Here is a 120482-nt window from a genome sequence, read left to right as displayed (position 1 = left end):
TTGCGAGGTGACAGCTGATGACCCCCGGGCTTTTAAGTCCTCCTCCCCTCTCTCGGTCCGCTCTCGGTCCTTAATGGCCTCTGGACTCTGGGCTCTAGTCCCCTCCCCAGATTCACCCATCTGACACCCGCCTCCTGCCCAATCCCCCGGCTCGTCTCCAGGGCTCCCGCGCTCCGCCCATCCCCCTCTGGATGCTTCCTCTCTCTCTCTTCTTTCCCTCCCGCCAGCCACTCCTCGCGCCTTTCCCTCCCCACTTCCCTTCTTTCCCCTCACCCTCCAGCCCAGCCCACCCTGCTTTCTCCCTCTTTCTCTTTCCCCTAGATCCGCGCTCGCGCTGCAACACCTACTCCTCCCTCGGCTCTGGGAGTCGCCAGGCCAGAGGCGCCGCGGACCTGGTGCGCGCAGGCGCACTGCGCGGCTGGCGAACGGGCAGGCCGGGCATCAGCGCAGGCGCGCGCGGCTGGGGCTCGGCTCCGGGGCTGGCGGTCGGACAGCCTCTGGCACGCTCAGTCCGGGCTTGGGGCCCCGCGGCGGAGAAGGAGGTAGAGGGGGCGGCGGCGGCGGCGGCTGTGGTGGTGGCGGCACCATGTTTCTTCACTCAGTCAATCTCTGGAACCTGGCGTTTTATGTCTTCATGGTCTTTCTGGCAACCCTGGGGCTGTGGGATGTCTTCTTCGGCTTCGAGGAGAATAAGTGCAGTATGAGCTACATGTTTGAGTACCCGGAGTATCAGGTAAGGTTCTGCCCTCTCCTCAGCCGGGCGCTCCAAGACTCTGGCCCCTGGTGCCTTTTTCCTTCTGTGGGTTCGTCCTGCCTTGGCTCTCTGCGCCTCTCGGGCCCCCTGTCCCGTCCTCGCCTCTGTTTTCTCCGCCCGGGGAGACTCTGCATCCCCCTTCTGACCCCCTCATCTACCCTTTGTGTCCCTTCTTCACGGTGGGGTGTTTGTTAGACGATTTCCTGAGAGCATCCTCGTGGTCGTCCTCGTAGTTACTCCGCTGTCCCTCCGTCTCCTCCCCAGCCCCAAATCCTGGGCACAAGCTCTTCTGACTGGCCGGGCCCAGCCCCCCTCATGCCCAGAGAGGCAGCCTCAACCCTTCTCCCTAAACCGAAGCTCCATCCCTCTCGCGTTCTTGCCTTAACCCGTGCCCCAGGACCTTCCTTTGCTTCCCACGCGCCTAAATTCCCCTCGCGCCCAGTGATCTACTCGTCAGATTTCGCATTTCTAGAAAGGGACCGAGCGTCTGCAGAGTGTATATTGGCTAGACAGTTCCCAAGGCTGTTTTTAGAGACTCCAGGGTTTTGCCTATGGGTAAACTGGCGAGTCATTGATTTGGAAACTAGATCCCCTCTTGGAAAGATGTTGCAGATCCTCTTATTTTGCAGGTTAAGGGGCCGTGCGTGTGTGGGCTTGCCTGTGTGTGTGCATACCTGTGTTTATGCATGTCTCTCAGCAGCCGAGCCTCTTAATAGTTGCATATAAAATCTATTTCATGGTGCTATTTTTGTTTTCTCGCTGGGTTCGGAGTTTAAGAGAGAGCCAACCCTTCTCTCTCCATCCCTACCGCTTCCATGCCATTTTGAATGTTTTCAATCAATGGCTTCGTTAGTTCGGCATAGTAGGATCTAGAATTTCATTCATGACTAGCTGTAAAAAGAGGCGCAGACAAATTACACAACTGTCCTAAGAGAATTTTTCCGAATGATTCTTTTATTTCTAAGTGCATCTCTTAATTATGGACTACCTATTATAATAATAATTCCCTACCATAAAATGTATATGCACTATAACATATATTGGTAAAATACATTTTTAGTATACTCTTAAAATCACAGCAGTTTCTTTTTTTTTGGGTGAAGGATGCAAGTCCTGATTGCTTCTTTGTACAAGTCATTATGGAGGAAGCCTGTTACTTGATTACGCTGCTATTATTTTGATCTTAAGACTACTTAAGGTTTAAATTGCTGAAGAGCATTCTTTCCCATGGGAAAAATTCTAGTAAATTTAGATTTCATTTGTGTTTAGAGCCTTACCTTGGTTTTGCATTTATGATGATAAGAGAGTGGAAACATTTGGTAGGGATGCTATCGAAGGAGAAGATTTTGACATGTTACTGTCGTCTCTGTTCATTTCTAAGCAAATCTTTTTAGTTTAGTATTTTAAAAAACTGAAAATAGAGCTATTATAATTCCCTCTTTATTTTTGGTTTAATAATTAGGAAACTCCCAATAGATTGAAGTAGGTCACTTTAGTTTTGTACCGCATTGAAGAGTTTGGTTAAAATCATTTTGCGACAGTACAGTACTAATTCCCATTTATTTTTAGATTTCCTACAATTATTGAAGCTATTTTAATATTCACAGAAGTAGAAATTGTTCTCTTTAGCGTTGGGAACAAAGCATATGGATCTCACAGACGCATTTCCTGTCTCGTAAATTGACTGGAAAAACAGAAAATTAGTGTAGCTAATGGTAAAGAGCTCTTTGGGTTTTTATTGTTGTTGAGTAGTCTAGGTTTAGTTATTTTGGTTTAAGTTGCTTTTTTGGGGTTTTACACCTCTATTAATAATTTGCTAATACAGTAATAATCACAGTGGCAGAAGTTTTTGATTTTTAGCAGGTTTTTATGATGTAAAAAGCTGTGTTAATTCATGATAGTATTTATATTGTATTCTTAAGTCTTTTTGTTTTGCATACCAGGTCATGTTATCTTACAAATACAATTAAAACCAGTCTATAGAAATGAGTCATTTTGAACATAGTGAGATTTCTGGATAAATGAGGCCATTCTGTTGAGAACCAAATGGCTTTCATCAATAAAAATGTTTTAAAGATATTTTACATATCGCTTACTTTTAATTATATTTTATAGTCAGCTCTCTAATTGTTCACAGGTTGATACCCAGATGTGAGATGTCCCAGTCATTGGGTTTTCTTCTTTCTTTTGATGCCTTTCTTTTTTTTACTGCTCATTTGCATCTTCTTTAGTTAGCCAGCAGAAGTAGAAAGGTGGTTGAAACACATTCAGTTTTATTCTCCATTTTTTTAAAAGATGGGGCATAAATTTGAAACTCTTTGCAAAAATGAAGTTTTGAATTTAAAATTGTTTGATTATCTCTATTCATCTTCTACGTCTGGTTTTCCCAGATTCACTTATTCAGAGTTAATTGAACATCTCATGAACCCATATCTCAAGCCTACTAGGCAAAATATACTTTATCCTTTAAAGCTTCTTGCCCTGTTATGACAGCAAGGCAAAACTTTTATTTGGTAGCAAATGGTTTTAGGCAAATTGCAGAATTTTAGAAGAAACATCTGAGTTGTTTCTCTCATACAGTGATTTGTTTGGCTGTCTTCGTATGTGTAACCTAACGGTTGCTCTCTGAAAGGAAATGTTGGCGTGCGTCTATAGTCGCAGGTACTCAGGAGGCTGAGGCTGGAGAATCGCTTGAACCAGGGAGGCGGAGGTTGCAGTGAGCCAAGATTGTGCCATTGCACTCCAGGCGGGGCGACAGTAAGACTCTGTCTCAAAAAAAAAAAAAAAAGAAAGAAAGAAAGAAAAAAACAAAATATGAGTCATATATTTTGTTATTAAGTGTGTTATTTATTTAGAAAGTCATTTATTGAATGACTAGTCTTTGCCAGGTATATCTAGCTACTTGGTGTAGGTGAAAGGGAATTAGAACTAAATTATACCTTGTGTCTTTATGTCTTGATAAATACAATGGGGGAAATGGGCATGTAATGTATAGTTACAATATAATGTACTGAGTTTTATAATTTCACAATAAGAGAGTATGTACAGAGCTTTTCATATAAGGGAGAGCATCCAAGTTTGTCTTGGGTGTTCAAAGGCTTTAGAGAAGATGCAAAGTGAACTGGGACATGGAGGATGTATGAAGTACTGAAAGAACACTGCAGGCATAAATAGTATATGTGAAGGTGGTAATGCGCTGGGACACATTGCATGAACAGTATTTATAATATATTATCATTTATGTTAAAACTAAAAAATAATCGATAAACATATTTGCTTGTATATCTGTAAAATATCTCTAGAAGCACACACAAACTGATAACAGGTTGCCTTTTAGGGTCAACTGGATGGCTGAAGGACCATGGGTAGGAGAGAACCTTTTCAATGTATATCCTTTTGAATCTTGAATTCAAAAACATATTAAAAATACATTTTAAAGCATGTCATGTGTAAGTTATAAGAAGGTAGGTAAGGGCGGGAGGAGGTGGCTCACACCTGTAATCCTAGCACTTTGGGAGGCCAAGGCGGGCAGATCACTTGAGCCCAGGAGTTCAAGACCAGCCTGGATAACATGGCGAAACCCTGTCTCTGCTAAAAAAAAAATTCAAAAAATTAGCCGAGTGTGATGGCATGTGCTGCCTGTAGTCCCACCTACTCAGGAGGCTGAGGTAGGAGGATCACTTGAGCCCGGGAAGTCGAAGCTACAGTGAGCTGAGATTGTGCCACTGCACTGCAGCCTGAGCAACAAGAGTGGGACCCTGTCTCAAAAAAAAAAAAAAAAAAAGGTAAGAATAATTAGAGCCAGATTTTAAAGGATGTCTCTCTCTTAAGCCTTTGTTGTGTGTGTGTGTGTGTGTGTGTGTGTGTGTGTGTGTGTGTGTGTGTTAGCAGTATGAACTATGGATTATAGAAGGGAGACGAAGGCAAGGATAGAGACAAGTCTGAAAAATTCAGTTGTCCTTAAGGCCTTTTTTTTTTTTTAATGGAGCCCCTATAACTATTCTTATGGGGGATGGTGAGCAAAGGCCTGACTGAGACCTCTTTGTGAGAACTTAAAAACTATGTGAAGTTAAAAACTATGTGTATTCATCTAGATCAAAATCTTTTTTCTTTTTGGTTAGTTATGGAAATAAAACTTTATTTTTCAGTTTAAGTTTACAGTTAAATAATATCATAAAATAGATATTTTAGTTTCTTAAATCAGCATTTTTCTATTACTTGGGAGTTTGTTAGAATTTTTACCTTTTGAGTTTATGTAGAGATGAGAAGAACCTGAACTAAGGCAGAGTCAAGGAAGGAGGACAGCAGAGGCAGGATTGTGGAGATAATATTTAAATACAAAGGTAATTGATCTTAGTATGGTAGAGGGGTTGCTCATTTAAAATAAACTACATAGAATAAAAAATTTATATTGGAGTCCTGCTCCTGTAAGTATTTTCCTTTTATATCCCTTGACCGTCTTCTGTTGTCTTATCAGCATCCTATTTGTATGCCTACGCTTTTTCTGTCAATGTGGTCAATTACCTCTCCTGGGTCTTTGCTATTCCCTTTCAACTTGAACTCTGCCTGGAAATGGAGTTTTGCCATTTGCCTACAACTCCCACCATTCTTGCCTCCTCTCTTATTTTTTTGTTCTAACTTATTTGCCCATCTCCATACTTTTTGAAAAATTCTGTACATATTCATATTTTAAAAAATATTCTTTCTCACTATAAAATTGCTTTCATAATAGTATTTTATGAAGTATATAAAATATTTTTTTGCTTGCTTTTCTGTCTCAAGAAAATTAAATATTTCTTTTTAGATATATTTGATAGTTTCCTGTTCTTCTGAGTTAATTTTCGACTTGTCCAAACTCTGTTTAGCTACTGTACTAAAAGAATAATGGTGTACTAAATTGGGAGGAAATAGGAAACTATTTCTTTGTTCCCTTATGTTTTGTTTTTATTTAATTTGTACCTAAAGAAGTAAACTATCATGTCATTTTCATTTTTGATTGTATTCTGTGCACAATCAGTATTGGGACTAATCTGAATTGAAGTACGTATACCAAATATAAAACGAATAGTGGGGTTAGTATTTCTGTATTTTGAGTATTTGGGGAGATAACTAAGATTACTAGTATCTTAATAAGCTTACAGTCTCTGCAGATGTTTCTGTGGTGTTATTGGCATAGATTGTTTACAAAGGGATATTTAGGAAGGTGCACAAATGATCAGAATTTTGTTGTTTTTTTGTGTGTGTTTTTTTTTTTAGAACAACGAGGGTTTTCATTAGTCATTAGCAACATTTACAGGTTTTGAAATTCACTCCAAAGTTAAATTCTTTTATCAAGCACATGCCACATGTACAGCACTGCTAGATCTATGTATACTTAAATAAGTAGACATTACTGTCCAATGTAATTGGTTTCATTCTTAATGGTTTCTCTCCTTTAAAATAAAAAAAGAAAAGGAGCAAAAGGGTGTATGTATACTTTACTACTACAGATGTCTACCTTTGAGGATGACATTAAGAGATAATTTATACTAAGCTGAAAAAAATGTAGGTGAACTACTGACTCAGTAGTTAGGTGAGCTGCTGTATTATTGGCTTACAATAATATGAAGTGCAGGGTAGTTTAAAGTTTGCCAGCAAATCATGCACCTGGTCCATGAAAACTGAAATAGATACTAATTCACTGGAATGTTTATGGTAAGAAGATTGTACATGTCTTGACCAAGACATGGCTATAAATTTAAGATTAATTTGTTACACATATTGTAGGCCAAAGCATGTTAAGTTGAGAAGTCAGAAAGCTGCATTATAAAACAACTTACTTTCTTTTGAAGATATAACAACTGAAATAGATAGTTGGGTCTGAGTAAAAGGAGAGACATTACAAAATAGTTAAAAATGGAAAAAAAGAATTGATTTGATGATGGAAAGCCTTTATCATTTCTAAGTATAATTGATACTTATCCAATTATGTTAACATGTAATTTGTCGACATATACCAGTGCTTTCTGCCATTGTCAGTGGCTATTTTGAGTAATTTGTATTGGTTAGAAGTTCAGGTAGTCCTCTTTTATGTTTTCCTAAAGACTACATGGTTCAAAATATACACAATTCAAGACTGATTCTCTATATGAATAAACTACAAGCAGAACTTGTTTTGAGTATGAAGTGTGGTTTTAATATCAGTAATATTTTTATATTGCACTATTTCAAATTTGCATAATTCAGAATTGCATATGGTGAGGCTGAATTGTATTAATAAAACTGATTAAAGTGAAACTACTTTTTTTTTAAATGTAGAAAATAGAACTTCCAAAGAAACTGGCAAAACGCTATCCCGCATATGAGTTGTATCTTTATGGAGAGGGATCCTATGCTGAAGAACACAAAATTCTCCCTTTGACGGGTATTCCAGTTCTCTTTCTTCCTGGTAATGCTGGAAGTTACAAGCAAGGTAAGTCTTACTGGAAGTAAATTTTGAAAGCTGTAAAATCCAACTCAAGAATTTGAATCATATCCATACTCAGTGAATCAAATAGAGTAAATGAAATGCATGCTGTGTGTGAAGTGCTGTGCTGGGCTTACAGAGAGACCAAAATATGATATTTTCTCTGAGAGAGAATAATGTGAGAAATACTTAGAAAAATTGAAGACCACTTTGCAAAGAGAGGGATACAAAGAATAAGATAGAGTAGGATGGGATAAGTAGATGATAAAGGGGAACCCCTTGGGGAATCAGCAGAGGAAACACATTTATGTTGGAAATGGAGAGTAAAGAGAACAGAACCTTAAGCATTGATTAGGGAAGTAAATCAGTGACTAATGTTATGCAGAACAAGAGAAATTAGTTTTCTTCTTTTGGAGTTATTTAAGTTAGAGAGATTTGGAAGTACTGGGGGGAACATAAAAAGGTGAGATAGGGAAGTTACGTGTACAGATTCCAAATTGATGTTGGCTTGGAGATACAGCAGTTATTTCTGGCGTAACAGCCAAATAACCTGGAATTAATTTCGTTTTAAACTAAAACTTGCTTTCTTGTTATTTAATGGACTAGAATTGTTATGTAATGAGACTAGACTTGTTTCAACATGTGCAATTATTTACGTGTTTATTCATCTAGCACGTGTCTACAGGTATCTACCATGAGCCAGGCTGTATTCCAGGTATTAGGGATCCAGAGCATATCAAGACAAAGTCCCTCTCTCATCAAATTTATATGCTTATCAGGAAGACAGCAATCAAACAAATATGTCAGTAATGTTAAAAGCTAGAAACAAAAACAGACTCAGGAGGTAGAAGATAAAAGGGTCAGGAAGTGGCTAGTTTAGATGAGGTGGTCAGGAAAGGCCATTGTGAGGAGATGACATTTGAGGAGAGGCTTGACTGAGGGAAGGTCCTGAGGCAGGAACGTGTTTTGTGCATTGGAGGCTATTGTGACTAGAGAAAGTAAAAACAGATAAGAATGGAAAAGTAACCACGGGCCATATCATATAAGCTGTGGAAAAGACTTTGAATGAGAAACTGTTGGAGAGCTTTGGGTAAGAAAAATATAACCTGATTTTTAAAAGTAATCTTTGTATTTGAAATATTACATACAGAGAAACACATAGAACATAGATAATCGGTTACAAATTATTATAAAGTGAACACCCGTGAAACCAAAACCCTAGTCAAGAGGTAGATTACCAGTAACCTGGAAACCCCTTCTGTGCCCCTTCATGATTAAAACTTTGTTCCCTTCTTTCTTGACAGAATCACAGTCCTAATGTTAAGAGAGTAATTTCCTTAACTTTCTTTGTAGTTTTAATGCAATCTATGTATTTGAGGCTGTTTTTAAATTTTGTAATATGAATATAGTCATTCGGTATGTATTATTTTGTGTCTGGCTTCTTTCACTCAGCATTATCCTTAACATTCATCCAAGTTGTTGTGTGAGCTGTGATTCATTCATTTTCCTTACTCTGTATTATTCTGTTGTATGACTATACCATGGTTTGTCCATTCTGTCTTTGGACAGAATAAATGTTTACATTTATTGGCAATTACAAATAATGAATATTATTCCATATGTTTCCTGGAGCACATAAACCTGTGCTTCTGTAAGCTAGATACCCAAGAGTGTAATTCCATGTTACAGGTTATGTGTGTCTTTTTAATCTTTACTGATTGTGCTAATTTATATTCCTAAAAGCAGTATATTTTACCTTCCTTTGCTCCACATCGTTTACAACACCAGAATTGTCAGACATTAAATTTTTAAGCAACCTGGTAGGTGTGATTTACTTTTGAAAAAAGTTGCTCTGGCTTCACTATGAAGAGAATTTCCTTTGAAGGGCAAGAATGGAAGCAGGAAAGATGCTAAAACGTCATAAGTCATCAGAGAACTATAAATAAAAAATGAGATAGCACTTCATACCTCCTAGGATAGTTATAATAAGAAAGATGGATAACAACAAGTGTTGGTGAAGATGTGGAGAAATTGGAACCCTCATACATTGTTGGTGGAAATGTAAAATGTGCAACCACTTTGGAAAACTGTTTGGGAGTTCCTCAGAATATTGAACATAGAGCTCTCATGTGGCCCAAAAATTCCACTCCTAGGTATCTACCCAAGAAAAATAAACATATACCCACACAAAAACTTGTATATAAATGTTCATAGCAGCATATAATAACCAAAAGGTGGAAATAATTTAAATGACCATCAGCTGATGAATAGATAAATCAAATGTAACATATTCATATAATGGAATATTATTCAATAAAAAAGAGGAATGAAGTACTGATACATGTCACAGCATGGGTGAACCTTGAAAACATCATGCTATGTGAAAGAAGCCAGTTCCAAAAGGCCACGTATTATATGAGATATCCAAAATAGGCAAACCCGTAGAGACAGAAAGTAGATCAGTGGTTGCTAGGCCTAGGATTTGGGAGGAGTGAAGAAATGGGGAGTGACTGCCAGTAGGCACAGAGTTTTGTTTTTGAAACGATTAAAAAATATCTAATGTTAGATTTCAGAGATGGTTAAAATATATACCAGAGATGGTGAATATACCAAAAACCATCGAATTTTACAGTTTTATATAGTGAGTTGTATAATACGTGGATTATAATGTATCTATAGTATATGTTTTTACAAAATGAAATGGCAAACAGGTATTTTGTTTGCTAAACCATATGCTACAATTTTTGTGCCACTTAATATAAGCAATTTATATTTTTTAAAAAGATTTGCAAAACAACAACAAGAACAAAAAGAGTGGAAGCAGGGAGACCAGTAAAGAACCTGTTAGAGTAGTTCAGATAAGAGATAATAGTGTTTGGATTAGGACAATAGTGGTGGGAATGGTGAGAAATTTCAACTGGGGATAGATTTGGAAGGTACATTATGAAAGCGCTTACTGATGGATTGGATGTCCTGTGTAGGAGAAAAAGACAAATCAAGCGTGAGTATCTAAATCAAGTGATGAATGGATATTTCTTGTAGGAACCTTGTCATTCTTAAAAACCTCAATAAGTGTGGCAAAATTTATATGTCTTATTCTTCAAAGAATCCTGCCCTTTTAGCTAGTGTTGCTCCTACCAAAGGAAAAGAAGGTAGAGAGTGAGTGATCTGTTTGCTTTTTATTTATTTAATTTTAAAAATATTTATGACACACTTACTGCATTCAAGGCCTACAGTTGCTAGATTAGTTTGTTCTAAATTGGTGCTGTTAATGAATTTCATCCTGAAATAGGTGGTTTATATTCGTGATACAGGATAAGGTTATTTACTAAGAAATTCTGAAGAAAGAATGGATGAAACCTGTAAATATTGTTTAATGTGCACTTCACTCTTTTCCTCTGCAGTTCGTTCTATTGGCTCCATTGCACTTAGAAAAGCAGAGGACATTGACTTCAAGTACCACTTTGACTTCTTTAGTGTGAACTTCAATGAAGAACTGGTGGCTTTGTATGGTGGAAGTCTTCAGAAGCAGACCAAGTTTGTACATGAATGTATTAAAACAATTCTCAAACTCTATAAGGTGAGAGAGAAGTATGCAAATCAGTAGTGGTGCAACCTATCGGCACCTTTTTAAAAAAGGGATTCAGTATACTTTAAATCATGTATTTGTTTATATGGAAGTAGAAGCAGAGAAGGCACAAATTTTTTTTGTGAGAGTCTGTTGTCTTGTCCTCCGTAATGGTTTTGAAGTTTAAATTTATAAGAAACATTTCTTTTGGTGAATTCAGGAAGAAAACCTTTTTAAAACTTTATATATAAATTAGGAGTAAAATGCATTACCTAAAAACCATTGGTATAGATTTCTACCTCTAGCTATGACTAAGTAACTGGTACTAGGATAGAACACCTGCATATGTAAACAACTGTAAAACTGGTCAAGATATGTGAAGCACCTGTTTTGAGATGTTGGACAACAGAGCAGCAAAGGACTATGATCCCTGGAAGAAGTAAGCTCTATGATTGCTCTGGATTTCTGCCTGGAAGCATTTTCCAGGCCGTGGGGCAAGTAAGGGGAGATCAAGCAGGGCACATTGATATCACTTAGCTAAAGAAAGCAGAGAATTGGAATTGGGGGCTGCTGAAGCAGCTAAATGCGACATGGTATGAGAAAGAAGAGAGTGAGGCAAAGAAAGGGGCTCTAAAAATGTGTGTTTTTCAATCTTTGAATGCCATGCTGCACAGGGAAAGTAGCTATAAAGCAGTGGCATGCTAAGGAGGAAGTGGTAGAGTGTGTTCAAGACATAGTGGTGGTTTAAATCAAGGTGGTGGCGGTTGAAGTGATGAGAAATTGTCAGATCAGTGTAAATCTTAAAGGTTGAGGCAGTAAATTTGCTGGCAGATCAGATACGGAAGGGCAAAGTGAGAGGAAAAGAACAGTTAAGGATGACCCCAAGATTTTTGGCTAAACAACTGGAAAGATTGAACTGCCATTAACTGAGGTGGGGAAGAATATAGGAGGAACAGATATGGAGGAGATTAAGAGTTTAGTTTTAGATAGATCCAGTTTGAGATGCACATTAGGCATTCCATGTATGCTACTGTACAGGTGGAGTTCAAGGCTAGAGTTCAAGAGAAGGAGTACAGTCTCGAGATAATTACTGAGAGGTTGACAGTGTGTAGATATACTTAAAGCCACTAGACTGGAAGAGATCACTGATGGTTTCAGCAAAGATATGAAAGAGCAGTGATCTAAGGGCAGAGACCTGAGTCACTTAAGTTTTAAGAAATGAGGAGAGATGAGAAGGAACCAAAAACAGAAACTAAAAAAGAGGAGCCAGTGAGGCAAAGGGAGAACCAGGAGAGTTTGTTGTCAAAGAAACTAACTTAAATATTTCAAAGAAGGAAGAAGTAAGTTATCAACTGTGTCAAATGTTACTGATAGGTCAAATAAGATGAGGATTAATAATTGACCATTGTAGCCTAGGCAACATAGTGAGACCCTGTGTCTACAAAAAAATATATGTATTAGCTAGATGTGGTGGTGCACACTTGTACTCCCAGCTACTTGGGAGGCTGAGGTAGGAGGATCTACTCGGAGCCTAGGAGATTGGGGCTGCAGTGAGCCATGAATCGTGCCACTGTGCTCCAGCCTGGGTGACAGAGTGAGACCCTGTCTCAGAAAAAAAAAAAAAAAGAATTAAGAATTGACTATTGGATTCCTTGGTGATTTAGCAAGAGCAGTTTTTGTGGTATGTTGGGGTGAAAGTCTGATTGAAATGGATTTAAGAGTGCATGGAAGTTGAGAAATTGGAGATAGCAATAGCAAGTACTGTGTATACAACTTGTTTTGTTTTGTTTTGTTTTGTTTTGTTTTGTTTGAGACAGGGTCTCACTCTGTCACCAGGCTGGAGTACAGTGGTGCAATCTCAGCTCACTGCAGCCTCCTCCTCCTAGGTTCAAGTGATTCTCCTGCCTCAGCCTCCTGAGTAACTGGGACTACAGGCATGTGCCACCACGCCCAGCTAATCTTTGTATTTTTAGCAGATACCAGGTTTTGCCATGTTAGCCAGGCTGGTCTCGAACTCCTGACCTGAAGTGATCCACCTACCTTGGCCTCCTAAAGTGCTGGGATTACAGGTGTGAGCCACCAGACCTGGCCTGCAACTTGTTTTTAGAGTTTTGCTGTAAAGAAATGTAAAGTAGTCACTAAGGGGAAAGTGAGAATTAAAAGGGAGTTATTTTTATTTTTAAGAGAGAATGCCAGTATATTTATACACTAATGAAAGTGATCTAGTTGATAGGGAAAAGCAATAATGCAAGAAGAAAATGAGAAGGATTGCTAGAGTGATGTACTTGCGAAGGTCAAAGGGGATAGGTTTCAGAGCACAGTTGTAGGGTTTGGCTTTTGCTAAGATCAGGTCTGTATTGGAGATCACCAAGGATCCACTTAATTCCTATACCAGCATATTGTGACATGGCTGAAACAGTGTCCACAAGGGAAGCTCATTAGAGACTCAGTACCCATGGTTTTTACTGGGGACTTATCACATAGATACCCTCTGCCTAGCACATACCAAAATTCCAGCCTGGAGGACAGCAGGTGTTCAGCATAAAACATGTTGTTTGCACAAACAGTTTAGGCACTCTTATCATTTAGGGAATGGTGGGAATCTCCCCCAAGTATAAGGTTCCAGATTCCAGCCAAGAGCCAACCTTGTATCCAGCCCATGCCAAGGACAGCAGTCTCAGGCCTCCTATGTTAACTCTTCTGCACAAGATTCAGTGTATTCATTGAGAAGCGATGGTACATAGGAACGATCTGTGTTGGGGATGATGAGCAAAAGTTTGGTAATGAGACTGAGGAGATTGTTGAAAACAAAAGATTTTTTGAAAAGCACTTATCTAAAAAATAAAATATGGAATTGTCAGTGAATAAATATTTGGAATGTTGCTTCGTTTTTAAACCAAAATGCACAATAGAGAAATAATTTGATGAGATAAAAGATAACAACATGATAAGGTAATATATTGCTATCGCAACTGTAATTGTCTTGGCCTTTTTTGGGTGATATTTTCAGTTTCAAACAAATTATCCGATTTCTTATGTCTTGTAAAACCTAATAATCTGGTATATACCAAATATAATTACTCCTCACATTACATGTAGTGTAACAAACAGTATAAACATGATTTGCTAGACCAACTGTTCCTCTTGGCCCAGAAAACCAAGATATACCTGTTAAAAATGTTTGGCAGAACACAAAATAGTATGTATACACTAATTAAAACTATATGAAAATGTATTTCTGTACCTTATGATGGGAGGTTATATAAATAGTTTTTCTTTTTCCTATAAAATTGGTCATATGGAGAGAGAAATATTTAGTATTTTAAAAATGATACAAAGCCGCAATTATGACCTGGTGGTTTATTTTAATAGGGTCAAGAATTTGCTCCAAAAAGTGTGGCAATAATTGGTCATTCTATGGGTGGCCTTGTTGCAAGAGCATTGCTTACACTGAAAAATTTTAAGCATGATCTGATAAATCTTCTTATTACACAAGCCACACCTCATGTTGCTCCTGTGATGCCATTAGATCGTTTCATTACAGGTGAGTACTGTTACATAAACATTAACCTCCCCATTGTTATTTAAGATTAAATAAATCAATCTCTATGGCTATTCCCCTAGGAGTATGCTACAGATTTATCCATGTATGAAGCAACTCAGTTGCAAATCAGCACCTCCAATTCTGAGTGTCTGTCTCTTTATATTATTGAACTTAGGCTTATAATTGAAACTACTGTTAAGTTTTGTCTGTCCATAGCATCTTAACATGGTTGACATGTGTTTTATAATTTCTAGGCACTAGAGCTTCCGTTTAGTTTTTTTTTTTTTTTTTTTGTTTTTTTTTTTTTAAAGACAGGGTCTTGCTGTTTCTCCCAGGCTGGAGTGCAGTGGTGCAATCTCAGCTCACTGCAACCTCCACCTCTCAGGTTCAAGCGATTCTCGTGCTTCAGCCTTCCAAGTATCTGGGATTTTTGCCGTATTGCCCAGGCTGGTCTTGAACTGCTGACCTCAGGTGATCTGCCTATCTCAGCCTCCCAAAGTGCTGGGATTACAGGCATAAGCCACCATGCCTGGCCAGTTTAGTTATTTTTGAGGATGGTACCCTGTCTTTTAAGATGTGTTTTAACTTCCTATGCTTTGTTAACTGTTTTAGGACTGTATCTAAAATAAGCTTATATTTAAGTAAGATAGTAGCAATGTCTAGTTTTTAAGTACAAAGGTATGCTAACACTTTATATAATGAGATATAATTCCTAATATTTATTGAGCTCTTAGTATGTTATGGATTTTAAAGACTTCATGTGATGTGTTACCACACTTAATCCTTACTGCAGTCCCATGAGGTAGGCACCATTATTATCCTCATGTTTATGGATAGAAAAAGGCCAAGATAATGTTCTTGCCCAGAGTCATGTGGCAAGAAAGTAGTGAAACCAGTATTTGACCCTGGCAAAGTCGCTTCTGGGCTTGTGCTCTTAACCTTTGCATGCTGTACTGCCTCTTAATTGAAGTACATTAACATAGGAAATAAAACCATAGATAATACTATAATCTTGCAGGAATTTTGAATGAAAAGTAGGAGTTTGTGATTGACATCGTCTAATCAAATAGTGATAACGTCACAGAATAAGAATTAAATGTCTGTTATCTCAACTTATTGTTAAAAAAAGCCAGAGATTATCCTCACTGCTTATAGGAATATTATATGAGTAGATGAAAATCTTTAGAAAGAATTCTTCCTGGTTAGTAAATGTATATAGCTTCTTACCTATGAAAATTTGCATTATCTTAATTTTGATGAAAATTTTGTTTGTAGTTAAGTGAGAAATATTCCCCAGTGACTCCAAACCATCTTAACATAACAGCATTGCCAAAAAATAATTTATTTGCTGTTAAGTATCTGGTGCAACAGTAATTATTATGAGGCCCGGTTTTTCTGTTGGTACATTTAAAACTTTGCTTGTAGAAGTCTTTTAATAAGGAAACATTTTAATTTTAATAATGAAGTTGTTTAAATTTGTTGTAGTCTAATAATCTTAAATGACCTTAGGTTTAGGAAAAAAATTAAAGGCTAAAAGTCGTAGTACTTGTCACCGTAATTGAGAACTCCTTATATTGTTGCATTCTGTGTGGTGTATGTAGATGACCCGTATAGATTAAATTAGAATGACTCAAAGATATTTTAAAAATTATTTGAGGAATGCACCCTCAATAGGTTTTATTGCTTTGGAGGGTGGCACTGTTCTGTCTCTATAAGGCTCAGGCTGAAAGTGATTCTTAGGGTCAAGAATCCTGTACCTTTCCGGTAATTAGTCTTTCCTTTTTATTCTATATTTATTCTTTTTATTTTACTAAGTCAAAATTAGAATGAAAATTTTAAGGTTTTGAGAGACAGAGATCCATATGACCTCAGAAGTAGATTCCCTGTTTATACTTGTTGAAAATACTGCCTTTCAATAGCAGGAAGGAGGCCCTGCACTGGGCTCTGCACTTTAGAGGCTCCTGCTGCTCTGCCCCTAGCCTTTCCCACAGGGTGAGAAGTATGAAGGCTAAGTAGCCTCCCCACGTGGAGCCTGTATCTTTACTTCTGCACTGTGATCCAGCTAACCAAGCCTCCAGACTTTTTTTTTTTTTTTTTTTTTTTGAGACAGAGTCACGCTCTGTTGCCAGGCTGGAGTGCAGTGGCGCAATCTTGGCTCACTGCAACCTCCCCCTCCTGGGTTCAAGTGATTCTCCTGCCTCAGCCTCCCAAGTAGCTGGGACTACAGGTGCATGCCACCACGCCCAGCTAATTTTTAGTAGAGACAGGGTTTCACCATGTTGGCCAGGATGGTCTCGATCTCTTGACCTCATGATCCGCCAGCCTCGGCCTCCCAAAGTGCTGGGATTACAGGAGGGAGCCACTGCGCCCAGCTGCCTCTAGACTTTTCTTGTCTATATGCCCTAAGCCTGCTTCTAAGACCTGTGTGGGTCTCTTCATTTTCTTTGTTTTCCTGAGGGCAGGTATGTAGAATCCTAAGCTTGAGTTGTGGCCAAGGCATAGCGCTGCTGAAAGTACAGACAGAGCTTGCATGTGCACATGAGGCCCTTGCAATGCGGGATCGAATTAGGATGGGAAGAGAAGCACAGTAAGAGACTGAAGATCTGCTCTTCCCATGCTGCCACCATCCAGTGGCTAACTCTGAGGTGTCTGAGAATTCTTAATTTGAACCTGGCCGTCCGGGTTATTTCAATGATATATTTTTAAAGATAGGCAGAAAAAAATATATTTGATTTAACAGGTTATTCGCTGGATTTTTGACTTTTTAAACTATCTAGACATATGGCATGTGTGCCCCACTGGTACTTAACATCCCAGGCTCTCCAGATGTTAAGAGTCAGTCTGCTAGGTGGTAATCTAAGTAAGTACTGCTGAGATCTTTAATGGGGGCAGCTTGCTGTACCCAGTGTTTGAAGCCCTGAGTGGGATCAAATGTCAGGATAAAAATGCATTAAATTTTGATAATCAGAAAAAGAGTTGAGAAATCCCCTGCCCTAGCCTCAATTTAATCTTTGACACTAGACTTTTTTCACCTTCAATAGACAAAGTGAAAAATTGTCTGCAGGTTCTTCCCTTTGAAGTACTTGTTACAATAAATGGGTTGAACCCTAACCCTGAGGTTTTCCACAGCAGCATAGTCCTAAGACTAATGTCAATGGTATTGTCCTGATAGATTGTAAGAATTTAAATAGCACTTGTGTGGTGGTGGTTGGCCACAGAAGAGATTTGCTAAGCCTTTTTCTTTCTTTCTTTTTTTTTTTTTTTGAGACAGAGTCTCGCTCTGTTGCCCAGGCTAGAGTGCAGTAACACAATCTCGGCTCACTGCAACCTCTGCCTCCCGGGTTCAAGCGATTCTCCTGCCTCAGCCTCCCGAGTAGCTGGGACTACAGGTGCGCACCACCATGCCCAGCTAATTTTTGTATTTTTAGTAGAGATGGGCTTTCACCATATTGGCCAGGCTGGTCTCAAACTCCTGATCTCGTGATCTGCCTTCCTCAGCCTCCCAAGCTAAGCCTTTTTAAGCTGGGATACTGCCATCATAGGGAGGGATCTACAGCTCTTTTTTTTTTTTTTTAAACCACTTTATTGAGGGTAATTGATATATAAAATACTGCACATATATAACAGTTTGTAATGTATACATTTAATGTATACAGTTTGAACATGTGCATATACCATGAAACTAACACCACAAATGTCTACAACTCTAGCATGGTAAATTCTTATCTTTTGAAGAATATTAGAATTTTCTCTTTTAACTATACTGTGTGACTCATAAATAAGCATCATCCTTGTGGAATGTAGAAATGTGTTTGCTTATGGATCCAAAGCTAGTAAAATTTGTTTTTTTTAATTGATACCTTTAGTAACTCTTAGTATTTATACTTTTATTTAATCGGGAAGTAGGAATATGTGTAAAGATACTGATTTTACTGAAAATAGGGAAATGTGAATAACTCACTGTTTATAGATGAAATGACAAGCAAAAATTCAGTTAAATATTAATATTACTGTATAGATATATTATTGTTTCAGGGAATGGCTACTGTTTTTTAATGTCTCTTTTTTATTCCCCACCAGATTTTTATACAACTGTAAACAACTATTGGATTCTAAATGCTCGACACATAAATTTAACCACACTTTCTGTAGCTGGAGGATTCCGGGATTACCAAGTTCGTTCAGGATTGACTTTTCTACCAAAATTAAGCCATCATACCAGTGCCTTATCTGTTGTGGTAATCTTTTTTTAAGATTATACTGAAATAGTAATGTAATAGACCCAGTGGAGCATGAAAGAAGAAATAATATATAGCTGCATGGTAATGACTGCTGAGTTAGTGGTGTTGGACTGCTGTGTGGGCATGCATGTGTGTAAGAGAGAGACGGAAAGAGAGAAAGAGAGAAAATGAATGAATGAATGAATATGAATGTGTTGGGAGGGCAGAATTGTGGATGCTTATGTCCATAGGGAGTAAAAAGGATGGCCAGGAACCATGGCTTATGCCTATAATTCTAGTGCTTTGTGAGGTCAAGGCAGGAGGACTGCTTGAGGCCAGGAGTTCAAGATCAGCCTAGGCAACATAGGGAGACCCCCAACTCTACAAAATACAAAAAAAACTTTAAAATTAGCCAGGCTAATTTGGCATGGTGGTAAGTGCCTATAGTCCGAGCTACTCAGGGGGTTGAGGCAGGAGAATCGCTTGAGTCCAGGAGTTCGAGGTTATAGTGAGCTGTGATTTTATCACTGCACCTCAGCCTGGATGACAGAACAAGACTCTGACTCAAAAACAAACAAAAAAAGTAAGTACAAAGGATCTTAGAAACTTGATGAAAATGACCCTTATTTATGAGGAGTAATGGTTTCTTGTCCAAAATAAGAGCCTGTTCATTGATTAGAGTTGTGAATATAAGAATGTGTGGACTGGAATCCAGGGGAATCCAGTTATATCTGAGTGTTGTACTAGATATAATCGTAGTGGAATATCAAATATATCACATACTTCTGAATGTTAAACTTGAATGAAACTTTACTTATTTTATAACAACATGATTAGCTTTGATAGTATAAGTAGTATAAGTAGAACCTGATTAATTAATTTGCTACTTATTCTTCCCTGCTAGGACATCAAGTATTTGGTCTTTAACTGGGATACATAATCTGTGTAAAGTGAGTCAGGTTTCCTTTTAGGACTTCTTTCGTGTGTATTTAACCTTGAAGTCTTCAGTTAAGATCTTAGCTTCTTAACTCAGTATACACATCATCTCCAAATATAACTTACTTCCTAAAGAGAAAATGCATAGAATGTAGTCTGCCTGTTCCTTTTGCTTTTTAGGAGATAACACTAGAAAGTCACTGTTTCATAGTTATACCTCTTCATAGATACTCCTTTTTTCATCTCACCTATTGTTGTCCTACTTTAGATTACTGTTCATTCATTAAATAGGTTATTTACTGAATGCTTGCCATACATAGAACAAAAATTATTAAGCTATTCTGCTATTACCCACCATTTTCATGTAACTAGAGGAATTGGGATGTAGCCAGAATAGCTTTGGAACTAAATTAGTAAAACTATCAAACCTCATTATTAGAGGTATGAATGTTGCTATTTGGTGTTGAATATTTTGGTCAGATATTTGTTGGAAGTCCTCAAAAGACTACATGTCAACTCCTTGTAAACACAGACTATTTAGTCATATGAAATTTGATGTAACTTATTTCCTGGACCTTGTCTGGAGAATGATGCTGTATTGATACCACATCCTAAAGCTTATCTTTTAAAGAACTTTAATCTCTTTAATTGTGTGTGTGTAGGCATGGGTGTGTGTGTACTTCCCTATTTTTTCTAATCTATTTGATAATGTGTTGCTTTCTTTTTTTTTGAGACGGAGTCTCGCTCTGTAGCCCAGGCTGGAGTGCAGTGGCGCGATCTCTGCTCATTGCAAGCTCCGCCTCTCTGGTTCACACCATTCTCCTGCCTCAGCCTCCCGAGTAGCTGGGACTACAGGCATCCGCCACCACGCCCAGCTAATTTTTTTTGTATCTTTAGCAGAGACGGGGTTTCACCGTGTTAGCCAGGATGGTCTCGATCTCCTGACCTTGTGGTTCACCTGCCTTGGCCTCCCAAAGTGCTGGGATTACAGGTGTGAGCCACCGCACCCAGCTGATAATGTGTTGCTTTCAAGGGAGCTTGTTATCTCTGATTTCTGTATCTCTGATGAAGATATTTTACTTATGGAACTTTATCAAAGCTTGCCATTGTATAACCTAAGATTTATTTTTTAGCCTCCAGATATTCCAGTCTTTCATATAGCTACATGTATATTCCCTTTAAAAAGTTATTAACAGTAGCAATTTTTGAATGATTGTCTCAAGAATAGTTAAATGATGTTTACATCCATTAGGACTGGAAAATCTTTTAAGTTAGAGACCATAATTGTATCAAGAGGGTTGACTAAACTGCTGTAATATAGTTCCACACAGGTAATGACACTTAAGCACAATAGGACTTGACGTTTTATTCATGTAACTGCCCTGGGTGGATATTTAGGTTGGTGGGTGGTTTTCCAAGAGGTTCCATTCAGGAACTCAGGCTGAGAGTAGGCATTCCATCTTGAATGCTTTTCTTTCAGGGTTGCTCCAGTCATCTTCAACCACAAGAAGGAAGAAAGAACACAAGGCAAATGTCAGGCCTACAAATGGCACACATCACTCCTGCTCACATACCATTAGAAAAAACTCACTTTGTGTGTTTTGTTTTGTTTTGTTTTGAGACGGAGTTTTGCTCTTGTTGCCCAGGCTGGAGTGCAATGGCACAATCTCAGCTCACTGCAACCTCTGCCTCCAGGGTTCAAGCGATTCTTCTGCCTCAGCCTCCTGAGTTGCTGGGATTAGAGGCACATGCCCCCATGCCCAGCTAATTTTTTGAAATTTTTTTAGTAGAGATGGGGTTTCACCATGTTAGCCAGGCTGGTCTCCAACTCCTGACCTCAGGTGATCCACCCGCCTCGGCCTCCCACAGTGTTGGGATTACAGGCGTGAGCCACTACGCCCGATCTCAGTCACATATTAAAGCAAGAGAGGCTAAGAGCTGTAGTCTAGCCAAGTGTGCAAGAAAAGAATAGATTTTGGTAGACATTTAGCAGTTTTCAACACAACAATCATGAGCAACTGACTTTTTGATTTGTGTTGCCTTTCCTTTTTCAACTCTAGCACACATGCATTAATTAAACTGAATGAAAGTAAACCAGCATTATATTCTTGGTAATGGTAAATGCTGTCTACTAAGAGTTCTTACTCTACTGACCATTAATGTAATTTAAGAACGACAGTGAACTCTGGTTGTCTAATTTTTTTTAGTAAACTATCAGCAGTAATTTCTAAATATATTAAGTACTTACAAGTTCATCAAGTAAGCTGTAGATTCCTCCCACTTCAGAACGTGGAACCCAAAGATACATTATTATTTATAGAGTTCAGGGTGTTAGTGATTCCTTAGAAGTTATACATATTTATTTTTTCAGTTCATTTATTAAAGAGACATTTTAGGCCTCTGTAAATTTTCTTGCATCTATGGTGTTAGTCTTCTATTTTCATTTTGTTTTGACAGTTCTGGTGATAGCAGCTCCTTGTCTCTTTGATGGTACATAAAGAGATGCTATGAGAAATAAAATCAGATTTACTTAATGAGCCCCTATTCTGTGTGAGATGCTATTCACATAGAGATCATTATCTGGTGTGAAAAGGAGTCTCTAGTTCTTGAAGGGTGCTGTGCCATTGTTAGGAAGCCCTCTGCAAATACTTACATTTTTTAGAAGCCTTTTGTCCTTGTATATTTTACTAGTTGTATACATCCTAGTCAGCTAGGGATTTTTTTTTTTTTTTCCAAAATATATAACCCTGGACCCCACTTGGGAAAGTCAGATTTGGTAGTTTTGCAGTTGTGATTAGGCATATTTGGTTTGAAAACTCTCCTTAGGCCTAGGTATTTCTTAGGTACACCACTGATGAAGAAGTAACATCTTAGAATCTATCAAGTGGTAGTTTCGTCAAAATTTAAATTACTAAAATGTCTTTTGTAACTTATACATTAACTGTGATTTATTAAAGAATCTTAAACTTGTCTCTCGTTAGAGTAATAAAAAGTTAGACATTAAACTTTAGGAAAGAGTCTGTGGTTGCTTTAGTAATTTTTAAAAGGTAATTTAAACTTGACTAACCAGGAGTGATATTTAGAACGAGTTATGTTTTATACAGAGAAATTTATACAGAAAATTCTAATATATTTGGATCACCTTTTATAAGAATATCATTTAAAAATGTCTAGGCCTCACAATATAGTGAAACTATATTATGTGTTTCTAAATATTAGCTTGTAAGAATTTCAAACCTTTTAGAGAATAACAAATATGCTTTTCGTAAGTTTATTTGTTTCTTTTCTTTTAGAGTTCAGCAGTGCCTAAGACCTGGGTCTCAACAGACCACCTCTCCATTGTGTGGTAAGTTAATACTTGTATAACTTGTTTTGATGAGTTGTCATGGTCCTCTTTCTCCTCAATGCAGTAATTTAATTGGCTTGTTAACTTTTTTTTTTTTGAGACAGAGTCTCGCTCTGTTGCCCAGGCTGGAGGACAGTGGTGCAGTCTCAGCTCACTGCAACCTCTCGCCTCCTGGCTTCAAGTGATCCTCATGCCTCAGCCTCCCAAGCAGCTGGCATTACAGGCATGTGCCATCATGCCGGCTAATTTTTGTATTTTTAGTAGGGATGAGGTTTCACCATGCTGGCTAGGCTGGTCTCAAACTCCTGACCTCAGGTGATCCACCCACCTTGGCCTCCCAAAGTGCTGAGATTGCAGGGGTGAACCACCACACCTGGCCTGGTTTGTTAACTTTCTTAGAACTTCATCTATAAATAAGACTATGGGAGAAATATTAATTTAGAAGCTTGGAACTCTCATCTTGGTTCTTGTTTCAGTTTGACCAAGGTTCTCTTGACAACATGTAAAATAATCTCCCAAAAACCCAATAGCATCAGTCTCAAATGAAGCTAATATCAAATACCAACGTTTTTGAGTTTTTACTAGTTGGGTGGAGTCAACTGCACTTTTGGTAGGACTGTCTGAGCTTCTGGCCAATCACCGGCAGTGACTATTCTAGGGAGCAACACATGGAAAACCAAGTAGGGATTAGATTTATCCATATGGGTCAAGAAATAGGCAGCCCCTAATATATTTATCTCATTGTGTTTCAGCTTAAAGATTCTCTTTTGACTTTTCTCTGGCTGTGCGAGCAGTAGTATCTGCTAGAATGACATACTTCAGGCATATAAAGATGGGGTAGATAGTACATCTATGGCTAGGCTAGGTGAGGGGATTCAGGGAAAACAGAAGGATCCTGAAAATTCTGGCAAACATCCAGGAAGATTTAATTTGCTTTATTTTTATAGGTTTCATATTTAAGATATATGCTTAATAAGAATGATTTGTTACATAATTTTTGAGTTTAGAGCACTAAAGGAAACTCAGATGTTCCACTAAACAATAGAATTGTGCATATTTTGATCAAAAGTATATGTTTTAAGAAAGTTTTATTTGTAACACTTACTTTATTCCTTAGGTGTAAACAATTGCAGTTGACTACAGTTCGAGCATTCTTTGATCTTATTGATGCTGATACTAAACAAGTATGTATTTTTTAACTAAAAATTATTTAAGTGAAAGCTTTTACTTTACTATATCATTTACAGCCATGATGGATTTAATGTAATTTTTTTACTTTGATGAAAATAGAAGCATATACCTTATATCAATTTTAATTAGTTCCAAAATGGAAATATCTTTTTTTCTCATAATACTTTGACTGCTAGGAATGATTCGTAAAATGCAATGAAAATGAAAAGTGAAAGAACCTTAAATCTTCCCCCAGTTCTTTCCACTGCTTAAAGTTTGACATATATCCTTCTTTTTTTTTTTTTTTTTTTTTTTTAAGATGGAGTCTCACTCTGTTGCACAGGCTGGAGTGCAGTGGTGTGATCTCGGCTCACTGCAGCCTCTGCCTCCCAGGTTCAAGCGATCCTCCCACCTAGCCTCCTGAGGAGCTGGGACTACGTATGTGCACCACCAGTATTTTTAATAGAGATGGGGTTTCACCATGTTGGCCAGGCTGGTTTCAAACTCCTGACCTCAGGTGATCCACCTGTCTTGGCCTCCCAAAGTGCTGGGATTACAGGCGTGAACTACTACACCTGGCCTTCTTTTATTTTTTAAGTGTAGGGGAAATACTTCTTACAAACTATTTTATAAATTTTTTTGTAATACATTATAAACATCATGATGTATCTTATTAGACATTTTTTCTTTTTGAGAGACAAAGTTCTCACTATGTTGCCCAGTCTGGACTCAAATTCCTGGGCTCAAGTGATTCTCCCACCTCAGCCTCCTGAGTTTATTAAACATTTTTGAACCATGCTTTTTTAAAAACCACTTTAGCTTTCTGGTAAGATCGAAATGTGTAATTTATTGAATAACCTAAGCTCACCAGAACTTAAATTATGTACTTTTATAAGTTTTACCTTCTCTGTAATGAAATTTCACAGTGTAAACTCTTCAAACTAGTAATTTTCCAAATTGTTCAATTAGCAGAACATATGGAAATCATAGTATCCTTTACAGATTATCACATTACTCTTTTATCTCTTTCTTGTCTGCTAGCAGATAAATGGTAGCAGGATTTCAGCAAAATTCAGAGAATTCTTTCCATTAACTTAATTTTTTTTTCTGTAAGTTGGGAACAGATTGCCATTATTCATCTTAAACAGCCTTTTACCTCAGGTCATCTTATTCATGGAAATATATTTTGAGAACTATGGCTCTGGCTGCTTCTTTTGGAGAAAAAATTCCTTCTTTTTTAAGTAGTCTTTTTCATGGCAAAGCATTGCAGCCCGGATATTTTTGGAGTATTTCCCCTGAAGGCTCCAATTCTTTGGGCAACTAGTATGGGTGACCTCTTTCTCAATAGGTCTCCAGGTAATACTTAATTCTTAACAATGAGGAAAGCACCTTTACCCTGTAGTGTACTGTCTTAGAAGGATAGGGATTTTTTTCCTTAACTCTTCAGAAAGCTGTATAACCACTCTTAGAGAGAATCATAGATACTTAGCTCTCTCCTGAAGGTCCAGATCATTTTGTGTTTTACCACATTTTAAGCTACAAGATTCGGTATTAAGTTAGTATATTTATTGATTTAAACAAGCTTCACCGAGTTGACACTGTGGCTTGGTCATGCAACACAAACATTTTTTGGTTTGTTGACATTGTTTTAACTGTGAGACTTAACTGTGGTAAAAGTTCTAAGCCTACTTGAGGGAGTACAACTACATACAATAATAGAGTCAGTTAAAATTGCTAGACCAGTTTTTACTTCAACTGACGTTTGGTAAACTTAAGAAAAACCTTATTCCGACTAGTGAAGAACAGGATACCTCAGACAGGTATATTCCTAAAAAAATTGGACATAAAACGAATTTCAATAAATAAAAGCATGTTTTTCCATTAACTTGTAAGATGAGAAAAGAACTATAGTACTAGTATGTAATAAATTATAATTCTGAATGTATAAATATGCATTTTAAGGAGAAAATGAGAAATTTTTGATAACCATATTGCTAAGAATCAAAAATACTGTTTATGAAACTGAGTTTTGTTTTAAAAACTCACTATGTGTAATTGACTGGACTAAATAGTAGAAAATAAAAACTTAAGGTATGATATCTAATCCTCAGGAAGCATATAGTCCAGGAGAAAAGCAGAACATATATATTCAGGGAAACTAAAATGCAAAGAATAATTAGTCCTAAGCATGGTGATAAGGCAGGAATCAGAATAATTTCTAGTGGTTATTAGCATAAAAGTCATAGCTAAAAACTTGTGAGTAGATGGATTACCTTGAGAGTGAGTAAGAATGGTGGAATCCAGTCTTAAAGTTTTTTTGTTTTTGTTTTTTGAGACGGAGTCTTGCTCTGTCACCCAGGCTGGAGTGCAGTGGCGCGATCTCGGCTCACTGCAAGCTCCGCCTCCCGGGTTCATGCCATTCTCCTGCCTCAGCCTCCCGAGTAGCTGGAACCACAGGTGCCCACCACCATACCCGGCTAATTTTTTGTATTTTTAGTAGAGACAGGGTTTCTACATGTTAGCCAGGATGGTCTCGATCTCCTGACCTTGTGATCCACCCGTCTTGGCCTCCCAAAGTGCTGGAATTACAGGCATGAGCCACCGCGCCCGGCCTAAAGTTTTGGTAGACAGGCTGTAACATTTAATTGATTGCAAACAGATGTGGCCCCTTAAGAAAATCAAACAAATTTAGTATAAGACTGAGTTATTTCAAGTAGAGAGTTTGCATCAATTAGTATAAAAGTTCCACTGTCCTCCACTCTACTGACACCGTATCTAGAGAACTGTATTCTGTTTCATGCATCATATTTTGAGGGGGACATCAACAAACTTAAGTTTATCCAGGGGAGGCAATCAGAATGGTGAAGGGACCAAAAGAGTTCAATGAAAAACACTTGATATATTTGAAGTTGTTTTATCTGCAGAAGAAATGTTTTATTTGAATGGAGAACATAGCAAGTTTCTAATTTTTGAAGGACTGTCTCCCAATCTAAGATAGCAGTGTAATAAGGAATCAGTTATTTGCTCTAAATAAAGCATTCTCCTGGTAAGAGCTGTTAAAATTGGAATGCATGATCTTACAAAGTAGTGAATTAAAAATGTTCAAGCAAATGCTGGGTGACTTCCAAAGGGATTGGAAAGGTTTAGTAGACCTGGATCCTCACTGTTACTTCTTTGCCATTCTCGCTCTGTGGTTGAGAAAGTCATTTACCTGTCAGGGCCTCAATTATTAAACTAGAGAGTTGAATAATGGTCAATACCAAATGGATTTTATACCCCAGTACACTTTTTTAAAGGGATGACAACTTTTTTAAACTTGCCAACTTTTTATTGTGCCAGGATATTTAAAAAACAGGTAGAAGGATAGAATAAAAGAGAGTAATTTCTATGGTAGGAAAGTTGACAGTATTTATTTTCTATAGTGACCAGTGGATTCTTTGTTATGGTATTGGCAGTAGTCTGAATTTGGAAATTAGTACATTGGAATCACAAGACCAGAGAATCTCTAAAATTCTCTTCTGGTTCTATACATTTTTATAATGTTTTATTCTTAAATGTTACTTGAGAGACACTATTGCATAATAATGAAAGCATGAACTCTAGAGCCAGAATGCCTGGGTGTGAATCCCAGCCCAGACTTAAGAGCTGTGTGAACTTAGGCAAGTTTCTTAATTTCTCTGTGCTTTAGTTTATTCACATTTCAAATGCAGATGAAATCATTATCTCTTAGAGTTTTTGTGATGATTGAGTGAGTTTATGTACAGTGCTCAGAACAGTGCCTGGCTCAGAGTAATAAATGTTGGCTGTTGTCATCATTACTGAAGCAATGTTTCATCAAGCTATTACAATAGATACAAAATGATACAGAATGTATCAATGTTCTTTCTAGATAACTCAAAATTCCAAGAAGAAACTGTCAGTTTTGAATCACCACTTTATAAGACACCCATCAAAACATTTTGAGGAAAATCCAGCTATAATTTCTGACTTAACAGGTTGGTGACAATAACATATTTTAATTTTAAGTGAAGTATTTCATTATTAATTTTAGGTAAATTTGTTTATAGCAGACAAAATCTTTGAAACTGTGATACTTCAAGTTTTAGGATCCTATTATATATATATACATATATTATTAATTTCCCTATGATGATGCTGGTGCAGTTCTTGGTTAGGAAGGGAAAAAGAAGCAACGTGTAAGAGATTGCTGATAAAATTTTGTCTTGAAAATAACATGACAAATAGAAAAATTTCAGTTAAATGACTGTTCTCCTGACAATTGTATAAACTAAGTGCCATATTATTCTTGACTCCTTTTAGTTCCTCAATTATCAGTTATTCATTCTTCTTTTGGATTACCAACATATCTTTTGCTGATAAATTTTGCTTTTAACAAAATAACTTGCTTTGTCTATTTAAATATAAAGCAAATTATACCTGTTATATTTAATTATGTGTCTTGTTTGGGAAATGAAATATTTATTTCCTATATTGATAATTCCTTAGAGTTAAAGGACACCAAACAGATTTATACTTTACTTGATGTGAATGCTAGTTGGTGATGAGTATATAGAAAATATATTACTAGATTTTCTGTTTTAATATAGCCAGTGTTCAGAAAACCACTTCTTTATTGTGACTGAGAAGTATTTCACCAGGATTCAAAGAAGAAAGAAACTATGTAGTATAAAAACAAAACAAGGCAAATAAATTAATTTCCTTTACCTTCAGGGACATCTATGTGGGTTCCAGTAAAAGTGTCCAAATGGACCTATGTAGCTTACAATGTAAGTATTCCACCAATGGATTTTTTTTCATGTTTTTTCCAGAAATAATTTAGTATTTATCTTTAAAAGTTAAAGACTCTTTAAACAAGATAACTGCATGCCATTTTCCCACAATTTAATAATAATTCCTTAATAAGTATCTAGTCAGTAATCAGTTTTATCATAAATTTATCTTTTTTGCTGTTTTCTTTGACATTCAGTTTGTTTACATCAGGATCCAAACAAGGCCTATACATTGTTATTGATTAATGTCTTATTCCTTTTTAATCTGGAAGACTTTCTCTTACCACCACTCTCCCCTTTTTTTTTCTTGAAACTTATTTGTTGAAAAAAATACCAAGTCATTTGTCCTCTAGAGTTTCACAGTCTTGATTTTACTGATTGCATTCCCGTAGTCATTCAACATGTTCCTTTGCCTGTTGTGGTCCTGTGATTTAGTAGCTGGATCTAGCTGCTTGTTCATATTCAGATTTTTGTTTTGTTTTTGTTTTTGCTAGACTCTCTCTCTTTTTGTGATGTTAGCCACTGTTGATGAGGAATGCCTGGAGTTATTAATTGATTAAGGAGGATGCAAAAATTGTGATAAGTTTAATTTTATTATTTATTAACTAGAATAGTATTCTAGTTAATTCTATATACTTAGAGAAAAACTGCTTATCTACTAAATTTATCAAAAGTAGAATAAATCATATGGGAAAAGAGTGATAATTGTGTGGATCTTTGGATCTTACCTTATATTTACTCATTATCAGAATGGTGAGTTGGCTCACAAGCTTCCTCTTATTAGTGACCATTAGTGGGTTTATTCCTCCAGTATTATTATGCACTCATGCATTTAAATATGTTTTCTTTCAGTCTGTTGATACTAAAATCGTTCCATATTTGGTCAGTGGAAACCATTTCAAGTTTAGTTCCTGAGTTTTTTTGATACAGCTCTTTAGTTGTCTTTAACAGTTTCCTCACTCTTGGGTATGACAAGATATTTTAGCTTATTTTGTACATTTCCTGCCCCAAACCGTGAATCAGCTATTTCTTTAAGGAACTATTCCTTTTCTTTGGGAAGTGGTATCTCAAAACCATAATCTGGTACTAGAAATGCTTGTGACTATTGGGTTGGCATTTCTAGGCCTTTTCAATGGCCAGAGCTAAGAACTGCATAAAATCTTAACTAAAAGACCAAAAAACCCACAATAAAACAACAACAAAAAAGTACATTCACACTGATACTTCCAGGACAAACTGGGGACTACAGAGTTTATACCTAATCTTTCTCTTGCCCTTCTGTATCTTCCTCCTCCCACTCCTAGAGAATTGGTTCTCAACAACAAGAAGAATGATAGAATTAGAATAATTACTCATTTGCTATATCTGGATTTTTGAATGATGAAATTAATCTGCTCATTACAGCTGTATTGAGTGTTTTCCTTCTTTTTGTAGGAATCTGAGAAGATATATTTTACATTTCCTCTTGAAAATCATAGAAAAATCTACACTCATGTCTATTGTCAGAGCACTATGCTGGTAAGATAATTGGTACATTTTATGTAAATTTAAGAGGCTAACTGTTGTTCATTTTTCAAATTCTACTGGTAGACCTAGCTATGAAATATTATTATTAAATCTAAGTAGTTGAAAAATAATTTCTCTGGAAGAGTGTTTTGATTGAAAAGTATTAATCAAATTTTTTTTTATCACAGATACTATGCTATTAAGTTGTAACTTTGGTTCTAGTTTAGGTCTCCCACCCTGTCTTTCTGCCTTCATTTTACTCTGTTTGTGATGAAGGAATGAAATTCAAAACCCCTTTAATTCTAAGTTTCTATTAGTACTTTAAAGAATAGATGTAATTAAGCAAAGCTATTCAATAGGAATTTTATAAAGGGAATTTTGTTTTCCATTGGCTTACATACTAAAATTTGAGGTACTTTTTATACCAAATATTCTCTAAGATAGTAGAGTAACTTACAATGTTATCTAGATTTACTGTATCAGAATAATGATTTTGATTTTTGTGTTTCTTTTTAATGAGTACCTAGTTAGGCACTATTAAAAAATGTGATGTTGTTTAAAAATGCTGTAGCGTGCATTTATTATGATATTAGGAATGGAAGCTAGGTGTGGTGGCTCACGCCTGTAATCCTAGCACCTTGGGAGGCTGAGGTGGGTGGATCATTTGAGCTCAGGAGTTTGAGACCAGCCTGGGCAACATGGTCAAACCCCGTCTCTGCAAAAAATACAAAAAACTTAGCTGGGCGTGGTGGTACGCACCTGTAGTTTCTGCTATTTGGGGGGCTGGGGAAGGAAGATCACTTGAACCAAGAGGTTGAGACGGCAATGAGTTGAGATCACGCCACTAGCGCTCCAGCCTGGGTGACGAAGTGAGGCCCTGTCTCAGAAGAAAAAAAAGGGAAAGGTTAAGTAGTACTTCAATAATTTATCTACATTTCTTACTTTCAGGATTTTTTCTTTTTCTTTTTTTTTTTTTTTTGAGACGGAGTCTTGCTCTGTCACCCAGGCTGGAGTGAGGTGGCGCAGTCTCGGCTCACTGCAAGCTCCACCTCCCGGGTTCACGCCATTCTCCTGCCTCAGCCTCCAGAGTAGCTGGGACTACAGGCGCTTGCCACCACGCCTGGCTAATTTTTTCTATATTTTTTAGTAGAGACGGGGTTTCACCGTGTTAGCCAGGATGGTCTCGATCTCCTGACCTCGTGATCCACCTGCCTCGGGCCTCCCAAAGTGCTGGGATTACAGGTGTGAGCCACCGCGCCCGGCCTCAGGATTGTTTCTTAATTTGGATTCTTTTTCCTCTATTCTGAATTTTTTTTTTTTGGCATATCTCACGATTCTTCACTCTATATTTGTATCTGTTCCTTCTTCTCCCTTTTGTTAGGTTATTTGTATTTAGAACCAAGATCTATTACTTTGCTGGAGATGCTGACATTTGATTATATAGTAAAATCTTTTAAAAAAAGATGATAGGCATTGTGGGCTGGATGCTAATGAGTACTATATTTTAGTGAAATTACCAGACTTTTGCATCTCTCACAGAGACTTGCATCTCTCAGCCTAAAATCTATATGGGCAGTTTACCCTGGCAGATTCTGGCCTTGAGAGTAAAAGCTTAAAGTATCTTAATACTAAATTTCAAATCAGAATGTCAGTATTATATTAAGAAAAATGCTTGTCAAAGTGCAAATTATTCATTCGGCTGATGGGAGGATCTTTTTTCTGTATTTAATGTTCATGGGTATTAATTAACATAAAGTCATGTGAATTTTTTTAAAAATCTTTTCAATTTTTATTATAGAAATTTTCAAGCTTATATAAAGGCAGAAAGAAAATATAAGAATGTTTTTATAATCAACACACAGCTTTAACAGTTATCAATACTCTGTCATTCTTACATCATTTATTTCTTTACACTTTTTTTGACTGAAAAATTTTAAAAGTAAATTCTGGGCATTTTATTAGTTCATCCATAAAGTATGTTATCCTATAAGGATTTTATACATTACCATAATACCATTATTTCATCCAACCAAATTAATACTAATTCCTTAGTATCATCTGATATTCACTCCATGTTCAGTTTTCCTTGGTTCACTTAAATTTTAAGTTTATTTGAATCAGGATCCAAAGTATACATTGCCTTTAGTTCCTAGATCTTATGTCTCTTTTATAATAAATAGCCCCACCCCCTTTCCCCCATGCTACTTAAATGTTCAAAGAAATGTATTACATGTTTTACAGAATTTCCCACAATCTGGGTTTAACTGTTTGTATTCCCATAGTGTATTTTAGTATGTATTTCTATCCCCTATGTTTTCTGTAAACTGGTAGTTAGATCTAGAATCTTGATTAGATTCAGATTAATTTTTTATAGTAAGAATGTTTTATAAGTAGAGCTGTGTATCGCCTATTTTATGGTACCAGGAGGTACATAATATCTGGTTTTACCACTTTTAGAGAAAAAGATATTGGTGGGCTCAGTGGTGACAGCATGATCCATCCATTATAAAGTGCCCAGTCAGTCTTTCACTTGATGGTTTTTAGTAGCCATTAAATACAGTAGACAGAATTTTTTGAGAACTATAAATTTTTGATCAGTAGCATTTTCTTTCCTGTATACTTTAGGAGTTAGTCAATAATCCTTGAATAACTTCTAAGGTTTTTAGTATGATTTTTGTAATTAGTTCACCTTTTGACATCTAGGTTATATCAACATGGTGTTTTGATGGACTTTGATGGTGTTAGGGTGGACTTGAGTAATACATTATCTATCTATTCAATCCATTGATGAATGAGTCAGAATTCCCTATACACCGAAGTAGTATGGAATATCAGCAATTTTCATAATGAGGATTACCTTTGAGGATAGGCCCCTTCTTAGTAGCGGCAAAAACCCTTTACAAAAATGGGTTGGATCTTTACAGGCTGCTAGATTTTCTGTGTCCAGGCTGTGCAGATCTGTTCTGTTGTCTTGCTTCTTTAATGTCACATTATTGTTCTGGGAAGTACAGGTAACTGATACAGGACTCACACAAGTATTTTGCCTACAGAGAAACACCACACTTTTTTATTTGTTTCCTGTCAGCTTTCTTTTATATATTCCTGAAAAATGTCTTAACATTTTATGTAAGCTGAATGAGAGCAGAGACTATGTCTGCCTGATTCATCATTTTCCCTGAGGGCTTAGTATATCATTCCTTGGCCATAGAATGGACTTTATAAGTATCAGTTGAATAAAAGCATTGATTTCTTGGTTGTCCTATCTGTGATTCAAAGGACAAATTTATGTAGCTATGTGAGCAGTGCTTCTTATCCTCTTATGTCTTGGTAGGATTTCACTAGTTAGATAATCATATCTCAGAACATTGCTCTTACTTCCTTAAAAGTTGCAGTTAAAATCTCAGGTCACACTGCTGTTTTTGTTTGTTTGTTTTTGTTTTGTTTTGTTTTGTTTTTTGAGATGGAGTCTCGCTCTGTCGCCCAGGCTGGAGTGCAGTGGCGCGATCTCGGCTCACTGCAAGCTCCGCCTCCCAGGTTCATGCCATTCTCCTGCCTCAGCCTCTCGAGTAGCTGGGACTACAGGCGCCCGCCACCACGCCCAGCTAATTTTTTGTATTTTTAGCAGAGACGGGGTTTCACCGTGTTAGCCAGGAGGGTCTCGATCTCCTGATGTCGTGATCCGCCTGCCTTGGCCTCCCACGGTGCGGTCACACTGCTTTTAATTGACTAAAGCTGAATACAGAATATGTTAAAATGTCACAATCATCTCTGCAGCATTTCCATCCTGTGCTGATGAATCATAACCGCTTTAGTCTGGAGCCCTTGGAATTGGGCTTTAGTCCAACACATTCTTGGTTGTATAGAAGTTATTTGCTGGTCACTTTGGGAGGTTGAGGCGGGCGGATCATGAGGTCAAGAGATGGAGACCATCCTGGCCAACATGGTGAAATCCCGTCTCCACTAAAAATACAAAAATTAGCTGTGTGTGGTGGCACACCCCTGTAGTCCCAGCTACTCTGGAGGCTAAGGCAGGAGAATCGCTTGAACCCAGGAGGCAGAGGTTGCAGTGAGCCGAGATTGTGCCACTGCACTCCAGCCTGGCGACAGAGCAGGACTCTGTCTCAAAAAAAAAGGGAGTTATTTGCTGGTAACCAGATGGAAACTCAAACGATAAAGTAAAACACAGTATATAAATTATTTTAAATTGCTTGACTCTGGATTTATGTTTGTATAAAAGTCTACCTCCAGCTTCTCATTCTTCATTTAAAAAATGTAGATTACTTACTATATAACTATTGAATTAAAGTATGGACATTACTGAAATCTGAAAATTTTGGTTCAATAATTAGAAATACTTAGGTGATATGCTGTAGAAAGATGGCCAGGCGTGGTGGCTCACACCTATAATCCTAGCACTTTGGAAGGCCGAGGCGGGCAGATCACTTGAGGTCAAGAGTTCAAGACCAGCCTGGCCAACATGGTGAAACCTCGTCTCTACTAAAAATACAAAAATTAGCCGGGCATGGTGGTGGGTACCTGTAATCCCAGCTACTTGGGAGGCTGAGGCAGGAGAATAACTTGAACCCAGGAGGAGGAGGTTGCAGTGAGCCAAGGTCGTGCCACTGTACTCCAGCCTGGGTGACAGAGCAAGACTCCATCTCAAAAAAAAAAAAAAAAAAAAAAGAGAGAGATAACCAGTCAGGGCAGTCTTTCTCATACTCTTGGCTCCAGGATAACTGCTTACCTATCAATGTTGACATTAGACTTCTTTACCCATCCTTGATTTATTTGACTTTGAGAACATCTTGGATATGTTTCTCAACAATAAGCTGTTATTTATGTTTCACTTGCTCCTAGTCACCCTATCATATAACAATAAAAAGTGTTGAAAATGGGTGTTTGTTTTGTGTAATTATTTTCTACAATACTTAGTGTGTTTTGTTTTGTGCTGTTCATCAACAGGATACAAATAGTTGGATTTTTGCTTGCATAAACAGCACTTCTATGTGGTAAGTCTTTTGAATGCATGTTCATTTATCTCAACATAAACAATACTCGGAAACCACACTTTTAGAATAGTTTCATACATTGTTATTTTCATTTTGATGCTATATGAAATTATAATATTGTTTTTAAAATGAAAAGTAAAGGAAATGAATATACTAGTAATTTTTGCAAACATTGAAATTAGCTAGGAAAAACATTTTTGTTGCTAAGGGAAATATGTGGACAGAGTATATTGGATTAGACTCAATAGACATCTCTACTAGGTGTAGAGATGGTTTCTTTTTCCTCTGAATCTTATTTATAATTTATAATACTTCCATATATTTGTCCTTTAATTATATTTTCATATTTATTTCAAAGCCTGCAAGGGGTTGATTTATCATGGAAAGCTGAACTGCTGCCAACAATTAAGGTAAATTATGGCTTCAGAATTTTAATATTCAGTTGAAAAAAATACTTGAATCTATATACATTTTAAAATATTCTCTTTCATTAGCTTATCTTGGTATTAAATAAACTTGAGATTTACTAACCTACATTTAAAAATATTTTCTCTAGAAATACATTTGATAGGGAATAACATACAATTAGTGTTATTTATTTTTTTTTACTTTCAGAGATAAAAACTATAAGTTAACAGTCCTCTAAATCTCTGTATATTATAACTTCATACAAAAAGAACTGGATGGATTTCTAACATTCAATTTGAGGATATGTTTGAATGGCCTGCCTTAAAATATGAGCTGAGTTAGTATACTTAGAACTCATTTTGGGAGGAAGGGCCTGCAGTTGGGAAGTGGACATCTCAAACAGATATGATACATGGTCAAGCACTCAAATAACTAGTTTATCTAGTGCTCTCCAGGGTGATAAGTCACAGCAGGGATTTATTTAATAGTTGTTTGTGATTTGATTAAGCAACTCTGGTAGGTCAGCAAGTTCTTTTATAAAGGGCTTATTTGCGCAGTCTCAAAATCTATTGTTGAAAAAGCAAAATAATCCTAAAATGTGATGAAAATATGTATTCTAATTTCCAAATTGTATTTATTGTAACTGATAAAGTTTTATCCGGATTGATAGTTTTCAGTCTTCAGGTAAATCTGTACTTTAAAAATATAGTTTCATAATGAATCCTAGACTCATTCATTGACTTGAAAGTGAAATCATCTGGTGGTTTCCAATTATTTCACGATTAACTCCAATTAAGTTAGTTATTCTTGCTCATGAATGCTTATAATTATTTGTATGAATAGTCAACTCTATACTATACAAACAGAGAATGAGAAACTTATGCTAACAGAGAGGAATGGTGACAGAAGAAATAATTGCAAGTCACACTTCACTTTGAAATGGTTGCAATTTTTTTGTCACCTTGGTCAATCTTATTTGTACATATTCATTCATGTGACCTTGTGTTTATCAAACAAATATGGTAGGAAAGTAAATTGACTCTTGAACATTTTTAAGGTTTCTCACTGGTACTATCCTAACCAGGATCAAAACAAACAAAAGTGTTAGGATATACTTACTGCACACTCATTTATAAGGTGTTATTAAATATTTCCTCAACTTATTTTTTTATTTCAATAGCTTGAGGGGTATAGGTGATTTTTTTATTACGTGGATGAATTGTATAGATTAATTTGGATGTTCTATCCAGCCTATAAAGATTAAGAAGAAATAAATTATTAAAAACCCAATAAAATGTACTTTGCTCCTATGTTTTAAAAGGTATTTCTTAAATCATAAAATTTTTATATTATTCTTTTAAATCTCCAAAGATTAATCAGTCTCTATATCAAACAATAGGTCCCTATGTTGTTTGTTCTGAATGGAAGAAACAGCTGGCTGAACAGCAGGAGAACAAGCTATTTCAGCTGTCTACTTTTCATGGCAAATGCTGAAAGAGAGAAGTTAGAAAACAAGTATTATAGCATTCTGCAATCTTGTGTGTTCTCAGCTTAGGAGGATAGATCTTTTATTTTAATGAAAGTCAAAATTAAATGTAATATGTATTAGCCATTTATAAACAGCACACAAAATTATTTTGCTTTGAAATTGAAGGGATGACTAAAGCAAATAAATTTTGTAAATTTTATTCATATTAATATCTCAATAAAAGTAATGTCAGATGAGAATTATATCATTGTTAGGCATTTCTGTGGACTGAACTTTTAATAAATAGATGGAGCCCTCCATCAAAGCATGTATAAATTCAACACTTGGCCATTGTTGAGAATAAATACTTAAAAGCCATTAGAGTGGATAGCTGCACAGATTATCCAAGTGCTTCCTAATTAATGTTTCATATTAGCTACCATTTGTCTGGTGGGTCTTAGCTGCCTGTAGCTGTGGCTTATGTGGCCCTTTTAAGGCTCTTTAATTTACATTAGAACATATGAGTCTGTCACAGGGACTTTGCTAAGTCGGGGTGAAGCCCAGGAGTTTATGTTTGATAAACATCCCACATGAATCTGGTCAGATTGTTAGAAGGCTACTCATTAATGGTTCTTTAGCTTGAGCATCTCTGTCCTCCTTGCCCACATTGGTGCTTCTCAAGAAGATTTGGGGAAAGCTAAGTGTCTTTAGAAATGTTTAATGCAAACATATTGTTAGAACATATAACCACTCCCACCCCACACATACTTCCAGAACAAAACTCGATTAAAAACTGTATTTGGGTGATTCATCACATAAATAGAACTAAAGACAAAAGCCACATCATTATCTCAATAGATGCAGAAAAGGCTTTTGATAAAATTCAACACCCATTCATGTTAAAAACTCTCAGTAGACTAGGTATTGAAGGAACATATCTCAAAGTAATAAGAGCCATCTAATGACAAACCCACAGCCAACATCATACTGAATGGGCAAAAGCTGGAAGCATTCCCCTTGAAAACCAGCACAAGACAAGGATGCCCTCTCTCACCGCTCCTATTCAGCATAGTACTGGAAGACCTGGCCAGGGCAATCGGGCAAGAGAAAGAAATAAAGGGCATCCAAATAGGAAGAGAGGAAGTCAAATTATCTTTGTTTGCAAATGATGTGATCCTATATCTAGAACACTCCATCGTCTCAGCCCAAAAGCTCCTTAAGCTGTTAAGCAACTTCAGCAAAGTATCATGATACAAAATCCATGTGCAAAAATAACTAACATTCCTATTGACACCAACAACAGTCAAGCCAAGAGCCAAATCAGGAATGTAGTTCCATCCAGTATTGCCAAAAAAAGAATAAAAGACCTAGGAATACAACTGATCAGAGAGATAAAAGATCTCTACAAGGAGAATTACAAAACACTGTTCAAATAAATCAGAGATGACATCAACAAATGGATAAACATTCCATGACCATGGATAGGAAGAATCAATAGCATTAAAATGGCCATACTGTCCAAAGCAATTTATAGATTCAGTGTTATTTCTATTAAACTACTATGGACATTCTTCACATAACTAGCAAAAACTATTTTAAAATTCATATGGAACCAAAAAAGAGCCCAGTAAAGCCAAACCAATCCTAAGCAAAAAGAACAAAGCTGGAGGCATCACACTACTTGACTTCAAACTATGCTACAGGGCTACAGTAACCAAAACAGCATGGTACTGGTACAAAAACAGACACATAGAGCAATGGAATAGGATAGAGAACCCAGAAATAAGGCCACACACCCACAACTCTCTGACCTTTGACAAACTTGACGAAAACAAGCAATGGGGAAAAGTTTTCCTATTCAATAAATGGTGCTGGGATAACTGCCTAGCCTTATGCAGAAGGTTGAAAGTGGACCTCTTCTTTACACCATATACAAAAATTAACTCAGGATGGATTAAAAACTTAAGTGTAAAACCCAAAACTATAAAAAATGTGGAAAACAACCTAGGCAATACCATTCTGGACATAGGAATGGGCAAAGATTTCATGATGATGATACCAAAAGCAAAAATTGACAAATGGGATGTAATTGAACTAAAAAGTTTCTGCACAGCAAAGGAAACTATCAACAGAGTGAACAGACAATCTACAGAATGGGAGAAAAATTTTGCAAACTCTGCATCCGACAAAGGTCTAATATCCAGCATCTATAAGGAAGTTAAACAAATTTACGAGATAAAAACAATTCATTAAGAAGTGGGCAAAGGACATGAAATGACACTTTTCAAAAGAAGACATACATGCAGCCAACAGTTATATGGAAAAAAAGCTCAACATCACTGACCATTAGAGAAATGCAAATCAAAACCACGGTGAGATACTATCTCACACCAGTCAGAATGGCTATTATTAAAAAGTCAAAAAATAACAGATGCTGGCGAGGTTGCAGAGAAAAAGGAACACTTACATGCTGTTAGTGGGAGTGTAAATTAGTTCAACCATTGTGGAAGACAGTGTAGAGATTCCTTGAAGACCTAAAAATAGAAATACCATTCGACCTAGTAATCCCATTACTGGGTGTATACCCAAAGGAATATAAAGCATTCTATTATAAAGACACATGTATGTGTGTTCATTGCAGCACCATTCACGATAGCAAAGACATGGAATCAACCTAAATTCCCATCAATAGTAGACTGGATAAAGAAAATGTATTACATATACACCATGGAATACTATGCAGCCATAAAAAAGAATGAGATCATGTTCTTTGCAGGAACATGGATGGAACTGGAGGCCATTATCCTTAGCAAATGAATGCAGGAAGAGAAAACCAAATGCTGCATCTTCTCACTTATAAGTGGGAGCTGAAAGATGAGAACACATGGACATGTAGGGGGAACAACACACACTCGGGCCTATTGGAGGGTGGAGAGTAGGAGGAGGAAGAGAATCAGGAAAAATAACTAGTGGGTAACTAGGCTTAGTACCTGGGTGATGAAATAATCTGTACAACAAACCCCCATGACACAAGTTTACCTGTGTAACAAATTTGCACATCTATCCCTGAACTTAAAATAAAAGTTAAATTAAAACAAGAAAGAAAACAAAAAAACCTGTATTTGGTGCCTTGGCTTTTCATTAAATAGAGCAGTCTTCTACCAATTCATTCCTCAAAATATGGACTATAGGACTGGTCTTAATTTTGAGAAATAAATAGTTACTCATTTGGTGAGGTGCATTATTTAGACATACTTGTCTTTATCATTTGCTAAATAAATTCCAGGGGATGATGTGCAGATATGCCATTAGACAGCAACTCTTTACTACTTGGGCTAGATCAAAATAATTTGAGATTAAATTGTAACTCTTTCATTATATTTAGCATTTATTCATTCATCAGCTATTGAATGTTTTTTGTTATATACTACCAAAATAAATGTAGAAACAATACTGTGATACTATATGTAACAAATAACCAAATTATAAAAAGAAAGACACCAAATTTGGAAATAATTATAGACAATAATTAAATTTAATGTTAAATGTCATTTGTTTTATGTGAAGGGATCCAAAGAATATTTTTGGCGGTTCCTATTTAGCATAATAATTATTAGGAACTTGATTTTCAACAGGATTATTGACCTGGAAATGTAAACATGAGCATTTTATGAAGTACTGAACATAAATTGGAAGCCTGCTTTTTAAGATAACGAATTAAGTAAGAAATAAGTGTTATTTATTTTTCTTTAAACATGCATTAATCTCTAAGAAATAAAAGTAGTTTCTTTCTTTTTTTATTTTAGTATCTGACATTAAGACTTCAAGACTATCCATCTTTGTCTCATCTTGTTGTTTATGTACCATCTGTTCATGGAAGTAAGGTAACAAGTGGGTTAAGATTGTTATTAGAATGTTTTGGAGACACATGCTAAATTTTACAGTTCTTTTTCAATGAGTTTTTCTGCACAGAGTTTATCTAAAACAGTAGCCAGTTTGATGATCCACCTAAGACTGTTAAATTATTAGGATCATCTACTCTAACTTGAACTAAGCAGAATGAACCCAAGTTTCTTTGTTCCAAGTGAGAACTGGTTCCAGTTTATCAATCAGTCTTTCAAAATCTATGAATTATTAGGCACATAATAATAATTCATAGGTGCAAAACCTAGGAATTATTAGGTACCCTTTAAGTACAAGGCTATGTACCAGGAATTATAGGAGGCACACAAATGAAGACATGACCCTGGTTTGGTTTTGTTTTTTTGAGAAAGAGTCTTGCTCTGTCACCCAGGCTGGAGTGCAGTGGCACAACCTTGGCTCACTACAACCTCCACCTCCTGGATTCAAGTGATTCTTCTGTCTCAGCCTCCCAAGTAGCTGGGACTACAGGCGCATGCTACCACACCGAGCTAATTGTTGTATTTTTAGTAGAGATGGGATTTTGCCATGCTGGCCAGGATGGTCTTGAACTTTTGATCTCAGGTGATCCGCCCACCTTGGCCTCCCAAAGTGCTGGGATTACAGGTGTGAGCCACCACGCCTGGCTGACAAGACCCTGTTCTTAAAAAGCTACATACTATTGGGAAGGGGGAGAGAAATGTAACTGGAGCAGAGGGAAGAGTGGAAAAAGAACTACCCAAATACACATAACACAAACCAGAATATAGCAAGTACATAAAAAGAATGGCATTATAATAAGGTGATATTTAAAATGGCTTTCAAGTGGGCATGGTGGCAAGTACCTGTAATCCCAGCTACTTGGGAAGTTGAAGCAGGAGAATCATTTGAACCCAGGAGGTGGAGGTTGTAGTATGCTATGATTATGCCTGTGAATAGCCACTGTACTGCAGCCCGGTCAACATAATGAGACCCCACTTTTAAAATGAAATAAAATAAAACAAAATGGCCTTAACGGGTAGTTAGGATTTTTATAGGAAGAATGAACATTGTAGAGCCATGCTGTCAATACAGGAATCACTAGCACATGTGGCTATTTCAATTTAAGTTAATATAAAATAAAAAATTCTGTTCCCTAGTTGTCCTAGTCACATTCCAGATGCTCAATAGTGACATCATTGCCAGGAGTTATAATGGACAGCACTGTTTAGACAAAGCAACAGAGCAAAGCATGAAGTATATTTGAAAAACAGTGAATAAGTAAATAATAATTTTGAAAGGATGGCCACGATGGGTTTGAATAGTAGTGGAGGAAAAGTCTGGAAAATTAGTTCATGGCCATATTGTGAAAGTTTTGATTGGAGGATTCAGGACTTTATGGAATTCAGAAGTCAGTAGGAAGCCATAAGATTTTTAACTATAGTAGTAATGGTATCAGAAATCATTTATTTGGGAAGATTAATCTCCTTATGCTGTAGAATAGATCAGAAACAGACTAGGTACCTCATAAGGGGCTTGTACAGACTGAGCACCCTTAATCCAAAAATCCAAACTCTAAAAACTTTCTGACAGGTGGGGATACTCATTGCTATAATAATGAGGACGCGCCATCTAAAACTTTTTGAGTGCCAACCTGACACCACAATTGGAAAATTCAACCCCTGACCTCATGTGGTGAGATGTAGTCAAAACTGTCAAAATTTTGTTTCATGCACAAAGTTATTAAAAATATAAAAATTACCTTAAGACTAAGTGTGTAAGATATGTATGAAACATAAATGAATTTTGTGTTTAGACTTGGGTTCCATCCCCCAGATATGTCATTATGTATAGGCAAATATTCCAAAATCTGAAAAAAATCAAACACTTCTACTTCCATGCATTTTGGATAAGGGATCCTCAGCTTGTACTAGGGAAGTGGGAATAGAAAGAAAAGAATGGTGATTTTGATAGAATTAGTGGGTAAGAAAGAAAATGGAGGTAAAGGGCCCTTTGGACTCCCCTTTTCCTATTTCACCCAGCAAACTTACTCTTCAAGATCCAACCCATGTCCTTTTTTCCCTTTTCCAGAGTCCCCCAGTAATCTTTTACTTATTCTCATGATACTTTATAACTTCTTTGAAAAATTTATTATATTGAATTATAATTTATTTATGTCTCAGTTGCCATGACCACATTGTGAACTCTTTAAGAGTAATGAACAGATAGGTTTTATTCTACTTTGCATCCTCAACCTTCAGTGACTACTGCATAAATGCTCAAGAAAATGTTTATTGACTGAGAAGGTTCATAAGATTTGTAGCCAAAATAATCAGAAAAATGTAGGAGAAATAGAGAAAGGAAAAGGGGGATGTAGTTGGGAGTCATCTCAATGACTAAATCTCACAAGTACCTTATAATGGATTCATTGTTCTGTTTTGCTTAGCTCAAGTGAGAGGTAATTCAGCATCTTCAATACTAAAAGCTCTCTTAAAGGGTTTTTCTGGCAGGTAAGCTGGTTTCGAATGAATCTAATAACATTTTTCTCAAACTTGAAAAGGCCCTCTCTGGTTATTCCAAGAAATTAATGAGCCTTTCTGCAAATAGACAGTCTTAGCAGCCTAATAAATATGTAATGCATCTTAATGCTCTTTGGAAAGTAACACTGCTGACTCTACTGTTGTACAACCCCGTCTCACTAGAATTATAACTTAAGTCTTTCATAATTTTTGCATGTCTATGTATAGCTCATCATCAGAACATGACATATATTCAAATAGTGTAAAATATTTTTGAGTCAACTTCTGTCAGTATATTTTTAGAAATGCAAATATGGAATTTAGCTGCATTTTTTTGTAACAGAAAACAAAATAATTAAACCCATTAGAAATTTACTTGTCTTGGGTGTTTCAGAGACAGGCCTTTGAATTTTCTCTTTCTTGGGTAGGGTTTTTGTCATTATGCAAAACTAAAGGCATAGCCAAATTTTTAAAGCAATAATGAAAATTATATTATTTTAAACTTGTTCAAAGTAATGAAATTGCTTTTAAAAACTGCTTCCCTGTCTGATATAGGCTTATCCAAAAGTACTTTGTAAAAAATGTAATGAATAATCCTGTTCAGTAAATGATTTCTATAATCTTTTAGCAGCTGTTTTCTATAATGAAAATATCTGACTGTGTTCTTTGCCTTGTAAGGAGGGAGAAATAAAGCAAAACCCCTTAAAAGTTTTTTCTTTTATTCCCCCAAGTGTATGGATTAATCTAATAGCAATTTCCCTGTCTGTTTTTCAGTTTTGAAAACAATCAAAAATCTACCCAAGAGGCAAACAAAGTAATACTGCTTCAGACAAATCCAAAGTATAGTTATTAGAAAAGCCTAGGATAGACCCCACTAGCTTTCCACTTTTGTAGACAGCAAACTACTTGCTAGCTACAGTTATGCATCAGATTAATTTTTCTTTAGCTTCCGTAGATCAAAATAATATTATTGCATTGTAGAGATTATTTTAATGAAATTATTCCTTTACCAGAAACAGTTCTTGCAGATAAGTGAGAGCAGAGTTTCTTATGCAGCTAATAGAAATGTTATGTAAAAAGAAATGTCACTACAAAAAATTATAATGATGCAGGTGTCACATTATAGTTTTACTTTTTTGAAAAGCATTTCTTTTTCTGGCTTCATACATAGTAAACCTTTTTTCCACTTACTGTGATAACTGTTTAACCTGAAATAGTGTTCCACAAATAACATTAGCCATGTGTCAATGAATGGCAGTATTTCTCCAGCAGCCTTTTATAGTCTAATTAGACTATCTTTAATAAATACAGGATTTTTCAAAAAGATATAAAACAAAATCACATTTTCCTTTTGACTATGAAAGTATTAAGAGACATAGTATCTAAATCTTTAACTAATCTTGAATTAGCCTAGGCTGGTAATACTTTCATCCATCCTTTACTGTCCTTATGCAAACACCTAAAGCTAACTATAAAAAAACTGCTATGAATCTGTTGTTCTAGAAATGGCCCTCGAATAATTTATCTATTAAGTTAAGCTTGTATATCAAGTTTTCTCAGCATAGTATCTCTCCTTGAGAAATTCTTGCCACTTAAGTATAGGCAGAATTATAGTGTAATAGATGATACTTTCTCCAAAGCTGAGGTTTATAGACTTTTATTTTCCACTCAAACATCAAGTAAAGATACTTTACTGTAAATTTAACTTACTTTTTCTAATAAATCAATGTTTTATATTTCAGTTTGTTGTAGATTGTGAATTCTTTAAAAAAGAGAAAAGATACATACAGCTTCCTGTAACTCATCTTTTTTCCTTTGGTAAGTACTTTGTTTTTGGAAAGCATAAGAATTGCTTTTATTTTTAACAGAGTTGCAGTAAAGCAGAGCTTTGTAATATCAAATGTTGAATATTTCAAGTATAGTTCTTAGAATAACTATATGATGTGGTTCAGTGGTTTTATTCTCATTGGGCTAGCAGTCATATTCTGAGAAGTGAACTTCCATAATCACATACATTTGCAGGTAATTGCGTGTGTGTATATATGTGTCTGTGTGTCTATTCTTATGTGAAATTTATCCTATTGGCCCTTTTAATACAATTTTAATATAGAGTTATAAATTGTTATTTGTATAAGAAGGTTTCAAGATTTCTCTAAATATTCTTTTAAACTTTATTTTGAAATAATTTTAGATTTACAGAAAAGTTACAAAAGAGTTCCTGTATGTCCTTCACCCACATTTCCCTAAGGTTGACCTTCTACATAAACACAATACAATTTTTTTAAACTAAGAAATTAGCATTGGTGCAATACTGTTAATTAAACTACAGGCTTTATTTGTTTTTCACCAGTTTTTCCACAGATGTCCTGCTTATCCAGGTTTCCACACTGCATTTAGTTGTCATGACTCCTAAATCTCCTATAATCTGTGACAGTTCCTCAGTCTTTCCTTGTCTTTCACAACTTTGAAACCTTTGAAGAATACTGTTCAATTATTTTGTACAATGTTCCTTATCTGGAGTTGTCTGTTTCATTTTTGTGGGGCGAGTGGGGAACAGGGTCTCACTCTGTCACCCAGGCTGGAGTACAGTGGCATGATCCCAGCTCACTGCAACCTCTGCCTCCTGGGCTTAAGCGATCCTTCCACCTCAGCCTCCTGAGTAGCTAGGACTACAGGCATGTGACACCATGCTCAGCTAATTTTTTTGTATTTTTTGTAGAGACAGAGATTCACCATATTGCCCAGGCTGGTCTCAGACTCCTGGACTCAAGAAATCAGCCTGCCTTGGCCTCCCAAAATGCCGGAATTACAGGCATGAGCCAACGTGCCCAGCCTAATACTTTCTTATGATTAGATTGAGGTTATGTATTTTTGCCAAAATACCACAGAAGCAATGAGGATTTTCTACTATATCATATTGAGTATACGTGATACTGATATCTCTAATTACTAGTTATGTTAATTTTCCTTTCTTGGTTAAGGTGGTGCCTGCTAGATTTCCCCACTATAATGTTATTGCTTTTTCCTTTTGTAATTAATAAATATCTGGGGTGACATACTTTGAGAATATATAAATGTCCTGTTTTTCTTTAGAATAACCCACTATTTTTAGCATCCATTGGTTCATCTAGTACTTAGCAAATATCACTCTGGTATTCTACATTTAGTGGAATTCTTCCTGAGATAAAGTAGACCCTTCTCCCCCATTATTTATTTATTCAATTTTTATTTATGTCACTATGGACTCAGAGATATCTATTTTATTCATCGGGCTATAATCCAATTCTATCATTATATATATTTTTGATTTAAGTTATTCTAGCTTTGAATATTGGGAACTTTTTTACGTTGGCTCCTGTGCCCTTTAAATATTTTTTTTACATTTTATTTATGAAAAGAATCTGTGTTACTTGGCAAAACTTTAGGATTTTTATTTTTCTCCCTACCCTTTGTTTTGGTACAAAACTACCCAGAACAATACAGAAATGACAATTCTGAATCACCCATATCATTGAAGATAAGAAGCTTGTAAAATAAAAGATCTACCAAGAAAGTACACCTTTCTGAAATTGGAATTATATACCTGACTTTTTTAAAAGCAGATAGATGTGATTGGAAGTAATAAAATTTATTTTGTCCAGAGTTTATTGCTGGGAGATTAGATTTTTAGGAGTTAACTCCATACAGAAGTGAAAACCTGTAAATAAATTTTTAATTATTGGCATTGTCTTAATGCTAATTAAATAATCAGTATGTTTTTAAAAACTTCCTTGATATTCTAAGTAATACAGTACTTTGAATTCAACAGGATTGTCTTCAAGGAAAGTGGTGTTAAATACAAATGGCCTATACTACAATCTAGAGCTTCTGAACTTTGGACAGGTAATTAATCCTGACTACAAGAAAAAGGATTTGATTTTACTTTAATGTTTACTTTAACATACAAGTAAACCTTTATATTTTGTTTTTGTGGTCAAACTCTATTAGATATACCAAGCTTTTAAAATCAACGTGGTAAGCAAGTGCTCAGCAGTCAAAGGTAAATATGTTTTCTAAAAATTGTATAGAAAATAATATTGTCATTTGAAGACTCAATAGGTGTTAACTCAAATTTTCTATAATACTTATTCTTCCATATATTTTTATGTGAAGTAAAATTAAATTTATAACAGAAAAGTTGTTTATATTTCCAGGGGATTTAACATAGACCCTTTCTTAACAGTAAAGCATTTTTATCTGTTTCACTTTAAATATCCACATTTTAAAAATGCCATATATCTTTATGTCTTATAGTAGTAATTCAGATTTGGTTATTTAGTATTTTTCCACTTTCTTAATACTGCCTATCTACTGTAATATCTATTATAAATCTAATTAAAGCATTATTATTTAGGAATTCGCCATAATTTTTTATCATGTAATATAACCTGTACTGATTTTTTTAATGAAATGGACAATTGTATAATTAGTTAGATATTATAGTAGTTTATGTAACATTTAGGGTAACATGTTGTTAATAATACATTTTTTTAATGTTTTAACAGAAGAAATAACCAGTATCTATAGACTTCATATTCCTTGGTCTTACGAAGATTCACTAACCATTGCACAGTAAGTATTTGAAAGAATTTACTTTAAACTTTGGTGTTTTTGAATAATAGATATTCTGCTTAGTTTATTTATTTAAATCATGAATTATTAAAATGCCTCAGTAAAATGTATGTATCCTTTATGTAGCATTGTTCCTATAATTTAATATATAGTATTCTTATGAAATGATAGAGAACTTAAACTTTACTTCCTTGGAACCTGAACCCCCTTCCACCCTCTCGCAACTCCTGTGTCCTAGAGGGAGCATTCAAACAATTGTGATATCATTGAAAAAGTGCCCATCCACAATTATGTGTCTGGCACCTAGCTTCCTCTACATTATTCAGTTGTATTGTACTGAGGATTAACTTAGCCATGGCTCTTTACCAGCATTTTGTATTTGAGAATTGATATTTAAGTTATCTCTTCAGGGCTCCATCTTCCACAGAAATTTCTCTGAAACTCCATATTGCTCAACCAGAAAACGATACCCATGTGGCATTATTTAAAATGTACACGTCATCAGACTGTCGGTACGAGGTAAGTTGTATGTTTGATTAATTTTTAAGATTTAGTTGTAGAATAAGCTAGAAATGTTCTTTTTATATAAGCTTCAGATATATGGTGGCATGGAAGCCAATGCATATAAAAAATAGGCATTTAAAATATTTTAAATATTCTTCATTTTTCCTATTAACACCACCTTAGCATCTCCATAGCTGGGCCATTTGCAAATGTATACATCTTAATAAGTAATAGAAGATAAAGCAAAAAAATGGGACTGTAGATTAACCTTCTAAATTTGGAAGCCCCAAGTCCAGAATCTTTTTTATAAATTGAAGAACATCATGAGGTCAGCTGACATGGGCTTACTGCAGTAACTGACATGATACTTAATGGTGTCTACTCTACTGGTTGTTAGCTTAAGGATCTTCTTTCCTTTTCACTAATTATTTTAAGCTCTGCTAGTCATTAAAATGTGTGATTTCATACCTATTGTGTTTATTTTGTAATCAAAGTACATCTCTTTGTGTTAAGGGGAATAGACTTGAGAGTAACATTTTAGTTACTTATGGATTCATGAATGAAGAGCCCCTAGATTCCAGATTTAAGTGGTTAAAGTACTCATTTCAGTGGTTATGACAACATAGGCTTCTGGTTTATGTGAAATATTTTATTTCTGCTCAACTGCTTTAAACCAAGCTTAAATGTTTGGATTCTTTGTTAGAACTAACTTTTCAAGGATAAACTAGGATTGATTTTGTCAAATTAATAGAATCTGTTCCTCCAGCCAAGTTTCAGTTGAACTTATATTATGAATTAATTTAGATTTCATGGAATTTATTATTGCTTTGATATCTTGCATCCTGTTTCTAACAGTTCAGGGTTTTACAGGGCCATAGTAGTTTTTAATTTGCATGTTCATATTTATAATATTAAAGCAATAGAAAAAATTGTGATAAAAATTTGACTCCAACTACTGCATGCTCTCAAAATGTCCATTTTTTTTTTTTTACAAATACTGCATATCTTCAAGAAGTCCATATTTTGACAAAATCATTTTAAACTTCCCTAAAAATATTTATCTCCTTTCTAATATCAAATAGACTTCCTAATTATCAAAAAGTTGTATTTATGGTAGAGATAATTAAGGATGAATTTCTTTTTAAAATATTATTTTGGCTTAAATTTCTTTAGCTGGCACGATATGGTAATAAGATATTCTACTTAATTAAATATTTTAGGTAGTAAAGGAGCAAAATAGCATTCACTCAGCTGTCAAATAATTAGATATGTGGGAAAGTATACTAAACAGTAACACTCTACTTAATACAATTTGCATGGTGGTTCAGAAGATTCTTTAAGATCTTGAGTGCCTTTAAGGTTTACCATTATAGAAAATCAATTATTATGCTTAGAGATATGCATAAGTGCTCAATTTAATAAAATGTAAAGGAGTTTAGAGGAAAATAACCTTTTTTTTCAATAATTGTTTTAAACTAGGTGACAGTTAAGACTTCCTTTTCACAAATACTTGGACAGGTAAGAGATTCCTGGCTGGTTGATTATTTACTGCTTCATGAATAGATAACTCTAAGGAAGGGTTGTAGACTTTTTCCCTAAGGGGCTGGATAATCAATAATTTTTTGCAGACCACATACAGTATCTTTTGCTACTGCCACTGCTGTAGTTGCTTCTGTCTTCTTCCTTTTTTCTTTTTCATTCTTCTTACACTTGAATAAAATCCAAAAATTATTCTTGGCCCACAGACCATATTTGCCCACCCCTGCTTTAAGGTGATTCTTTCATGTTTGATACATCCAAAAAATGAGAGCTGATACCTGATTCTCAAACAAATTAATATTTTTGCCTAAATGAATTTCATGGTTTGCCATGGTGGCCCCCATCTGTAATCCCAGCACTTTGGGAGGCCAAGGCAGGCAGATCACTTAAGGTCAGGAGTTCGAGACCAGCCTGGCCAACTGGTGAAACCCCACCTCTACTGAAAATACAAAAATTAGCCAGGCGTGCTGGCATACACCTGTAGTCCTGGCTACTCAAGAGGCTGAGGCATGAGAATCGCTTGAACCTGGGAGACAGAGGTTGCAGTGAGCTGAGATTGTGCCACTGCACTCTAACCTTGGCAACAAAGGGAGACTCCATCTCAAAAAAAAAAAAAAAAAAAAGAAAGAAAGCAAAAGAAAAAAGATTTCATGTTGCTCATACTACACTATAAATTCATAGTACAATAAAATATGTAGGCTCTGCCATATAAATGAATGTTTTCAAATAACTTTTTATATTGTGCATGCTCAGTTTGTAAAAGGTAAACATAAATTCTATTAAAGATAAATGTGTTGAATTCATTAGCAAATAATATTACAAAAATACTGCATAAAGCAGTAGAACTATAGATATTACTTAGCATCACTATAATTTGCACAATTGTGCAACCTGGACATAAATAAGATAACAATTGATTAGTTAGGGAAGTTATATAGTTTTAATATTCAGTCAAATTTGTATTATAGCTTTATTACTTTCACTTTTTTTTGGTCTGTTGTATTTTGCAATGCAGGCATAGTAGAATTTTGTTTTAACTCTAAGTCATTTAATACTGTAATAAAACTCACAAGGCAAAATTAAATTAGAAACATTTTGTATATGCATTATCTCATTTAATCCTCAGAGCAACTTGGTGAGAACTAGATTATGATCATTATTAATTTGTGAACATTATAAAATTCTAAGTTAATATATAGAAATTTTGTGCTAAATTAGGAAGGGAAGATTAAAATCTTAGTATAAGTTGGAAAATAGCATCATGGATAATTACAGTACATATTATAAAATGTTGGGCCGGGTGCGGTGGCTCACGCCTGTAATCCCAGCACTTTGGGAGGCTGAGGCGGGTGGATCACGAGGTCAGGAGATCAAGACCATCCTGGCTAACACGGTGAAACCCCGTCTCTACTAAAAATACAAAAAATTAGCCGGGCATGGTGGCAGGCACCTGTAGTCCCAGCTACTGGGGAGGCTGAGGCAGGAGAATGGCGTGAACCCAGAGGCGGAGCTTGCAGTGAGCAGAGATCGCGCCACTGCACTCCAGTCTGGGCGACAGAGCGAGACTCCATCTCAAAAAAAAAAAAAAAAAAGTGTTAAGGGACCAATTAAATCTCTCCAATTCATACTATTGTATATTTAGTATGGTGAAAGGGCATATTACTGTAAACAGTGGTTTGGGGTAGGAATATAACATACTCTCTTATCCATATAATTCCTGTGTCTCATAATTCAGTTTAGTAACAAGAAAAGTCAAGTCAGCTTGATACACTAGAGTCAAGCCTAATTGTAAACCAAAAGAGGACAGACCTAGTATTCTTGTTTTGATGTGGAAATCTTTCTAAAGACTGAGGATGTACAGGTGTTACAGTATCAAAGGTGGATTCTTTTTAAAATGTCAATTAAAGAATTTATATTATTGAAGCTTAAGCTTAGTTCTATAAAAAAATTAAAAAAATAATTTGTATTAATTGAATTAAATTCTCAAATTATTGAAAAGACGTAAGATGTTCTTCCTTCATGCTTATTTAAAAATGTAGCTTGTAGGTAGTAAGAGAATGAATGAAAGTTGTATATCTTACTTGTTTTAAAAAATAATACATATTTTGAATGTTGCTGATTCAGTCACAGAAGATTGGAGAAAATGAATAAAGAGAAACTTCAGCCTTCCAATAGATAACTTTTCATAAAGTTAAATTTTTTTCTGAAAAAGGAAAGAGGAAAATATATTCACATATTCTGTAGTCTGCTCTTACGAAAAAGAGGGCAAAGCATGAACTGAAAGTTACTTTCTCAAGAGAATTCCATAAACGCTAGTAAATCATTTCTGTGCAGTAATGAAGTCCAGTGTTGCCAGATCTTCAGCTTTTAAGAGAAACTATAAATCTGAATTTTTAGATGAAATATTTTAATTTTTCAATGTTGGCATGTAAGTCAAAATTTGAAGAAATACTGCACTAAATACTAAGTACGGCTACAGTTTGACTATGAGACAGGGAGGCCAGTTTATGATTGTAAGTTTAGTAGTATCTTATATACCCAGCTGTATCTGTAGCCCAGTATAACATTTAATACTCATAACGATGATCCTCTATCATTAAAAGAAATTTTATATTCAGAATGCTCTGTGTAGGACCTCTTACAAGATTCTAAACACAGTGAAGGGCATTAAAGGTAACAATAACAGCTAATATTTTCCAGTCAGTTACCATGTACCAGTTACTATTCCAAATGCCTTATGCAAGTGTGAACATATTTAAGCCTTACATCCCTGTGAGGTAAGTGCTGTTTATCTCATTTTACAGATGAGGATATACAGAGAGAGAAGGGAAAGTAATGGAGGAGTAAAATAACTTGCCCAAGGACACAGAGCTAGTGAGAGGCAAAGCTGGAATCTAAATCCAGGAGTCTGACTCCTGAGCCTGCCATGTTGCTTAACTCTCGATAAGTAGAGTATATTTCCCAGCTTGTCATGTATGATTTGGTATTAGGTAGCAAAATGGTCTTTTCCCTTTTACTCAGCTTTCCCAACCTTCCATGCAGAGCTGTAAACTATAAGTCACAAGTATGGGCTGTACGTTTTCTGATTTTTTCTCTTCTCTTTTTACCTGGGAATTCATGGAGGGACTTTAGGGAGACCCTGAATTTTCTGAAATTTTCTGCAAGTTTTGTAGTAAGCTTGTACTTCCATAGTTTCCCTCAGGTTGCCAGAGAAGTCTATACATGTTCTAAAAAAATTCTGTGGAGTGGAGAACATGCTTTAAAGTAAATTTACTTTTAATAATGTGACATTAAAAGAACTTAAGGCTTTTTTAAAAATTATACTTTAAGTTCTCGGGTACATGTGCAGAACGTGCAGGTTTGTTACATAGGTATACACATGCTATGTTGGTTTGCTGCACCCATCAACCCGTCATCTACATTAGGTATTTCTCCTAAAGCTATCCCTCCCTTAGCCGCCCACCCCTGGACAGGCCCTGGTGTGTGATGTTCTCCCTGTGTCCATATGTTCTCATTGTTCAACTCCCACTTATTAGTGAGAACATGCAGTGTTTGGTTTTCTGTTCTTGTGTTAGTTTGCTGAGAATGATGATTTCCAGCTTCATCCATGTCCCTGCAAAGGACATGAGCTCATCCTTTTTTATGGCTGCATAGTATTCCATGGTGTATGTGTGCCACATTTTCTTTATCCAGTCTATCATTGATGGGTTGATTCCAAGTCTTTGCTATTGTGAACAGTGCCGCAGTAAACATATGTGTGCATGTGTCTTTATAGTAGAATGATTTATAATCCTTTGGGTATATACTCAGTAATGGGATTGCTGGGTGAAATGGTATTTCTAGTTCTAGATCCTTGAGGAATTGCCACACTGTCTTCCACAGTGGTTGAACTAATTTACACTACCACCAACAGTGTAAAAGAATTCCTGTTTCTTCACATCCTCTCCAGCATATTGTTTCCTGACTTTTTAATGATCGCCATTCTAACTGGTGTGAGATGGTATCTCATTGTTGTTTTGATTTGCATTTCTCTAATGACCAGACGATGATGAAAAAAACATATGATGATTTTTTCATATGTTTGTTGGCCACATAAATGTCTTCTTTTGAGAAGTGTCTGTTCATATCCTTCGCCCACTTTTTGATGAGGTTGTTTGTTTTTTTCTTGTGAATTTGTTTAAGTTCTTTATAGATTTTGGATGTTAGCCCTTTGTCATATGAATAGATTGCAAAAATTTTCCCCCATTCTGTAGGTTGCCTGTTCACTCTGATGATAGTTTCTTTTGCTGTGCAGAAGCTCTTTAGTTTAATTAGATCCCATTTGCCAATTTTGTCTTTTGTTGCCATTGCTTTTGGTGTTTTAGTCATGAAGTCTTTGCCCATGCCTATGTCCTGAATGGTATTGCCTAGGTTTTCTTCTAGGGTTTTTATAGTTTTAGGTCTTGCTTTCAGTCTTTAATCCATCTTGAGTTAATTTTTATATAAGTTTTAAGGAAGGGGTCCAGTTTCAGTTTTCTGCATATGGCTAGCCAGTTTTCCCAACACCATTTATTAGATAGGGAATCCTTTCTCCATTGCTTGTCTTTGTCAGGTTTGTCAAAGATCAGATGGTTGTAGATGTGTGGTGTTATTTCTGAGGCCTCTGTTCTGTTCCTTTGGTCTGTATATCTGTTTTGGTACCAGTACCATATTGTTTTGGTTACTGTAGCTTTGTAGTATAGTTTGAAGTCAGGTAGAGTGATGCCTCCAGCATTGTTATTTTTGCTTAGGATTGTCTTGGCTATGCTGGCTCTTTTTTGGTTCCATATGAAACAAAGTAGTTTTTTTCTAATTCTGTGAAGGAAGGACAATGGTAGCTTGATGCGGATAACATTGAATCTATAAATTACTCTGGGCAGTATGGCCATTTTCATGATATTGATTCTTCCTATCCATGAGCATGAAATGTTTTTCCATTTATTTGTGTCCTCTCTTATTTCCTTGAGCAGTGGTTTGTAGTTTCCTTCATATGTAAGGACCTTCCTTACAAGGTCCTTCATATCCCTTGTAAGTTGTATTCCTAGGTATTTTATTCTCTTTGTAGCAATTGTGAATGGGAGTTACTCGTGATTTGGCTCTCTGTTTGTCTGTTACTGGTGTATAGGAATGCTTGTTTTTGTTATTATATGTATTTTATAGAGAGCTGATAGAATTACTTGAGGCACTATAACGTAATGGTTATGAACTTAGGCACTGATTTTAAAACTTGTAGTTCCATAAGATTTCCAAACACAGTGAAGGACATAAAAAGTTAATAAAGCAATTAACATTTTCTCATAACTTGTTATATATGAGTTAATATTCTGAATGCCTTACACAAATATGCATGTCTAATCCTAATAACTACCTATAAGGTACATACTAGTATTGTCCCCATTTACTGATAAAGACATAGAGAGGGGAAGCTAAGTAACTTGCCTATTGTGTTTTAACTTATACAAGTTAGTTGGGCTCTGATGCCTGAATTTCTTTGTCTATAGAATAGGGATAAGAACTACCTCAAAGGATATTGGGAGAAGGACATGAGATAATGCATATAAGGTGTTTACTGTCATGCCTGGAACGTATTAAATAATCAGTGTGTCCTGAAAAGCAGTTTTGTAGTATATGCTACTCAATTATATGTTCTATTATGCCTTTGATGAAAAATTCAGATACATTTTGAGTTTGCTATGTATTTTCAACATTTATTTTACTTAGAGTTTTTGATACTTACTACTGGAAATATCTTTGTAGCCATGTCAGGTATAAATTGAAGAGCAACTTTTAAATTTTATGTGAAAGTACACTTATTAACATGAATATTCAGGAGTTGCCCATTGACTTACCTGTTTTTTAGGTAGTTAGATTTCATGGTGGAGCTCTTCCTGCTTATGTCGTATCTAATATCCTTCTTGCTTATAGAGGACAGTTATATTCTCTTTTCTCAACAGGTAAGAATGCTTCTAATTTTTAAGTTACTTTTGTTATGAATATTAAAGTAGAACAACTGTTAGTTCCACATATGTGTTTATATATATAATTCTGTTATATTGAATCAGGAGACATAATTAAGAGAGTTCTTAGAACTCCCTTTTTATTATTTATTTGTTATTTTATAATTATGCCATGTAATAGTAGCTACGATTCTGTTCTTGAAAACTCCAAAATAGCATGTGATTTTATGATGAGCCTTCTCTGCATCTTTATTACGTTTCCACTATCAACCACCAATCCCAAATAGTTTGAGGAAGCTAGTCCAGAGACCTTCAATTTGTGGTCTTAAGACCTGCAAATTATTAACATTCTCTTAGCTTGTCACTTTTGTATCAGTGTCATTTTTAATAGAAAGAATAACTTTTGAGTCTACCCAGATTACGTCATTTTTTAAAATACATATAGGAATCAAGCAGTGTAATTATCTTCATATAATAATTTGCTAGTATTTATGACGTAAAAAGGGGCAAAACATTTAACCCCATAATACACATCAAAAAATTAACAATAGTGCCCTAATATTATCAAATGCCTTTTTTTTTTTTTTTTTTTTTTTTTTTGAGACGTAGTTTTGCTCTTGTTGCCCAGGCTGGAGTGCAATGGTGCGATCTCGGTTCACTGTAACCTCCACCTCCCTGGTTCATGTGATTCTACTGCCTCAACCTCCCAAGTAGCTGGGATTATAAGCACCCGCAACCGTGTCCAGCTAATTTTTGTATTTTTAGTAGAGATGGGGTTTCACTATGTTGGCCAGGCTGGTCTTGAACTCCTGACTTCATGATCTTCCCGCCTCAGCCTCCCAAAGTGCTGGGACTACAGGCATTAGCCACCGGACCCGGCCTCAAATTACTTTTTAAGAAGTATTTTATTTTTAATTTATTTGGTTGATACATAATTGTACCTATTTATGGGGTACATGTGATATTTTGACACATTCATATAATGTGTCAAGATCAAATCAGGATAATTAGGATATCCATCAACTCAAGCACTTACCATTTCTTTGTGTTGGGAACATTCCAAATCTTCTAGCTATTTTAAAATATACAATAAATTATTAACTATGGTCATCCTGGTAGGGCGCTGGCTCATGCCTGTAATCCCAGCATTTTGGGAGGCCGAGGCGGGCGGATCACCTGAGGTCAGGAATTCAAGACCACCCTGGCTAATATGGTGAAACCCCGTCTTTACTAAAAACACAAAAAATTATCCAGGCTTGGTGGTGGGCGCCTGTAATCCTAGCTGCCCAGGAGACTGAGGCAGGAGAATCGCTTGAACCCGGGAGGCAGAGGTTGCAGTGCTATCAAACGCTAGACCTTATTTCTTCTAACTGTATTTTTATACCCATTAACCATTCTTTCTTCATCCCTCCACTCCTCTTTACCTTTTCCACCCTCTGGTAACCATCTATTCTCTAGCTCCATGAGATGAACTTTTCAAATTCCCAGATATGAATGAGGGCGTATAATATTTGTCTTTCTATGCCTGACTTATCACTTAGCATAATGTACTTCAGTTATATCCATGTTGCTGCAGATGATAGAATTTCATTCTTTTTATGTCTACATAATATTCCATTGTGTATATATTACCATTTTCTTTATCCATTCACTTGTTGATGGACTTTAGGTTGATTCCATATTTTGGCCATTGTGAATAGTGCTACAGTAAACATGGGGATGCAGACATCTTTTTGATAGACTGATTTCCTTTCTTTTGGATAATATATACAGCAGTAAGATTGCTGGGTCATATGGCAGATCTATTTGTAGTTTTTTGAAGGACCTCCAGTCTGTTTTTCGTAATGGCTGTACGAATTTACATTTGTACCAATTGTGTGCTAGCATTCCCCTTTTTCCGTATCCTCATTGTCACTTGTTATTTTTTGTCTTTTTGATAACAAGCCATTTTAACTAGGGTGAGGTAATATCTCATTGTGGTTTTGATGTACATTTCACTGGTGATTAGTGATGTTGAACATTTAAAAAAATATATCTGTTGGCCATTGGTATGTCTTTTTTCTTTTTGAGATGGAGTTTTACTCTTGTTGCCCAGGCTGGAGTGCAATGGCTTGATCTCAGCTCACCACAACCTCCACCTCCTGGGTGCAAGTGATTCTCCTGCCTCAGCCTCCCAAGTAGCTGAGATTACAGGCATGGGCCACCATGCCCAGCTAATTTTGTATTTTTAGTAGAGACAGGTATCAGGGAACCTGCCCCGATAGTCACGTAGGTTCTTTTCTATTTTCCCTAAGCATTGGCTGGCTTGAGAAATAAGGGGACAGAGTACAAAAGAGAGAAATTTTAAAGCTGGGTGTCTGGGGGAGACATCACATGTTGGTAGGTTCCATGATGCTCCACAAGCTGCAAAAACCAGCACGTTTTTATTAGGGATTTTCAGAAGGGGAGGGAGTGTACGAATAGGGTGTCAGTCACAAAGATCATGTACTTTACAAGGTAATAGAATATCACAAGGCAAATGGAGGCAGGGCGAGATCACAGGACCACAGGACCGGGGCGAAATTAAAATTGCTAATGAAGTTTCGGGCACCATTGTCATTGATAACATCTTATCAGGAGACAGAGCAACCGGTCTGACCAAAATTTATTAGGCGGGAATTTCCTCTTCCTAATAAGCCTGGGAGCACTATGAGAGACTGGGGTCTATTTCACCCCTACAGTCTACAGACCATAAAAGACGGCCACACCCAGGGGGCCCGTCTATAGACCTACCCTCAGGCACGTATTCTCTTTCCTAAGGATGTTCCTTGCTGAGAAAAAGAATTCAGCGATATTTCTCCCATTTGCTTTTGAAAGAAGAGAAATATGGCTCTGTTCTGCCCGGCTCACCAGCGGTCAGTTTAAGGTTATCTCTCTTGTTTCCTAAACATTGCTGTTATCCTGTTCTTTTTTCAAGGTGCCCAGATTTCATATTGTTCAAACACACATGCTCTACAATTTGTGCAGTTAATACGATTATCACATGGTCCTGAGGCGACATACATCCTCCTCGGCTTACGAGATGACAGGATTAAGAGATTAAGGTAAAGACAGGCCTAGGAAATCACAAGGGTATTGATTAGGGAAGTGATAAGTGTCCATGAAATCTTTACAATTTATATTTAGAGATTGCAGTAAAGACAGGCATAAGAAATTATAAAAGTATTAATTTGGGGAACTAATAAATGTCCATGAAATCTTCACAATCCACATTCTTCTGCCATGGCTTCAGCCGGTCCCTCCATTTGGGGTCCCTGACTTCCCGCAACAGACAGGGTTTCTCCATGTTGTTCAGGCTGGTCTCGAACTCCTGACCTCAGGCGATCTGCCTGCCTTGTCCTCCCAAAGTGCTGGGATTACAGGCGTGAGCCACCATGTCTGACCATCCATTGGTATTTCTTCTGTTGAGAAATGTCTGTTCAGATCTTTTGGCCACTTTTAAAATTAGAGTATTTGTTTGTTTTGCTGTTGAGTTGTTTGAGTTCCTTATATATTCTGGTTATTAATCCTTTATCAGATGGATAGTTTGCAAAATTTTTTCCCAGTCTTTGGCTTATCTTTTCACTTTGTTGATTGTTGCCTTTGCTGTGCAGTAGCCTTTTAGCCTGATATTATCTCATTTTGCTTTTATTGTATGTGCTTTTGAGGTCTTACCCAAAAAATTTTTGCCCAGACCAGTGTCCCAAAGCATTTCTCCAGTATATTCTTGTGGTAGTTTCATCGTTTCAGGTTTTAAATTTAAGTCTTTATTTTGATTTAATTTTTGCATATGATGAAAGATAGGGATCTAGTTTCTTTCTTCTGCATATAAATATCCAGTTTTCCCAGCACCATTTGTTGAAAAGACTATCCTTTCTCCAATGTATGTTTTGGTTGCCTTTAGTGAAAATTAGCTGGCTGTAAATGAGTGGATTTCTGGGTTCTCTATTATGTTCTATTGGCTTATGTATCTGTTTTATGCCAGTACTAAACTGTTTTGGTTGCCATATCTTTGTAGTGTATTTTGAAGTCAGGTAATGTGATTGCCTCCAGCTTTGTTCTTTTTGCTCAGGACTTTTTTTTGCTATTTGGGGTCATTTGTGGTACCATATGATTTTATGATTGTTTTTCCTATACCAGTGAAGACTCTCATTGGTATTTTGATAGGGATTTCATTGAATCTAGACATTGCTTGAGGTAGTATAGACAGTTTAACAATGCTAAATCATTCAATCCATGAACATAGATGGAATTGCTTTCTATTTTTTCATGTGTCTTTTTCAGTTTCTCTCATTGGTGTTTTATAATTTTTCACTGTGGAGATATTTTACTTTGGTTACATTTATTCCTAGATATAATTTAATTGTAAATGGGATCACTCTCTTGATTTATTTTTTTGTTTTTTGTTTGTTTATTTGTTTTTTTGAAATGGAGTCTCGTTCTGTTGCCCAGACAGGAGTGCAATGGCATGATCTCGGCTCATTGCGAACTCTGCCTCCCAGGTTGAAGTGATTCTTCTGTCTCAGCCTCCTGAATAGCTGGGATTACAGCCGTGTGCCACCACGCCCAGCTAATTTTTTGTATTTCTAGTAGAGATGGGGTTTCACCATGTTGGCCAGGCTGGTCTCAAACTCCTGACCTCCAATGATCCACCTGCTGCAGCCTCCCAAAGTGCTGGGATTACAGGCATGAGCCACTGTGCCCAGCCCTCTTGATTTCTTTTTCAGATTTTTCATTATTAGTGTATAGAAAGTTACTGATTTTTATATGTTGATTTTGTATCTTGAAACTTTTACTGAGTTCAAAAAAACCAATTCTAACAGTTTTTTTTGGTGGAGTTTTCAGGTATTTTTTAAATCTAGGATCATGTCATCTGTGAACAAGGATAATTTGACTATTTCTTTTCCAATTTGGATGTACTTTTTTTCTTTCTCTTGCCTAGTTGCTCTGGCTAGGACTTCTAGTACTCTATTGAATAAGTAGTGAAAACAGACATTCTCGTCTTATTTAGATCTTGGAGGAAAAGCTTTCAATTTTTTTTTCCCATTTTGTATAATGTTAGCTGTGGGTTTGTCATATTTGGCCTTTATTGTTTTGAGGTATGTTCTTTTTATATTCAATTTGTTAATAGTTTTTATCATAAAGGGATTTTGAATTTTATCAAATGCTTTCTCAGCGTCTATTGAAATGATTTTATACTTCTCGATTCCATTTGTGTTATTTATCATATTGATTGATTTGTATATATTGAACTATCCTTGCATTTCTAGGATGAATCCCACTTCATCGTGGTGAATGATATTTTTAATATGTTGTTGAAGTCAGTTTGCTAGTATTTTGTAGAGGATTTTTGCCTTTATGTTCATTAGAGATATTGGCATGTACTTTTCTTTTTTTGTTGTATTATTTTCTGGGTTTGGTGTCAGGATTATGCTGGCCTCATAGAATGAGTTTGGAGTTACTTCTTTCTCTTCAGTGTTTTTTTGGAATATTGACTAGTATTGATATTAGTTCTTTAAATGTTTGATAGATTTCAGCAGCATAGCCATCAGGTCCCATGCTTGTTTTTGATGGGAGACTTATTACTGCTTCAACCTCATTACTTGGTTTTTGTTTGTTTGTTTTTAGACAGAGTCTCACTCTGTTACCCAAGCTGGAGTGCAGTGGTGCAATCTCGGCTCACTGCAACGTCCTTCTCCCAGGTTCAAGTGATTCTTGTGCTTCAGTCTCCCAAGTAGCTGGGATTACAGGTGTGTGCCACCACACCTGGCTAATTTTTGTATTTTTATTAGAGGCAGTGTTTCACCATGTTGACCAGGCTGGTCCTGAACTCCTGACCTCAGGTGATCTGCCTGCCTCAGCCTCCCAAAGTGCTGGGATTACAGGTGTGAGTCACCATGCCCAGCCTCATTATTTGTTATTGGTCTGTTCAGGTTTCCTATTTTTTTTTCTTGATTCAACCTTAGTAGGCTGGATGTGTCCAAGAATTTATCCGTCTCTTCTAGATTTTCAAGTTGTTGGGTTAAATTTGTTTATAATATTCTCTAATGATCCTTTCTATTTCTGTGGTATCAGTTGTAATAACTCTTTCTTTGTCTCTGATTTTATTTGCGTCTTCTCTCTTTTTTTCTTAGTCTAGCTAAAAGTTTGTAGATTTTGGTTAACTTTTCAAAAAAGCAACTTTTTATTTTGTTGATCTTTTTGTTTTTCCCTGAAGCTTGTTCATAGCTGATGTATTTTTTTCAGCCTCAATTTCTTTTATTTCTGCTCTGATCTTTATTATTTTATTCCTTCTACTAATTTTGGTTTTCATTTGTTCTTGCTTTTCTAGTTCCTTGAGATGCATCATTAGGTTTTTTATTTGAAGTCTTTCTACTTTTTGGATTTAGGCATGTATTGCTATGAACTCTCCTCTTAGAACTTTCTTTGCTATATTCCATAGCTTTTGGTATATTGTGTTTCCATTTTTATTTGTCTCAAGGAATATTTTAATTTTTAAAAATATTCTTCATTAACCCATTCATTGTTTAGGAGTCAATTTTTTTTTTTTTTTTTTTTTGAGACGGAGTCTTGCTCTGTCGCCCAGGCTGGAGTGCGGTGGTACGATCTCGGCTAACTGCAAGCTCTGTCTCCCTGGTTTACGCCATTCTCCTGCCTCAGTCTCCTGAGTAACTGGGACTACAGGTACCCGCCACCATGCCCAGCTAATTTTTTGTATTTTTAGTAGAGACAGGGTTTCACCTTGTTAGCCAGGATGGTCTCTATCTCGTGACCTCGTGATCTGCCCACCTCGGCCTCCCAAAGTGCTGGGATTACAGGCATGAGCCACCACACCCAGCCAGGAGTCAAATTTTTTTTAAAAAATTTTAAAGAGTTTTCAAAGAAGATCCACACAGTCCAGTTGGTCATTTGTTTCTTTAAGTTTTGTCAACTTAAATAACAAACAGAAAGAGGCTCTCTAAAGGAAAATGATGTTTATTTGTAATAGGGCATTGCAATGGGAATATGTGTGCTACAGTAAACTTATGCATATTCAGGGAGGTAAAGGAAGACAAAGGATGTTGAAGGAAAAATAAAAAGGATTACAATTGTTTTGAAATGATTATTCTTGGCTACCAGGATGAATAACAAGGACGATGCCAGTTTGAGGTTGAGCAGGCAGTTGCTGGGCAGATGTTCTCAGAGAAATTTTTTTCTGTATAAGGTTGAGATGGCCTTTGTTCCAGGTTGCAGTCTTTTGTGTTAGTTTTATTATCAAGCATACAAGTGTGAGAACTCTCTCTTCTTAGCCTTCCTCAGCTCTATTTGTCAGGGTTTGTTTGTTTGTTTGTTTATTTGTTTTTAACACAAATGACCATGTTGATTCTGGCCAGTTTCACATTTTCCCCTTTTGATTAAGATATTTCTCCAAAAGCATCACTGATCAATCACCCCATAGTTAGATTTTGATATTCCTTGGTGCTGGAATAGACCTGTCCCAGGTTGTTGGTCTAATCCCACATTGTAATGATTGGTGACTAGGAGTCAGTGTCAAAAACCTTTTAGCCACATTTGAGCACTGAGGGATGTTTGAAGGGAGTGGCTCTGAAGCTAAGTCTACCTGGAGTCCATTATTAAGTTCAGTTTAGTTTGTTCTATAGTCTTTTGCCATCATTTCAAAGTGCTGGGCCAGCATTAAACTGTTAGGAGTTGCATTTCTACAAAAATTTAAACAAGTTAACAGATAGAGGAATGCTAGTGATTTTCGTACATTGATTTTATATCCTGAAATTTTGCTGAAGTTCTTTATCAACTGAAGGAGCTTTTGAGCTGAGACTATGGGGTTTTCTAGGTATAGAATCGTGTCATCTGCAAACAGAGATAGTTTGACTTCCTCTCTTCCTATTTTGATGCCCTTTATTTCTGTCTCTTGCCTGATTGCTCTGGCAAGGACTTCAGAAAGGCAATCCCATTCACAACTGCCACAAAAAGAATAAAATACCTAGGAATATAGCTAACCAGGGAGGCAAAAGATCTCCACAATGAGAATTACAAAACACAGCTCAAATAAATCAGAGAAGACACAAAGAAAAACAAAGTTTAAAAAGGGGAAATACAAAGTAAAATGATCAGTTTGCATAATAGTTTTGAACCATGAACCTAGGCTTAAACACAACCAGTTGAATACATCAAATGACCATTATCCTTTAAGTAAAAAAGGTCACTAAGAAGGGTAAGGGTCTCATGATATGAAGTCTTGTTCTGACATCTTGGGAAAAGCTATCTGAAGAGTGAAAGTGTCAACTTCTCATCCTGGTTTGTAGTTTGAATGACTCTGATTATGACATCAGGTGCCTTGGTGAACTTTTTGTGTGGCCCATACATCAAACATGAGGCTTATTTCTTAAAATGCATCTAGTTTCAGCTTATAGGGCTCTCAGAACAAAGCACTTCTCATTTTTAGTAATTCCATGGAAGAAAGTTGGATTGGAAGAATCTAGAAGAATGCAGGATCTAGTCTAGTTTATCAAGTAGTATAGTCTATCAAGAACTTGAAAACAATGAACAGAGCTACATTCTAATAACAGGTGTATTATAGCTTTTATTTAGAAACATAATTTTTTTCTCTCTACATTGATCACATAGCCGTCTCAGATTTAAAAACCTTGAGGGCTGGGCATGGTGGCTCATGCCTGTAATCCCAGCACTTTGGGGAGGCTAAGGCAGGTTGATGACCTGAGGTCAGGAGTTTGAGACCAGCTTGGCCAGCATGGCAAAAACCCCATCTCTACTAAAAATACAAAAAAATTAGCCACGCATGGTGTTGTATGCCTGTAATCCCAGCCACTCAGGATGCTGAGGCACGAGAATCACTTGACCCCAGGAGGCAGAAGTTTCAGTGAGCCGAGATCATGCCGCTGCACTCCAGCCTGGGCAACAGAGCGAGACTCTGTCTCAAAACAAAACACACACACACACAAAAAACAAAAACAATAAAAACCTCTTGAGGTTTTTAAGGTCTTAAGGTTCCTAGGCCTGCCAGCAGCTGACAGTTTTTATTTACTCACTATCAGGCTGGGAACCCTTAAAGTCAGATATTCTGTGCATCTTCTCAAATATAACATTTTTGATAAAGCCTTGGTAATATAACTAACATTCAATACAATATTTCCAGTTGTGTCCTGTTATAAAGAGAGGACAGATTTTTATTGGACTTATGAAAAAAAAATCATACGGCGATAAGAATACTCAGATAGTTTCCAAATTTTGTAGGAGCCAAGTAGAGAGAAAAAGCATATGATTCCATCTTTGTTCAGAAAAGTATACTTTACCAAATTGCCTGCTTAAGAGATAAATTTTCCTTAAATCTGGAAAATAAAACCTTTAACTGAAGAACCAACATTTCAAATAGAAGTCATAAAAACACTATCAGTTGGTCAATCTCATATAATTAATTTTTGTTCTGCTTGATTTTGCTTAGCAGTTTCCTGAGCCCATCAGTTTTTTATCAGGGTTTTGGAAATTTTTATTTAGTTAACTAATCTTAAAGTTATCAGAAATCTGTGTTTAAGAGTGCTTATTGGACAGGTGTGGTGGCTCATACCTGTAATACCAATGCTTTGGGAGGCTGAGATATGAGGATCATTTTTTTTGTTTGTTTGTTTTGGTGACAGAGTCTCGCTCTGTCGCCAGGCTAGAGTGCAGTGGCTTGATCTAGGCTCACTGCAACTTCTGCCTCCCAGGTTCAAGTGATTCTCCTGCCTCAGCCTCCCCAGTAGCTGGGACTACAGGTGCCCACCACTACACCCAGCAAATTTTTTTTGTATTTTAGTAGAGACAGGGGTTTCATCATGTTGCCCAGGCTGGTCTCAAACTCCTGAGCTCAGGCAATCCACCTGCCTTGGCCTCACAAAGTGCTAGGATTACAGGCGTGAGCCACCGTGCCCTGCTGATATGAAGATCACTTTTGAGGTCTGGAGTTTGAGACCAGCCTGGGCAAGGAGGCCCCGTTTCTACAAAAAAAAAAAAAAAAAAAAAAAAAGTTTAAAAAGAATACATTAGCTGGGTATGGTGGCACATGCCTGCAGTCTTAGCTATTCAGCAGGTTGAGGTGGGAGGATCACTTGAGCCCAGGTGTTCAAGGTTGCAATGAACTACAGTTGCAACACTGCACTCCAGCCTGGGCAACAGAGCGAGACCCTGTCTTTAAAGGAGAAAAAAAAGAAAGTGTTCTTGTTAAGATTTTTTCATGAAAAACTTGATTGCAATACAGCTGATTGCAAATGCTTTTGGAGAAGAATTTAAAACAATAACTGTGGATGACAGAAACTTATCATAGTCATGGTTAAAATCTGATGAAAACCCCAAAGTGATAAGGAAATTTTAGTTATTTCTGTTACATGCAGCATTTTAAGATTTCACCTAGAATCATGACTGACAGCATCATATCAGGACTATCAGACTTTTATCAATTTTATGTAATTTTTAGAAATGCTGACATCAATAACATATCCATACAAATATAACTTTAAAGAAGATTTAACATAGCCAAAATTATGACTGATAACATATTTGATTTCTATGAATTTATGTAATTTTGTAGCATATCAATAACATGAATATAACTGAAAGAAGATCTAGTATCACTTATCATTTGACAATGTTTTCCATATAATTTACCAAATAAGCCTAATCATTTAATATCTCTACAAGATGAGAGATACATTCTTGGAGGCTTTTCAGGGGCCCAACTAGAAAATCTGAAAGTTAATTCTAGGTAAAAAAGACTTAGTTTAGAGTTTTCGGCCGGGTGTGTGGTGGCTCATGACTGTTCTCTGAGCACTTTAGGAGGCATAGGAGGGTGGATCACTTGAGCCCAGGAATTCAAGGCTATCCTGGGCAACATGGTGAAACCCTCTCTCTACAAAAAATAAAAAATAATTAGCCATATGTGGTGGCGTACTTACACCTGTAGTCCCAGCCACTTGGGAGTCTGAGAAGGGAGGATTACTTAAGCTTGGAAGGTTGAGGCTACAGTGAACCATGATTGCACCATTGCACTCCTCCACCAAAAAAAAAAAAAAAATTTCATCTTTGGGAAGCTTGCCAAATATGTCAAAAGGTTCAAAACGCTTGATCAAAAGAGGATCACAGGTCATTGTGAAATAATAGTATTTTTGTTAAAGTAATAAAAGACTTCAAAAGCAATACAGAAAGTTGTATGGATGTAAAAATCTTAATCTTCTTAAAGCTCAGTTATCCTAAGCTTTAAGATAAATAAAGATTAACACAGGAAATTATCCTATAAAACATCAGTACTGTGTAATTTCCTGTGTTATCTTTATTAGGTTTTTTATTACCAAAAGATAAAGAAAAGTCTGTTGCAGTGTGACTGCATTTTTTTATGGGAAACTCATTTAGATAACCCAGAACTTGAACGAACCTGATGAATGGGTACTTGAATTTAATCAGATACAGGAAAAATGTGTCTAAGGTTATAAGTATAAGCCCATATTATAGAGGAATATAAACAAGAAAGCTAGTATTGGGAACAGAGGAATAAGTGGCTCTTAGAAAAAGTAAAAACATGTGACATAGTTTCCTGATTACATGGAACAATTGAGATGTATCAAGAAAAGCCAAGAATATAGAATCAAGTTATCCAAGAGGAAAACATTGTTTTTCTAGATGAAGATTTCGGCCTCAGGCCATAACAGTAGAGTTAGAACTGAAGAAAAAAGTTACAGGAGGTGACAAAAAGGTTGAAAGAGAGGTTATCCCCTGAGGCCTTCTCAAAGGGAGAGAGGAAGAACAGATCTCAGGAGGAAATGTGGCAGAAACAGAAACTCTGGACAGTGTAGAGGATGGCTGTTAATGAAACAGATTTCAGATTTAAAAATCAAAACCCTTTCCAATTTTCTAAGAGTAAATGAATATTTCAAGAAAGCCTTGCTGCTTCTACATAGGGGACCAAATTTTTAGTTTTGCATTAGTGTATCTTTAATATCGAATCTTAATCTTTAGAAAGACACAAATCTCTTTTATAGCCAATTTGATCACATGCAGAATTTTCTTTCATAAAGTCACTCTTCATCAACTTTTTTCATGACTTACTCAGACCTTTGATAACATGCTTAGCCTTTCTGTCTTGTCCAAATATTTCCTATTTCTTAAATAACCAGTCATTTTACTTTAGGACAAAAATGGATCACATAAGTTGTTCTTATAAAAACTATTCTGTTTTGTTTTTAACCTTCCTTACCAAAAACACATTCTCAACCCATAACTTTATTCACATCTCTCTCTTACTTACTGGTTCCTTTCTATCTTGTTTCTATTTTTTTCTAAATCTATATTTTGAAACAACCTTTAAGTACATCCAAATTAGACAAAATTATTTTTTGTCAATAAAGAACACATTTGTATGCCTTTCTTATAATTTTTCTCATCAATAATACATTATTTTTGATATATTTTATATACATTAATTAGAATTGTTATTATAAATTAATTTCTATTTTTAACTAGAAATTTAACTCTTAGTAACCTTAAATTTAACAAGTAATTTGAACTGTCACTTATTAGTATTTAATAGATGAGAACCAGCTTATTTATTAAAGATTTACTTAAGTCACTGAACTAAAAGACACTTGGGTTAATTAGTATATAATTTATATGAGTACTCATTTATTGAAGCCAATCTGAATAGAATTTCTTAGGGGATTTTTGGCCAACTATGCCAATACATGTACATATGTATAAATGTACCTGAACATATATAGACATACTCAAAAGCCTTATAGATTTCATTTTGGAATTTTAATTATAAAGTAGTAATACAAACTCACTGGTTTATGAAAGATAATTAGATTTTAATTATAAAGTAGTAATACAAACTCACTGGTTTATGAAAGATAATTAGATCCAAATTACATTTCTGACAAAATTGGGCCCCTATATGTAATTAAGGCTGTGGAACAAAATTTGGGGTAAAGTAGCCTGTAGAATGCAGATCAAGTAAAATATTAAATTTGACACACAGAAAACCAAAAGTAAATTCCCTAGAAAAGACATGTCTAACCAACAGAATGTAAATTCCTTAGAAACTCGGGTCCTCAAACCACAAAGACATTTGTCTTTAAACCAGGAAAGACTTGCCAGAAAAGACAAAAGGTCTTCTGTCATCCCAGGAGAGATGTAAGGTCCTTTATTTACCAGATCCAGAATAAAGTCAAGAGGTTCTACCTTGATTTTAGAGGGAGAGAGAATCTTGGCCTGACAAAAGGTGTGCCGTGGAAGCAGAGAGCTCCAGGGGCTCATGTGAGTACTGCACACCAGTTCTAAGCATCACAAACTGTGTCCAAAAGTAATCCTATTCCAGGTCCTACCTCTGGACACTCTTCATGTCAACCTAAATAACAAACAGAGAGGGGCTCTCTAAAAGAAAATAATGTTTATTTGGGAATAGGGTATTGGAACAGGAATCCACAGGTCATAGTAAATTGCATATTCAGGAAGGTAAAGGAAGACAATGGGTGTTAAAGAAAAAATGAGGAGGATTACATAATTGTTTTGAAATAATTATCCTTGCCTATAAGGATCCATAACAAGGGTGGTGGCAGCCCGAGGTTGGACAAGTAGTTGCTGGGCAGATGTCCTCAGAGAAGTATTTGTGTGTGTGTGTAAGGTCGCAGTGGCCTTTGTGCAGAGTTATGGTTTTTGCAGAGTCTTCTGTGACAGTTTTGCTATTATGTATACAAGCATGAGAACCCTCCCTTCACAGCCTTCCCTGGCTCTATTTGTCAGGGTTTTTTTGTTTTTTTGTTTAAAAAAAATAAAAAATAAAAAACAGTGACTCCATTTTGATTCTGACAACTTTCATTGTCAGAACTGAATTGTTTCTTTATCTGTAGGGTCTGTTCTCCATCTCTTTTTCTCCCCTTATAATTTATCAAATAAAACTTTTTTATACTTTTGCATTTTCTATGTTTGGAGTTTACTGATTCCATCCCCTTGCTGGAGTTGAACATGTTTTTCTATTTTCTATAAATTGATAATTAGAGCTATAGGTGTGATCAGATTCAGGTTATTTCCCACCGATCCCCATCCCTGTTCTTTTTTTGCTGCTGCTGCTGCAAGAATCGTTCATAATATGTATACTTCTAATAAGAGACACTCACTCCCTAATTTCCTTCCTTGTCATCCTAGTTTGTTTCCTTTTCTTTCTTCCCTTCCTTCCCCTCCCATCTCTTTTTTCATCTTCCTCTTTCCCTCCCTTCCTCCCTTCCTTCCATTTTTCCTTCCTTCCTTCTGTCCGTCTGTCTGTTGTTCCTTCCTCCTTCCCTCCTTCCTTCCAAGAGCCAATGCTTCATTGCTGCCTTTTCATCCTACATGTGGCTAAACAAGACAGATGATTTCTTAAATTTATCGTCCCTCTCTCCCAAATTTGCAAGAGTTTGGGATCCTCTTAAGTTTTAAGACATCCCCAAGAAAATTCCTCACTTGTTTTCTCCATTTTATACCCTGGCACTTGAAGTTTTCTTCCTATAGTCTGAAGACTTCTTACAATGTAGAGCCTGATCTTGTTCTCCATTCTATTCCTAGTGCCTAAGATAGTGCCAAGCACACAGTAGGCATTTATTGTAATATTTGAGCTGTATCAACTGTGTCAGTTAGATCCTGGCATACTGAATGGAATAATTGAGATTATAATGGACTATTTCAAAGGTATATGTGCAGGGTTAAGAGAAACCAACAAGAAATGATAAGATGCTAAACTAGTAACAGAGCCAGCTGGTACTCCAAGGTACCAGGACAAGAGAAGGAACAAACCTAGAGGGCTCTAGGAGTGGATAACATTCCTGGAGCTGTAGCCTTGGGTGCAGGAACACTACAGCCACTGCCAACCTGTGGCTCAGCAGGAAAAAGATGAGGAAATACATACACTAACCTTATTTTCTCCTACCCTCCTATCTGCTGGTACCTCTTAATTCCTGAACTTACCTAGAAGCCAGTCTATAAAAGTCAGCCTCCCAGAATTCAGGAAAAAGTGAGGGGTGGAGAATGGATCTGGAGAAGCAGATGTAGAAACTGTAGTACAACGGACAAAACCTTCCCTGGAGTATAGCAGTTATTAGTTTCCCAGGAGGCTAAAACTTTGTTTTGTTGGGCTTGGACAGTGATTAAGGGAGGCAGGAGCAGGGAAAAAAGAGTTTGGCCTGAATATATTAAAGCAGCAGTCCATAAATCCCCTCCACTCAAATCTTTCTACAGCTACTTAGTGCCCTTCAGTTACTTTTATACAATTTCAAGTCTGCCTTTAGTGTTAATTTTAACCTGATTTAACCTATATTCCAGGAAGTGGTAAGCAATATTCAGTTGATCTGTGCCAGACCCAGCCTTTTAATTAAGAGATTATTCTGGCTGGGTGTGGTGGCTCACGCCTGTAATCCCAACACTTTGGGAGGCTGAGGTGGGTGGATCACGAGGTCGGGAGATCCAGACCATCCTAGCTAACACGGTGAAACCCTGTCTCTACTAAAAAAAAAAAAAAAAATACGAAAAAATTAGCCAGGCGTGGTGGCACGTGCCTGTAGTCCCAGCTACTCGGAAGGCTGAGGCAGGAGAATGGCATGAACCCGGGAGGCAGAGGTTGCCGTGAGCCAAGATCGTGCCACTGCACTCCAGCCTGGTGACAGAATGAGACTCTTTCTAAAAAAAAAAAAAAGAGAGATTATTCTGACACTATGACATCAACCAGAACCAGACTTAAGTATAAATGTCTATCTTGTTTTGAAAGTCTGAAAAAGGTCTCGTTTTTCTTGGTTTCAACTGACTTGATAATTGATTCTCAGACATATAGAATGTACATCTAGGGGATATTTGATGCTGGTTAATCTAGAAGCTTTAAGTACTGGATTATGTATCCAGCCAATTAAATATGTAGTTCTGAACCAAGGATGCTTATCAAAAATCACCTGTGGATTATACCCACTAGAACGACTATAATTTTAAAAAGACAAATAATAAGTTTTAATGAGGATGTGGAAAACCTGGAACCCTCAAACACTGCTGGTAGGAGTGTAAAATAGTGTTGCTACTGTGAAAAACAGTCTGACAATTCCTCAAATGGCTCAATACAGAGTTATTGCATAACTCAGCATCTGCATTCCTAGGAATATAACCGAGAAAAATGAAAGCATATATTCATACAAAAACTTATATGCAGATGTTCATAGGAGTATTATTCATAACAGCCAAAAAGCAGAAACAACCCAAATGTCTGTCAATTGATGAATGGAAAAATAAAATGTAGTATAATCATACAATGGAATAAAAGGAATTTGATTAAAAAGAAATTAAATGAAATACTGGTATATGTTACAACATGGATGAATCTTGAAAAAAGTGGAAGGAGCCCATCACAAAAGACCACATATTATGATTCCATGTATATGAAGTGTTCAGAATAGGCCTATCTTTAGAGAAGGAAAGTAGATTACTGGTTGCCAAAGGATGGGAATTTGGGGGGTAATAGTTAAAAGAAAACTTTCTTTTGTGGGTAATGAAAGTGTTCTAAGACTGTGGTGATAGATGTGCAATTCTGAATATACTAAAAACCACTAAATTGTATATGTTTAAATAGAAGAATTATATCAGAATTTTGTCCCATAAAGCTAATTTTTTAAATCACTTGTGGAGCTTTGTGAAAATACAGCTGGTGAAACCCCAGCTTTGACTTCCTGAATTTGTTTTTACAAGTGATTGAATGTGTACTCTAATATAAGAACCATTGAATTACAGCTATTTTTAATCTTTCAAGAAGAGTCTCTGTGATAGTAATGAAGACCCTTGCTTTCTCTGACATAAAATATGTTGCTGTTTTAGAGAACGTGGGATATAGTATACCTCATACTTAATTACTGTAAATTGCATGTAACTTTTTTTAAATCACCAGGTTGTTGCTTAGAATATGCTACCATGTTGGATAAAGAAGCCAAACCATACAAAGTCGATCCTTTTGTAATTATCATTAAGTTTCTGTTGGGGTAAGTTTTATTATCTGTGATAATGATTTTAATTGTGTTTTACATGTCACATTATATTTGGTTCCATAATGCAATATAAATTTTCATACAGATTTGGCAGTTGACTTGTTTCGTTAAACGGGGTTTTTTTTTTTCTCTTAGGCAAAGGTCTAATAAGTATATCAATGTCTACTTCAATAGTATCATTTCAAAAGTAATTATTCACTTTATGTATATCAGTCTAAACTTAGACTGCCTTTAATGTTTGTAAATAGGTGTATATGGTCCATGATCTGTGAGTATCCTAGATTCAAACGCCAATCATTACAGGGTATTGATGAAACAGTGCCTCTCTGATCACTTTTAAAAGTATATTTTAGACCTCTCTACCCTAGTTAACATTCCATTCTTAATTTAGTCACATTTTCAGATTTTTGGTTAAGCATCAATATGTAGATCTTTTTTTCCATCATTACAACTAACTTGGCTTTCTAAAAAAAAAAAAAAAGAACATATTACTTTCTACTAGGATCAATATAGATTAGTAAAGCTATACTGAAATGCAGATCTTCAAAGATCAGTAGGCTCACTTGGAAAATAAATGACTTGTTCCATACAAAGAATTAAAAATTTGTTTTTCAGTATAATTATAAATTAAGTATCATGGAACTTTAGAGACTCTCTTGAATAGTCAGACACCTCAAATATTAAGTCCTTAAATTTCAGTTGTTGGGTTTTTTGCTTTTATATTTTCTTTTCTCCACAGGTATAAATGGTTTAAAGAATTGTGGGATGTATTATTGTTACCAGAATTAGATGCCGTCATTTTAACTAGTCAGAGTATGTGTTTCCCCCTGATATCCTTGATTCTCTTTCTGTTTGGAACGTGTACTGCCTACTGGAGTGGCCTACTGTCTTCTGCATCTGTGAGACTTCTTTCTTCATTGTGGCTAGCTTTGAAAAGGTAAAGAATGAATGATTAACAGCTTTCTTATTGCTTTAAGAAGAAATATATGTTCTGATAAGGAACCTGAAATTAATTATTTTTACTAAACTATTTTCTAAGGAAAAATATATAACTAGCGAAAGTATGGGTTAGTGTTCAAAGTTATGTCTGTGAAAGCTAATCATTTATTACAAGTTAAATGTTACATTTGATTTTGACCTTAGCGCTCAAGAGTTAATAAGAAAAGTTTGACAAATTACACAGATAGTTTTACATTTCGTGGTTGTGAATCTTTCCCAGGAGGGATTGTTTCTCCCATAATATTGCTTTTATATGTTGACTTCTATATTGAAACCAGGGGGCAAGAGACTGTAAACCAGATATTAGGATCAGATTAGATGAGATGTATAAAAGCTCCAAAAACATTGCCTAGAGTTTTATTATGGGCCCAATGACACAGTTTGAATCTGAAGTTACTGGTAGGCTTTCCTGGTAAATCATCAATCTAGTGCCCATTGCCACTCCTCCTTACCAGACATGTCATGTGATTTCCTGTCACAGCGGGGATTATGGTGGGTGTGATGCTTCTTCCTCCACCTTTCTGAGATGCTTCAGATAGGGGTTCTGATAGTAACACCATCAAGGGTCTGAGTGGTCTCTAGGCTTTAAGAAATAGAACATAGTTTCTCCTCCTGTCAAGACTGGAGATGTATGGCACAGAGTGTATAATTAATGATTATCTTTGGTAACATTTTTTCACCTGTAGTACAAGTATCAGCTATAGTATTATCAAAATGGTAGAGGAGTTATCACATTACAGAACTTAAAACCAAATATTTGGGACCACTTGCCTTTATTTAAAAAATACCTTGTTGTTTACCTTATGTATTGCATATAAGCAAGAGAGACTGGGAGGGTACTATATTGTTTTCTTCTTATATGTGACTATATAAATATTTGTTAATATATATTTTAAACTTATTCTTATAATTCCAGACCCTCTGAACTTCCTAAAGATATCAAGATGATATCACCAGACTTGCCCTTTTTGACAATTGTCTTGATCATAGTTAGTTGGACAACTTGTGGAGCACTAGCCATACTTCTTTCTTATCTTTACTATGTGTTTAAGGTATGTCAAATCAGTAAAGCTAAAATGATTGGGCTTTGTATTAGGCACATACATGTAGGATGTCCCGTAGGCATTGTTAACAAAAATTCTCATAAACACTGTGGTAACCCTCTGTTACATAACGGGTTTGAATGTAATTAGTTATTTAAATTACATACAATTAACTGGAAAAGGGAAATTATTGATCTAAGTTGGGGTTTTTTTGTTGTTAAAAAGGAAAGGGAAAGGAGAAGATATAATCTGTTTCTGCTTGCTTCTTAGTCTTTACAAGTGTTAAATTTTTTTTTTTTTTTAACATTTTACTAGGGCAGTTTCTATTCACACCTCTTTTTGAACATGGGTAAGAGACTAAACAAAAAGTGATGTCAGTAGGATCAAGCTATTAATCATGCTAAGATAATATAAAATGTTACAAATGTTGCTGAAGGATCAGAAGACGACAATAAAAATAATTAGGCTAATATTTTTACTGAAGAAGTGAAAAACATGTCTGATAAAGCTGACAGCTTTGCAAAAAAAAAAAAAAAAAAAAAAAAATCCAGGAGGTAATACAAGTGTATTCTCTCCATGTTATTCTTAGGAACAGACAGTTGACATCAGAGTGGATAATTCTTTTTTTCCTTAAAAATGAAATTTTTAAAAGTGTAAATACATGCATATCATATATTATTTTCAGTTTTCCAAAGGAAATTTATATGCTTCTTAAAAAATTATTTACAGCTACTTTGATTTATAAATAATAATTTTAGTATTTTTTAAATTAGGTAATTCAAACCACTGACCCACTAAGCAAAGTTTTCTTAAATACTTAAGTAACCCTAATAAATTAAATTTAAAGATTTTTTCTAGTTCTTGTAAACATTTCACCACTGTATATAATTGGGTTCTGGTTTTCAAAGACTTAAAATATGTGAAATGTGTTATATCCTTTTACTATATTGAATGTAATGAAATCTTTGACTTACAAGACACTTTAAGTTGCTATAACAAAGCATCATTCAAACATAGGCTTTTACAGGTTATAAAAGGTATAGCGGTATATCCTGGCCCCACCATACTCCAGAAGTTTGTATTGTTTTGTTTCTGTTTCCGTTTTTTTGTTCATTTGTTTGTTGCTTTTGTTTGTTTGTTTGTTTTTTAATCCATGATAGCCAGCATGTGTAGTTGTTGTTTTGTATAAGAATGTTTTTAAATGTTTAAATGACTTTTTGGTTTACATTTTAAACATTTCAGATTACAGTGCTTCTCATTTTTAATACCAAAAGGCTTATATGTTTTGTTTCAAAATAAAAGTAAAATTAAACAGCAATTTATTTTTCTTAGGTTGTTCATCTGCAAGCCAGCTTAACAACTTTTAAGAATAGCCAGCCTGTGGTAAGTTTTATTTTCAAAACTCTACATAAACTTAAAATGAAAGAACATGGGGAAATATAAGAGTTTTTTTTTAAGGTTAGTATTTCATAGTGCTTAAAAGATACAGTATTATGAATTTAAGTAAAGTGAACCTAATGAATATTTTAAAAGACTTATAAGTTCATCTTTTGTCAGTACCCATGTCATTTTTTTACAAGTTTATTGTCTATTAAATTTTATTTTGAATAATTACTTAGATATATTCTTAGCAGTAGAACTAGCAAGTCAAAAGAATAAAGGTTTTATAACTATTTTAAAGTATTTTTAAGCAAAGTAATTTCAGGATTTTATGTCAGTTTGGTAATGGAAAGATGTACTTATTTAGCTGATAAGTAATGAGTATGATTCTAAATAAAGTAATATACTTTTATTTAGTGTCTTGATATTTTTACTTCATTGTTTTATAGAATCCCAAACACTCTAGAAGAAGTGAAAAGAAATCCAATCATCATAAAGACTCCTCAATACACCATCTTCGTTTATCTGCTAACGATGCTGAAGATAGCCTTCGCATGCACAGTACTGTGATTAACTTACTAACATGGATTGTATTACTCAGCATGCCTTCTCTAATTTATTGGCTAAAGAATCTTAGGTGTGTTTTATTTATATAATTATTGTTTATGTGGTTCAAACAATAAATATCCCTAAGTAGAGACTTGCTAGATTCCTAATGGTTAATGAAAATTCCTCAGGAACAGGAAGCTATACATTACCTGAAATTTATTTATTTATTTATTTATTTTTAATTTTTTTGAGATGGAGTCTCGCTTTGTTGCCCAGGTGGAGTGCAGTGGCGCGATCTCAGCACACTGCAACTTCCGCCTTCTGGGTTCAAGCAATTTATTTTTAATACATTCACATTTTCTCCCTTACTATGTGTATATAAACTTCGGGAATATAAACTTTTCAAAAAATCAGCCCAAAAGGGTGAACTGTATTTTTATTAATTGGTCAATTGCTAAATAAAAGGCCACTTCATCCAAGTAGTAGTTGAACTCCTCTTCAATGTAGTTTTCAAAAATGATATAAAACTTTCAAGTTATCTAAATACTGGGAATTTTTTTAAGTTGGCAGAACCAAAATAAGTTCAAATTAAATCAAAGGTTGCTAGATTTTAATATCCTTCTTTTATATCTGTTCCTTATTTTAGTCAATATCCAGATGTTTGTTCACAGATTTGCTGTCAGAATTATTTGAGGAGCACAAATTTTTGGTTCTGAAAGGCTATAGACATTTTACTGTCAGTAAATGCAAGAAATGAATTGGATTTTTAGAAAGATAAGGGACAATTAACTTCATGAACCTTCATTTTATCTTTTTTGTTATAGAGTAGTACTCATGTATTTTAAGTAATTTGTTTTTTTTAAAACTTTATGCCGTTTTAAACATACACTGCTTATAAAAAGAAAGTGCTTTCATACTGGTTATTTTCATTTCCTTTAGTAGTTTCTGATCATAATTCTCTTTCTAAAACCTTGAATACAAAGATGATGTAGAGCAAAAATTATTTATCAGATATTTCATGAACTGTTTAGAGCTCTCTTATATCCATATTGCTACTGGAATGTCTTTAACAATATTTATCCTCTTGAATCTGATAATTTAAAATGATCAGGTCATTGTTGATTTGTGGGTTTCTTTTTTTAATATTATAGGTATTATTTTAAACTTAATCCTGATCCATGTAAACCTTTGGCATTTATCCTTATTCCGACTATGGCAATTCTTGGAAATACTTACACTGTTTCAATAAAATCAAGGTACAGTAGTTTAATCTTTCTTTTTCTCATATTTGTTCTTGGCCTTTTTCCCCCTTTATATCTAAAACATACTCTTTATTTCTAATTAATTTAAATATTCCTAAAAGTAAAGCCATAACAGTATTATGGTTTATATGCAAGTATACTTGTTTTCTTAATTATAGGTTTTATTTGATAGAATATAATGCAGTTTTTTTTTCTTTATGAAGTTAACCCTATAAAGACATGATCTAAGATTTGCTTCCCAAAAAGCAAACAAGAGAAGTGGATGGAGATATTGGTGAGATAAAATTGGCCATGATTTGATAATTTTTGAGGCTGAGTAATGCTTGCATGAGGGTTCATTATACTGTTAGTCTACTTTTGTAGTTTCAAATTTTCCATAATAAAACCTGATTTTTCATTCACTTGTTTGCTCTGGGAGTCTTTTCAGTTGATTCTGCCAGATATTTGCAGATATTTTAGAATCAGGCCAACCTGGAGTTTAAATCCTGGTTCTGCCAAATATTTAATAGCTCTGTCTTTAGTTACATTTCTTAACCCCTCTTATTCTCAGTTTCTCTATTTTCAGAGTAAAAAGGTAATTGTCTTTTCTGATAGTATTTTTCTCTTTATACTCCTTGTTTTGGGAATGTAAGATGGTTCTTTGGTTTTTTTTTTTTTTTTTGTAAGTAGGGTTAAAATAAACATTTCTGTAGCTATGTCTTATTGAACATTATTGATTATTTTGTTAGGATAAATTTCTAGAAGTGGAATTACTGAATAAAAGTCCAACTAGTATTTTTCTGTTTTTAAAATTAGAAAGACTAAATAAAACTGGCTATTTTTTAAATAGAAATATTTTTCTTTTCTAGCCAAGTATGGCTTGTATTGACCTTTTTAAAAATTATGAATAGGTAGGCCGGGCGCGGTGGCTCACGCCTGTAATCCCAGCATTTTGGGAGGCCAAGGCGGGTGGATCACGAGGTCAGGAGATCAAGACCATCCTGGCTAACACAGTGAAACCCCGTCTCTACTAAAAATACAAAAAATTATCCGGGTATGGTGGCGGGCGCCTTTAGTCCCAGCTACTTGGGAGGCTGAGGCAGGAGAATGGCATGAACCCGGGAGGCGGAGCTTGCAGTGAGCCGAGATCGCACCACTGCACTCCAGCCTGGGCAACAGAGTGAGACTCCGTCTCAAAAAAAAAAAAAAGAAATTATGAATAGGTAAATTCATAACATTAAAAATTCATTTAAATTCACTTAGAATATTTATCTTTCCAAAACTATAAAAGATTGATATAATTTTGGCTCACAATATAGTTCACATAAGTAATTTATATTTCTCTGTCTCTTTACAGTAAATTGTTGAAGACTACTTCACAATTTCCACTTCCTCTGGCTGTTGGTGTGATTGCTTTTGGGTCAGCACATTTATATAGGCTTCCATGCTTTGTCTTCATTCCTCTTTTACTCCATGCATTATGCAACTTTATGTAAGATTGGACTTAAGGAATGATGAAGATAATTTATGTGTTTAGGGCCAGTGATAAGAGGGAACACACAGATCTATCAGTATGGACAGCAAGATCCTTTGGAGAAGACAAGTCTATTTTTACAATATTGAAAATAGGAAATTAGTTTTGTAATGTTTGAGGGAAGTAGTTGAAGCATGGTTTTGTTTTGTGGTGTGGAATCCATGTACTAATCATTTTTGAAAAATTCATGAAGGGATATATGGTGATCACTATCATTGAGGACTCCTGTGCATATAAAATAGTCTGTTTTATCAACCGTACGAGAAGTCTGATATGAGAGATTTAGTAGATGCAGCATTGTTTGCAATCTCACTGCAAGCATTCTGCTCATTTCATCAAACTTTTTTCACAAAAGTAGGTTATTTTGAATTTGCTATAGTTTACCTATTAAGAAATAAGTCTTTAAATAACTGATGAAATTTATAGCTGTTTGGTTTCTCAAAGGTTAAATAGCCACAGAAAGCCTTTGGTTAGTTTTTGGCAGCCACCATGAACAAAGTGGATCTTGTCTTCTTACATCTATGAAAATAGAGCTTTGAATGGTAAGGAGACATGTTTTCTTGGTAACCAATGCAAGATTGATGGGTGGAAACATGATTACACAATTTTTCTTGCTATTTTTCAAATATGAATCTTACTATATATTCTTGGTGAACATCAGGAGACTATTAAAGAGGTCTGTTGTTAAATGTAAAGAAAAAATGCTCATAGCTATTTGCTTCCTGGTATTGGAGCAGTTCAGTTGTTTAGTTTATACCATTGGATTCAATTCATTGCACCATGGTTGCCAAAAGTGCCTGAGGTCATAATGGATTGTTAAAATAACTAAATTCCAGTGGTTGGAAACTCTAGGTTTGTACCATTTTTTCTGCTGTGGGAAAAAACAACAACAACAACGTGATCAAGGTAACATCACATTTGATGTATAATATTATACTATTAATGGAATATCAGTAGACAACTGTTAACCCATTAATAGCATGAGTATAAACAGTACACCTGAATAAATTGGAGACATTAGCCACTAGGTTTAACAGTGGAATCTTGATTTGCCTAGGTGACTTCTGGGATTACTGTTTGACAAATAAGAGTAACATTTTATTTCATTTCAGAATTTACGTCACTTTTAGCTACAAGAGTAGGAAGAAGGTAATCGGCAAGGCAGAAGAGTATACTGTTTGCCTTAGGATAGCGTAAACTCAGGCTGAGACATACCCGGCTTATAGAGTTCTTCTAGATGTGTAGACTGTAAATGCCCAAATCCTCTCAACTAAAGTTTTAGTGATTCCACAAAGCCTCTCATGTAAATTTCCAGTGATTCCACCATTGCACTTGTGAACATGTATCCTTGTTAGTACCCAGGGATGTCCTCGAGCACCAGTTTTATTTTATCTGCCATTGCATCTGGATTCCATTACAGCCTCTCAGCTGTTACTGCCTGTGGACAATTACTTCTGCTTACTGCCTGTAGAGAGTTACCTAACTTCTCTTCTCAGTTCTTCCTCAGGTCCTGGCTATTTTGGCCTCAGTTGAAGGGAGTCTTGCTCTCATCTCTGAGGGTTTTAAGTTTGTTTGATCCCATTGTTGTCTTTTCTAGCTTTGAGCATGTTTTTCAGTATTCATATTTTCACTTACTGAGAACATTAAAGGGAAATGATAAACTCATGGTGGGGATATGGCAGACAGGTGCTTGTTTGTTTGAGAGAAGTAGCAGAAGGGATAAAATACAAAGTGCTATATGTTTCAGCTGGAGAGGAAAGAGAGAGAATTTATTAGATTATATACTTGTCCCATGGCATACCACGTATATGTTTAAATAGGGACACATCTCCCTATGTTTAACTATACTTATAAACAACTTTGATACACATTGCGTCTTTTATTCTGTCACCTGATATTTTAGTGTATCTCAAGTTACAGATTACATGTGTCCTTAAACTATTGCTGAATTTGGACTTAGTTCCATATACAGAAAGAACTTTAGAAAATTCATTAATTTGGATCTTCTATTGATAGCCATCAATATTATGTTTATGTATTCTAAAACCTCTTTTTTAGTTAGTACTGTTCATGAATGTAACAAGCTTTAATTTCTCATTTGTGAGTAGTACATTTGCTTTTTGTTTGTTCGTTTGTTTTTGAGATGGAGTCTCACGCTGTCACCAGGCTGGAGTGCAGTGGCGCGATTTCAGCTCACTGCAACCTCCCCCTCCCAGGTGCAAGTGATGCCCCTGCCTCAGCCTCCCGAGTAGCTGGGACTACAGGCACCCGCCACCACACCTGGCTAATTTTTGTATTTTTAGTAGAGACTGGGTTTCACCATGTTGGCTAGGCTGGTCTCAAACTCTTGACCTCGTGATTTGCCCGCCTCTGCCTCCCCAAAGTGCTGGGATTACAGGCGTGAGCCACCACGCCCGGCCGTACATTTACTTTTTAAAGCAGCAGACTAGGTACACTAATTCTCACTGAAATATTTTCATGGGAATGTAGTTATCACCAAGTCCTAAAGTCTTATTTATGCCAAAAAAAATTTCCTTTTAAGGACTACAAAAATGATTCTAATTAAATATTTTATAATCAATAGTAGGTTGGGTCCTTAGCCATTATATATTTATATATACAGACACATATGTATACACTTACATTTTGACAGGGTCTTCATTGAGTCTTGATGCACTTTAAACCCAGCTGGCTACCAGAGATGCGAAGGTAGGCTCTTTGAAGATTAGCAAAATGGCCGTTTCTGTCACTTGAGAAAAGGAAAGTTCTTTGCCTTTAAATTACACAGTTTTCATCATGCCCACAATCTATATTATTGGCTGGTTAAACAGCACTGCCCTATTAGCAATGTTAACAAAAATGAAATTATTTATTGGCAGTTATAGATTATCTAATTCAGGAAATTTCTGAGCTCAACTTTTACAGCAACTGTTACGCCTTCTAATTTAGCAATTGAGTTATGAGTAAGTTTTGTGCTTAACTCCTAGACCGTATTGTTGATAACCAGATCAAATATAGTCTGTACAGAGGAAAACACTGGGTACATTTAGTATTTCTAAAGCCTCCTTTGGAGTTACTACTGATTGTAATTTGGAACTGATAATAGGTAGAGATTGCTAACACTGTTTTTTTTCCTGGATCTTTTTTATGCCAGAAATTAAACAGGTTCTGCTAACTCTTTTTTTTTTCTTGGTTATCACCAGAATGAAAATATTTAAAGTGGTGACTCTAGAAAAGCCATTTGTGCCTGGTTAACATTGATTTTGAGTCTCTTCAATATATATTGATCATGTATTGATTAATCTTTATTTTTTCATATTTTGGCTAGACAAATTCAGATCTATATAATGGAATACCCCTTCTTGAGTGAACTATACTACTAATCTACATGATTATATAGTAAGGAAAAAAGAAGAAATAACTGTAATAGGCATAGTGTTTGTTGTGGTTGTCTTGTCATTCATGTGATACTACTCATTTCCACAATACACACAAACTTACATGAGGTGGATTATTTGTTTTGTTCATTATTTAGTTCCTATATGTTTTTTCTTTAGAAACAGTCTCATTCTGTCACCCAGGCTGGAGTCCAATGGGGCAGTCATAGTTCACTGCAGCCTTGAACTCTTTGGCTCATGTGATCCTCCCATCTCAGCCTCCCAGAGCAGGTGAGACTACAGGTACATGCCACTGTGCCTGACTTTTAAATTTTTTTGTAGAGACAAGGTTTCAGTTTGTTGCCCAAGCTGATCTTGAACTCCTGGTTTCAAGCGATCCTCCCACCTCGGCCTCCCAAAGTAGTGGGATTTCAGGCATGACCACCTGGCCTAGTTCCTATACTTTTCTTAATTCTTCAGACTTCTCACATCTAGTATAGTGCATTCATTTCATCTTGCTGTTTATTAGCACCCTTTGTGGCCAAGGGAAATAAAAGGTGGTAAAATTCAGTTTTCAGTTTAGTTCTTGAAAGCTCTGGGAAATGGAGGAAACACAAAACTATGAATTAAACTAGGGCTGTTGATTTCTGAACCCCCAGATAAATCAGTTGACCCACATTTTCATTTTAGGTGTTAGGTCCAAATTAGCATAATGTCTTGCATTATTATTAGGTTCAGTGTGAAACTTTACAGTGCTGCATTTGAAGTTTAGTAACTGGTTATTATTAATCATTTGGGAAAAATGAAAATGTGTTGGGACTTTCTATGACTAGGCATTTGTTGATTATTTTTCATGATTGCTTTTTGTTTTCTCATTGTGTAGGATTTGTGAACTTGTATATTACAGGAAACAAGATACTTTGTAAAATTTACTGGGGAAAATCCATTTGGAGTGCATGACATTTGCCAGGATAAGAAAGCAGTAATATGTTTGTATTATAAAATTACACCCTGCCAGAAAACTTTCTTTCCTAGTAAGGTACATGTAGAAGGGACTTTTACAGCATAGTAAGTTGATTAGGAGCCAAAATTTTATTCCAGTTTTTTTTGAACTAAGAATGTTTTAAATTCTGTAATGAACTTTTATGTTTACCCATTACTCATGCATTCTTTCACAATATGTTTAATAGCCTGAGGAAATAGGAAAGCTGTGAAGCTACTCCCATTCTTTACTTTTAATAAGAATAATAGGAAAGAAAAGACAAGTCAGTAATCCAAATCCAAATATGTATACTGCAAATGCCCAAGAAGTCACATTTTTTGATAAATTGTATTCAGTACAGAAGAACTTATATGAATTTATTATCTGTTAATAACTTAGTTTTGACAACAGAATAACATTTGGAAATTGTGAGAATAATCAAGCTGTTTTTCCATTAACAGTGTAAATTCATAACATGTCCTTCAAAAGGTGATATTCTAAGCTGTCTTAATTGTCTATGGTTGATAACTTTTAAATAAAGTACAGTACTTTCTGAAAGTGTTTGGCATGTTATGCTGCCAAAAACAATCTGTGTTTTGAAATACCAATTAATCAGTTAATTTCTGAAGACTTTGTATAGGACTTGATATATGAGTCAGAATCTGTCTGTACTCATTCTGTACATTGTAACTTTGAACACTTATGAAAAACTGTATCTGTTGGTGTGTTTTGATTAGTTAGTGTAGATTTGTTTGCGTATTTGAATTCCGATTTTAGTTTAGGAAGTCTAAAAGTAGCCATTTTTGTAAAGTTCATATGCTATTTTTTAATGTCATTTTTGTTTTTAATATTTATACAATAGTGATGTTACTAGTAAAAAATGTTTATAGATAACACGTAGAGCTATTAACTGTTCAAAAGCCTACATGATAGGCATATTTTGTATTTCGTATTGCACTCGTTCTGTTTCATATTGGACTTTTTACATCCCTTTTTTAGCAAAAAAAAGAGACACATTTGAATTCTCTTTAGCATAAAGCTGTGCATTGGAAACTATGTGACTGTATCCATACGGTTTGCAAAATACTCTTTGCCACCAAAGGTAAATGAAACTGTAAAATACCTCTGGATATTTGTGCCAATGAACTTTTCTTAGCATATTAGGATTAAAGCAAAAATAATCTTTTCAGTATGTTTCATCTAGGACTTACAATAAATGTTTAAACCATGAAAACTTATATTTCATACCCTAATTTTTCTTTGAAAATATTCAAGATTTGTAGCCTAGTGTGTTCTATTTTGTGTGATTGCTTGAATGTTTTCTGATTTTATTGGGTAAAAGTTTGCCTAGTAATGATCTTTCAGCAATTCGTTGAAATAATTATTTGAAGTAATCTTGCTTCAGATTTAATTTGTGATGTACATTGTTGTACAAGCCATTTTAGTACAGGTGTCTCATTTATGTAGTTGAAAGGTGACTGTGGAATTTCTTTTGTTTTTTATGTATTTCCATTCAGTCTCTTTATATAGTCACATGTTTCACAGGGGAACTTGTCCACTGGAACCTAACATAGTACAACCTTTTAATGTGCATATCTTAAAGGAAAATATTATAAAACAAGATATTAATACTAAAGTGTTAACATTAATATGTTGTTCTCATGGAAGAAAAGTAGAAAATATGATAGGCTTAGAAATTATTTTTTATCAGCATTAAGTGCTTCAATTTCTCCCCATAAAGATTCTAAGGAAATTTCAGTTCCTCATATTATAGTTTTCCCCATAATTTAATATTACTAAATATTTCTCTGCCCAGTAATGTTGATGCAGTTTGCATAAATAGCCTTGGAAGTAAGGAGGCAGGACAGAAAGCCAAATATCGAAATCTCTGGCCTTGATTTAGTGACAGTTTATTCTAATGGGGACCATAGGTGTTATTAGTAAAAAGAGAGTGTACAAGGCCTAAGTTCAGTTTACATTGTTCTTTGAAATGAGTTCATCTTTTGTGTTGAATAATTGTATTCTAAGTAGGAGATGCCTGTATTTAACATAATCATGCTTTCTATATAATCAAATATGTATTTGTTGGAATACTGGTAGAAATAACCTTCCCTTCCTCCACTGTGCAGTGGAAAAAAAACTCCCAATTTATACTGTATATAAATTAGGAAATTATGTTACATATTTACATTTTTAAAAATACAAAAATGACATATTATTTTGAAGTGATTTTATTATAGTTTCTTAAGCTTATGACTGGCTATAAATATAACAACATACCCATGAGAAACCAGACCAAAATTGAATATATATCATCACTGTGACCTTGAACTTATAATCATTTGGGATAAAACAGAGTGTGCCTTGAAATGATAAAAGAGTGCCCTGCAATTTTATAACTGTGCATTTTATTATGGGTGGTCCTCTCAAATTGGCCCCAAATCCTCATCTTTGAGGTTGGTGAAATAAAAGTTTAAAATAAAAGTTGACTGGTATTTCCTTTAGTATTTCCAGAACTATTGCTGTAGAGGCCTCCCTTAATTTTCAGAGTTCTCATTTTGAATTAAAGTAGACTTACACTACATAGATGTAGAAAATTAAGTTTGGCTTAGGTTTCTGAAAAAATATTCTAGGAGAAGGTGGTGGCATTGTTCTGAACTTACCACACTTGGAAAAACTAATCTTCAAATGTAATTTTTTGTCTTATTAATGAGTAGTCTGTCAAAGACATGAATTTTTTGACTTGTGCTCATTCTTTCTGAACTTATTGAGGCTTATATATATCAAATAAGGTTAATTTACACAATAATTATTTTTAATAATTAATAAACTCAGATTCATGTAGTATATTTTAAAGCATTATTTCCCCTCATTTTTCCTTCTCTTTTTTCTTCCTATATATTTTTAAGGTTTCAAGAGAAAACGGGCTTCAGTTTTTAAAAAAATGTAGACTTGCATTTTTACTGTGCTTATTTAAAATAATGGATATAATTTATATTAAGGTCCAAATTATTTTATTCACAGGATAATCATGGTCTCTGATAAAAGATGCCCACATTTCTGTGTACTCACAGTTGTTGTATATTTTTCAATTTCAATTTTGAAAGTAAACTCAACACATTGTTTTCCCATTTTACCTCCACTACCTACTCGCCAGACAAAAATATAGATTTCTCTAAAAACACATACAAAGAAAACGTCTTTCCTTAAAACATGATCTTATTGACATGAAAGTAGTTTGAGCAAGGGTATGTAATAAAATAAATGGCTCTCAACCTGCATCAATTTTTATACTATAGTTAAAAAATTTTTATAGAGGACAACCTATGTGTTATGCTGAGATAGACTCAGTAATCATTTATTTGCAAATTGATTATTTTTTTCTCATCCATCCAGAAAGTACAGTGCATAACAACAACACTTAACAAGTGCAGAGGAACCTGTCCTGTAGTATATAATAAAAAATGATTGTCACCTTGCTGATCTTTCCATTTAAACATGCATGGTCTCTAGTACTTTGTACAATGTATAGTATATTAAATACATTTATGTGTAATTTTGTGTGTATTTTTATATGGTATAATTAAAATTATTACATTTATGTGATTGTAATTCACAAAAAGTACTACTTACTATATTCTGTAGAGTGTGTTGTGAATGTTTTTACCTGTGTTTCAGCATTATGGTGTAGGTTTAATAGATGAATATTTGCCTTCAGTCTCTGCTCAGGTATTATTAATGTGTAGTAATTTTTGGTGCTTTCTTTTTAATCTGTGATAATCTGGTGTTCTGAATGTTCAAAAATAAATTCGGTTGAATACGCATATGGTAAAAAGATTGCTTACTAATTGACATACTCTCTACAATACCATCTTGGTAAAAACTCTTTAAAAAGGATTTATTGGCCGGGCGTGGTGGTTTATGCCTGTAATCCCAGCACTTTGGGAGGCCAAGGCGGGCAGATCACGAGGTCAGGAGATTGAGACCATCCCGGCTAACACGGTGAAACCCCGTCTCTACTAAAAATACAAAAAAAAAAAAAAAATTAGCCAGGCATGGTAGCGGGTGCCTGTAGTCCCAGCTACTCAGGAGGCTGAGGCGGGATAATGGCGTGAACCTGGGAGGCAGAGCTTGCAGTGAGCCAAGATCATGCCACTGCACTCCAGCCTGGGCAACAGAGCGAGACTCCTCAAAAAAAAAAAAAAAAAGGATTTATTTACATATCTACCATTTCAGAAATTAGAATGCGTAAGCCTGGGACATGACACATCACAGGTAAACATTGAAGCAAGACAAATTCTTGTATTTTCCCACTTTGTATTTTGTAGTTTTCCACACACATGCATTTGTATGGACATTTCATGGTTCACATTCTGTTTTAAAGAATTGTAGATATTTTTCTCCCAGAGACTATGCTTTTCACATATCTTTTTTTTTTTTTTTTTTTTTTTTTTTTGGAGACGGAGTCTGGCTCTGTCTCCCAGGCTGGAGTGCTGGAGTGCAGTGGCGCGATCTCAGCTCACTGCAAGCTCCGCCTCCCGGGTTCACGCCATTCTCCTGCCTCAGCCTCCCAAGTAGCTGGGACTACAGGCGCCCGCCACCAGGCCCAGCTAATTTTTTGTATTTTTTTTTTTTTTTAGTAGAGACGGGGTTTCACTGTGTTAGCCAGGATGGTCTCGATCTCCTGACCTTGTGATGCGCCTGCCTCGGCCTCCACAGGCATGAGCCACTGCGCCTGGCGCTTTTCACATTTCTTATGCTAACTTGATATATTTCTGATGTGAGAAAAAATTTTAAATGGTCCATTTTCAAGGCATGATAAATCTAAGTACTGGCAGCCAGCCTGCAAATGTAACAAACCACATGGCTCATGCACCAAAAGGCCACGATAAGTGAACAGAATGTAGAGGAGGGGTCAGCCCATAAAAGGGAAGAAAGTTTTGTTATTGGGAAATCAAAACTTAAGTGGGGAAGGGGACGGGGTATAACCTTATAAGGGGGATAATGAAACTCAGGCGATGTCTGGGAGGATTGTAACCCCATAGTACTCCACCAGTGAGGAACTGGGGGAGGGACTTGTGTGCTAGGAGATAAATTATCTGTTGTGACTGCCCCAGGTGTGCCTGCCCATCGGACGCCCAATCTTGCAAGACCATTATTGAAAGTCTCACTTTCGCTGTTCTTTGTGCCTCTAAGTCCATTCTTTGGGTTTGGACAGGTGAGCATGTCTCTCACAACCTGGGGACCCATCCAGGGTCTCTATGCCTGCATGGAGTGGTATTCCGGCCAAGAGAGGAGATACGTCCCACCTGATTTAGGTGGCCCACTCTGTCCAGGCGTCCTGGCTTCCCACAGAAGCCATAGAGAAATCTGAGACTGTTATTCAGGAGGCAGCAGAGGTGACCCAGGGAGAAAAGCAGGCACCGTGGAAACCAGGCCACCTCATGCATGAGCCAAGGTAGGAAAATTGGACTATGAGTAGAGTACTGCCTTGGTGGTTGGGCCTTTTCGAAGGTTCTGGGGTGTGCAAGAAACCTCCAGTAAGGGGGGCTGAGTAAACAGGGAAAAACTCAGACACAGAGGCTGGCCGAAAATGGGAGACAGAAATTCTGGGCCTTAGGGGACAAAGGGAAGAGGGAGCCAAAGAGACTCCCTCTGACATTCCCCCAGATAGTCCTTTGGGGAGAATGTTGCAGGTTTGGAGGAACAACCCTTGAACCAGAGACAAGGAAAAGCAAAACATTTAGAGTATTGCTGTTTTATCTGGCCCAAAGACCTGATTTGTAAGCCTTTGGTCTTTTGGCCTAAGTTTGGCTCAGATGAGGACTGGGTGTGCCAAGCTTTAATTCTCTATGTGAATTAGAGAGATAGGTTACACTCTCTGCTGGATTAAGGAATTAGCCCCTTGTTCCCCCTCAAAGAAGAAAGCCTAGTGAAAAGCCCTGGGACCCCCTATCATGCTCACCCCTCCATAAGCCTCTCAAGATAGGGGACAGGAAGATCAAGGGGCAGCAGGAGGGTTAGAGGAAGAAAGACCCAGAGACCATGGGGAAGCCAAACCAACTGCTCCTTTAAATCCTTATCCAAATTAAAGAAAAGAATTAAAACAGTGTAAGAGAGAGATCGAAAACTTACCTATCCCTTCCACACAGCAGGCATCTAGCATGTTCACGCTTACGCAAGTTCCCATGGGACGGAAAAATTGGCTTTGTAAATGCTCCTCTTACAAGAACTGAAGTTAGGAATTTCAAGAAGCAAATGAAACCACTCCTACAAGATCCCAGCCATTTAGCAGACCAATTCCTGGAACCCAGCTTTTATACCTGGGCTGAAATGATGTCTGTCATGAATATCCTGTTCACAGGAGAAGCGGGGAATGATTAGGAGAGCTGTTCTTCATGCCTCTAAGTCCATTCTTTGGGTTTGGACGGCTGAGCATGTTTCTCACACTGAGCGCCTAGTTTCTCAACTTAGTAGGAATGAGAATGATTTAAACTGTTTGTAAACAGATTTTCAGGTCACTCCAGAAATTTGATCTTTAGGGGAGGGGCCTGGAATTTTTTTAACAGGTGCCCCAAAAGTAATTCTCAATCAAGTTTGGTGAACATTCCCTTAGTCAATAGAGTTAACTTGCTAGGCCTCCTAGAAACAACTAGAAATGCTGTCCTGAGCATTACAAAGTGCCAAAAGAAACAATAATTTGAGAGTTTTAGTACAGGTTCCAATTTTATTATAGAACATACGGGAGGAGTAAAATGGGGTAGGATATATTTTGAGGGAAGAGTACCTTCTAAACTTTTAACCAGCATCCCTAAATATATGAACGTTTACGAATTATCAGCCTGTCCTAATGTTGTGTATGGTTTTGGCTTTTTGTTGTTGTTGTCGTTTTTGTTTTGTTTGTTTTGTTTTGAGACGGAGTCTCACTCTGTCGCCCAGGCTGGAGTGCAGTGGCGCGATCTCGGCTCACTGAAAGCTCCGCTTCCCGGGTTCACACCATTCTCCTGCCTCAGCCTCCCGAGTAGCTGGGACTACAGGCGCCCGCCACCATGCCCGTCTAATTTTTTGTATTTTTAGTAGAGACGGGGTTTCACTGTGTTAGCCAGGATGGTCTTGATCTCCTGACCTCGTGATCTGCCCGCCTTGGCCTCCCAAAGTGCTGGGATTACAGGCGTGAGCCACTGCACCCGGCCCCTGTTTTTTTGTTTTTTTGTTTTTGAGACAGAGTCTGGCTCTTTCGCCCAGGCTGGAATGAAGTGGCAGGATGTTAGCTCACTGCAACCTTTGCCCCCGGGGTTCAAGTGATTCTCCTGCCTCAGCCTCCCAAGTAGCTGGGATTACAGGCATCTGCCACCATGCCCAGTTATTTTTTGTATTTTTAGTAGAGATGGGGTTTCATCATGTTGGCCAGACTGGTCTCAAACTCCTGACCTCAGGTGATCCACCTGCCTCGGCTCCCAAAGCATTGTGTATGTTATTAAATATACCCAAAGAAGTACATTTTTAAGGATGAAAACACTTAAATAGAAACTTTAATATTTCTTTGGATACCTAGGGGATTACCTTGAATGAGACCACATCAATTTGGAATCCACTGAATATACAGCATGGAAACCTCGTGGGCCTTCCTCACTAGTTTTTCTCTTTTTCATTTTTTCTGGAAAAGGGGGTGAAGATGAAGAAGGAAGTGAAAAAAGATTGTATGAAAAAAATGTGCGTGTATGTATATATACATATATATGTCAACATATGTATGTTAATTGCTGCATAACAAAAGACTACAATTTTAACTGCTTAGAACAACACCCATTTATTTGCTCACAGTTCCGTAGGTCAGAATTCCAGGCATAGCCCTAGTGTGTTTGTTCTCTGCTCAGAGTCTCACACCTCTGAAATCAATGAATTTGACCAGGCTGCTGTCCCATCTGAGGCTCATTCCGTTTGTTGTCAGAATTCACTTTCATGTGGTCCTAGGGCTGAAGTCCCTGTTTTCTGGCTGTCAACCGGGGACTCTTGAACTCTGGTGCCATGCCCTACCACATAGCCTTTTGACATCATGGCAGTTTGCTCCTTCAAAACCAGCAAGAGAGTTTCACATTTGAATCTCTTTGACTTCCTCTGTCACTGACCTTTAGACCCAGATTTAGAGGGCTCAAGTGAATATCTTAGGTCCACTGACATAATTTCCCTTTGAGTTGATTAACTCAAAGTCAACCTTAATTATATCTGCAAAATCATTTGTATCATGTAAGGTAAACAATCATATTCACAGAATTTCATCCACAGTCAAGAGGAAGGGATTATACAAGGTATACCCCAGAGGGTGAAAACCTTGGGGACCATTTTAGAAGTCCGCATGCTACACGTGACATGGAACTAAAGTCTTTTTTCATAATTGCTATACTTAATATTCCATAGTTTTAACTCAAGGAGCTGATGAATTAAACATAAAATGTTTCAGTGAAAGAAAAGTCCCTTGATTGAATTTTAAACAGCTTTTAAAGAAGTCTCCCACCCCTAGGTTGCTAGGTTGCTTTGTGTGTATGTGTGTGTGTGTGTGTGTGTGTGTGTGAGAGAGAGAGAGAGAGAGAGAGAGAGAGAGAGATTTTGATTCGTCTAGAAATGGATTTGCTCTGCTTGTTTTGAACAGTCAGAATTTGGATATAGCCTGAAAGTAAGAAAGAGTGGACCAGCTTGCCTTATCAAGTGAGCTGAATCATTTTACTGTGCTTAATAGATGTAATTTCATATTGGGTATGAGTCAAGAGTAATGACTAACTCAAACAAAATTATATAAGGTCAAATTGACCTTTGAAAAATGTTTCTAGAAATTCTCTTTTGACTATGTTTGGAGAAAGAATTAAGTTACGTGGACTTTCTAGTTGTGCCTAAGTCACAGTATATTGTGTAAATGAAAGCTTCAGGTTTTGCAGAGCTACATGCCCATTTGAGTATTCATATTTGTAAATCATCCTTCAGTATGGAATAGTTCTGTGAGGTATGTTCATATTAACACATGTTCAACACAAAAGACAATCACCATGCTTTTTACATTTAATATTTTGCACGATTCTGATTAAGAAAGAACTTTAGAAAGTTTGGAGGAAAAAAAATCCAGCTAGAATGATCTAGGGATTAGAGTAGAAGATTTGACTGAAATATTAAAGACCTCTTCACTCTGCAACTACATAAGTTCAGTGAGAAGGTGTTTGAAGAAGAAACTTTATGATTCAGCCTTTCTCTTCGTTTCCTGGCTTGCAGGAGATACAGCATTGTACGTGGTAGGCAGTACAGAGATTGCTGCCTGAAGAAGGTGGTGTACGGGATTGGGGTGGAGGGAAGAAGAGGAAATTTATTTTCTGGAAAAGATTTTGACCTACTGGAGAAAAAAAAAGAATTTATGTCAAGAAAGGAAGTAGATTACCCTTTTTTGAAAAAGTTTGTCATATAGTTGCATTTTAGTTAGGAATGTGTAACATTTACTGTATTTTAAATTCTTTGTTCTAACAAGTTTTTTCCCCCAATGTTGTCGGGGTTTTTTTGTTCTGATTTGTCCTTTTTTTTTTTTTTTTTTTTTTTTTTTGAGACAGAATCTCCCTCTGTCACCCAGGCTGGGGTACAGTGGCACGATCATGGCTCACTACAGCCTTGGCCTCCTGGGCTCAAGTGATCCTCCTACATCAGCCTCCCAGGTAGCTGGACTTCTAAAATTTTTTGTAGAGAAAGGGTCCTCCTTTGTTGCCCAGGCTCAATTGCTTTGTTTTGTTTTGTTTTGTTTTGTTTTGTTTTTGAGACAGAGTCCTCCGTCTGTCGTCAAGGCTAGAGTGCAGTGGTGCGATCTCTGCTCACTGCAACCTCCGTCTACCGGGTTCAAGCGATTCTCCTGCCTTAGCCTCCTGAGTAGCTGGACTACAGGTGCCTGCCACCACGCCAGCTAATTTTTTGTATTTTTATTAGGGATGGGGCTTCACCGTGTTAGCCAGGATGGTCTCGATCTCGTGACCTCGTGATCTGCCCACCTCGGTCTCCCAAAGTGCTGGGATTACAGGTGTGAGCCACTGCGCCCGGCCTCAATTGTTGTATTGTGATAAAATACACATAACACAGTTTATCATCTTAACCATTTTAAAGTATATAGTTCAGTGGTATTAAATTCAGTGTTGTGCAGCCACCACCACCACCCATCTGCATAACTCTTTTTCTTTTTCTCTGAAAACTGCAACTATATCCATTAAACAAGAACTCCTCATTTCCCTCTCTCCTGATTGCCTGGCAACTATCATTCTCATTTCTATTTCTGTGATATTAATGTAAAAACCTTTTGTTACATTCATAAATTACAAATCTATAGAATACCATAAAGGGAAATGTGTTTTGGAAAATCATCTCAGACTTTTTTGATTGCAAACTCTTATTGTTAAAAAAGTTTAAATGTTCCCCCATAAACATACTACTACAATACTAATATGTAAATAAAAAAATTTAGAAGGTCGTAATGAAGACAATATATTTTTAAGTATTTTGCTAATTATAATAGTGCCATGATCAACAACTGATATCTCAAGACACAAAAATATATTTAGGGCAATAGTGGATGTCATTGATTTTTCTAATAATCTTGATAATTTTTAATGGGGAGGGGTGACATTACCAGATCTGATTAAATTATAATTTTCAATTCCTAATGAAGCTGGCAAAGGAGTAGAAGTGTCAGTGCTTATTATTTTCTTTTGTTGGTTTGTGCTTCCATTACTGGTATTATATTCAACCTATGGTTTCTTGGGGGGAGTGTTTTTAAGCTGCTTATTCATTTGTGGTAGTTGCACTGGTTAGAACTAAATAACATAATAAATATTTAATAATATAATACATGAATCATATACTGCATCACATTATTCTTAAAGTGAAAAAGCCCATGAACAAATTAGGGGCCCTGTCTTCCTGTATGCTGTAGAATTCTCACTGTTCTCTTAGGGTATCTCCTATGGACTGTGTGCAGCCATCTGTGATAAAGGCTGAATGTGTGAGAGCATTAGTGTCAATCCATTTATAAATTGTTGGTAACTTCATTTGTTAGATTAAAAACATGAAAGTGAATTATGTCTTCCTCCTACATCCCGATGTGCTGTCTTGCACACTACTTAGAATGTACACACCCTCCTTTGGAGAAACTTAGTTTAGGATGTATCTTGTAACCCTTTGAGATTGTCTCCCCCTCCAACAGCTTTACTGAGATACTATTGACAAGTAAAAAATGTACAGTTTTAAGCTGTACAACATGATGTTTTGATATATGTATACACCATGAGATGATTACCACAGTCAAGCTAATTAGCATATGCAAGGTAATATCCAGTAACTTTGTGTGTGAGAATATTTAAGATCTACTTTCTTAGCAAATTTTAAGTTTGCAATATAGTATTATTAACTATAGTCATTCTAACATGTGAGGTGTTATCTCCTTGTGGTTTTGATTTGCATTTTCCTGATTATTAGTGATGTTGATCATTTTTTCATATACCTGTTGGCCATGTGTATGTCTTTTTTTGAGAAATATCCATTGAAGTCCTTTACCTTTTTTTTTTTTTTTTTTTTTGAGACAGAGTCTCACTCTGTTGCCCAGGCTGGAGTGCAGTGGCTCACTACAACCTCCCCATCCTGGGTTCGAGCACTTCTTTTGCCTCAGCCTCCTGAGTAGCTGGGACTACAGGCACATGTTGCCATGCCTGGCTAATTTTTGTATTTTTAGTAGAGACGTGGTTTCACTGTGTTAGCCAGGCTAGTCTTGAACTCCTGACCTCAGGTGATCCGCCCTCCTCGGCCTCCCAAAGTGCTGGGATTATAGACATGAGCCACCATGCTCAGCCCCTTTACCCATGTTTTAATCAGGTTATTTTCTTGCTATTGAGTTGCTTGGATTCCTTGTATATTTTGGATATAACTCCTTATCAGGTCTATGGTTTGAAAATACATTCTCCCATTCTGTAGGTTGTCTCTTCACTTTGTTGATTGTTTCTTTTGCTGTGCAGAAGTGAGGTTGCCTTTATATCTATATATAGTGATACAAAGTGAGGTTTCTAATATCTGTGTATACTTGTATTATCCTGAAAGCAAAAATGAAGTTTCCAGATCAGAACCTGTCTATTATTACTTCACGACAGCAAAGGGTATGGAGAATGAGTATTATGAATCTCCATTGTGTTCTTTCTTCATCTTGTTGCTGGACCTTACAGTTTTAAATTTAGAAAGTTTATTGTTCCAGTGAGACTGTATAGTGCAGTAAGATATTTAAGTACCAAATACAACTAACTGAAAACCTTAATCAGAAATATATGCTATAATTCAACTTTGAAGAAAAAAAATCAGAAGAAAACTAAAAGAGGTAAGCAGTTCTTTTCATAAAATCTTCCAGACTGTATTTTGGGGTTTGTACACTTCCTTTTCATGTATACTTTGTCCTTTCAGCAGATGGATTGAGTACCTGTCACAACAAAATCTGTGCCAGACACATTCACATTCAGCTTCTCATTTCATTCTCAAAAAAAGAAAAAAAAAAACCCTTACAAGGAGGATTGTTATCCCCATACCATAAGAAAGGATGTAGGCTCAGAGTAATTAAGTAATTTGCCTGTAGTAGAATTCAAGCCAGATTGCCTGTCTAAGAAATAGTGTTCTTAAATGAAGACCTGAAATATGTAATTATATTAGTTCACTTCCTACTCTCAAAATCTTTTCTGACCATACTAATTATTACTCTTAACTTGAAAAAAAAATTGTTTCTAATGGTATGTCCACAACCTTCCTTGTTACCGTTTAGATATTTCATGTAACTCTGTGACTTCAATGTTATATTCTTGGTGGATGATTCACCAAGTCAGACAGATTTGCTTCCTGAATTCCATATCTAAGTATCTCTGAGTCAATGGCAGTACATTTAGCCTCTCTAAGTCTGTGTCTTCATTCATAAATTGTAGCTAGTAATATCCATCTTACAAAATTTGGATGAGGATTAAATGAGATAATGTACCTGACACATAGTAGGTTCTCAAGAATGATAGGTGCTTTCTTTCCAGCCCCCTAAACTCTAGTCTTCACCAAACTAGACAAACAAAGTTTCAAATTACTGTTGAAATTTAACATAATAATTTCTTTCTTTGGTTTGGTTTTCTTGTTTTGTTTTGTTTTGTTTTGTTTGAGACAGGGTCTCACTTTTTCGTACAGGCTGGAGTGCGTGGCGTGATCTCAGCTCACTGCAGCCTCTCTACCTCCCAGGTTCAAGTGATCCTCCTGCCTCAGCCCCCCCAAGTAACTGGAACTATGGGCATGCACCCCCACACCTGGCTAATTTTTCTATTTTTTTTCAGAGGCAGGATTTGGCCATGTTGCCCAAGCTGGTCTTGAACTCCTGAGCTCAAGTCATCCACCTGCCTCAGCCTCCCAAAGTGCTAGGATTACAGACATGAGCCACTATGCCCAGCCCCTAGTAATTTCTTTCCCTCCCTAATCAGCAGCTCTTTTTAGTTTCCAAATTTCTATTAAATCCTCCCAATTACACAAGTTTAAAGTCTATTTAACATTCATTTTGGCAACTTCTTACTTGCTTACTACATCTACGTAGTTGTTAAGCCTTAAAGAGTCTAGCTCTTTACGGTCACCCTTTCTAGCTCCCACCCTAGTTTAGACCATCATTACTATTATTCCAAATTTTATAGCAGCTTCATAAATGGTCTCCCCTCTTTGCTCACTCACTTCCCTTCTATCCTGCATATTATAATCCCCATTAGTCTTTTTTTTTTTTAACAAGTTTATTTAAACAACAAGACACTTGACTTGAAGGGAAAACTATCTAAGATTCTTTTTTGTTTTAGGGTAATTTATCCCTACTTAAAGACAGATTGCCCTACATATAACAGCTACATACAAAAAAGTTATAAAACTGTCATTGGTTTTACAATGATAAATGAAAAATATCAAAATTCTCCAACTGAAAAAGGTATGCAAGGATTTTTGTTGTTGTTGTTAAAACAGAGCAAAATAACTTACTGGAATATAAAGATAAGAGCTGAATGAGCATGCCGCTAATGGAGAAAGGGGGTATTTTCACAGAATCAGTATTTTTCCCCATCCCATCTCCACTTGATGTCAATCAAAACATACCATTGGCTGTTTAGTTGAAAAAAAAATGCAATATGCTTGTGCACATACACCAGTTACTTTATGTACAATAAAGGAATGGGGAAGGGGGAAATGAAAGAATAGAGAAAACTATACAGTTTTAGTCAGGATGTGGTGGAACCAAATTGCAGTTTCTAATTGAGAATGTAATCTTCGTCTTTAAAGAACAGAGTTCTGGCGTAAAGAAGCAGGTTCTGAGATTTATCATGTATTTTTCCAGAGCCAGTCTTACAGAATGCACTTTTGAAGGGGGAGTATAAACGTTTGCTTATTTATTCAATTTTGTTTAAAATAATTGGATAACATTTTATGTACCTAGAGTGCTCTCAGCATGCTGGGAATGAACTATCATTTTGGAGGTGGGGTAATATTTTTGTTTTTGTTCTTTGTTAATTTTTTTCCCCTTAGGATAAAAGCTCACTGGTTGTGGCCGGGCGCAGTGGCTCATGCCTGTAATCCCAGCACTTTGGGAGGCCAAGGCAGGCAGATTTTGAGGTCAGGAGATCGAGACCATCCTGGCCAACATGGTGAAACCCCATCTCTACTAAAAATACAAAAATTAGCTGGGCATGGTGGCACATGCCTGTAGTCCCAGCCACTCGGGAAGCTGAGGCAGGAGAATCGCTTGAATCCAGGAGCGGAGGTTGCAGTGAGACAAGATCGTGCCAAGACTCTGTCTCAAAAAAAAAAAAAAAAAAAAAAAAGCTCACTGGTTCTATTTCAGAGCTCACAATTGATTAATAGCACTAAAAGAAAATCATTTCCCCAATTATGTCCCAAAATATCCAAAGAATTACCCATCTGAATTGTCCTTATTTTTTTCTGTTCTCTAAAACTACTCCTTTTATCATACAAAATATGTACCTGGAAATTTAAGTTATATTTTAAGAATGGCATTTCTTTCAAATACTTATATAACTTTATTAATAGGCTAAAATGTGGTTCATTACAAAATTATGTGACTCATGGAAAGGGTCTTATCTAGTTTAATATTCTGATGTGGCCTCTTTTCTCATCCCTTTTGTATCAAAAAGATATTCAACTATAGTTTGACTTATGTAAAATCCCAGGTTCATAATAGATATTTCAATCCAAATCCATTTTGTGTTGTGATCTGGATGACAGAAGAAGCTCAGCCTTCCTCAAAAGGGAATAAAAATTTGAATCCAGGTTCTAAGTCTACTGCAGCTTAGTGTGTTTAGTAGAACCTAAAGCAGTTGTGGTGAGTCATGAGTCTTCCTCCGTGATTGGCCTGATGTCTCAACATCCCCTGTAGTCTTTTCCTTTGACTGCTGTAACAAATTACCAAAAACTGGATGGCTTAAAACAACAGAAATATATTCTCTCACAGTTTTGAAGGCCAGAAAGTCTGAATTCAGTACCTCTGAGCCAAAATCCAGGAATGGGAGACATGCCACCTCTGGACACCCTATGGAAGGACTTGTTCCCTTCCTCTTCCAGCTTCTGTTGGCTGCTGGCATTCCTTGGCTTGTGGCCACATCATACCAGCCCTCAAGGCCAGCATTGTCAAATCTCTCTCTGCTCTGTGCTCACATTGCCTTCCCCTCTGTGTGCCTGTGAAATCTCCCCCTGCCTCTCTTAAAGACAAGCAATCAAATTGATTGCTTTGAGGGCATACCCTGATAAATCAGGATAGTCTCATCTCAAGAGCCTTAACTTAATCACATATACAAAGACCTTTCTTCCAAATAAGGTAACATTTACAAGCATTAGGGCTTGATGTCTTTGGGGTGGGCATTTTCACCCTACCATATCTTCTAAGGTCTCATACTACTTTGGGCCATATAGATCTTAGGAGGCCCAAATTCTCAGATAGAATTTAAGGTTTAAATCTGCACTGCCAGCTTTGCTGCAACCCAGGATCATCTCAGAATCCTTTCACAGAATTCTTATTCATAAGTATGTCTTAACCCTAAACTCCTAAGAAAACACATCTAGATTTGTACTAAGTAACATGCTAGGAACTCAGTCTTGAAAACTCAATCTCTCTTATAACCTCCACTTCCAATGTATAAATTGAGAAGAGTATGGTCTATACATTGGGTTGTGAAAATTAACAATGAGTAGTGACAAAGCAGAGGCCCTGACACATAGTATGTATTCAATAAATACCATGCTTATTATCCTACATCAGAAGGGCAAGCCATCCTTAAAGTTTGATAATAAGCCAGAAATCTAAATAATTAGTTAAAAGGAACAAAGGGAGAGGAGAGAAATTCCAAGGTGCTCTTCATGGATGACTAATGGGAGATATCTCCTATGACGTATGGGCCTTTAGGCTCCTAAATAGCTTCAGGGCAGGATGCACCAAATAGGGCCCGAAGTTTCCATATCCCTGGAGGGGAAAAATAAATAAATAAATAAGAACTGCTTTGCTTCTGAATGGAGGGGAGAAAGCTGTACTAATAATAATTATTCTGGATGGTTCTAATGTCCTTTAACTCCTTTAGCAGGCCCATGTTGTGATTTGAGGACTACCATATTGAATATGAATTATTTCTTATTGACTGGGCTTCCCCATATGAGTTATCTCAGGACTTGGACAAAACAGCTCTGCCCCACCCCCTCAAATCCAGAACAATTCAAATAGAAAAGTGTGTGTGGTCATGAATATGCCACAGTTTCCCCAGTCTCTATTGGTTTGTGTGCAAGAGATAGATCAAATATTAATTTACACTTTACTGGTCTATTGACTATTCAAGTAAAATTGACAAATACTGGTCAACTACAATTATCTCTCCCCTCCTTATTAAAATATGACATTATGTAAATCTCTGGTGAATGATACAAAATAGAAATGTAACAAGGCTGAAATAACGTAAGAATCTAAGTTCAAATTTTACCTACAGAATTTTTAATTCCATAAACATTTGTGATATAACTACACTGTGCCAGGCATTATACCAACCTCTGAAGACAAGACCAAGCTCTGAAGAATCAATGATAAAAAAGACATGGTGCCTCCTTCAAGAGAGCACCTTGTGAACCATGAGCCAAGTGGAAACAAATGCAGTCATCCTGATTGTCTTAGTTTGGGCTGCTGTAACAAAGTACCATAGACTGGGTGGCTTGTGAACAACAGACATTCATTTCTCACAGTTCTGGAGACTGGAAATCTAAGATCAGGGTGCCAGCACAGATTGGGTTCTGGCGAAGCCATCCTCTGGATTGCAGACTGTCATCTTCTCCCTGTATCCTTATGTGGCAGAAAAAGGGCAGGAGAGTTCTTTGAGGTCTCTTTTAGAAGGGCACCAATCCCATTCATTAGGGCTCTATTCTGATGAACCAATCACTTCCCAGAGGCTCCACCTCCTGATAGCATCACATTTAGGGTTAGGTTTTCAAGATATGAATTTGGGGTCAGGGGGACACAATCATTCAGTCAATTACATTAATTTCACCTGGCAAGAACGGTTGAAATGACGCAGTGGTATCTTTTTCTCAAAAGAAGTGATATTTGATCTGAGCTTTGAAGAAGCAAACAGAGAGAAATTATGAGGGCATACAAGGGTTGGAGAAGGTATTCCAGACAGAAGCAACAGCAATTTCAATGGCACTCAGGCATAACTGCAGTGGTGGTCACTGGAGGTCAAGTGGATGGAATGGTAGGACTGGATCATATTGAGAGCCTTTACATCATAATCAAGAGTTTAGACTCTATTTTATGGCATCCAGATACCATGAGAAGGGGATATGATGCATGTGAGCTTTACCTCAGCAGTGAGACCTTGTCTGCCCTCAGGCTCTCTGCTACAAAAGCAACCTGCCTACCAAAGACCTGTTTGCAAAACTGTAAGCAATGATTCTGCCTTCTATATTTTAGGAAAAATATTTTACTCCTCTGATGAATTTGGAGATATCAGTAGGGCCTGAGATGAGCGAAGGGGTTGGGAACCTGGTTCTCAGTTCAGTTTATGTCTCAGTCAGTGTGTGAATCCGGATGTCTAGTTTTTCACTGTGTTTCTCCCAGCTGGCTTTTGCTCAAGCATGATTATCATGATTTTTATCCTCTGTTGACTCTACTCCTCCATCTTAGCTGTGGGAGAAATGGCTTGAACTTAGGGCAGGATTTACAGGGATGCATTGGCTTGCTCTCTCTTACTAGCCCAAATTGTGGCATTTGTGTTTTGGAAAGGCTGGTGGCTGTGAGGAAGACAGACCAGGGGCAGGAGACAGGGAGGCTGCTGCCCAAGTCCCAGAAATTGATCATGAACACCTGATGGAAGCAGCAGCTGTGAGGTCAGCCTGGACTTGAGAGCCAGTGCTCTCCAGGAAGCATGGCAACCTTGCTTGGCCTGGGGCCTCCTTTCTCTATGGGTTCAGGCTTCCGGAATTGCCTCACACTCTGGAGGAAGCATGGCCAACCTAGTTGGCATGGGGCCTCCTTGCTCTGTGGTCTCAGGTGTTGCAGGAAGTCAGGGACCCCGAATGGAGGGACTGGCTGGAGCCGCAGCAGAGGAACATAAATTGTGAAGATTTCATGGACATTTACTAGTTCCCAAATAATACTTTCATAATTTCTTATGCCTGTCTTACTTTAATCTCTTAATCCTGTTATCTTCGTAAGCTGAGGATGTACGTCACCTCAGGACCACTACGATAATTGTGTTAACTGTACAAATTGACTGTAAAACATGAGTGTTTGAAGAATATGAAATCAGTGCACCTTGAAAAAGAACAGAATAACAGCGATTTTAGGGAATAAGGGAAGACAACCATAAGGTCTGACTGCCTGTGGGTTGGGCAAAACGAGCCATATTTTTCTTCTTGCAGAGAGCCTATAAATGGACGTGCAAGTAGGGAAGATATCACTAAATTCTTTTCCTAGCAAGGATTAATACTCTGGGAAAGGAATGCATTCCTGGGGGGAGGTCTATAAATGGCCGCTCTGGGAGTGTCTGTCTTATGCAGTTGAGATAAGGACTGAAATACTCCCTGGTCTCCTGCAGTACTCTCAGGCTTACTAGTGTGGGGAAAAACCCCGCCCTGGTAAATTTGAGGTCAGACCGGTTCTCTGCTCTCAAACCCTGTTTTCTGTTGTTTAAGATGTTTATCAAGACAATACGTGCGGCCAGGTGCGGTGGTGCAAGCCTGTAATCCCAGCACTTTGGGAGGCCAAGGTGGGCAGATCACAAGGTCAGGAGATCGAGACCATCCTGGCTAACACGGTGAAACCCTGTCTCTACTAAAAATACAAAAAAATTAGCCAGGAATGGTGGCAGGCGCCTGTGGTCCCAGCTACTTGGGAGGCTGAGGCAGGAGAATGGCATGAACCCAGGAGGCAGAGCTTGAAGTGAGCCAAGATCTCGCCACTGCACTCCAGCCTGGGCAAAAGAACGAGACTCTGTCTCAAAAAAAAAAAAAAAAAAAAAAAAAAAAAAAGACAATACTTGCACTTGCACTGCTGAACGTAGACCCTTGTCAGTAATTCTGCTTTTGCCCTTTGCTTTGTGATCTTTGCTGGACCCTTAGCAGGAGTTTCTGATTTTGCCCTCATCCTATTTCCGCAGAAGCATGTGATCTTTGTTCTCCTTTTTACCCTTTGAAGCATGTAATCTTTGCGACCTACTCCCTGTTCTTGCACCCCCTCCCCTTTTGAAATCCTTAATAAAACTTGCTGGCTTTAAGGCTCAGGTGGGCATCATGGTCCTACTGATATGTGATGTCACCCCCAGCAGCCCAGCTGTAAAATTCCTCTCTTGGTACTCTTTCTCTTTATTTCTCAGCCGGCCAACACTTATGCAAAATAGAAAGAACCCACGTTGAAATATGGGGGTGGGTTCCCCCAATACTCAGGCTTTTAGAATTGGCTCACACTCTGGCCCTATTACATAAAAACGGCTGTAACACATTTTAAACAGAGGAAGATCTTTTATCCTTTTTAATATACCCCTCTAATGTTTTTTCCCAACTTTTATTTTAGATTCGGGGGGTACACATGCTGGTTTGTTACCTCGGTATATTGCGTGATGCAGAGGTTTGGGATATGAATGATCCCATCACTCAGGTACTAAACACAGTACCTGGCAGTTAGTTTTTCAACCCTTGCCCTCCTCCCTCTCTCCTTCCTTCTAATAGTCCCCAGTTTCTATTACTGCCATCTTTACTTTGCCATTTTTTAGAAAACAAAACTGATGATAGCAAAGAATACGACAGATTTCTCCATAGTGAATAACTACAGAATTCTGAGGGTCAACTTTATACTTACACTTAATATAGATGCTGCTGAAAAGGACAAATGGTTCACCCTACTGTGGAGGTTTTTGAGAATGTCATGTGTGTTTTTAACCAACTTCGTTTGACTCTAAGCCCCTATACCAATGGGGGAGGAGGGAAATTCAACTTCAATGGTTTCTGCACCTACCCTCACCTCCTCTGGGTCTCATAGAATCTGGAAGATTTTTGTGCCCCCAGAATATGAGGGGTGAGCCCCTACTCTCCTGTCTGTCATAGTCACTATGGCTCCCTTGACCCACAGCTCTTTGCTTCTGTTCTGTTTATCACAAGAGGTTTATTTCTTCCTCCTCTTTATTCCACCTTCAAACTGAAATCTGTTGCTGTCACACACAAAAAAAGCAGTTATTGGTATGAGCAGAAAGCTGCCCGGCCTGCTCTATTAATCATATGAGCAACCTTTCCCTTATTTTTGAAGTCCTCATCATCACTGAGGAGGCACTCTATAAATAATAATTTTCCTATTCACTTAGGCCAAGGGGAAGAAAAAAGAGATTAAATTTTATGTCCCCGTTCATGATACAGCTAACGAGCTGTATCGGCTCTGGGTTTTTTTCCTTAATAGAGACAAGAAGGGTTTGAAAAGGTTATATAGTCCAATAGATGGTTTAAAAATTCCTCCCTACCTTGTTTAATTAGCATGCTTTCCCCACAATTAGCCTATGTTTGCATTTATATTATACTTCAATTTGTAATTCAATCAACACATATTTGTTGGATTTCTTTCATGTGTGTGGTTCTGTGCTGAGTACTCTATTTTCTTTTCAAATTCCACTTGAGAAATGCTAGCAAAGAATTTCATTCAGATGCCTCTGGGTGCAGAAGCACCTTTTTGCCTTTTGTCCCACTGCTTTTGTCCCAACTGCTACTTTTACAAATGCACTACTTAATGAAGAGACCAAATTAGATAATTTGGACCAGAAACTAATGGTTTGAGAACCTAAAATATTGTGGGTTTTTTCTCTCTCTCTCGATTGAACCTATTAACCAAATAATTATAAAATATCTACTTAGTGCTGTGTTGATACATTTTGAAGGAAATGTCATAATCAACTTTATCAGTAGTACCTTCTGCTCTTTAAAAAAGAAATTTAAAATCAAGAAACTGGCCAGGCATGGTGGCTCATGCCTGAAATCCCAGAACTTTGGGAGGCTCAGGCAGGAGAATGACTTGAGACCAGGAGTTTGAGACCAGCCTGGGCAACATAGTGAAACATGGTTCTACAAAAAAAGAAAAAAAAAAGAGAGCCAGCCATGTTGATGTGTGCCTGTAGTCCTAGCTACTCGGGAGGCTAGGGTGGAAGGATCACTTGAGCCTAGGAGGTGGAGGCTGCAGTGAGCTGTGATTGTACCACTGCACTCCAGCCTGGGTGACAGAGTACGGCCCTGTCTCTTAAAAAAAGAAACAAAGGAATTAATTTTTTTTAACTTAAACATATAGTTCTATGTTCTATTAATCATCAGGGAAACTCCAGTGTTAAGGAACAAGACTATAGTATGTATGTTACCTTTGGTCCATCGGTTCCTTTGAGAAACTATAAATATTTCTTAAAAATTTAAGAAGCTCTTAAAAGAACAGATGAACTATGTTTTTATACAAATGGAACTATCAATTATTCATAGATAAATGGCTATGAAAATCTGTTGTAATTTATTCAGCCAGTATTTCCTGTTTTAAAAGTGCTTGCATATTGGGCTCAACATTGGGCACTGGGAATGTGAGGGTGGGCATTGTCTAAGGAGTTTATAGTGTTGTGACTTTTTACTATAATCTCAGTAAAAATTTTTTTTTTGATTTGTTTTTTATTATACTGTAAGTTCTGGGGTACATGTGCAGAACACGCAGGTTTGTTATACAGGTATACACGTGCCATGTTGGTTTGTTGCACTCATCAACTCGTCATCTACATTAGTTATTTCTCCTAGTGCTATCTCTCCCCCAGCCTCTCAACCCCCTATAGGCCCCAGTGTGTGATGTTCCCCTCCCTGTGTCCATGTGTTCTCATTGTTCAACTCCCACTATTGAGTGAGAACATGCAGTGTTTGGTTTTCTGTTCCTGTGTTAGTTTGCTGAGAATGATGGTTTCCAGTTTCATCCATGTCCCTGCAAAGGACATGAACTCATCCTTTTTTATGGCTGCATAGTATTCCATGGTGTATATGTGCCATGTTTTCTTTATCCAATCTATCATTGATGGACATTTGGGTTGGTTCCAAGTCTTTGCTATTGTGAATAGTGCTGCAATAGACATATGTGTGCATGTGTCTTTATAGTAGCATGATTTGTAATCCTTTGGGTGTATACCCAGTAATGGGATTGCTGGGTCAAATGGTATTTCTAGTTCTAGATCCTTGAGGAATTTCCACACTGTCTGCCACAATGGTTGAACTAATATACACTCTCACCAACAGTGTAAAAGCGCTCCTATTTCTCCACATCCTCTCCAGCATATGTTGTTTCCTGACTTTTTAATGATTGCCATTCTAACCAGTGTGAGATGGTATCTCATTGTGGTTTTGATTTGCATTTCTCTAGTGACCAGTGATGATGAGCTTTTTTTCGTGTTTGTAGGCTGCATAAACGTCTTCTTCTGAGAAGTGTCTGTTCATATCCTTCGCCACTTTTTGATGGGGTTGTTTTTTTCTTGTAAATTTGTTTAAGTTCTTTGTAGATTCTGGATATTAGCCCTTTGTCAGATAGACAGATTGCAAAAATTTTCTACCATTCTGTAGGTTGCCTGTTCACTCTGTTGACAGTTTCTTTTGCTGTGCAGAAGCTCTTTAGCGTAATTAGATCCCATTTGCCAATTTTGGCTTTTGTTGCCATTGCTTTTGGTGTTTTAGTCCTGAAGTCTTTGCCCATGCCTATGTCCTGAATGGTATTGCTTAGATTTTCTTCTAGGGTTTTTATAGTTTTAGGTCTTATGTTTAAGTCTTTAATCCATCTTGAGTTAATATTCATATAAGCTGTAAGGAAAGGATCCAGTTTCAGCTTTCTACATATGGCTAGCCAGTTTTTCCAGCACCATTTATTAAATAGAGAGTCCTTTCCCCATTGCTTGTTTTTGTTGAGTTGGTCAAAGATCAGATGGTTGTAGATGTGTGGTGTTATTTCTGAGGGCTCTGTTCTGTTCCATTGGTCTATATATTTGTTTTGGTACCAGTACTATGCTGTTTTGGTTACTGTAGCCTTGTAGGACAGTTTGAAGTCAGGTAGCATGGTGCCTTCAGCTTTGTTCTTTTTTTTTCTTCTTTTTGGCTATGTGGGCTCTTTTTTGGTTCCATATGAAATTTACAGTAGTTGTTTCCAGTTCTGTGAAGAAAGTCAATGGTAGCTTGATGGGAATAGCATTGAATCTATAAATTACTTTGGGCAGTATGGCCATTTTCACTATATTGATTCTTCCTATCCATGAGCATGGAATGTTTTTCCATTTGTGTCCTCTCTTATTTCCTTGAGCAGTGGTTGGTAGTTCTCCTTGAAGAGATCCTTCATATCCCTTATAAGTTGTATTCCAATGTATTTTATTCTCTTTGTAGCAATTGTGAATGAGAGTTCACTCATGATTTGGCTCTCTGTTTGTCTGTTACTGGTGTATAAGAATGCTTGTGATTTTTGCACATTGATTTTTGTATCCTGAGACTTTGCTGAAGTTGCTTATCAGCTTAAGGAGATTTTGGGCTGAGACAATGGGGTTTTCTAAATATACAATCATGTCATCTGCAAACATAGACAATTTGACTTCCTCTTTTCCTAATTGAATACACTTTATTTCTTTCTCTTGCCTGATTGTCCTGGCCAGAACTTCCAATACTATGTTGAATAGGAGTGGTGAAAGAGGGCATCCTTGTCTTGTGCCAGTTTTTAAAGGGAATGCTTCCAGTTTTTGCCCATTCAGTATGTTATTGACTGTGGGTTTGTGATAAATAGCTCTTATTATTTTGAGATACGTTCCATCAATACCTGGTTTATTGAAAGTTTTTAGCATGAAGGTTGTTGAATTTTGCCGAAGGCCTTTTCTGCATCTATTGAGACAAATCATGTTGTGGTTTTTGTCATTGGTTCTGTTTATGTGATGGATTACATTTATTGATTTGCATATGTTGAACCTCAGTAAAAATTTAATATTTCAACATTATTAGATACTTTAAAGTCCTGGGGTTTTAAAGAGAGTGATGTAATACAATTCCAGGGTATTCATTTACTCACCTAACCATTGACATGTAAACAAACAAGTCTCTCACATTTTAACAACTACAACACTTTTCCTTGACTCTACTTTTCACTCTAGTAACTACCTTCTTTCTTTTCATAGCTGCGTTTCCAAGAGCTTGCTATACTCACTCATTTTCCTCTCCATCCACTCCCTTCTAATCTGACTTTCTACTAAAACAGTTCAAATGCTCTATAGACCTAATTTTATCCAATGTGTCCCTTCTTGAAACACTTTCTTCTGTTGCTTCCATACTTTGCTGATTTTCCCTCACCTTCAGGGTCTCTTTTGTAGATTCCTGTATGTGGCTGTTACATGTTAAAATTTTTCAAAGCTCAAGTTTTTGGCCCCCTTTTTTCCTCATATTCTAACCTTTACTGAGGTAATCTCATTCACTTCTATGCCAACAACTCCCAAATTTACATTTCCTTCCCAGATTTCTCCTTTGAGCTCCAGATCTGTGTATCCTATTGCATACTCTCCAACCCCACGAGGAAATCTCAAAGCCTCCTCTAACTCAACACATTCCAAACAGAATGATGATCTTCACTCCTCCGTGCCTGGGTTTGATATCTTGGTGAATGGCACTGTAACCCACTCACCTGCATAACCCACGGACCTAGCAATTGGTTTTGAAACTCCTATCTCCTTAGCCCCCCTCCCCGTAGTACCCAGTACATTAACAATCCCTTATAAATCTCTCTCAGGTCTACCCATAATCTCTGCATCTGTGCTAACATCGCCCTAATCCAAGTTAACATCTTTTCCTGCCTGGACTACTGTGTAACCACCTAACTGGCTTTGCGCAGCCCTCTTTTCTAGCTCAGTCTCTCCTCCCCACTGCAACCAGAATAACCTTTTAAAAATGCAAGTATGATCAAGTTTCTTAGATGCCTAAAACCCTTTAATCAGTTAGCATTACTTGTAGCCGAAACATCATAATCTGACTACCTCTCCGGCCCCATCTTGCGTCAGGCATCCCACTTGCTCCCTCTACGCCTGGCATAATTTCAGGACCTTTAAAGTGCCCCATTCCTAGCACAGCTGTTCACCGTGTTTGACACACTTCTCCCTCTGTCTTCCTCAGGTTGCCTAGGTAACTCCTATTCAATTGACTGGATGTAAGGTCATTTCTTCACAGAAGACTTCCTTGGCTCTCAGACTGAATGAAATTCCCTTTTTCTATACTTTCATAGCACTCGCTATTTCATAGAAATGATTGTTCACTTATATGTACACATTTGGTTGTACGATTTGATTAATGTTTATATTGCCCACTACTCTATTTAATGAGGGCAAGGACTGTATTTATTATTCTTACCATTTCATCCTCAAATCCTGTTGCAGTACCTGGCACATAGTAGGCACTTTCTAAAAGTCTGCTGAATGAATAAACAGAGGAAATGAACAAATGAAGGGCAGAGGTTATAGTAACTTGCCCAGGGTCAAGATGGCAAGACTGAGACTATAGCCAGGTTTGCTAATTTCCAGTCGAGATCACCAGCCTTCTGAATAAATATCTTGTCCTAAATTTTGTTCTAAATCATTGGAACCAAAGCAACGTCACAACTCAAGTCCAATTTCTCGGCCTACCATTTTCTACAGATGGCATTTATTCAGCAAGGGAATGTTGTAGGTATAGTAATTTTTCTTTTTTCCATGAAACGTGTTATCTTCTTGCTCTATTTTGAAGAGATATTATGATAAATGATGCCACTATTTAAAACTTGTAAAGCTTCTTGAGATTCTCAGAAAAAAGTACAAGGTATAGGTCAAAAAGAGTAATTTTGTCTCTCACAAAAGAATTTTCTGTTCAAAAAATGCTGTTAACTTGAAAAAGTCATATCTCCAAAAGAACATTCTAATAGGTGGGATAATCATCATCATATTTCCAGCTATAATACATCATATTTCCAGGTGTATCCCTTCCCTTAAAAGTAAAAAAGGAGAAAATCACTTTGCGGTGTGGAAGTGCTTTGTGTGTTTTATAAAATCCACATAACATGTTCGTGGTTCAAGGAGTGGCTGCTGCATTTCTAAGGCAAATAAGCTTATCCCTGAAGAAGCTTGAAGATCTGACTCTCAAGAATCTTTGTGCTCTGGATGAAAAAGGAATCATTATTTTTTAACTCCCCTGCTCAAGTCAGTGACTTCCACTGGCACCCAATCCATTGGTTATAAGTACCCATGAATTGCCTTGCCAGTTATAGGCAGGATAACCTAGGAGGACCAACCAAAACCAAACTCCTGGTAAGCTTTATTAGCCTTTTCTACGATGTGTCTCAGTTTCCATTTCACACCTTGGAGTGGAAGACAATCTCTACTCACACTGGTGTGGTATGTGTCTGTCTGTCTCAGATGTGTGTGTAAGGTGTATTTCTCAGCTTGGTATCTGAAGTAATTTCTTTTTCTTTTCTTTTTTTTAAAGACTGCTGTCTTAAGGCTTAAAAGTAATTTAAGGTTTTGTTTTTTGTTATTTTAAGAGTTGCAGTTTCTTTGGAGACAACAAAGTACTTTTTTTCCAAAGATGAAAAAGGCATATTCAGACTTTCTATGTTATGTTCCATAATTGTTTTGCTTATCACTGTATAACATTCTCATTATCATGGGCTACTTTAAGCTAATCAGTTGCATTTTGGGGTCCTCATTTAGAAGTCAATCTGGAAAAAAGATGGCTGTAAAACTTAGATAAACCAGTATGCTATTTCTCCTTCCTTGTCTGCCTTTACAGATGTTTCCTCTTTCTCTCTCTCTTCCCTGACTATCTCTCTCAATGATCATTGACAGCTCCCGCATCCCCTCTTTCACTCAGCTTCACTCCACCATGACCAGAGCACCTCTCCTGCTACTATGTGTTGCCCTGGTGCTGCTTGGGCATGTGAATGGAGCCACGGTAAGAAATGAGGACAAATGGAAGCCACTCAACAACCCCAGAAACAGAGATCTGGTAAGAACACACTTGGGGCCTGGGTTTCAGGATAGAACTAATGCCTCTTTGGATTTATGCACACAGCATTCTGTTTTCCAGAACGTAGTGGAAAGGGGGCTACCAAGGGTTGAGAAAATTCTCCAACAGGATTGGACCAGAGTTTTACTACCCTAGTGGTTGGCAACCTATTGTTTCTCTGGCCAGTTTACATTTGTTTCTGTAAAGAGAAACAAATTTATATTTAGAAACAATCTTATACACACATAGTACAATTCATTTGTAACTGATCTTATATACACATTGACTTTGTAGCCTTGATTTCTAATACACATAAAAAATAAAGAGTGTAACAGGGAATTGCTGGTGCATAGCTTAGATTGAACTGATGATAAAACAAGTTATCATATAACTAGAGATTGCCAAGCTCAGCTGCAAAAATTGAAAGTTGACCCTGCATGGGTATCAATTTACTGGACATATTTTCAACATATAGTTATCTATAAAATAGAATTCAAAAGATCAGTAAACATTCTCTTTAAAAAAATGCCAAATACAATAAACATGTTGACATGACTATTTTGAAATATGGTTTTTCTAAAGTGAATGATGTGAAATATAACAACATAGGATTAAAATAAACTGAGATAAGAGACCAGCAGGATTTGTTTTCTGGTCACAGCTGCTGACGAAAACAGGATCTGGTCCAGACAGGATAAAGTGAAAACACTGGGTGAAACCAGCAGATGGCAACAAAAGTGGTCCCGACCTGCTCTCATTGCTCTTAGGATATGATCCTCCCCTCAGTGCCATGACAGTTTACAAATGTCATGGCAATTACCTGGAAGCTACCACTCCTTTCCATGGCAATGACCTAAAAGTTACCACCTCTTTCCTAGAAAGCTCTAAATAACTCCCTTCTATTTGCATTAACCCATCCCTTAATTTGCATATATTCAAAAGTGGATAAAAACACAGTTGATAAGAGCCCATATGTTGTCAGCCCTGAGTGCACTACCTATGAATTAGCCTTGTTCTGGTAGGAGCAGTACCTTTCAATAAAAGATTGTTACCACAACCAGCCTGCCCTTAAATTCTTTTCTGGGCAAAGCCAAGAACCCTCCTGTGCTAAGCTCCAGTTTTGGGATTTGCCTGTCCTGCATCAAAGCAAGTAGCACTTTGCACATCTTCTGTGTTCATTTCCTAATGGAAATCTGAAAAGAAACTATTGCAGAAGGCAACAACAGAGATCTCATATTAAGGAAGAGGAGATACTGAGCTGCTTATTATGGAGTTCATTTTCACCTTTGACCTTAGTACTCAGAGATAGTTCACAATGAATCTTTCCACTGTGGTGCCGCTCCATAGTCTTCCTTCAATTTTCAGTAAGAATGGTGAATTATTTTGGTTAGGGTTGAAATGTCAGAAAGAAGGTACAGAGGAGGGGAGGCGAAGTAGCTGAAGCATGTACTTGTATTTCTGGATTTTGAATTTCTTGCCTCTTAGATTAGCCTTAAAGTCAATTCAGGGGAAAAATAGAGGGAAAAAAAAATCACCTTTATTTTTCGTGTTTCATTTATATCTGGCATTGACCATTTTCTTTCTCTCTTTAGTTTTTCAGAAGGCTTCAGGCATATTTTAAGGGCAGAGGTCTTGATCTTGGAACATTTCCAAATCCTTTCCCCACGAATGAAAATCCTCTCTTTCCAATCAGAAATTACTGCTTCTGCATCTGCAGATTATGAAGAGCAGAAAAACTCCTTTCACAATTATCTCAAAGGCTGAAAGTTTCTTCTGAGCTCAGGTAAAAGTTGGCCCTTTATTCTGGATCTGTCCAAACATACAAGTCAGCCATAAAGTAGATATTTTGAAAGTATTTATTTGAAAAAATAATTTTATTTCCTCATAGAAATAAGTGCTCAGTTCTGCTTATACTCATTACTATTAAGTATTTCGATTTGGTTCAAGTATTTTACAGTCTTGTTTTAAAAAGAAATGACAGTTTTTGTTTTTTAAGCATAGTTATCCAGGCAGAGACATATTAAAATAATAGAATTATCTCTTAATAGGATTATTAAATTAATAACATGGCCACACTCTTACCTGTATCTTTTTCCAGACCAACTGATATAGCTAAGTTATGTGGAAAATCTACATAAAGAAATATGTCAAATTGAGCTGTTGGATTAGATGGGAATTAAAAGTTAAAAGTATGGTTCTTTGGGGGATAAAGTATTATGCATATATTTGAGCTTGAACTTCCTCACCTATAGGAGGAAAAGGTTGACTATTAGTAAGGATGGCATTTTTCTCATAGAAAAAAATTAAAAATTTATTAAGATTTGAATTGAATTTCATTACTTTTTTTGTTGTTGTTGAGGTAGAGTCTCACTCTGTCACCCAGGCTGGAGTGCAATGGTGTGATCTTGGCTCACTGCACCCTCCACCTCCTGGGTTCAAAGGATTCTTCTGCCTCAGCCTCCTGAGTAGCTGGGATTACAGGTGCCTGCCACCACACTCAGATAATTTTTGGATTTTTTTTTTTTTTTAGTAGAGACAGGGTTTCACCATATTGGCCAGGCTGGTCTCGAACTCCTGACCTCGTGATCCACCTGCCTCAGCCTCCCAAAGTGCTGGGATTACAGGCATGAGCCACCACGCCCAGCGAATTTCATTACTCTTATTACTTAGCATTCCTATCAAACCAACACCTACCATTTAAAAAGAACAAGTATGATTGGCCGGGCGCGGTGGCTCACACCTGTAATCCCAGCACTTTGGGAGGCCGAGGGGGAGGATCACGAGGTCAGGAAATCGAGACCATCCTGGCTAACACGGTGAAACCCCATCTCTACTAAAAATACAAAAAATCAGACGGGCGTGGTGGCCAGCGCCTGTAGTCCCAGCTACTTGGGAGGCTGAGGCAGGAGAATGGCATGAACCTGGGAGGTGGAGCTTGCAGTGAGCTGAGAGCATGCCACTGCACTCCAGCCTGGGTGACAGAGCGAGACTCAGTCTCAAAAAAATAAGAACAAGTATGGTGCATTCCAAGCAAATACATTATGATTTCAATCCATTAGCTTTTTGTTTAGCTGAATAATAAAGGGAATGGAATCATAATTAAAATCTTTTCCCATTCTCCCACAAGTGTAATTTTGAAATTCTGAGGAAGCATGCCTTTCTTGTGCTTCATAGTGTTTGTGAAAGGGTTTTCATTATTTGTTCTTTTAAATGTGATGATTAAAAAATAATGATTGCTATTCTAAAAAGAACGTATAACTTACCATGTGGAATATGCCCTTGGATATTGTTCTAAAATGAGAAAATAAAATAGAAGAAACAATAAGATGTTAATGAAGTTTTCTCTTGGCTATTATTTACACTTAGGCCTTAGGGTATCAGAGAATAGTTATTAATACCATACTATCTCTCTTAGTAAAAGGCAGATAAATTGCTTGTAAGCCTCGGCTTCTTCATCTGTAAATTGCAGATACTAGTTTCTACCTTACAGAAAGTATCATAGAAAATATCAAATAAATACTTTCATGTGAGCATGGAATGAGGTAATATAAAAGGGCAGGAAACTGATAAAGCACCCAGTTGGTGGTATCGTAAAAGAACAGGAATTATTTACTTTTATGAAAAAAAAAAAAGCTTCTGATTTGGAGTATATTTCATAATTATGAACTCTATGTTCCTTACATCTCTGGTGAGAAAATGAAGACAAAAAGAGTTTTCAGTAAAATATGTTGATTTGGGGGTCTTTGTGTTGATTGTGTAGTCTTCAGTTTCTATTTAATTATAACATTGTCTTGTTCTTTCAGGTGTCTGGCTATTTTAAAACTACAGATGAAGCTTCTCATTAGAAAAATTCAACCATTGTCATAGCTAAACTTTCATGGAGTTTCTTTCCCCCTCACTTTTATTTTTCAGTTTGTAGTGATTTTATTCCACATTTCCATATCTACATATAAATCGCTGGAACTATGATTTCTATGCATATTTATGGACTTTTTTTCCTGTGAAACCATAAATATTGATGTAGAGCACCGCATGTATTTGTAGGAGTTACAAAAACATCACAAACTGAAAAAAGATTATAATCTAAATTAGATGTTTAAGCTTGTTTTTAAAACTTGTCTTTTATGTTTATTATCTTTTATCGACCAATATATTTTTTTAAAGGGACATGCTCACTTTTAGTATAGTAAAATTCATTATATGTGATAGAGGGTTGGGTTTAAAATTTGTCTTCCTTTCCTAAAAAGAAGATGCATTCCCATGTTCAGCATACACTACCAAAATCCTTCACAGTTTTAGTTTCATAAGAAATGAGGGCAAGTGATAAACAGCCACAATTAAGTTAAAATGGAAGCAAACAACAACAACAAACATGGGATTCTAGAAGTTGTCAACGCCTCCAAAGATGCTCTTTGCCAGAGTATTCAGAGGTGGACATTGTGCCACATCAAATATTCTAGCAATGCCCGAGCCCTTGCTCTCATACACAACCTCCTCAGGAAGGAAAAGTAGAAACAGGTGATTTCCTCTCTTTCCAACCAGCCCCTGCTCTCCTTACTCTAGCTAATGCTGAGTTATTCTGATTCCCATACTCACATTTGGAATAGTTGCTTTTCCTGTATCTTTATAGATAGCTGCATCATCTTCTCTGTGATTCCTGCAAAAGGAATGTTGCACTAAAATGCAACATTGTCCTAACATTAGTCTGTGCATTTCAAAATATTTTAATGTGGCTTTTTTTGGGTGGATTATTGATATTGTATATGAAGAATAAAATATTTGTGCAAGAACAGATTTTGTGTCTGGTTTAAGATGTTCTATTGTAATTAGTCGTATATGTGTCTGTTTCCCCTGAAGAGTCGTGAGGTCTTTGTGAGCAGAGACCATATCTAATTCACCTTTATTTCCCCAGCACCTAGTACAATGCCTAGCATGGAGCAAATGTTCAATAGATACTTGTTGAATTGAAATAAACACGTGCTATTCATCCAGTTTTCACACAGTAATGGAAGCTGCTTTTAGTTAATGTCAAAACTTTTTTTCTTGCCATTTAAAAAATGTAAGTAATTCTTGATGAGCTATTCTTCAGAAAAGCATAGCTTATTCATATAAATGGTAGAGTGGTAGGGAGTTTTTCACCTCTGTCGAGTTCCAAGTACTAGTGGCTGGTTTTCACTTTCTTACTACTATCCCTGCTCTCGGTGTTAAGACCTCCACAAAGGGAATGCTCATCAGTTTCAGGGCATTGAAAAAAAAAAGGAAGGGCGTCCACATGGGGCATTTAGCTATGAGCTTGCAAAGTTTTGGGGCACGGGCATTCATCCTTCAACTGGATTATTATTTTTTGTTTTGACAGGGAGTCTCACTCTGTCGCCCAGGCTGGAGTGTAGTGGCACAATCTCGGTTCACTGCAACCTCTGCCTCCTGGGTTCAAGTGATTCTCGTGCCTCAGCCTCCCTAGTAGCTGGGATTACAGGCGCCCGCCACCACGCCTGGCTAATTTTTGTATTTTTAGTAGAGACAGGGTTTCACCATGTTGGCCAGGCTGGTCTCGAACTCCTGACCTCGTGATCCACCCACCTCGGCCTCCTAAAGTGCTGGGATTACAGGCATGAGCCACTGTGCCCAGCCCAGCTGGAACATTTTTATGGATGGAAGCCCATACCTCACACTGACTAGAGTTTCTTAATGGTAGTGCTATTGGCAGTTGGGGGAAGCCAAATTATCACTGTGCGTGATCATTTAGTACACCTGGTCCCCAGATACTCTATGTTAGTAGATTCCCCATCTCTGCCCTATTTTTTTATTTTTTATTTTTTATTTTTTTTTGAGACGGAGTCTTGCTCTGTCGCCAGGCTGGAGTGCAGTGGCACCAGGCTGGAGTGCAGTGCAGTGGCTTTGAAAAGGAAGGGCATCCACATAGGACATTTAGCTATGAGCTTGCAAAGTTTTGGGGCAGGGGCATTCATCCTTCAGCTGGAAATTTTTTTTTTGAGATGGTGTCTCCCTCTGTCACCCTTGATCCCTTGACCTCGTGAGCCACGTGCCAGGCCTGCCCTATCATTTCGACAATCAAAACCTCCCAGGGGCCCAGCGTGGTGGCTCACGCCTGTAATCCCAGCACTTTGGGAGGCTGAGGTGGGCCTGAGGTCAGGAGTTCGAGACCAGCCTGGCCAACATGGTGAAACCCTGTCTCCTGTAAAAATACAAAAATGAGCCGGGCGTGGTGGCTCGTGCCTGTAGTCCCAGCTACTCAGGAGGCTGAGGCAGGAGAATCACTTGAACCCCGGAGGTGGAGGCTGCAGTGAGCCTAGATCACGCCACTGCACTCCAGCTTGGCGACAGAGCGAGACTCCGTCTCAAACAAACAAAACCCCCAAAACCTCCCTACACACATTTCTAAAATTCACTAGTGAAATGATTTTGCTCTTGGCTGAGAACTAATGCCAGAACATAGATGAAGTGTATGTAGTGTTTGCTCCAATGCAAATAAATGTTCTGCAGGTGTTTTACGTTCTGGAGAAGTCTCTGGTACTTCTCTATATAGGTCCTTGGCAATCTCTCAACACTGAGAGGAGCTTCTGCTCCTCTTCAGTGAGCACCCCATTCCCCGGCACTTGGCCTATTGTCCTCTGTCCCAGATCTAGGGTGGCCAAGAACTGTTAAGAGTGTGAGCTTTTATCCTACTTGCAAGCTACACACTAGTTTTCTACACTTTCATCAAACTTGGCAGATACATGAGACACCTTATGTCTGAGACAACTGACTTTCTTACTGATGGCATGGCAGGTAGCGACATAAGTTTTACATTCACATCAGTTTTCCTTACTCCCCAAGTATCAAGGGAGCCATGTGAATGTGGGTCCAGGGGTATGCAGTGCACAAGTGGGTTTGTGCCAAAGCTGAGGAACTCCAAACTTAGGAAATCCCCACTCTTCTAATGGGACTGCTAGCAAACGCGCCCAAACTCTGCCCAGAGGGAAACATTTATTACACTGTTTGGAAAACAAATTTGCTCCCTGCCCCAGAAGGAGACAATAGCTCCACCTTTCAAGGCTGTTTGATTTGAAAACAGCCTTGAAAAGCTAGCCTGGAACAAAGCTATCAAAAGCTTTTTCAGAACAATGAAAAAGCCATGGAAAAACAGTCTCCCACATAGGGTCACAGCCCATCCTGGCTCTTTTCCCTGGCAAGAAGAAAGAATGTATGCTTTTAATTATATGGTCATGGTAAAAATTCAATGTTCTGCTTCCTTCAGACTTTCCATTTTGATTTTCCAAACAAGCCTGAATGTATTTTTATTATGGCTGCAACCATTCCACTTCATCTCAAGGTAATGTGGATACCTCTGACTCATCAGGTGACAAATCTCTTCCAAAGAAGTGGGGGAAAGAAAAACAAAGATTGAAATTTCAAGATATGTTGCAACAGTCTGACCTCTAAAATAACTTTCATGTCATTAAGGTGTTCCATAGCCCCCCCCCAAAAAAAACAAAAAACCAAAACACACACACAAAACAAACAAACAACAAAAAACTACCCTCCTACCCCTTGTTCACTGCTTCCTGTTCTTCATAACATGAATCTATATCTCCAGAATTGTTATTCCCATATTCCAGATAGCCAGCAATAAGACAAGATAGTCTAAGTCTTTTGGGTCTTAGGAGAGTATTCTCCTTACAGGTAACCATCCCTTCTCACTTGATTTCTTTTCTTTTCCCCTAGGAGAGTTAGGACTGAAGATTCCTAAATTCCTCTTAGACACAATTGCTCCACTGTCTGGAAAAACTTAGGGGAGAATTTCCCTATAAGTGGTTTAAGTGGATTACTTTAACACACTCTACCCTGCTCACCTTCCATATTTTATACCCAGGTAGGACTCTGAGGATCCTTCCTCATGAGAAAGGGGAAGACTTCTAGCTGCGAGATATTTTTTTTTCACACTTGGCAGTCCTGCCCTTGCAGGTCCTGGCCCCTCATTCTCCCATCCTTTTGCTGTTTATTCTCACCAGGATTGTCATAAAGATGGCTAGGTGATACTCTCCCTGTAACTTGTCTTTAACCTTAGCTTCATATTGAGCTTCATTCCCCTACTCCAGCTCCCTTGCCCAAGGTTCCAAAGGCACTTTCAATTCCATCCAATATAATTCACAAATGTGTTTTCAGCACAAATTATTAGGCCATACAGTAGGGTTTACAATGATGCATCAGTTAGGGCTGTTGCCAAGATATTTACAGCTAGTGTCTCTAGAATTGGACAAATAGATAATTATAATACAAGGGAAAATATAAATCACAGGAGTGTGTAGAAGTTGAAAAACCGTACCATTCAGAGGAGGCCGTATATTATAGTTCCAAGCATAGGACCTGGAGTCAGAAACCAGGGTTCAAATCCTGGCTCTACTACTTATTAGATAGAGACAATAGCGTTAGCAATAACATCCACTTAGAAGGAAGGGTTATTTTGAGATATGTATGTAATATGTATAAAACAGTAGATGGCCTGTGTATTTATTATATAGTAAATGGGCAACAATGTGTAGT

At 36.8% G+C, this 120482-nt stretch overlaps 2 protein-coding genes across 2 annotated transcripts; both read left to right on the top strand.

Annotated features, from left to right (window-relative positions):
* Nucleotides 1–404: 404 nt before the first annotated feature.
* Nucleotides 405–88171, top strand: PGAP1 (post-GPI attachment to proteins inositol deacylase 1). The gene is made up of 27 exons (XM_004032992.5): nt 405–733; nt 7052–7205; nt 10604–10779; nt 14140–14311; nt 18392–18549; nt 22761–22813; nt 23931–23997; nt 27873–27978; nt 28715–28770; nt 30208–30291; nt 35242–35288; nt 35647–35698; nt 40971–41048; nt 45305–45380; nt 47371–47444; nt 47550–47601; nt 48107–48173; nt 48584–48692; nt 50157–50195; nt 56095–56188; nt 73146–73236; nt 73982–74179; nt 75158–75293; nt 76617–76667; nt 77114–77301; nt 78365–78469; nt 79812–88171. The coding sequence occupies exons 1-27, from the start codon at nt 587–589 to the stop codon at nt 79948–79950; spliced, it is 2769 nt and encodes a 922-aa protein (XP_004033040.1). The 5' UTR covers nt 405–586; the 3' UTR covers nt 79951–88171.
* Nucleotides 88172–102236: 14065 nt separating this feature from the next.
* On the top strand, nt 102237–113721 carry C11H2orf66 (chromosome 11 C2orf66 homolog). Its single transcript, XM_004032991.5, is given in 4 exon segments — nt 102237–102335; nt 111804–111938; nt 113531–113616; nt 113618–113721. Coding segments are annotated over 4 exon segments (405 nt in total). The 3' UTR covers nt 113703–113721.
* The last annotated feature ends 6761 nt before the right edge of the window (nt 113722–120482 follow it).

Source organism: Gorilla gorilla, chromosome 11 (genome assembly GCF_029281585.2).
Source record: "Gorilla gorilla gorilla isolate KB3781 chromosome 11, NHGRI_mGorGor1-v2.1_pri, whole genome shotgun sequence".
Classification (NCBI taxonomy): Eukaryota; Metazoa; Chordata; class Mammalia; order Primates; family Hominidae; genus Gorilla; species Gorilla gorilla.
This window is presented reverse-complemented; position numbering and strand designations above follow the sequence as displayed.

Bases quoted from the DNA above. Each gene is read 5' to 3' on its own strand.
- PGAP1 (XM_004032992.5), top strand. From the start codon at position 587: ATGTTTCTTCACTCAGTCAATCTCTGGAACCTGGCGTTTTATGTCTTC. The intron at 76,668-77,113 runs GTAAGTTTTATT...ATTGTTTTATAG, and splicing joins TTAAGAATAGCCAGCCTGTG to AATCCCAAACACTCTAGAAG. The intron at 78,470-79,811 runs GTACAGTAGTTT...GTCTCTTTACAG, and splicing joins ACTGTTTCAATAAAATCAAG to TAAATTGTTGAAGACTACTT.